Source organism: Carcharhinus amblyrhynchos, chromosome 26 (genome assembly GCF_965287045.1).
Source record: "Carcharhinus amblyrhynchos chromosome 26, sCarAmb.v2.hapA, whole genome shotgun sequence".
In the NCBI taxonomy this organism is placed as follows: domain Eukaryota; kingdom Metazoa; phylum Chordata; class Chondrichthyes; order Carcharhiniformes; family Carcharhinidae; genus Carcharhinus; species Carcharhinus amblyrhynchos.
Genome location: NC_137349.1, coordinates 26,815,790 through 26,959,968, shown reverse-complemented (window position 1 = coordinate 26,959,968; position 144,179 = coordinate 26,815,790). Strand labels below are relative to the sequence as shown.

Below are 144,179 nucleotides of genomic sequence, written 5' to 3'. Positions count from 1 at the left end.
GCTCACTGACTACCGTCCCTACAATAGGACATTTCAATCAAAAGCTGAAATAAAAATGCAATCTAACAAACGTTTCAATTTAGAACCTAATAGCTCATGTGTCCACTTAGCAGCTGCGTGCCGATTATTGTAGTCAACAAGCTAGCCCATAGCTTTCAGTAATGCCCTTGGCAGTAAGAAAAAGTGGAACCTGAAATGGAATCATAAACTATGAATCATGAACAGAAATCTGAACCAGTCACCTCGGGTGACTCATACGTACAGCATGTGGGGATGTGTGCGCCAACAAGTGTACAGTGATATGTGCAGCGAGATAGTGTCTGTACAACAGGAAGGGGGCTATAACTTTAAAAGCCCCTACAGGTTCACCGTTTTTCAATTAGTTTTGGGAGTCCTTGGACCAAGGTGAAATTTTTTTGTGGACAAATCTTCAATATAGTTGTCTTGAACACGATCTGACAAGTTGAACCCGTACGCAGATGCCGTTAAGGCAGGAAACTGATGTTGTGTGAATCACAGAATAATGGGTCCCCCCACCAATGCGATCTGTATCAATGGATCGCATGTCAGGAGTTAACAGTTCACTGTGTGCTGAGCCAAGGCAAGCTGGAAGACAGAAATGAAACAGACAAACAGATTGCAGGGGGAAAAGTGTCGGAGTCAGAGCACCGACAAGGTTAATTTACAACACTAAAGAAGAAAAAGGAATAGATGGGTCACAGGAGGGGAATGAATAAATCTGAACTCGAAACAGAATACCAGAAGAGGAAATGCTGGAAAATCTCAGCAGGTCTGGCAACATCTGTAAGGAGAGAAAAGAGCTGACACTTTGACAAAGTGTCAACTGGACTCGAAATGTCAGCTCCTCTCTCTCCTTACAGACACTGCCAAACTTGCTGAGATTTTCCAGCATTTTCTCTTTTGGTTTCAGATTCCAGTATCCACGATAATTTGCTTTTATTGAAACAGAATAAATGTATGAGCGGAATTAGGAAAGACAACAAAAATTAAAAGTTGACAAAGGAATTAACAATGATACTCCATGCACCTTTATTCTCTCCAGGGCAAGAAACTTCAACTTATTATTTTAAAAGACTTACATTCACAGTTCATCACTAGACCTGTTACCAATGGGTGTCTGACAAACACTTCTGTCAATGAACAGCAGTATTCAGATGGTGCTTGCACACTGGGAGGCTGACCTCCAAGCTGTCATCAACACCTTCATTGAGGTGTACGAGAACAAGGGCCTAAGACAAAGGCTTCCCCATGCATTTTCCATGGCCAACCCACCTAACCTGTACATCTTTGGAGGAAACTGGAGGGCCTGGAGGAAACCCACACAGACATGGGGAGGACATGCAAACACCACACAGTCATCCAATGCTGGAATCAAACCCAGGTCCCTGGCATTGTGATGTTGTAGTGATAACCACTGTGCCATTCTAGAGTAGAGGAAAAACATCCTGGAAGGAGCTGAACACATTCACCAGTGAGAGCAAGCTGAAGCCAAACATCAACCAAAGTGGCACTGCTGCCTCACAGCATCAAGGACCTGGGTTCAGTTCTGGCTTTGGGTCACTGTCTGTTTGATGGTGAGATTTTCCAGCATTTCCTCTTCTGGTATTCTGTTTCGAGTTCAGATTTATTCATTCCCCTCCTGTGCCCCATCTATTCCTTTCTCTTCTTTAGTGTTGTAAATTAACCTTGTTGTGGCTCCTACCCCAACTCTTTTCCCCCTGCAATCTGCTCGTCTGTTTCATTTCTGTCTTCCAACTTGCCTTGGAGTTTGCTCATTTTCCCAGTGTCTGCGTGGGTTTCCTCCGGGTGCTCTGGTTTCCTTCCACACTCCAAAGATGTACGGGTTAGGTTGTTTGGCCATGCTTAATGGCCCCTTAGTGTCAAGGGGATTAGCAGGTAAATACGTGGAGTTACAGGGATAGGGTCTGGGCTGGATTGCTGTTGGTCCAGACTCGATGGACAGAGTGGCTTCCTTCTTCACTGTAGGGATTCTATGAAAGGAGGGTGTGGCCACACCCACCCGTTCTGTCAATCACAATCTGCCTCACCTGGGACAGGAACCATACGTTGTGCATTGAACTCCTCAGTCACCTGAGGACTCATTTCTAGTGTGGAAGCAAATCATCCTCGACTCCGATGGACTGACTAAAGGAAGAGACAACCTCCCTAAAGGTAACTTATGGCAAGGGGCCTATTGTGGAGGTAGGAAAGGGGAAAGAAAGAATTCTATTGACCCAGCACCTCATCATATCTTCACAATGCCTTAAAGGGTTTTACAATCAGTAGATTCCTTTCGAAGTGCAGTCACTGTGTCTGTGGGCAGTTGATGCAGCATGCGATGGGAGCAATGTGTGGGATTTAAATCCAATTCAGAATCCCAACAAGTTGAGACATTCCCAATCCAAGCTGACAAGACAGGGCTCTCACCTCCAAGCTGATTGGAGTAGGTATAGCTCCGCCTCCAAGGCTTGATCTCATTTGCATCTTAGCAAAAAGGCTGAGAAAAACAGCATAAAAAGCCTATTGGTGGCCAAGTCCATGAATAACAAGTGTTGAAGTCCAAGGTGATTTTGGTTGGTTTGGGTCTTAGTGACAATATTGTGTTTAATTTATTTTCTGAAACTTTGCCTGCTGAGGCTGTGTGTCAATTATCAAAACTCAGAAGATAAACTTTGGTGATGGAAGGGTAAAAAGAAAAGTTATCAAATCAAGACAGGTAGATAGGGTTAAGGTAAGGCCATGGACCAATTAGATAATGGAACAGGGTTTGATGAACTAAATGGCTTGCACTTGCTGGAGAGTGGCCTGGTGGAACAGTGGTTAGCACTTCTGCCTCACAATGCCAAGGATCCAGGTCCAATTCTGGCCTTGGGAGACTGCGTGGACTTTGCATGTTCTCCCTGTGTCTGTGTGGGTTTCTTCCGGGTGTCCCAGTTTTCTCGCACAGTCCAAAGATGTTAGGTGGACTGGCCATGGTAAAAAATTGTCCCTTGGTGTCCCAAGATACATGAGTTAGTTGGACTAGCCATGATAAATGTGTGGGGTACTGGAGATAGGGCAGGGGAGAAGGGGAGAACATACTCTGTCAAAGAGCTGGTGCAGACTTGATGGGTCAAATGGCCTCCTGCACAGTAGGGATTCTGTGATGTATGACTCCGCAATGGAAATACCTAATAAATTCCTTGCTTTTTTTCCCCATTAACCTACAAAGTACAGAGATGGATGAATACTGAGATTAAGTACCAGGACTTTATCCCTCTCCCAGTCTATACTAACCTAAAATCAAGAATCAGATACCCTCCTTAGGAGGTTACCATAAAACTTGAAAACATCACATCAAGCACAAAACAGACATTAAACATTAAAGCCAGGTGCAAACATTACAATAATTTGGCCCAATTCAAGTTTGGTTCAGGGCCACATTAAAATGATGGTTGCTCAGAAGAAATCCTTTCAATTCACCGCTTCCCTGAATTTTTGTTCATGATGAAGACTTTCAAATAACCAGGATTTGTTCTGTCAGCTTCTTCTTTTATCATCATAGAATTCATACAGAGCAGAGGGAGGCCATTTGGCCCATCAATTCTGCACTGACTCAGCATCTTACCCAGACCCACCACCCTGTCCTATCCCCAATACCCCACGCATTTACCCCACTAACCCCCTTAACCTACACATCTTGGGATGCTAAGCGGTAATTTAGTATGGTCAATCCACCTAACCTGCACAACTTTGGACTGTGGGAGGAAACCAGAGCACCTGGAAGAAACCCACTTAGACATGGGGAGAACGTGCAAACTCCACACAGACAGTCTTCTGAGACCGGAATTGAACCCAGGTCCCTGGTGCTGTGAGGTAGTAGTGATAACCACTCTGCCACTGTGTCACCACATTTTGGATCTCAGTTGAGGTTGGGCATAATTTTCCAGTCAAACCTGCCCCAAGATTGGAAAATCCCATCGTGGTCAAGGGCCCTTTAAATGGTTGGTCACATTTTCCATCCTGCTCACGATGATTCCCACTGTCTTTGACCAGGATTGATAGATTGTTGCAGATGAGGCTGTTGATAAACTTCGCTTTTTATTGAACACCCTATATACTGTACAAGACTTATCATGAGGCTCCACATGGAGCTATCTCTCAACATACTCTGTTGTCATGTGATCTTACACCACTCATGATGTAGACTATCTATTTACATGTTTGACCTGAATCTTTTATGCTACTTGTTCATCCAAGAAACTTGTTTATCTTGTAAAGAGTTCATGAAAAGGTGTCAGCAACTGCGATCTAACCATTTAAAAAATGTCTTTGCCCGTGGGCATCCATACCATGTAAGTTAGTGATGAGCTTCCATTATCTCTTAATGGATTTATAAAAGGGAAACCCTGTTTGACAAATCTACTCGATGTTTTTGAGGATGCAACTAATATGGTGGATAAGGAGAAACTGTGGATATAATGAACTTGGGTTTTTTAAAAAAGCATTTAATGAGCTGCCACACACTTTTAGAAACACAGAAACATAGAAAATGTGTGCAGGAGTAGGCCATTCGGCCCTTTGAGCCTGCACCACCATTCAATATGATCATTGCTGATCATGCACTTTCAGTATCCAGCTCCAACTTTCTCTCCATTAACCTTGATCCCTTTCGTCACAAGGGCAATGTCCAGCTCCCTCTTGAACATATTTAACGAGCTGGCCCTAACAGCTTTCAGAGAATTCCACAGGTTCTTCTCTGAGTGAAGAAGTTCTTCCTCATCTCAGTCCTAAATGGTTTACCCTTTATTCTTAAACTGTAACCCCTAGTTCTGCACTTCCCCAACAATGGGAACATTCTTCCTGCATCTAGTCTGTCCAGTTCCATCAGGATTTTATAAGTTTCTATGAGACCCCTTTCATTCTTCTAAATCCCAGTGAGTACAGGCCCATTTGATCCAGTCTCTCTTCATGTGTCAGTCCTGCCATTCCAGGAATCAGCCTGGTGAACCTTCACTGGACTCTCTCAATAGCAAGAATGTCCTTCCTCAGACTGGGATACCAAAACTGCACACAATACTCAAGGTATGGCCTCACCAATGCCCTGTATAACTGCAGCAAGATACCCTTACTCCTGTACTCAAATCCTTTTGCTATGTAGGCCAGCATGCCTTTGGCTTTCCTCACCATCTGCTGTACCTGCATGCCAACCTTCAGCAACTGTTTCACCATGAGACCCAAGTCATGTTGCACTTCCCCTTTATCTAACCTGCCACCATTCCAATAATAATATTCCTTCCTGTTTTGCCACCAAAGTGGATAACATTTGTCCACATTATATTGCATTTGCAAAATATTTGCCCACTCAGCCAGCCTGTCTAAGTCACTCTGCAGCCTCTTTGCATCTTCCTTATAGCATACACTGCCACCCAGCTTAGTGTCGTCTGCAAATTTGGAGATATTGTGTACAATTTCTTCGTCCAAATTATTAATGTGTATTGCGAATAGCTGGGGTCCCAGGATTGAACCCTACGGTACCCCACTAGTCACTGACTTCCGCTCTGAAAAGGCCCCATTTATTCCCACTCTCTGCTTTCTGTCTGCCAACCAGTTCTCTATCCACATCAATATGTTACCCCCAATTCCATGAGCTTTCATTTTGCTCACTAATCTCTTGTGTGGGACATTGTCAAAAACCTTTTGAAAGTCCAGATACACGACATCCACTGTTCACCCTTGTCACTCTACCGGTCACATCCTCAAAAAATTCCAGAAGATTTGTCAGGCACAATTTCCCTTTAGTGAATCCATGCTGCCTTGGACCAATTCTCTACGCGTTTTCCAAATACTTAGTTATTACATCCTTAATAATTGACTCCAGCATTTTTCCCACCACCAACGTCAGGCTAACTGATCTATAATTCCCCGTTTTCTCTCTCTTTTTTTTAGAAAAATGGGGTTATATTAGCTACCTTCCAATCAATTCTACACTGTAGAATGCTGGAAAATGATTACCAATGCATCCACTACTTCTGGGGTCACTTCCTTAAGTACTCTGGGATGCAGAGCATCAGGTGCTGGAGACATATCAGGTTTTAATCCCTGCAATTTACCCTATAGAATTTCCTGATGAATAAGGATTTTCTTTGGTTCCTCCTCAATGGAAGTCCCTCTGTCCCCTGGTATTTCTGGAAGATTATTTGTGTCCTCCTTAGTGAGGACAGGTCCAAAGTGTTTGTCCAGCTGATCTGCCATCTCTTTGTTGCTAATTATGAATTCACCTGATTCTAACCCGAAGGGATTTGTCTTCACCAGTCTTTTTCTCTTCACATGACTATAGAAACTTTTACAGTCAGTTTTTATGTTTTCTGCAAGCTTACTCTTGTATGCTATTTTCCCTTTCCAAATTAAACCTGCCTTGCTAAATTTTAAATTTCTCCCAGTCTTCAAGTTTGCTGCTTTTTCGGGTCAATTTAAAGCCTCTTTGGCTTTATTACTATCCCTGATTTCCCTTGTTAGCTATGGTTGAGCCACCTTCCCCTGTTTTACTCTTACACTAAAGAGATGTATAGTTGTTGAAGTTCATCCACGTATTCTTTAAATGTCTGCCATTGCCTATCCACTATCAACCCCTTCAGTATCCTTTGCTAGCTTATCCTAGCCAATGCACGTCTCACACCATCAAAGTTAGCTTTCCTTAAGTTCAGGACTCTAGACTCAGACTTAACTGTGTCACTCTCCATCTTGATGAAGAATTCTATCATGTTATGGTCATCCTTCCTCAAAGGATCTTGCACCACAAGGTTGCTAATTAATCATCTCTCATTACACAATACCCAGTCTAGGATGGCCTGCTTTCTAGTTGATTCCCTGACATATCGGTCGAGAAAACCATCCGTTCTGCATTCCAGAAAATCCTCCTCCATCACATTGCTACCAGTTTGGTGAGCCCAATTAATATGCAGACTGAAGTCACCCATAATAACTGCTGTCCTGCTACTACACGCATCTCTAATTTTCTGTTTGATACATCCTAAACCTCATTGCTACTGATTGGTTGTTTGCACATAACTCCCACTAGTGCTTTTTGCCCTTTGGTATTTTGCAGCTCCACCCATGCAGATTCCACATCTTCCAGGCTAATGTCCTTCCTTACTATTGCATTAATCTCCTCTTTAACCAGCAACACTGCCCCAAACCCCCCTTCCTTTCCGTCTGTCTTTCCTGAATATTGAATACCCCTGGGTATTGAGTTCCCATCCTTGGTTACCCTGGAGCCAGGTCTCTGTGATCCCAATTACACCATATCCATTAATGACTGTGCAGTTAATTCATCCACCTTATTACAAATGCTCCTCGCATTGAAACACAGAGCCTTCAGGCTTGTTTCTTGGCATTTATTGCTCTTAGAATTATGATGTAATGTGGCACTTTTTGATTTTTGTCTTTGGTTTCTCTGCCTTTCACTTTTCCCCTTACTGTCTTTTGTTTCTGTTCCCACTTTATTTCCCTCTGACTTCCTTCATTGATTCCCATACCCCTGCCATATTAGTTTAAACCCTCCCCAACAGCACTAACAAACACTCCCTCTAGAACATTAGTTCCAGTTCTGCCCAGGTACAGACTATCCAATTTGTACTGGTTCCACCTTCCCCAGAACTGGTTCCAATGTCCCAGGAATTTGAATCTCTCCCTCTTGCAGCTTCCCTCAAGCCACGTATTCATTTTAGCTATTCTGACATTCCTACTCTGACTAGCACCTGGCACTGTTAGCAATCCTGAGATTACTACCTTGAGGTCCTATTTTTTAGTTTAACTCCTAACTCCCTGAATTCAACTTATAGGACATCAGCCTGTTTTTTATCTATATCATTGGAGCCTATATGCATCATGACAGCTGGCTGTTCACCCTCTCCCTCCAAAATACCGTGCATCCTGAGACATCCTTGACTCTTTCATCAGGGAGACAACATACCATCCTGGAGTCCTGTCTCCAGAATGGAACATAATCAGAAAGAAATGTTATTGCACAGAAAAAAAACATTCAACCCCTTAAATCTGTGCTGCTCCTTTGAAAGAGCAATCCAGCTTGTTCCATTCCCTCGCCCTTTGCAATTTTACCTCACTTCAAGTATTTTTCTATTCCTTCTGATAACTATGATTGAATTTGCCTCCATCACCCTTTCAGGCATTTTTTCCTCATGTCACTTTTAATTCTTTTGCCAATCGGCTAAACTCCATCTCTGATTATAGACGTTTCTGAAAGTGGCAATGTTTTCTCTCTATCTGCATCCTTCATCCTTCATGATTTTGAAACCTTGATCAAATCTCTGCTCAACCTTCCCTGGTCTAAGAACAACAGCCCCCAGCTTCTCCCAACTATCCTGTTCCTGTGAGATTTCTCACCACCGGAAGCAAATCTTTTCTCCATGGTCTCTAACGCCTGTACATCCTCTCTGAAGTGTGGTGCCCAGAATTGGACTCCAGTTGAGGCCAAGTCAATGCTTTTTGTCAGCTCATCCTAACCTTTTTGCTTTTGTACTTTGGAATTTTTGGAATTCTCTATCCCAGAGTGTTATGGGTGTTTAAACATTGAGTACATTTAGATCTTGAAAGATTTTTGAATACTAAGGAATATGGGGATGGTGTGGGGAAGTGAAGTTGAGGGAGAAGATCAGCTGTGATCATACTAAATGGTTCAATAGGTTCAAAGGGCTGAATGGGCAACTGTTGCTCCTATTTCTATGTTCACACCAGTTAGTGGTCGGTTCCCAATTAATGGGAGGTGACTGACAGACACCATAAATACTGACCACAAACAGAGAGACACATCACAAAATGAAGCACTGAGGAAGGAAAATACATAAAAATCACAGGAAATCATCCAAAGACTGGAAAATAATTTTTTGAAATAAATCTTAAATTACAAGTACACTTTACTCCAAGTCAGTGTAGGAAAATGGCAGGTTTATTGGTTCTCAACGGCTTCAAGTAAACCAGAGCCCATCAATAGAAGAGGCTGCAGAAGGTGAGTCAGACATGGTATTCTAATAAACACTGACAGGTGTCACAGGGTCAGGTCACATCTGTGCACTTTCTCCAGTAATCCTTTCAAATTAGCTGTAAGCAGATTGAATAGTGGATTCTTTGGTTTAAGTGAAAGGAATCAGAGATAGTTTGGGATTGTGAGTGGACTCATTCAGGGAGAGTTTGGGATTATGAGTGGATGGGATCAGGGATAGTTTAGCTCTGTGTGTGGATTCATTCAGGGATAGTTTGGGGTCTGACTCTAAAAATGTCCAACTCATTAGACAGTCTGAAATACATAGTAAGGTTTAGCCATGATATAGAGCAACTACAACTGGCCAATGACAACCACTCGCTCATTCTTCCCTCAGGGCAATGTCTTGACAAATCAAACTCAAACTACCAAGTTTAAATTATAAATGATACTTGGCAGTTAACTGTCAGTCATCATCAACTGGGGCATTCTCCAAGGAATCAGTCACATTGCCGACCAATCAGCACTCTTGTCTCATACAGTATAAATTTTTACTTACCCTCGCAGCCACCTGGACAATTCACCAGATTAAAATGTAAGCTGAAGCCTTGGCAAAATATTTCTATTCTTCATCAATAAAAAAATTCTGCCTATCAATTGTCTGTTTAAAATCAATTAATTTTAAAAATACATCTGTGAACTTTCAGAATTTTGAAACAAATTCCAAAGTGAGTTTAAACCTCATTCTTAAAATTAACAATCAGTCAGCTGGAAAAACAGGATGCTAAATCCTGATGAATGTGGTGTTTAAAAAAGTGGAAAGAATATTTGGCAATGATGTAGACAATAAATGATGTGGGGGGGAAGAATATTCTCCACGGAGCCTGTTCCATGAATCTGATATTCTGTGAACTGAGCAGAACATGTGAAAAACACTGAGTGCAAAAGTGGGAGCAGTTTAACAAAAATGAAGACTTTTCTTACATAATGCTGGGTCCCTCTGATTCCACCGGATGAACTCCGTAAACTGAAATTTCACTCAGGTCTCCTTATATTACATCCATGGGGATCAGATGAACATGACAAAATTTAAAGCATGAAATAGTAGCTGCAGTTTTTTCATTGTGTTCTGTTTCATTCTCTCCAATTTGGTCTCCTTTCTCTTCCTAAGATATTGACTCTTTCAGGGCTATGGATTCTCCCTGAAGGTACTGACTCTCACTGGGGAACAGGTTCCCCTTATGATACTGATTCTCACTGGGGAACAGGTTCCCCTGATGATACTGATTCTCACTGGGGAACAGGTTCCCCTTATGATACTGACTCTCACTGGGGAACAGGTTCCCCTGATGATACTGACTCTCACTGGGGAACAGGTTCCCCTGATGATACTGACTCTCACTGGGGAACAGGATCCCCTGATGATACTGACTCTCACTGGGGAACAGGTTCCCCTGATGATACTGACTCTCACTGGGGTACAGGTTCCCCTGATGATACTGACTCTCACTGGGGAACAGGTTCCCCTGATGATACTGACTCTCACTGGGGTACAGGTTCCCCTGAAGATACTGACTCTCGCTGGGGAACAGGTTCCCCTGATGATACTGACTCTCACTGGGGTACAGGTTCCCCTGAAGATACTGACTCTCACTGGGGTACAGGTTCCCCTGATGATACTGACTCTCACTGGGGTACAGGTTCCCCTGATGATACTGACTCTCACTGGGGTACAGGTTCCCCTGAAGATACTGACTCTCACTGGGGAACAGGTTCCCCTGAAGATACTGACTCTCACTGGGGTTCAGGTTCCCCTGATGATACTGACTCTCACTGGGGTACAGGTTCGCCTGATGATACTGACTCTCACTGGGGAACAGGTTCCCCTGAAGATACTGACTCTCACTGGGGTTCAGGTTCCCCTGATGATACTGACTCTCGCTGGGGTACAGGTTCCCCTGAAGATACTGACTCTCGCTGGGGTTCAGGTTCCCCTGATGATACTGACTCTCACTGGGGAACAGGTTCCCCTGAAGATACTGACTCTCACTGGAGTACAAGTTCCCCTGAAGGTGCTGACTCTCACTGGGGAACAGGTTCCCCTGAAGATACTAACTCTCACTGGGGAACAGGTTCCCCTGATGATACTGACTCTCGCTGGGGATCAGGTTCCCCTGATGATACTGACTCTCACTGGAGTACAAGTTCCCCTGAAGGTGCTGACTCTCACTGGCATAAAGGTTCCTCTGAACTTACTGATTTTCATCTGGATGCAGACAATGGAGAGCAGAGAGCCATATTTCTCAATTAACATCTGCAGAGGTGACGGTGCTGGAGATGATTAGTTATTGGAAATGGAAAATGGAGATTTCCCTGTTGTCTGTCATCACGTAATGAATTAATGGAATACTTTAAGTTTAAGGTTTTAAGTTTATTTATTAGTGTCACAAGTAGGCTTACATTAACACTGCAGTGAAGTTACTGTGAAAATCCTCTAGTCGCCACACTCCAGCACCTGTTCGACTACACTGAGGGAGAATTTAGTATGGTTGATGCATATAACCTGTGCATCAACCCACACAGGCACAAAGAGAACATACAGACTCCACACAGACAGTGACCTAAGCCAGGAATCAAACCCGGGTCCCTGGCGCTGTGAGGCAGCAGTGCTAACCACTGTGTCACTGATGTAGGCTATGATATGTCTGTGACATCAGCTATAGATTCTGTATAGCAGACAGGTAGTGTAAGATGTACTTACTCCATAACCCGCCCTGTACATCTTTTACATGGTGTAAATAAGCTAGTTGTAAGTAAATATCTGAGTCAGACTACAACCCCTCTTGACAAGACACAGAATCTAGCACATCCACCAACGCGTGGGGCAACTAAATATCTGCAGCCCACATGTCGGAGAGCACCTGGTCATGTTGATTTCAACAGCAAGTGAAATGAAACTAACTGCACAATGATAATTGCAACAATCTTACCTACCATTGCTAATTCATATTCGATCCCACACCATGCTTCCTATGTTCCCCTCCTCCACCAAACCTTGGGCCTTCACACAGGTAACAATAACTCAGCGACCTCACACATGCTAAATTAGGAGATGACCCAACACAGGCCTCATGCTTACCATGCACCAGCTCAGATACTTGCACTTTGGTGATACCTGGTAGACGGATCACTGGGTTTTCGCCTGATCACATACACTTCACAAATGAGAGCAGACGGCAGTGGTAAGGAAAGCTGTGGAGAGGTTGTGTTGGAGGCACAGCCCTCTGCTCAAACTGGACATGTTTGCTGTACCCTGAGGTCTGTTAATGAATCACTGAGCATCAGAGAATGTGTGGTGTTCACTGCCAATAAGATATTGAAGCAGTCCACACCAAGGAATAAAATCATTTCATACATTATTGCTATGATGTCTTCTTGCTCCCAGCACCCCTGCAGTCCATTATTTTTCAATGCTCCTAACACTCACTAGTCCATTATAAATTTCAATGTTTAACTCTCCTGACAACTTTTCACTCTCAATTTGCCAGTATTTCTCCTTATAGCTTTCTTGTGTCATAAAGTTCACAGAGCCACAGTCAGACATAAAGGTTAGATCCTTATTCCAACTCATTTGTATCTCTGCAATGTGCATGAACACAGTAGCAAACACTTCAGTGCCCAATCTTTCTCAGTTTACTATTTCAGCCACATATTGGATGTTTTAATGCTCCCTTAAATGTCACCCCTCTTTTGTTTAATGGCTGGACATCCACAGAAGTTCACTAATGGTTTAAGTCAAGGTGTAAACTTATAGGTATAAATATAGGCGCCGCCATAAATATAGGTAGCTGTGACAGGAACACTATGCACAAAACAGCAGGGCTCCCCCAAACAAGTAGAGATGTGTGACCTTCGATCTTTGACCTTCATCCCTTCCTAAACTGTGACCAATTATTGGCCAGCAGGGGAGGAGTGTTTTGTCCCTCTTGAAAATTGTTAGTAATTCAATGCACTTTTGCAAAGTAAAACTTCATTGATCTCATCTCCAAAGACATTCTACATTCTCTCCATCTCCTTGGTAGTCAGTTGTATATAATTTTTTAAATTCCCTAGCATTCTCCCGTTTCACAGGCCGGGCTATTGTTGGGACTTTCACAAGACACTTTCAGAAGCTGTTGTGATTGAAAAAAGTGTTCAAATTTAGGCTGCCGGCTTTTGAGGTTTTCCAAAATCTAAAGCATCAGGAAATTGGAGGACTTATGGTTTTCACCAAAATTTAGATAAGATCCCAAAGCCTTTAATTTTAACCTGACCAGCTTGATTGAAGTTAGGCTGGTGGACAGTTAAAATCAGAGCTTAATTATATTTCCTCCAATCCCAGTATCGTCCCACAGGCTGTAGCTGCGAGACATTTTCAGTGAACGAGAGAGGTGTCTACCAAAGGCAGTGAGATCTCCCCGTTAAATTAGGAGCCAACTCTCATGATATTTGTTTTAAATTTATTTATTAGTGTGACATTTAGACTTACATTAACACTGCAAAGAAGTTACTGTGAAAATCTCCTAGTCGTCACACTCCAGCGCCTGTTTGGGTACACAAAAGGAGAATTCAGCATGGCCAATGCACCCTAACCAACACGTCTTTTGGACTGTGGAAGGAATCTGGAGCACATAGATGAAACCCACGCAGATATGGGGAGAAAGTGCAGACTCCCCACAGATGTCAACCAAGTTGGGAATCGAACCCAGGGTCCCTGGCTCTGTGAAGCAGCAGTATGGCACTGTGCCACCGTGCCACCCCAGACTGCAATTCTAACAGTTTCCCAATTAGACTAAGCTGGCAATAAATGAATCTGGGACCCAAGGAGATCTATAAATTAATTACTTTTCATTTGGCTGGGGAAAAAAGTAGTGCTTAATTCATTCATCAAAATATACTACGTATGGGTTGTAATTTTGATTTTATTTGTTAACTAAGAAGGATTTTGGCTAAATGGAACTTCTTTCTTAAAATTATCACAACAACAATTCTTAGAATTGTAAAAACATGGAATGGAATCACAGAATCATTGGATGTGGGAATTGCATCTCCATTTAGCTATTTACATAGCCATTATTTAGTATTTATATGGTGTCCTGAGCAACATAAAATGTCCCAAGGTACTTCACAAAGGTTAACATTCATTGCCCATTGTTAATCGTCCTCGCCCATTCTTAAATGGCTGCATTCCATTTTTATCAATCCATTTTTATTTCCTTATATTCTTATACATTTTTATTTTCAATTTCTTCCGCTGTTTCATTTGTCTGTTTCTATATCTCACTTTCCATCTTGTTTCTCCCTCCCCTCACCCCATTAGTGCCATCTGCCACATGCCTCAGGTTGTCCTTTGACACTCTGCAACTTTGTTCCGCCATTTACATATTCCAAACTTTTAATAGATGCTATTTGCACTATTCTCAGTCTTTATCACCACCATTAACATTTCCTTTGTCTTTTTATCTATGACATCGTGGTCAATTACACCCCACCAACACCTCCCCCCCCTTACAGTATAAATCTCATCCTATTTTCTTTGTCTTCAGCTCTGATGAATGGTCATCTACACTCAAAATGTTGGCTCTATTCTCTCTCTGCAGATGCTGTCAGACCTGCTGAGATTTTGCAGCATTTTCTGTTTTTGTTGCAGTCCACATGGTGTAGGTCCACTCACAGTGCTCTTAGGGAGGGAGTTCCAGGTTTTTAGTGCAGTGATAATGAAGGAAGGGCATAGTTCCTAGTCAGGATAGTGTGTGACCAGGAAGGGAGCTTGCAGGTGGTGGTGTTCCAATGAATCCATTGCTCTTATCCTTTAAGTTGGTAAAGGCCATGGATCTGGAAAGTGCTATTGAAGGAGGCTTGGTGAGTTACTGCAATACATCTTGTAAATGACATACACTGCTGCCACTATGCACCTCTGCTTTCAGGAATGGATGGAGTACCTATCAAGTGGCTGCTTTTTCCTGGATGGGGTTGAGCTTCTTGAGTGTTGCTGGAGCTGTACTGATCTAGGCAAGAGGACAGTATTTCATCATATTCTCACTTGTGCCTTGCAGACGGTGAACCGGTTACTTGCCAGAGAATTCACAGCCTTTTGACATGTTCCCATAGCCATTTATATATTCATCATTTAATATTTATATGGTGTCTTTAGCACCATAAAATGTCCCAAAGTACTTCACAGACTGTTAGAAAACCACATAAGGCCTTGAATCACACATGGCAATGATACGGCAGCTAGCCCAAAGAGATAGGTTTTAAATTGCGTCTGGAAAGAGAGACAGGTAACGGAGAGAGGCCAGAACTGGATGAGCACAGATATCTCAGAGAGTTATACAAATGTTGGGGAGGCATTGGCCTCAAGGTATTGTTGCTAGACTATTAATCCAGAAACTCAGCTAATGTTCTGGGGACTGGTGGAATTTGAATTCAATAAAAAAATCTGGAATTAAGAATCTACTGATGACCATGAAAACATTGTTGTTTGTCCGGAAAAATTCATCTGGTTCACTAATGCCCTTTAGGAAAGGAAATCTTCCGACATTACCTGGCCTGGCCTACATGTGACTGCAGAGCCACAGCAATGTGGTTGACTCTCAACTGTCCTAAACAGGCATGTAGGGATGGGTTATAAATGCTGGCCTGCCAGTGATGTCCATGTCCCAAAAATGAATAAAACAAAATTGGAAGAGATGACAGAGTTAAGGAGCAGCAGCACCATGGAGGAGTTTGAAAACAAGGATGAGAATTCTTAAATTGAGCTGCTGTTTAATTTGGAGAGAGGTCAGCAAGCACTGGGTTGATGGGTGAGTGGAACCTGATGTGAGTTAGAACACGGGAAGCAGAATTTTGAATAGCCTCAAGTTGATGGAAGGTTGGAAGCTGGGAGCGGATTGAAATGGTCAAGTCAAGAGGTCATGATGTGGAGATGCCAGTGTTGGACTGGGGTAAAACAGAAAGAAATCCCACAGCACCAGCTTAACGTCTAAATAAACCTGTTGGACGTTAAGCTGGTGAAGTGGGATTTCTTCAAGTCTAGAGGTAACAGAAACCTGAATGAGGGTTTTAGTAGCAGTGAGTGAATGAGGATAGAATCAGGGAATGTTATGGAGATGAAAATCTGATGCCATTGGGAAAAAATATTTAAAATCCATGTTGAAACATAACATTGGAAAAACCTTGGCAACCTTACATTCTCTATGTTGATTCACAAATTAGACTTGGTTATCGGCTGGAAGCTAAACCTTCAATGAAAGCAGCCAAAGGAGAGAGGTCTGGAAAAAGCCACAGCTTTGGGCTAGTATTGCCAGCCCCCCAGGCTTATGAACATAGGAGCACAAGTAGGCCATTTGGCCCCTCTCAACTTACTCTGCCATTTAACTAGACCATAGCTGATCTTTCATCTTCAACACCATCTTCCTTCATTACCCCCACAACCCACAATGTCATTGGCATCAGAAAGCCTATCAATTTCTGTTTTGAATCTGCTCAATGACTGAGTCTTCATAACCCTCTGGAGTAGAGAATTCCAAAAATTCACCACCCCCTGACTGAGGAAATTCCTCCATGTCTCAGTCCTTAATGGCCGACCTCTTATTTGGAGACTTCTTCCCCTGGTTCAGCCTGAATTAAAGATTCAGTTTCTGCCTCGAGCAACTCAGAATAAAAATAAACTGGGGCATTTAAAAAGAGTGGGGGTTTTCTCATCATTTTCTTTGAACACTTCAGTTTATTAGTTGGAAGAGTATTTGAGATGAAAATAAGAAACTGGATGCGGCTGTTCGAGGTGAGTGATGAAATATCCAGGGGAAAATCTCCTTCCAGAATTGGCAGCAGTATCTGAAGAAGTCTGGGAATTGGAAAAGAGTCCTCCAGGGGAGGCCTGAATACAGGAACAGCCTGAGGATCAGAGCAGTCTGGGAGAGGTGTCTTGATTACTAGAGTCTGAAACCTATAATCCAGACTGTTAATGATAAAGGCCCTTAACCAAGCCTTGTTATGAGCAAAGGGGAGACATTTGTCTTTAGAAAAAGAGTTGAAAGACAAGGTACCATTAATGTTGCAGAAAGCATAAGTAATGCATATGTGAGACTGCTTGCAGACCCAGGAGTTAATTGAACACTGGCTGCCACCTTTAAGTTGCATTGATATATCAAAGGAGGAAACTCGGTCATTGAGTTGTGCGTTGAATGGGCTGCTGGCTCAGCAGTTTGCACTAACCTGTCCTAATATGATCTTGAAAAGTTTTTTCCTGTGGGTAACCGGCTTGAGGCACATCCACTACTTAGATTTAGCCATGGTTCCCTTTTGAATGTGAGAGGTCAAGTACTCAAAATCCAGAAGATCCAGTTAACCTCGGTCAGGGTATATAAAGAATGTGGTCTACATTTCACTCAAGAACTGTTATTCTGTGTTGGAAAACAATGAGAGTGATGGTTCCTCTGGTGAATGCAGCCACAGGCAGCTTTACGACTCTTTGAGTGGTTCAGCTGCGCTCGGTGAGAGGAGTAAGAACGGAAGAGAAATAGTGGTAGGAGTCTCAATAGTGAGGGTGCAGACAGGTGTTTCTGAGACCACAGATGTGACCCCAGGATGGTGTGTTACTGCTCTGGTGCCAAGGTCAAGGATATCACTGAACAACTGCAGGGCACTTTGAAGTGCAAGGGTGAACAGTCAGAGGTGATGGTTCACGCCGGTACCAATGTCATAGATAGAGGGAGAGATGAGGTCCTGCAGCAAGGACTTAGGGAGCTAGGTAGAAGATTGAAAAGCTGGACCTCAAAGGTTGTAATCTCTGGATTACTCCCAGTGCCATATGTTAGTGAATGTAGGGATAGAAGAATAGAGCAACTGAATGTGCAACTGAAGAAATGGTGCAGGAGGGCAGGAGGGAGGTCTTTAGTTTCCTGGATCACTGGAGAAGGTAGGACCTATATAGTCTTCCAATCTGTGACTTCCTCTTCTTTGAATTTCATAGAACCCCTACAGCGCAGGAGGAGGCCATTCAGCCCATTAGGTCTACACTGACAACAATCCCACCCCGGCCCTATCCTCGTAATCCCATGTATTTATCCTGCTAATTCCCCTGTCACTAAAGGTCAATTTACCATGGCCAATCAATCTTACCTGCACAGCTTTGTTTATCCACGCAGAAGTTTTTGTGCACCAGTTCACCCAATATGGGTTCTAATGTCCTGCGGTTTAAAAAAAGAAAAGATAGAGGCCAATAGTAGAAAATGGCAAAAAAAAAGGAAAACCACCTGAATGAATTTAAAAAACTGAAGGTGTCTCTGATGTATATCCTGCAGTGGAAAGTGTGCACGGCGTGTTATTTGATTGTGGTGCAGGGGGCTCCTTCTTAGCATCATAGAATCCCCACAGTGCAGAAAGAGACTACTCAGCCCATTGAGTATGCACCAACCACAATCCCACCCAGGCGTTATTCCAGTAACCCCATACATTTGTTCTCCTAATCCCTTGACGCCAGAGTCAATTTAGAATGGCCAATCAACTAACCTAGACTGTGGGAGGAAACCGGAGCACCCGGAGGAAACCCATGCCAACACAGGGGGAACATGCAAACTCCACACAGACAGTGACCCAAGGCTGAAATTGAACCCGGTCCTGTGCGCTGTGAGGCAGCAGTGCTAACCACTGTGACACCGTGCCGCCCCTTGCTGTGGTTTAATCTCTGATTGCACTCCATCTCCTCTAGAGCATGATAAGTGCGATACATTTGACATTGTTCTTGCTTTACTGTTTTATTAAACAATTTCTCCAGCCAATTTCTCTTTAAATTTATTCAGAGCACAGTTCTTATTGCCTTTGATTCCTTATTCATGTATAACTTTAGGATGGCTGGAACCTATCTAATTGATTCCAGTCATAAAGTGTACTCATCCTTTGCAATTTCGCCATTCACGAGGTTTCACAGGAAGATAACCCTTGTGCTTACTGTATTTAAAACTTTTCCATAAACGCTAACTTTAGCAATTAGTATTGTTAGCGATAATTTACTTACAGTTGGATCAAGGACTCAGAAAACTAAGGAAATTTGGCATGTCCGCTACATCTCTTACAAACTTTTACAGATGCACCATAGAAAGATTTCCTTCCAGTTATATCACAGCTTAGTATGGCCCCTGCTCTGTCCAAGACTGCAAGAAACTACAAAGGGTCGTGAACGAAGCTTGGTCCATCACTCAAACCAGCCTCCCATCCATTGATATTGTCTTCATTTCCTGCAGCCAGCATATTCCAGGAAACCACACACCCCGGATATTCTCTCTTCCACCATGTTCTCTCGGGAAAAAGATATAAAAGTCTGAGGTCACGTACCAATCGACTCAAAAACAGCTTCTTCCCTGCTGCCATCAGGCTTCTGAATGCACCTACCTTGCATTAAATTGATCTTTCTCAACACCCTAGCTATGACTGTAACACTACAGTCCGCACTGTCTCCTTCCCTTCTCTATGAACATGATATGAAGATGCCGGCGTTGGACTGGGGTAAGCACAGTAAGAAGTCTCACAACACCAAATTAAAGTCCAACAGGTTTATTTGGTAGCACAAGCTTTCAGAACGCTGCCGCTCCATTAGGTGAATGAAGAGTTGAGTTCACAATTGGGACCTGTGTGAGAACCTCTCCCACTACGTCGAGGGCATCCTGAAACTCATCACACAAAGAACTTCCAGCTTCTGTCGCAACACTACTGACCTTTTACAAAACCTCAGCACACATGTGCAGTTGAACCAGGAACACCCCTCATCACAATGGATGTCTTAGCTCTCTACACCAGCATCCCCCATTGCATTGCTGCAACTGCCTCAGTACTCAACATCGACAACTGCCCATCTCTAGATACCATTTTACAACTCTTCCGCTTCATCCTGGACCACAACATCTTCACCTTCAACAACCTTCATCCAGACACACGGAACAGCCACGGGGACCAAATTCACATCTCAATATGCCAACATCTTCATGCACAGGTTCAAACAAGACCTCTTCAACCGATGCTATGCACTAGATACATCGATGACATTTTCTTCCTTTGGACTCACGGCGAACTATCAATATGATGATAACTATATGATGACATCAACAAGTTCCATCCCACCATCAGACTCACCATGGATTAGTCAGTTGCATTCTTGGACACACGGATCTCTATCAAGGATGGTCACCTCAGCACTTCACTGTACCACAAGCCCTCAGATAATCTCACGATGCTCCACTTCTCCAGCTTCCACTCTAAACACCATCCTTTACAGACAAGCCCTCCATATACGCAGGATCTTCTCAGATGAGGAGGATTGCAACAGACACTTACAGACGCTGAAGGACGCCCTCATAAGAACAGAATATGGTGCTCAACTCATTGATCGATAATTCTGATGCGCCACAGCAAAAAACTGCACCGATCCCCTCAGAAGACAAATATGGGACATGGTGGACAGAGTACCTTTCATCATCCAGTACTTCCCCTGAGCAGAGAAGCTACGACATCTTCTCTGAAGCCTTCAACATGTCATCAATGATGACAAATATCTTGCAAAGGCCATCCCCAGATCCTCATCACTTGCCTTCAAACAACCGCACAACTTCAAGCAGACTGTTGTCCGCAGCAAACTACCCAGCCTTCAGGAGAACAGTGACCACAATACCACATAACCCTGCCACAGTAATGTCTGCAAGACGTGCCGGATCATTGACATGGATGCCATCATCTCACATGAGAACACCATCCATCAGGTACACAGTACATACTGTTGCAACTCAGCCAACATTGTCTACCTGATACGCTGCAGGAAAGGATGTCCCGAGGCATGGTACATTGGGGAGGCCATGCAGATGCTACAACAATGGATGAATGGACACCATTCGACAATCACCAGGCAGGAGTGTTCCCTTCCTGTTGGGAACACTGCAGCAGTCAAGCGCATTCAGCCTCTGATCTTTGGGTAAGTGTTCTCCAAGACAGCCTTCATGACACATGACAATGCAGAATTGCTGAGGAAAAACTGATAGCCAAGTTCTGCACACATGAGGACAGCTTCAACTGGGATCTTGGGTTCATGTCACACTGTCGGTAATCCCCACGACTTGCCTGGGCTTGTAAAATCTCACTAACAGTCCTGGCTGGAGACAATATGCATCTCTTTAACCTGTGCTTAACCCTCTCTCCACTCACATTGTCTGTACCTTTAAAGATCTGATTACCTGATAAGACTCGCATTCCAACCATTATCTTGTAAATTAGGTCTGTGCCTATATGTACCCTGTTTGTGAACCCAACTCTTCACTCACCTGTGAAGGGACAGCGCTCCAAAAGCTCCTGCTACCAAGTCAACCTGTTGGACTTCTCTATGCTTTTCTATGCTTTGTCTGCATAGTGCACAAGAAACAATACTTTCCACTGTATACTAACACATGTGACAATAATCAATCAAATCACATCTATTTTATATTTTTATTTGCTTATTGTTCATTTAATGTTGCATTTGCTGAACATAAGGTTTGCTGTAAGACTGTCACTTTCAAAGTACTATCTGGCAGAATGGTCAGAATTCTCCAGCTGTTCTCGCTGGTTCCGCCAATGGCACGTATCCAACCTGAGTTTCCGGACAGCGTGGAGTGCAGTCAGTGGGAAATCCCAGTGACGGCGGCAAAAACAGATGATCCTGCAGTCAGCAAAAGGCACACCGCCTCCTGCCATGAGAAACATGCTGCAGTGAGACCTGAGTATCCCCCCACAATGTATTTGCTCACCCCTGCCATTCAATACCATTACCATTGCTGAATCCTAGGGGTTACCATTGACCAGAAGCTGAACTGGACTAGCCATATTATATATATATATAAATGCTATAGCTACAGTAGCAGGTCAGAAGCTAGGAATCCTGCAGTGAATAACTCACCTCCTAACTCCCCAAAACCACTCCACCATCTCCAAGACACAAGTCGGGAGTGTGATGGAACACTTGACTGGATGAACTCCAACTACACTGAAGAAGCTCAACACTATCCAGAACAAAGCGGTCCTCTTGATTGCTACCCCTTCCACAAACATTCAAACCCTCCACCACCAATGAACAGAGGCAGCAATGTGTGCCATCTACAGGATGCACTGCAGGAACTCACCAAGGTTCCTTAGGCAGCACCTTCCAGACCACAATTACTATATCTAGAAGGGCAAGGACAGCAAATACTTGGGAACACCACCACCTGGAGATTTCCCTGCAAGTCACTCACCATCCTGACTTGGAAATATATCGCTATTCCTTCGCTGTCAAAATTCTGGAATTCTCTCCTTAATAGTGCTGTGTGTGTGGCTACACCTCAAGGACTGCAGTGATCTAAGAAGGCAGCTCTTCGCCTTCTCAAAGGCAACTATAGGGATGGGCCTCAATGGCTTCCCTTCACTCCAGTGGGGTTGGGCTGCCAGTTCCCTGTTAGTGGGGAGCTGTTGTAAACCCTGCCAGAGTGAAACATTTTGAGGGGGAGTTGGTGGTAACAGGCCCAGAGACCTCAGTCCCAGGCCTGCTACTGATATTACAATTCTAATGTAAATATTTTAATCAGTTCCGTGCCAATTCCAGCGTGGAGCTGATGATGCTGGATTGGAAGAATTCCCCCACATTGTGTCTACTTAAGGCATAGAGTTGGGTATAACTGTGGTGAGATATTGTCACTCGTTTAAATGTCAGATAAGGGTTCATTTCTGTAGGTCAGAGTATAATTTGCTTACTGGAATAGTGTTGATTAATGTTGATTTTAGTTTGTTTGTTACAGTAAAGGCCTTAAAAATTGAAACTCTATCATGTGATCCTTTCAGTCTTCAGTGGAAGTTTGAATTTATTTTTAAAAGTTATCGGTCTCTATTGGGTTTGTAATACACACACAAAGACAGAGAGAGAGAGAGATAGGGAGATAGAAAGACAGACACAAATACACAGAGAAAGACACAGAGACAGGCAGAGAGAGAAATAGAACGGGAAAGACAGAGAGGGATAAAGAGAGAGTTGCTCACATGCACAGAGAGAAAGAAAGAAAGACAGAGGTAGAGTCACATTAGAAGACAGAGGTAAACACACCAAGAAAGGGACAAAGAGAGATGTTGGGAAGGAGTCAAATAGAGACATAGGCAGATACAGACAGACAGACAGACAAAGATGGAATGAGAGACTGAGTGAAAGAGACACACAGAAAATTGGAGAGACAGTAACACGTCGAGAAAGAGAGGCAGAGGGAGAAAATCAGACAGAGACATAGGCAGACGAAGAGAGATAGACACAACCTAAAGATTGAGACACATACAGTCACATAGAGCAACACACACACGTTCAAGAGAGAGACAGGCAGAACAAGAAACATTGTAACGTTCTTTTTCCAGCCCTCGATTTGAGCATTTACAAGAAAGCAGAATTATACCCAGATTGGATTTATTTTTTCTGCGTCCCAAAACAGGTTGAAAGTGAATTCCATTCAGCAGCTGTGTTCATTTTGGTTCTCATGCTGCTATATCTGTGATCAGTCAAATACATGTGTGCACCATCTAATGCACTTCATCCTGCAACTACTCTCATTAAAGATGGACCACTGCCTCCAACACACTTCCTTAGTTCACCGCCTTTGTAGCCAAGTGTTCAAAGTGATGGACTGTACATTCAGTGATTCCATCTGTGCAAAATGTATACAAGATTTGGTCTAATCTAAAATGCAGCTGTATGTCTAGCCATGTTGGACCCAGTGTCACAGTGACTGAATAAGCTGGTCAGTCTACATGGGCAGTCTGTGGAAATAGATCTTTTTCTACCAAAACATCACTTTCCTCCACCTGACAAGCAAAGGTCACAGGTCACAGGGATAAAGCCAGCTTTTGGTTAGCCAGGTGTGCAGGGAAAATTATCGGCTTCATGGGGCAGCATGGTGGCACTGTGGTTAACACTGCTCCTCACAGCACAGGGGCCCGGGTTCAATTCGGCCTTGGGTCACTGCCTGTGTGGTGTTTGTACATTCTCCCCATGTCTCCATAGGTTTCCTCTAGTTTCCTCCCACATTCCAAAGATGTGCATGTTAGGTGGATTGGCAATGCTAAATTGCCCTTATTTCCCCAAGATGTGTAGATTAGGGGGATTAGCAGAGTAAATACTTGGGGTAACGGGGATAGGGCAGGGAGAAAGCCTGGGTAAGATACTCTGTCAGAGAGTCAGATGGCCAAATGGCCTCATTCTGCACTATAGGAATTTTATGATTCATATTCAATCATTTCCTGACATATCCACACTTTCTCCACATGATCAGACACTGGTTTGTACATAACCACTTTCTCTTTGTCACCTTCACATAGCCAATAGCTAGAAATAGCTTAATTGGTCATTACTGTTTTTGGGATCTTGCTGTGTGCAAATTGAGTGGCATATTTCTATAATACTGCACTTTCTCCACTTCTGAAGTATTTCATTGGCTATAAATGTTTTGCGGTGTCCTGAGTCATGGAAATGTGAATCTTTGGAAATGTGAATCTTTCTTTCCGAGTCAAAGGGCACTGGACACTAATCAGGAGCAGGAACTCAATTCTAGCTCAGGGCACTTTCGATGTGACTTTGAATGTCTCCTCCTTTTATCTTACATCCATTTTTCCAACACTTTAGTGAAATGCCTTTGGAACATTAACGTTTCATTAAAAGCACTAACTGTTGTCCATTTCTGAAGGCAGTTGAGAGTCAACCACATTGCTGTCGTTTTGGAGTCACATTTAGGCTAGACCAGGTGAGGATGGCAAATTTCCTTCCCTAAAGGACATCAGTGAACCAGACAATCAACAATGGTTTCATGGTCATCATTAGACATTTAATTCCAGATATTTATTGAATTTACATTTCACTATCTGCCCTGGATCTCTGGATTACAAGTCTGGTCACAATATCACTATGTCACCTGTTAGGGTTCAGGTCAGAAGCTCCAATGTGTTTGATGGAGCCCACCTAGATCATAAGTTTTGCAATTTGAATTTGGCTAAGATAAACATTATTTCAGGTATGATGCAAGTGACCCACAAGGGAGCTTTTATCAAACAAAGTTTATTTAAGAATATAGTTAACATGTATGGTAATAAAATTAGCAAGAACTTTGATCAGTTACAAACAAGAAACAAACAATCATGGTAATGTATAACCCTTAACAAAGATACCTCCAATGTTCCAATCAAACCAATCCGGTGCCATGATAAACCGGACAAAAGACCCTTTTTACCGATTTAACACAGCACAGATTAATTCTCACGTGATACTGGAAATTGAGTCCTTTAATTGAAACCTGCAGTTCTCTGGATTTACTTGGAATAGTTTGAAGACAAGACAGCTTCCCAAAACACCAGAGACTCTGTTCCAGCCCCCTACAACAGCAGGTTTTCACCTTTCAGGAAAACAAGATCTTATTTTCAGCGAACCATCAGAATTTTCAAAACAACAGGGAGAAAGGGAAAACACTTCTTTTTAGCTTGCTGTCCCTTCTAAAACTAAAAAACTCAAACCTGCAACTCCAAACTTAAAATGAAAAAAAACTGTCTAAAAACACATGACTGTCCTCCTAAGAATGCAGGATTGTAAAACTAATCCCAGAGTAAACACAAACAACCCCATTTAAACCATTTAAGTAGCAATAAAAGAACTCACCATAGTCAGCCCAACAACACAATGGCATCAGCTAAGGCTGTGAGATGAGAAACATTGACTGTGACAGCTGCAGTGATCATGGTTAAAAAAAAACTCTTAAAGATACACAAACGTCACACAATGCTTACAATCCCTTCGTGACAAGAAGTCTTGTAAGAAAGAAATCACGGCACATAGCATCTGTCAACAGGTTGTGTGCCAAACATTTGAAAGTTCACATTTATTGAAAGTTCATGCCTATTGAAGATAGGAACGGTTTTTATAATGCTACCCGAATTGACACTTTACAATAATTATTGTGAATAGTTTCAATAGCAGGAACTTGATAGGAATGGGTTATTTATATATTCTGGCAGGCACTCATTTGCAGAGAAAATAAATGGGATTTTCATGTAGCAGCCAAGGTTCCAGGGAGATATGCAGATGAATATTTCCTTTCCCATAAAATCCTAAGAGGGCTGAAGAGGCTGAGAGAGACCGACCCAAAGCTTGGCCGCGATGCCTCTCTTTCAGCGGGCAGTGTGGGACATTTTGTCACAGTCACTTTCTGCAGTGCAAGCTGCTTCTCAGATACAAATATTGGCTTACTGAGGTTCTTGAATGAATGAGGCAAATGCCCAGATGTTTTTATTCCACACTTTATTTCCTGAACCTTGACGTTTTCAGTGCACACAGGTTTCTGTCTGGGACAAGCATCTGATCAGCTCTTTAATCTCGATCTTGAGAGGGTCCCACCAACGACCAGGCTCCTCTCATATCCCCCCCATTGATTTTTATGTGTCCCCAGTCTCTCTAGTACTAAACCTATCAATTTGCAAACAATTTGATGGATAGCTGGCAAAGATCTACTTTGCATTACAGTTATTCTCTACACCCTAGCTATGACTGTAACACCATATTCTGCACCCTCTCTTTTCCTTCTCCCCCATGTACTCTATGAACGGTATGTTTTGTCTGTATAGCACGCAGGAAACAATACTTTTCACTGTATCTGAAGGGCGGCACAGTAGCACAGTGGTTACCACTGCTGCTTCACAGTGCCTGGGACCCAGGTTTGAATCCTGGCTTGGGTCACTGTCTGTGTGGAGTTTGCACATTCTCCCTGTGTCTGCGTGGATTTCCTCTGGGTACTCCGGTTTCCTCCCACATTCTGAAAAATGTGCTGGTTAGGTACATTGACCCAAACAGGTGTCAGCCTGTGGCAAATAGGGGAATTTCACAGTAACTTCATTGCAGTGTTAATGTAAGCCTTACTTGTGACTAATAAATAAACATTAACTTTGAATACATGTGACAATAATAAATCAGAATCAAACCTGATATCTCATTCATTGGTTGTTCCTAATAGTAGATTGAGGGGACGGTACAATAAGCCTGATCCCATCCTCATCCAATATCCATTCATTCCATTTCATTAGCACAGGGAAGTCTCATTCCACTTGGGATTTTCGCTGCTACAGATTAGTAACTGCCTGAAATGAACAAAAAATGAATGCATCACCTATGAGCTGTTTTTGTACCTAATCTCGTCCCACAAATAATTAATGTTATTTGAACAGTTTAAAATACAATATCATTTCCCTTCTCAATGAATATCACATTACAGACTATCCTCATTGAATAGAACAGAAGGAAGTTGGACAACAAATACAAGAACACACATGTGCAGAGACACAGATACACACAGGTGCAGAGAGACACACATGTCTTCATATGAGCACTAAGAGAGATATACAGACATGCACCCACCCACACACACAAAGTTAACACACACACAACCCCACACACATACACATACCCACACACACAAAAATAATGCACACACACACATACCCACACACACACACACACATACCCACACACACAAATCTAATGCACACACATACACAGACAAAGCTAACACACACCCACACACACACACACACAAAGCTAATGCACAGACACACACACTCTCACACACACACACTCTCATACGCACACACTCTCTTTCACATATACAGGCATGCACAGACACATTCACAAACACTCTCACAGATTCACATGCACACATACACTCAAACTCTCACACTCTCACACACCCTCACACTCTTTCTCATACATTCTTTTTCTCTCACAGTCTCTCACATTCTCACATACACAATCTCCAACACACTCACATATTCTCTCTCACACAATCTCTTCCGCACACCCTCTCACACTCTCACTCACACACATTCGCTCACACTCTCTCTTGCTCACACACATTCGCACACACTCTCTTGTGCTCACACACATTTGCACAACTCTCTCTCTCACACTCACACACGCACACACCCAAAAAGGTGAAGCAGCTGCAACAAGGATACACTGCAGGCTTCACATTGAAACACCCAAAGGAATAGTGAGCTGGTCAGATTACAGAGAGGAATTTGTCAGACCGACATCCTAGTGACTCTAAGACGGGCTTTGTGATTTTTCTTAAGTTTGGAAACTAGCCTAACCAAACAAAAAAGTCAGTGGGACCTACAGCCAACTCCAACTTGGCATTTGGCCCACATGCTTAACTTTCCATTTTCTACCCACTTAGGGTTCAAGTCATTTCCATCAACTTAAGTAGAGGCCACATGTGGCGACAGGTTGAAGTCTCGGCTGCAGTCCAAAAATGACTGGTCCTCTGTCCTTCATGGAGTCAGTGGGTGGCCTCTGTATTAACAGACACATGGGTTAATCCTCTGCAGCCAGGCCAGTGGGGAGCTGCAAGGACTCTGACCCCAGTCTACTGTCAACTCTCTTTTGTTCTTTGTGCATTTATCCCTCCCAGGCTGGCTTCTGGCTGCAATGGGTCAGAACCAGACCAGACAAGCAAAGCTCTGCTAAGCAGCTGGTTTTGCTCTAGATCTGAAACTCCACAATCCAGGAGCATGCTAGACTGATCAGCTCTCTCTCTCTCTCTCTCTCTCCCATGTCTGTATCTGCCTAGATTTGAAACACTTAAAGGACATCACAGAAAAGGAAGATGGCAGGGTCTCTCCTGCATTTGTACCGTGATGTGGAGATGCCAGCATTGGACTGGGGTAAGCACAGTAAAAAGTCTCACAACACCAGGTTAATGTCCAACAGGTTTATTTGTTAGCACGAGCTTTCGGAGCGCTGCTCTTTCATCAGGTGAGCGATGAAGGAGAACACACTCACACACAAAAGCTTGTGCTACCAAATAAACCTGTTAGACTTTAACCTGGTGTTGTGAGGCTTCTTGCTGCACCTGTACGTGCTACAAATCAACCTCAGGACGTCTATGTTAGGGAGGGATATTCACTCAGAAAACCATCCATCTCTGGATTACAGAAGGAATGTAAAGATAAGGACTGACAAAGAAATAGTAAAACAGTTCTAATGACTAATTAACCAAAGTCCCTGTTCCCAATCATTATCTATCCCTCCTGCTTGGAATACTTGCTTCTGTTCGACCATGACTGGGCTCCACTGTGGCACTGTACAAAATGGAATAGCCATTGGTTATTTGTGTAAGGCAGCAAAGAAACCCCCACCTCCCTGAGGTTTCTGCGTGCTTTCCACAGCGAGCAGGGAGAGGCCAAAGACCAGATTCCTGAGAGGGTGGTCTCGAGGATGAGTGCTGCTGCCTTTGGGCTGAGGCTGGAGGTGGTGAGAGGTAATCCTGGTACCTCGTCCCTGGAGAGTGACCCGAGAAGACCCCCCAGTCAGAGCAAGCGAGTGAGCAGTTGCTGTGTTTGTGAGGAAGATGTGGATATGGGGCCGTTCAGTGACTGCCGTATGACCCCCCGATTACAGACCTGCAGCTCTGCAGGGACTAGATGAGTCATAGAATCATGAAGTTTTACAGCATAGAAACAGGCCCTTCGGCCCAACTTGTTCATGCCGCCCTTTTTTTTCAAACCCCTAAGCTAGTCCCAATTGCCCACATTTGGCTCATATCCCTCTATACCCATCTTACCCATGTGACTGTCTAAATGCTTTTTAAAAGACAAAATTGTACCCACCTCTACTACTACCTCTGGCAGCTTGTTCCAGACACTCACCACCTTCTGTGTGAAAAAAATTGCACCTCTGGACCCTTTTATATCTCCCCCCTCTCATCTTAAACCCAAGCCTTCTAATTTTAAACTCCCCTACTTTTGGGATAAGGTATTGACTATCTAGCTGATCTGTGCCCCTCATTATTTTAGAGACCTGTATAAAATTACCCCTCAGCCTCCTATGCTCCAGGGATAAAAGTCCCAGTCTATCCAGCTTCTCCTCATAACTCAATCCATCAAGTCCCGGTAGCATCTTAATAAATCTCTTCTGCACTCTTTCTAGTTTAATAATATCCTTTCTATAATAGGGTGACCAGGACTGTACACGGGATTCCAAATGTGACCTTAGCAATGCCTTGTACAACTTCAACAAGATGTCCCAACTCCTGTTGAAAGTTGAGCTTTCCCCCAAAGTGGGGGGAGCATTTCAGGAGCAATTTCCCATTCTGGAGGTTAGGCACGGTGTCGGGCAAGATAAGTAGGGCATTTATTATGGACTGGGTTCTCCCACCATATTGTGTGCTTAGGAGCTTATTAATTATGCATTGGCAAGATGCCCACTGAATGGCATTGGGGGTTCTGATTCAACTGCCCCACAGTAACCCTACGGGGTCAAAGGTCCTGGTGCCATATATATATATACGCTAGCCAAACACTTTCTGCAGCCCAGCTTTCTGGTGTGGATATCCTGCTATGCCCCCCGCCACCCTGACAACACTGCTCCCCCCCCCCACCCCGCCATCAGAACAGAAAGACGCCATGTGCCCCCCACCGCACCCCCCCCCCCCCCCCCCCCACCCCCCCAGATTCAGCCAGAACTCCCTGGTGGCGCTCCCAATACCCCTCCCCCCTCTCCCACCACAAGGTAAAGAAGCCACGTGGCCCCCCAAGATTCAGCCACAACTACCTGGTGGCTCTCCCCAACATGGTCTACAAACATGATACTCCCATCCTGAGGAATGGAAGCAGGAGATCCACCAACGTCACCTTGCCAGCCTGGGAGTGGATTGTAGCGGAGGTACTGCCACTCTGTCAGAGTCAGTCCATTTTCTGCTCACTCCAAACTCACACTCTCATAATGGCAGCAGGCACTAAAAGAGTTACGCTCCTCGGGGATCTCACACAATATTAGCAGAAGAGACATTGGCACTGAATGTCTCAGACACACATTAACATCACCATCACCTCATTTATCATTCTGCGCAGAGACTATCTTCAGCCTTTACTGGGGATGGCTCAGTGCACACAGCAGATATTCATAATTTCCAACCTCTCCTCCCTCCCTTCTCATCACATTCCATCCATCTGTCTTCCTGCTGGCCATCTGGCCCACTACAGGAAGGAGAGATCCCAGACGGGAGAAGAGGCGCCGGACATCCAGTGGCTCATACCCCTTAAGGAGGAAGCACCTGAGTTTGCAGGGCTGGACAGGGATCGCTCCTGTGATGAAGGCCAGATCGATGCCCTCCCCCCCACTCACGCGTGGGCCCTCCATTAGTTCATCCCATCCTGACATTCACAGTGAGTGATTTGATTTATTGTTGTCACATGTATTATCATACAGTGAAAAGTATTTTTTCTTGCTCACCTATATAGACAAAACACACCGTTCATAGAGAAGGAAATGAGAGTGCTGAATGTAATGTTACAGTTGTAGCTAGGGTGTAGAGAAAGATCAACTTTAATGCAAGGTAGGTCCATTCAAAAGTCTGACAGCAGCAGGGAAGAAGCTATTCTTGAGTCGGTTGGTACGTGACCTCAGACTTTTGTGTCTTGTGATGTGCAATGTTGCATTCTGCTTGCTTATAAACTACATCTTTCTGTTACAGGCACCAGTAGGCCCAGGCAGAGATAGAGCAAGACTATCAGCCCCAGCCTCCCCTCAATCGAGGAACCAAGCGATGAAGACTCGTCACAGTTTTCACCTGCACCTTCCTCCAGCACACAGACACACACCAGAGCAGCTGCTCGATCTGGATTAGGCACAGGGTCACTATCTGGGAAACTCACTCAGTGACACAGCTCCAAAGCACGTGGAGGCAATGACAGTTCAGGACTCTGGGAAGGAGTCACTGGGTCCTGGGGAGGCTTCCTCAGATCTCACAAAAAGGGTTCCACTCAGGGGACTGCTGGAGATCAGATACCTACCAGTCTGAAATAGCCATGGTACACATGCAGGTTGGGGTCCTCTGGAGGATAGCAGCCAAGATCATTACAAACCATGTCATCGGCGCAACTTGTGGGCTGAAGGGCCTGTTTGTGCTGTAGTTTTTCAATGTTCTATAAGGCGCAGCCGTATCTCAGAAAAAGTCATAGAATCATAGAATACAGTGCAGAAGGAGGCCATTTGGCCCATCGAGTCTGCACTGATTGTAATCCCAGGCCCTATCTCCATAACCCCATGCATTTACCCTTGCTAATCCCCCTGACACCAAGGGGTAATTTAGCATGGCCAATCCACCTAACCTGCACATCTTTGGATTGTGGGAGGAAACCGGAGCACCCGAAGGAAACCCATGCAGATACATGGAGAACGTACAAATTCCACGCAGACAGTGACCCAAGCTGGGGATCGAACCTGGGTCCCTGGCGCTGTGAGGCAGCAGTGCCACCACGCTGTCATACAGATTTGAAAGGTTAACTCTGTTTGTCTCCACAGATGCTGGGTTAATCCAGCATTTTATTTCAGATTCCCAGCATCCACAGTATTTCGCTTTAATTATAGTGCACAGCGGTCAGCAAGCTGGCTCCCTCTCTGCTGTGGATGTCGGGGAAACATCCAGACTTCGCAATGGCTAAGAAAATAAAGAAATACAGACAGCACAATGATGGCACGAGTGTTCACTCGCTGGATATATCATGCACTTTTCAAAATGCATTTTGAGTTCATGGTGAAGGTCTCATCATGCGAACGCCTCTTGCATATGAATCAATGTGCCTTCTTATTGCGTGGGTGACTCAAGCACCCCCTCTGTGATTGCCTCCCTTTGTGATTCATGTGATGTTTAACAGACTCATTATAATCTCTCCTTATGCCATGTAAGGGAAATGTGTCAAGCCTTTTCTGAATGTGACTGCACATTGAGATTTGACCCTTTAAGCCGTGCAACACAACAGAGAATTCTGTGTGCTCATGTGTTTCGGGGAGGGGGGGTGGGGTTAAATGTAATGTTGTTTTATCAATGTTGAGCTGTGTTCATTGCAAAGACAGGGTGCACTCGCTGTGCTGTCTTTTACTTCACACACTGGCTACAAGCAGCTCTGGTGCTGAGCTTTCCAAGAATGAGGGGCTTTGGTATCTTTTCAGAGTTACAGCTCCAAGGCCGCATTTTTAAAGTTTTAAAATTTATTAGTGCCACAAGTAGGCTTATATTAACACCACAATGAAGTTATTGTGAAAATCCTCTAGTCGCCACACTCTGGCACTTGTTGGGGTGCACCGAAGGAGAATTTAGCATGGCCAATGCACCTAATCTGCACATCTTTCGGACTGTGGGAGGAAACCCACACAGACACGGGGAGAACATGCAGCCTCTGCAACAGATAATGATCCAAGCCAGGAATCGAACCCAGGTCCCTGGTGTTATGAGGCAGCAATGCTAGCCACTGTGCCACCATGTTACTCTTGTTGCAATGTCACTGCTTGTGATGTTAAGGGACAGAAGGAATCTACTCGGGTCCCTTGTCAGGATCTTACTCCTGCTGGAACCTGGAGGCTATCGATGTGACGTGGGTACTTCTTCCGCATTGTGCCACTGCAATGGCATCCTCACACAGAAGGTGACCATCATCACCACCACCACTCCCTGCCCTCCCCCACCCCCACCACCACTCAGGTTCCGGCCCTTCCAACTCCTCCTCATCCAAGGAAATCTCTGCTTCCTCCATGTCTTCCTCTAGCAAGTGATCTCCCCTCTGATTTTGCTGGAAAGTACAACAGAGCTCCACCTGAATGGTCCAAGCAATATAGGCACATCTACAGGATGCCAATGGATTGATCAATGATGGGCCTTGTCACAGAGTGCACCATGTTGTATTTCTCCTCCAAGGCACATTGAGGACAATACATGTGTGTCATCAGCCATCTCTTCACTCAGCAGCCAACCCTGGAAGCAGCTGGCTCTTGAGAGTGACTTAGGATGCAAGACTTGTGAGAACTCTGAGGGATACCTGGTACAAACATGGGTAATCTACTTCTGATCATCACAGAGTAAGTGAACATTGATGGAGTGGAACTCTTTCCCGTTAATGAAGATCGGGAGCTTTAAAGCCACATGTATACAATCGATTGCAGCCTATACCCTAGGGAAGCCTGGGATGGCCACAAATTCTGGAAATCTAGCAGCCTGGTGAGCTGCACCGATTGTGAACTTCATATAATGATGAGCTTACTACAGAGAGCATCCATCACCACCTTTATATATTGATGTGTTGAGGTCTGGATGATGCACCCTGGATCCCTGGAATGAGCTGTTTGTGAAGAAATTGAGCACAGTGGTGACTTTCAGGGGCACTGGCAGGGGAAGGTCTCCCAGTCCATGTGGCATCAGATCCTCCCATAGAATGTGGCAGATATGAGTCACCACATCGCTTGAGAAATGTAAAGGCAAAATACTGCAGATGTTGGAATCCGAAACAATAACAGAAAATGCTGCAGAAAATTAGCAGGTCTAACAGTGTCTGTGTAGAGAGAATAGAGCCAGTGTTTGGAGTCTGGATGTCCTATTTCTCCAGCAGTTCTGTTTTTGTTTCTTGGGAAATGTGGATGAGTAGCACTGTCTCTCGTTCATCTCCAAATAGGAAAGGCATCTTCAGTATATCCCTGGTCATGCCAGTCACCTCTGTGGGCTGGATCTGACCTGCTCAAACCTGGGGTCTTTCTAGGGCATCCTTGAACCATACACCTCAAGCCATGCCTCTTCCCTGAGCTGTGTTGGAGTGCTGGGCCCTTGCTCTCCTCCTGAATCTGAGCACTGCCATCAAAAAGTCAGCATTGGCTGCAGACTCTGCTCTGCAATCCCCCTTCTTCTTGTGGGCAGAGATATGAGAGATGAATGTATGTCCCCAGCAGACCTCCCATTCCAAGACAGAAAGCTACTGTCTTGTCTTTGGGCTGCACTTGTGCCACCCATCTTTCCCTGTTCCACCCTTGTAGCTGATGAGACGCCCTTATAGATCAAAGGTGTCTACGAAATCACTCCAACAACTTGACATCTCAATCCCATATAGGATATAAGTAGGGTCGAACACAGCCAATGCCATTTTGAGGCTCACTACAGGCATTTATACACTGCCTATCTTGGACTTGAGATTATCCTTGCATTGCAGTTTGGAGGGGTTGAATGTCTTTTGGTCTGTGAATAAATCAGCATAGCTTTCCCAAAGGGAAATCCTGTTTGACAAATTCATTACAATTTTTTGGGGATGCAACTAGTAGCGTAGATAGAGGGAAACCAGTCGAAGTAGTATACCTGGATTTCCAAAAGGCATTCAATAAGGTGCCACACAAAGGGCTAAAAGGCAAGATCGAAACTCATGGATTCACAAATTCATAGACATTTACAGCACAGAAGCAGGCCATTCGGCCCATTGTGTCCATACCAGTCAACAGCAATCTAACTACATTAATTCAATTCTCAGCACTTGACCCATAGTCATGGACAATGTAATTGAATATCTAAATACTTCTGAAATGTTGAGAGTTTCGGACTTGACCATGCTTTCAGCCAGTGAGTGCCACACTTCCACCAGTCTCTGGGTGAAAAGGTTTCTCCTCAATTCCCCTGTTAGCCTTCAGCCTCTTACCTTAAATCCTTGCCCCCGGTTATTGACCCCACTACTAATGGAAAAAGTGCCTTCCTATCCACCCTATCTGTATCTCTCAGAAACTATACACCTCTATCAGGTCCCCTCTCAATCTTCACTGCTCCATGGAAAACAGCTCCAACCTATCCAAACTCTCCTCATAGCTGAGACCTTCCAATCCTCGCAGTATCCTGGTAAATCTCCTATGCAGCATCTCCAGAGGAATCACTTCCCTCCTATAAGGTGGTGACCAGAAATGCACAAGTACTCCACTAGTGGCCTAACCAGTATTTTATACAGTTCCGCATGACCTCCTTACACTTATATTCTTTGCCTATAAGATTCAACTCCTATGGAGTTGGGGGTTAATACGTTAGCATCAATAGAGGATTGGTTAATGGCTAGGAAACAGGGAGACGGAATAAATATGTTTTTTTTCAAGTTGGCAGGCAGTGAATAGTGAGATACCGCAAGGACCAGTGCCTGGCCTCAGCTATTTACAATATAGATTAATGAGACAGAGAGTAATGCATCTGAGTTTGCTAATGATACCAAGCTACATGGGAAGCTAAACTGTGAGGAGGATACAGAGAGGCTGCAAAGTGACACAGACAGATTAAGTGATCGTGAACCAGGATGGCAGACAGAGTTTAATGCAAGGAAGGGTAAAGTTATTCACTATGGTCGTGAGAATAAAAAAAGTTGAATTTTTTAAAAGGTGTGAAACTTGTAAGTGTTGGCATTCAAAGAGACTCGAGTGTGCTGGTACAAGGAACGCAGAAAGTTAGCAGACAGATACAGCGAGCCATTTGGAAGGTGATGGCATGTTAGTCTTTATTGCAAAGGGATTGGAGTACAAGAGTAAGAAAGTTTTGCTGTGATTGTACAGGACTTTGGGTGAGACCAGAACTGGAATACTGTATGCAGTTTTGGTCTCCACATTTTAGAGAGGGGGAAGAGGGTGGGGGAGTAGAGGGGAGGTTCACTAGATTAGCCCCTGGATTGAGAGGGTTGTCCTATGATGAGAGGCTGAACAACTTGGGTCTATGAGAGGTGATCTCACTGACTGTAAGGGGCAATTTAGCATGGACAATCAACCTAACCCGCACAACTCTGGAGTGTGGGAGGAAACCTACACAGACATAAAGGGAATGTGCAAACTCCACATAGACACTTTAAAGTTCAAAGTATTTTTTATTGTTGTCACAAGTAGGCTTACATTCACACTGCAATGAAGTTACTGTGAAAATTTCCTAGTCGCTACACTCTGGCACCTGTTTGGTGAACTTAGCATGGCCAATGCACCTAACCAGCACGTCTTTCAGACTGTGGGAGGAAACTGGAGAACCCGGATGAGATGGGGAGAACATACAGACTCCGAACAGACAGTGACCCAAACTGGGAATTGAACCCAGGATCCTGGTGCTGTAAGGCAGCAGTGCTAACCACTGTACCATCGTGCCACCCTAATAACAAATCTGATATCAGTTCACTGACAGAAGGGGGCACTGTCAGTTGTCATTGAGCTGGCAGCTGGATCCATGGGAGACTTCGCATCCAATCTGTTGCACAAACTTTCTCACATAAAGCTTTTCATCTGTTGGATCTTGCTGTGCACCTATTGGCTGCCGCTTTCTATTACATTACGACAGCGACTAAACTTCATAAAGTATTTCATTGCTTGTTGAAGTGCTTTGGGAGGTGGTGAACAGGGCTATAAAACTGCAAGTGTTTGCTTTCATTAAGTGACAACAGTTTAGATTGATTAAATAACTTAAAATGCGAACATGCCCCAGTCTGTCTAACCTCAATGTATAATGTGCTAATATCTAAACCCAGGAGGACTTGTTGCCATCTGCTGACCAGAAGGACAGAGCAGGTTTATTCTGGAGATGAATTGGCAGATTGTTCGGGGGAGGAGTTCCTGACAAATGCTCACGGCTATTTGTCTGAAGTGTGACTCAGATTTAAAGGGTCCCACACAGTTGTCATGGAGATATCAGAGGAATGGGAGAGCTGAGTAGAGACATTTTGATTTCAGATCTTCGAATTTGACCTGCGGTCAGATGCAGTTTATCCCAGTTTAATGATATAGAATCATGCGACACGGAAAAAGGCCATTCGGCCTATCATGCCTTAGCAGGATCTTGGTAATACTGATCCAATGAATCCCATTCTTCTGCTCTTTTCCTGTAAATCTTCCTGCTTCAAGTATTTATCCAATTCCCTTTTGTTAGCTACTGTTGTCATGTTGCTTCAAGAGAGAATTATTTAATGAGTAAAATGGCTGAATGCAAACCATGTGACCAGAGAATGTTTTCAGTTTATCTAGCAACATGTGGTCTGGAGGATTTGCAGTCAAACTTCCCTTTTAACAATAGCTGTTGAATCTTTGTAGTAAATATGGCTGCTGAGCAATCCTGTACTACATCACAAGACCATAAGATATCACAGCAGAATTAGGCCACTCGGCCCATCAATTCTGCTCTGCTGTTCAATCATGGCTGATATTTCTCTCATCTCCATTCTCCTGCCTTTTCCCCATAACCCCCCGATCCCCTTATTAATCATCAACTAAACTGAACCCACATTTAGTTTACCAATCCTGTGTAAGTTTATGTTAACTAAATATAGAAACATGGCATTTATTATTGAATTTATTTCCAGCACCCTTGCAGGTCAATCATTTCAGATTAAATGCATTCCAGTTGTTAACAACTTGCTGTGTCACTGGTAGATTGAGATGGAGATGCTGGTATTGGACTGGTGTGGGCACAGTAAAAGTCTCACATCACCTGGTTGTTAAAGTCCAACAGGTTTATTTGGAATCACAAGCTTTCAGAGCACTGCTCCTTCATCAAATGAGTCACCTGATGAAGAAGCAGTGCTCTGAAAGCTTGTGATTCCAAATAAACCTGTTGGACTTTAACCTGGTGTTGTGAGACTTCTTATAGATTGGCTGACTTTCCAGTGGATCTTTACGGGGAAAGTTTCCTAGTGGAGGCACCTGGGGGTCAGTTTGGAATCTGTTTCACACAATGGCAGATACGGAGGGCTAGAGGACTAGGCATCTCTTCCCCATCCTCAGTGTGAGGTCGGGATGGGGGAGCATTTGGTTGTTCCGGAAATCCTGACATATCCTCTGCCTTTAGCCCCAGGTGGTCTTGCAGCCACAGAGAAATGGTTCAAGGTCACAAGTAAACCTTACGCAGCAGCAACAACGAGCGATCGCTCCCCTGAGAGATTCGACTATGCTTCAAACCAGCAGCCAGTGTCGGGGAAGGCAAATTCGCAAAGTCAAATCAAAACCAGGCAACATCAGGGGAGATGGTGGTAAAGTCGCTGGAATCCAATCCAGAGGCCCCGACGAATGGTCTGGGGACACGGGTTCAAATCCCACCACGGCAGCTGGTGAAATTTAAATTCAATAAACAAGTCTGGAATATAAAGCTAGTCCCACTAATGGTGACCATGACAACTATCATCAGTTGTCAGAAAAACCCTTCTGGTTCACTAATGTCCTTTCGTGAAGGAAATCTGCTGTCCTTACCCAGTCTGGCCTACATGTGACTCTAGAGCCATGGAATTATGCTTGACTGTGGAATTCACTACCACCAAATGTTGTTGAGGCCAAAACGTTGTGTGATTTCAAGAAAAAATTAGATTTCGCTCTTGGGGCTAAAGGGATCAAGAGATTTGGGAGGAAGGAGGGATTAGGATATTGAATTTGATGATCAGCCATGATCAAGATGAATGGCAGAGAAGGCTCGAAGGGCCAAATGGCCTCCTCCTGCTTTTAGTTTCTATGACCTTTGAAATGGCCTAGCAAATCAATCAGATCAAGGGCAATTAGGGATGGGCAATAAATGCTGGCTTTGCAAACGACGTCCACATCCCATGGAAGAATTAATAAACATGTCTTCAGGCCAGGCTGGATTACTCAGTAGGGCATGTTTCTGTTAGCCAGTGGGGTAGGAATTCCCTTGGAAAAACATTATTGGGGAGGACGAGGCCCTCTGATGGTGACTCCATTCCCCAGGGTTTGGTTGGAGTCTCGGTGATGTCCATCCCTCCAGCAGGAAGTCCACTCTAAGGAGTGAATGTGCATCAGGTGGTTCTTCCCGTCCTGCTCCACCAAAATGGACAGCAGGGCTGCAGAACAAAAACACTGATACCACCATCTTGTTGTGGTTTCTGCAGCTGGGGGTGAGTGAGAAAACCCCAGCATCCTGTCTTCAGCAGGAGGCTGCTTGTAGTTAAGATTGTTTTCCGTGAGAAGAGGCTGCCATCTAGTGGCTTGCTGAGAACTGACACCAAAAACAATGGGATGGAATTCTCCCAAAAAGTGTTGTAACAGTGAGAATACTGGAGTGATCCGCGCCAGTCTCTCAGGCACACTCCGCATCGTAATCCTCCCACACTCAGACGCTTTTTTGGAGAGTTGGGAATTTTTCGTTGGTGCAGGGGGAGTTTAAAATGCCGGTGATCCCAGCTTCTGAGTGCTTGGGCGCCGTTTCGCATGGATGCCCTGATCTCAGAGTGCACTGGGAGACCCCCTCCCATCACCTATGGACATTGGGCACCTCTCAGTGACCCCCTCATCAACAGCATGTTCCCCCACCCCTCCCCAACAATGGGTCACCAGCATTGGGACATTGGGTCCCTCCAGAGAGGTCCCCTTGCCTGACCCCCGCCATGCCCCCCATCAGGGTGGGCTTCATAATCCACCCCTCCACTCCTCTGTCAGACACCCCTCCTCCCCAGCATAGCCCCCCCACCTCTATCATGGTCCCCACTCAGGCCCCTCCCTCTCAGCACTATCTCTGACACATTGGCAGGATTCAGCTGGCATTGACAGGTTTTGCTGGTGTGCCCATTGGGCGCTACTGGTGTGTCAGGTGGGCACAGCCCAGCAATGCCCCCGAGTGGCCTCCGAGCTCCCCGACATGACCACCAAACCAGGTCTCCTCTAATAGAGACCAGTAGTGATTCTTGCTGCATCTGAAGGCCAGTGAATTCCGTGTTTTGGGCTATGCATATTTAAATACTATTTTAAATATGTTAATCAGACTCGTGTCCTTTCTGCACACTATCTTCCCGCCATTAGGAAGGGACCTGGAGAATCACTTTGCTGCCAGGTGCCAAATGGATTTTTAGGCCTGCGTGCTATTCTCCAGGACCAGCGTGAACTACTAATGGCACTGGGAGGTGGATGGCTTGCCCCCAATAACTTGCATTTATATAGTGCCTTTAACACTTCACAGGAGCTTAATCAAGCAAGTTTAAGAAGGAGACGTTCAGGCAAAAACTTGGTCACAGAGGTGGGTCTTAAGGAACACCTTAAATGAGGAGAGAGAGGTAAATTCCAGAGTTTGGGAATTTCAGATAGCTGAAGATGTGACCACCAATTGTGGGCTGCAGATGAGGAAAGTAATTGGCATGTTGGCCTTTGTTGCCGTGGGATTGGGATACAGGAGTCTTGCTGCAATTGTACAGGATTTTGGTGAGAACGTTTCTGGGTAAGCGTGTAGCTTTGGAGCAAAGCTTCACTAAATTGGTCCCTGGGATGAGGGAGTTGTCCTTTGATGGGAGGTTGAGTAAATTGGGCCGAGATTCCCTTGAGTTCAGAAGGATGAGAGATGATCTCATTAAAACACACATGATTTTGAAGTGGCTTGGTTAGGGTCAAGACTTGAGAGATTACTTCTGCTGGTCAGAGAATGTAAAAGACAGGATTACTCTCAGGACAAGGAGCTGATCCTTTAGGACTGAGATGAGGAGAAATTAGTTTACCCAAAGGATTATGAATGTTAGGAATTCTCTACCCTAAAAGATTGTGGATGCTCGATGGTTAAATACATTTAAGACTGGGACTGACAGATTTTTGGTCTCTCAGGAAATAAGGGGATATGGGGAGTGGGCAGTAGAGTCCCAAGATCAGCCGTGGCCCTAATGAACACAGAGCATGTTCGATGGGCTGAATGGTCTACTCCTCTGTGGGTTGGTAAGGCTAGAGGAGATTACAGGAATAGGGAGGGCTGAGACCATGGAGCCATCAAACATGAGGAAGAATATTTCAAATCAAAGCATTGCTGGACCAGGAGCCAACTGTCATTAGCGCACACTGACTGATGGGAGATGGGACTTGGTACGTGCTAGGGTTTGGGCAGCAAAGTATTGAATCAGTCAAATTAATGGAAGATGCAAGATGGAAGACTGGTCAGCCAAGTTTGAAGCAGCACAGCGGTTAGCACTGCTGCCTCACAGCACCAGGGCCTGGGTTCAATTCCCGGCTTCAGTCACTCCTTGTGTGGAGTTTGCACATTCTCCCTGTGTCTGTGTGGGTGTCCTCTGGGTGCTTCGGTTTCCTCCCATAGTCCAAAGATGTACAGGTTAGGTTGATTGGCCATGCTAAATTGCCCCTTGTGTCAGGGGGATTAGCAGGGTAAATATGAGGGGTTATGGGGATAGGGCCTGAGTAGGATTGTGATCAGTTGCAGATTTGATGGGCTGAATGGCCTCCTTCTGCACTGTAGGGAATTCTGTGATTCTATGTGCAGGTTAGGTGGATTGGCCATGCTAAATTGCCCCTTAGTATCAGGGAAACAATCAAGGGTAAATACATGGGGAATAGGGGATTGTGGTTGGTGCAGACTTGATGGGCCAAATGGCCTCCTTCTGCTCTGTAGGGATTCAGTGAAGTGCTGGACTAGTCAAGTGTGGAGTAACAAAAACATGGATGAGTGTTTTAACTACTGGACCAGAACGAGCACACGGGCTCTGTCAGTGTGGGACTTGGTGTTAACGAATTGTCCCTAAATTAGGCATCCCTCAATCTGGTTATAATTCCTTTATTGTGGAGTCCAATAGGTGTAGACAAAGGTCATAGGTAGAAGAGGGCACTCACAATGTTAAAGTGGCGGCGCGGGCTTGTTGGGCTGAAGAGCCTGTTTCCTGTGCTGTGTTGTTCCTTGTTCTTTGTGCAACTGATAGGAATCAGAGAGGCTGGAATGTGTCGTCACACCAGGAACAACATACTGGTTTCACTGGTAAATTTCCTTTTGCTTTCTTTATGATTTGGAGTTTATTCTTTCTGCCCCTTTAGACTGGGGGAACATTTATTTCTCTGAACTCTGCTGATGGCAGCTGTGTCACGCAGATTGATATTTAAAGAAGATCAGAAAGTATAACAGGTCCCAAGATGCAGTCAGTGCTTTAAAACCAGAAAAACAGATGGAACAACCCGAGCAAGTGCATACCTGGGAAGTTTTAGGGAATTCTGTAATTGCAGATATGACCCAGTAAGAAGTCTTACAACACCAGGTTAAAGTCCCTCAATGTCAATACAACGAAGGAGTTAGTCATCGACTTCAGGAAGTGTAGCGGAGGGACTGCCCCTGTTAGCATCAAAGCAGATGAAGTGGAAATGGTCAAGAGCTTCAAGTTTCTAGTTTCTCAGTTCCCCTATGATCTGTCCTGTTCCCTCCACGCTGAAGCTATTGTTAAGAAAACTCACCAATGCCTCTACTTTCTCAGAAGGTTGAGCGAAGACTTTAGCCTGGTGTTGTAAGACTTCTTACTGTGTTTACCCCAGTCCAACACCGGCATCGCCACATCGTTACAGATATGACCAGCAGAGGGGGCTCATGGGATTTCAGTCAAAGATTAGGTTAGCAACCTTCCCGGATTGCCCTGGCGTCTGCAAGGATTCAAGGTTTATCTCCTGAATACTAGCGCAGGAAACCCAGGAGGACAGTAATCAGGAGTGTGTTAAAGAAAGTTTTCATGTTTTCTTTTAACACTTTATAAAGTTCTCCAGGAATATCCGCCTTAGGAATTGGCAACCCCAGGATCAGGCCCAGCTCCATTGCATAGATAGATTAATTAATTAGATAGTTATATACGTAACAGAAACAGGCCATTCGGCCCGTCTGGTCCATGTCCCTTACTATGCTCCTTATGCAATTATGACTGTGTGGCCAAATTCAGCTCCAATTTCATTTTCCAGTTTGCCGATGACACTACCGCAGTGGGTCGGACCTCAAACAATGACAAGACGGAGTACAGGACTGAGACAGAGAATCCGGTGAAATGCTGCGATAATAATAATCTCTCCCTCAATGTCAATACAACAAAGGAGATAGTCATCGACTTCAGGAAGTGTAGCGGAGGGACTGCCCCTGTCAACATCAAAGCAGATGAAGAGGAAATGGTCAAGAGCTTCAAGTTTCTAGTTTCTCAGTTCCCCTATGATCTGTCCTGTTCCCTCCACGCTGAAGCTATTGTTAAGAAAACTCACCAATGCCTCTACTTTCTCAGAAGGTTGAGCAAATTCAGCATGTCCACTAAGACTCTCTACTTTGCATTAAGTTGATCTTTCTCTACACCGTAGCTATGACTTTAATATGACATCCTGCACTCTCTCCTTTCCTTCTCTGTGAATGGTATGCTTGGTCTGTATAGTGCTCAAGAAACAATACTTTTCACTGTATACCAGTACATGTGACAATAATAAATCAAATCAAATCAAATAGCACTGCTGCCTCACAGCACCAGGGACCCAGGTTCAATTCCTGGCTTGGGTCACTGACTGTGCGGAGTCTGCACATTCTCCCCTTGTCTGTGTGGGTTTCCTCCAAGTGTTCCTGTTTCCTCCCACAATCCGGGAGAGGTGCGGGTTAAGTGCACTGGCCATTCTAAATTCTCCCTCAGTGTACCCAAGCAGGCGCTGAAGTGCGGTGACTTTGCAACACTAATTAAAAAAACTAACTAAACTCGCTCCTTCCGGCTGTAACCAGGTAGAGAAAACATTTCACCCCCTCATCGTTTTGTCAGTTCTCTGTTGTAACCGACCTCCTGATGGAAATACGTTAATCCCATTTACTTCCCATTTCAGATTTTAGAAGTGAAAGCAAAAATACTGCAGATGTTGGAAACCTGAAATAAAAGGAAAAGACGCTGAACAAACTCAGCAGACCTGGACAATGTCTGAAGAGAGAAACGAGATAACATTTCAGATCTGCACAGTCCATCTACAGATTATACAAGTGTTTGATTGGAGGGAGAGAAAGGTTTTTACATGTGGGGAGTTCAAAATTAAGGGTCACAAATGTAAAATAGTCAGTAACGAATCCAGTAGGGAACTCAGGTGGACATCTTCATCCAGAGAGAGAACACTCACAATGTGGCTACCCCTGGGAGCAGTTATCACGAAGATGTCTTCAAGGGAAATCTGAATAAGAACATGAAGGAGAGAGGAATTAAAGGATAGAATAAGATGAAATATGGTGGGAGGTGGCTTGTGTGGAGCATAGACATTAACATTTGATCTGATTTATTATTGTCACATGTATTTGTACACAATGTAAAGTATTGTTTCTTGCACTATGCAAACAAAACATACTGTTCATAGATTACGTAGTGGAGAAGAAAGAAGAGGGTGCAAAATATAGTGTTACAGTCATAGCTACGGTATAGAAAAAGTTCAGCTAAAGATAAGGTATGTCCATTCAAAAGTCTGACAGCAGCAGGGAAGAAGCTGTTCTTCAGTTGGTACGTGACCTCAGACCTTTGCATCTTTTTCCTGGTAAAGAAGGTGGAAGAGAGAATGTCCAGGATGTGTGGGGTCCTTAATTATGCTGGTTGCTTTGCCGAGGCAGCAGGAAGTGTAGACAAAATCAATGGATGGAAGGCTGGTTTGCGTGATGGATTGGGCTACATTCATGACCCTTGGTAGTTTCTTGTGGTCTTGGGCAGAGCAGGAGCCATACCAAGCTGTGATACACCAGAAAGAATGTTTTCTATAGTGTATCTGTAAAAGTTGATGAGAGTCGTAGCTGACGTGGCAAATTTCCTTAGTCTTTTGAGAAAGTAGAGGCATTGGTGGGCTTTCTTAACTGTAGTGTTGGCTAACCACTGTACCACCGCGCTGCCCAGGGAGTGGAAGCAGAGGCAATAAATACTTGATGCTGAGAGGTTACAGGGTTATGGGGGTAGGGGAAGGGGAGGGAAGGGGGCAAAAGGGGAAGGGGAGAGGGGGAATGGATCATTATTGGTTTCTGCTATTGAACCTGATGGTTCTTTGTTTGATCGGGAATGAGGAACAGGAAATGGCAACAGGAAATGGGCCAGGAAATGGCAAATGGAATTTAATGTTGGCAAGTGTGAGGTGGTCCACTTTGGTAGGAAGAATGGTAGGAAGGACTATTACTTACGGGGCGAAAAACTGCAGCAGGCGGCAGTGCAGAGGGACCTCGGGGTCCTTGTGCATGAGTCGCAAAAACCCAGCTTGCAGGTGCAGCAGGTGGTCAGGAAGGCGAATGGGATGCTAGCCTTCATAGCGAGGGGGATTGAATATAAAAGTAGGGAGGTCTTGCTGCAACTGTACAGGGCACTGGTGAGGCCGCAGCTGGAGTACTGTGTGCAGTTTTGGTTGCCGCACTTACGCAAGGATATTTTGGCCTTGGAGGGAGTGCAGAGGAGGTTTACTAGGCTGATACCGGAGTTGAGGGGGTTGAGCTGTGAGGAGAGGCTGAATAAACTAGGCTTGTACTCGTTAGAGTTTAGAAGAATGAGGGGAGATCTCATTGAGACGTATAAGATGATGAATGGGATGGATAGGATAGAGGTGGAAAGACTCTTCCCGCTCAAAAAAAACAGTAGGACTAGGGGGCACAGCCTCAAGATAAAAGGGGGGCGGTTTAGAGCGGAGTTGAGGAGGAACTTCTTCACTCAAAGGGTGGTGAATCTCTGGAATTCTCTGCCCGTTGAAGTGGTGGAGGCTGCCTTGCTAAATATTTTTAAGACGCGGGTTGATGGGTTTTTGATAGGAGAGGGGATTAAGGGTTATGGGGAGAGGGCGGGAAAGTGGAACTGAGCAGCGACAGATCAGCCATGATCTTATTGAATGGCGGGGCAGGCTCGAAGGGCTGGATGGCCTACTCCTGCTCCTATTTCTTATGTTCTTATGAACAAGGAATAAGAATCATGGAGCCAGGGCAAAGTGGCCCACTGAACATTTCTACTGGGTAATGGGGAAAGCCTGCCAAACAAGGGACATTCCTTGGCACAGGGTTATGGATTAAGCACTGGAAAATGAGGTCAGTACAGTCAGATGTTTGTTGACCAGTAGGCTGATTGGCCTCCTGTATGCGCTAAGCATCGATGAATCTACTCTATCGGATAACGGGGAAGACCTGCTGAGCAAGAGATGTTTCTACTTAAAATTTAAAGAGTTTAAAAAGGACACAATTCCATAAACCGGGAATGTCCCGGATAAGGACATCAGTAAATGAGACACACAGGCCAGGCAGAGGCGCATTTTAGCCAGGTCTGTCCTGAGTTCTCAGTTGGATTGGGGTAAGGCTGCTGCAACTGATCTCGGTATCACGTTAGAGCAATATCAGCCTGGCGTTACCGCTCCTGATAACAGGGTTAGAAAGTGGATATGTGTGGACATTGAATCACAAGAATTCTTATGACACAGAAGGGGGCTATTCAGCCCATCGTGTCTGTACCAGCTCTTTGAACTTAGTACCACTCCTCTGCCTTCTCTCCATAACCCTGCATATTCATCATTTTCAGAGGACGGTCTAGCTCTCTTTTGAATGCTCCTAATGAACTTGCTTTCACCACACTCGGGCAATGCATTCTAAACCCTAACCACTCACTGGATAGAAACGTTTTTCCGCACGTCACCTTTGCCCCTTTTAATGATATCTTTACATCTGTGCCCTCTTGTTCTTGATCTTCTAACTTCAGAACTGAAGTTCCTCAGAACATTGAATGAGGAGCAAACAGTTTAATACTCACTGCCTGTGCCCAGACATGAACCATTGGGACAAGTTGCTGGAGATGGGCCTGCACCCTCAGCCTCCAAAGTGGATAGCAACATCAAAGAGGAATTTGGTCAAATGGGGAAGAAGCTCCTATTTTGCCCAGTCCTAGCTCTACAGGTCTGTGTAGATATTCCGCCCAGTCCAGTCCAGTCATGTGTGCACATACACGTACATTGGGGCTCCCCCCAATTCTGGGTGTGTATGTATTGGGGATCCCCCAGTCTGAATTGGCTGTTTTTGAGATTTCCCCTGAGTCCCATGTTTGTCTGTTGGGTCTTCCCCAGTCCCAGGTGTGTGTGTCTTGGGGTTAGCTCCAGTCCCTGGTTTGTGTGTTTTGGGGTTTCTCCCAGTCCCAGGTGCATGTGTTGGGGTTACCCTCAGTTCCAGGTGTCTATTTTGGGGTTCTCCAAGTCCCAGGTATCTGTTTTGGGGTTCTCCCAGTCCCAGGTATCTGTTTGGGGTTAATCCCAGTCCTAGGTGTCTGTTTTGGGGTAACCCCCAGTCCCAGGTTTGTGTGTTTTGGGGTTCCCCCAATCCCAGGTTTGTGAGATTTTGGGGGTCCAAGGTTTGTGTGTTTTGGGGTTCCCTCCAGTCCCAGATTTGTGTGTTTTGGTGTTCCCTCCAGTTTCAGGTTTGTGTGTTTTGGGGTTCCCCCAGTCCCAATTTGTGTGTTTTGGGGTTCCCCCAGTCCCATGTTTGTGTGTTTTGGGGTTCGCCCAGTCCCAGGTTTGTGTGTTTTGGGGCTCCCTCCAGTCCCAGGTTTGTGTGTTTTGGGGTTCCACCAGTCCCAATTTGTGTGTTTTGGGGTTCCCCCAATCCCAGGTTTGTATGTTTTGGGGTTCCCCAGTCCCAGGTTTGTGTGTTTTGGGGTTCCCCCAATCCCAGGTTTGTGTGTTTTGGGGTTCCCCCCACTCCCAGGTTTGTGTGTTTTGGTGTTCCCCCAGTCCCAGGTTTGTGTGTTTTGGGGTTCCCCCCAGTCCCAATTTGTGTGTTTTGGGGTTCCCCCAATCCCAGGTTTGTGTGTTTTGGGGTTCCCCCATTCCAGTTGGGGGGGGGGGTGTTCTCTTTCCCCATTTGGAGTTGGTTGTGTACACAGATGAACAATTAGAAGTCTCCACCTCCTCTCTGGGAGTTGTAGACTTTGCTCTAGGTGGCAGCTCTGCTGGAGCTCTTTGCGGGCGGGCTGAGGTTGCTCTACCTGGATCGCAGTGTGCGGATTGAGCTTGTGTCCGTGTCCTTGTTCCTGCACGCCTCTATCCCGGGGCCACCCATTCCTCAAACCGGGATTCGGGTCGAAGTCACAGCAGCTGCAGGTGGGTCAGAAACTTCAACCCTCAAATGTTCAGCGCAACTTTTCTCGCGTTAATAAAATGGAAAGGGGCTGGAGCGAGTGCGGCCGGAGGGATGGGAAGAGGTGGAGGGGGTTTGGGGAGAGAAGGAAGGGGGCAGAGTGAGGGAGGAGGGGGTGGTGTGGGAAGAGACAGAAAACGGGGGTAAGGGGGTTAAAATTGTTCAGCAAAGTGCGAAAGAGAGAGAAGAGAATGGGGTAGTTATGAGATGGAGAAGAAAAGAGTGAATTATAGAGGCCGGCTTTTGCTTAGTTATTTTCTGATGTGTTTTGTCTGAGAGTATATACTGCTGTCTATTCATTTAGTTTAATTTGTGATTGTGAAGTTAGCTAACAGCCTGAAATTCTAGGATTAACCCTCCACCCCAGAACACTGAGTTTGATTAGGGGATTTTCACAGTAACTTCATTGTGGTGTTGGTATAAATTTACTTGTGACACTAATAAATTCACTTGGTTGTTGTATTTTAGGGTGGGAGATTTCTAGTTGGTAAATTGATACAAAAACTGATCCCCTGGTCACCTCTCTCTCCATTTCCCCCATCTCCCAAGTTCCACTTCCCATCTAGAACATTCTCAGTGCTGTGTTATGGTTTCATTCTGGAAGGTGACTGGATGATTGTAACGTAATTTTTGACCGGTTGTGCAGGCTCAAGGAGCATTTTGATATGACTTGGGTTAAACTGGTTGTGTATACACTGTTAGAATTGTGTGCATGTAGAAATGCAGTGTGCTAACGCAGAAATGTAAAACGTAGAAACAGGTGGAGGTGATTTGGTCCATTGAGCCTGTTCCACTATTCAATATGATCACAGGTCGATCCTGTCTCTCCATGCCCCAGTCCCGCACGACCTCACCATGTCCTGCGACACCTTTAGTGTCCCTCATAAGAACTAGGAGCAGAAGTAGGCAACTCAGCCCCTCGAGCCTGCTCTGTCATTTAATACTATCATGACTGATCTCATCTTGTCTTCCGCACCATCTACCTGTCTGTTCATGTTCAAACCCTTACCAATTAAAAATCTGTCCACCTCTTAAACGTACTCAAGTTCCGGCATCCACCACACTCTGGGGTAGTGAATTCCACAGACTCGCCACCCTTTGAGTGAACTAATTTCTCTCAGCTCCGTTTTACATCTGCTCCCCCTTTATCCTAAAGCTGTGACCTCTAGAAATCTCTTTTTAATCGGATGACAAACAGGGATCTAATTTCAAGAAAAATGAGTTGAGGGGGAAGCTGGTCAAAGCTCTTTGCAGAAAGAACTGAGTGAAGGAAGGCCTAACACACTGAGTGGACCTACACTATGTGGACTGTAGTGGTTGAAGAAGGTGGCTCACTATTACCTTCTCAAGGGTAATAGTGGGGATGGGCAATAAATACTGGCTTAGCGAGGATACCCACACCCAAGACATTGGGTCCTTCCAACCTACTGACAACGGGTATCACTCAAGAACTGATCGTGGACAATCATCTATTTACCTCTATGCCATCTGTCCAGCATCCCCTCCCCTCCCCACCCCACCCCACCCTGTGAACACTATCCCTATACCCCTTGATGTTGTTAGTATCCTATCTTGAAGATAGATTTTGATCTTGAATATACTCCATTATTGAACTTTCACAGCCTTCTGGAGTGGAGAATTCCAAAGATTTACCAACCATTAGATTAAGAGGCAAGGCATTTAAGACTGGATGAAGAAATTCCTCCTCACCTCAGTCTTTAACGCTTTGCCTCTTATTTGGAGCCTTTGCCCTCTGGTTCTTGACTCACCAGCCAAGGGAAACATCCTACCTACGTCTACTCTGTCGCACCCTGCAAGAGTTGTCAATGAGATCACCTCTCGCACTTCAAAACTCTACAAAATACAGGTCCAGTTTCCACAATCTCTCCTTGTAAACCAATCCCACAGATTAGTCTGGTGAACCCCTGTTACATCCCGCCCCCCCCCACCCACCCACCCACCCACCCACCCAATGGCAAGAATATCCTTAGATAAGGCAATAAAAATTACACAGTACTCTGTGCGGTTTCACCAAAGCTCTACAGACCTTTACTTCAGTACTCAAATCAGCTTGGGATGAAGGCTAACATCCATTTCCCTTCCTAACAAAGAAAGAACAGTACAGCAGAGGAACTGGCCCTTCAGCCCACCAAGTCTGTGTCGACACAGGTGCCTCTCTGATATATTCTTGCCATATCCCTCTATTCCCTGCCTATTCATATGTCTATCCAGATGCCTCTTGAACATTGTTATAGAATCTGCTTCCAACACCATCTCTGGCAGTGCGTTCCAGGCATTCACCACCCTCTGTGTGGAAAAAAACTTTCCCCGTACCTCTCTTTTAAACTTCCCCTGCTCACTTTCAACCTATGCCCCTAATTGCTTGCTACATCTGTATGCTAGCTGTCAGTGACTCAAGAACAAGGAAAGCCAGGTCCCGTTGGACGTCAACTCATCCCAACCTCAATCAAAGTGGACAACTTTGCACTTGTCTGCATTATATTCCATCTGCTATTGTTCTTGCCCATTCACTTAGCCTGTCCTAAGTCTGTTTGAAGCTTCCTTGCATCCTCCTCACAACTCTTTTCTCCCCACCTAGTTTTGTGTGATCAGCAAATTTGGAAACATTACGTTTGGTCCCCACATCCAGATCATTGAGATAGATTATGATCAACTGTGGCCAAGCATTGCTCCTTGCAGTACCCCACTGGTAACAGCTTACTGTCCTGCGGATCACCTATTAATCCCTACTTTCTCTTTCTGTCTGTAAATATTCTCAATGCCGCAGCAGCAGTTTTTTTTTGTTTTTATTCCAATTCAGTCAAATCAAGTCCAATTCAGAGACTCAACAAGTTGGGACATTCCTGATCCAAGCTGACAAGACAGGGCTCTCACTTCCTGTCTTGGGCTTGGTCTATATGGTCCAAGCTGATTGGAGTAGGCATAGCTCCTCCTCCAAGGCTTGATCTCATTTGCATCTTAGCCAAAAGGCCCAGATGCTGCTTTAAAAAAAATGTAACTTAATAACTTCCACCAAGTATAGCATGTCAATACTACTCTTGATTTTAGCCAATTTTTTTCCAAAAATATTCATAAAAATCTTTATTCATAAAAATCTCAAATAAACTATTGCAAATCTACATGTCTATGAATTGCAAATCGTGCAGAATTAAAACTTTTTTACAGTTCTATATAAATTACAGTCATAACATTTAAAACATTAAAACTATATACATGCCTCAAATTTTGCTGTGTTCTGTTATTTCTCAGATTGGCACACAGTTACACAGGTCTCAGCCAATGTTACCCCAATTCCACGTGCTCTAAAAACCGCTGACAATATTTTTCTGCAAAGCAGGGTACCTTGCAAACTAGAAACAATTTCTGGCTGAGACTGTGATTCTAAAATTGAAGTTTTTGACTGGCAGTTGATGCCCTGATAATGAATTCTTTGTGCTGTCTTTGCGATGTGTTAAATTGCAAGATGTTGGAGACCCGAGTGGATTGTGTTGTGTCCTTGGATTCAGGGTTGTGTGTTATTTGCATGTAGTAGTGACTGGCTCCTGATTGTATCAACATCCTGGGGTTACCATTGACCAGAAATTGAATTGGACTAGCCATGTGAATACTGTGGCTACAAGTGCAGATCAGAGGCTAGGCATCTTCCTCACCTGACTCTGCAAAGCCCATCAGCCATCTACAAGGCACAAGTCCAGAGTGTGATGAAACACCCTCCACTTGCCTGGATGAGTACATCTCCACCAACACTCAAGAAGCTTAACACCATCCAGACAAAGCAGCCAGCTTAATTGCTACCCTTTCCACAAATGTTCAATCCCTTCACGGACAAACAGCAACAGCAGTGTGCACTATCTACAAGATGCAGTGCAGAAAGTCATCAAGTTTCCTTAGGCAACACCTTCCAAACCCATGAACACTATCATTTGGAAGGACAAGAATAGCAGATACCTAGGAACATCACCACCTGGAGATATCCCTCCCAAGCCACTCACCATCCTCAACTGGAAACATATCACCGCTCTTTGTTGTTGGGTTCCCTCCCTAACAGCACTGTGGGTGTAGTGACACCACAAGGACTGCAGCAGTTCAAGAAGGCAGCTCACCACCTTCTGATGGGCAAGAAACGCTGGTCTAGCCAGTGACATTCATAAATGAATTTTTAAGAAGTGTCTAGGTCTCCAGGACGAGACTGTCAATTGTTACTTTGCGATCTGGCTGCACGGGGTGGCACAATGCCCCTCAGCTCCAGGGACCTGGGTTCGATTCCCTGCTTGGATCACTGTCTGTGTGAAGTTTGCACGTTCTCCCCATGTCTGTGTGGGTTCCTCCGAGTGCTCCAGTTTCCTCCTATGCTCCAAAGATGTGCGGGTTAGGTTGGCCATTCTAAATTGCCCATAGTGTCTTGGGATGTGTAGTTTAGGGTAGATAGTGGGGTAAATGTGTGGGATTGTGGTGATAGGACCTGAGTGGGATTATTGTCAGTGCAGACTTGATGGGCCAAATGGCCTCCTCCTACATTGTTGGGATTCTGTGATCTGTGGAAGTGAAACAGAGTTAATGTTTCAAGTCTGTATGAGTCTGAGGCAAAACGTTGACTCTGTTTTTCTCTACTCAGTTTTTCCAACGTTTTCTGGTTTATTTCAGACTTCCAGCATCTGCAATATTTTGCTTCTATTCAAAGTGTTTTAGGTTGCATGACACAAGCACATCTCCGGATCACAATTGCTCATCACTGGCTGAAATGAGTCTTGCACGTTAGGTAATTTTAAGGAGAAGAATTAGATTTATTCTGTAGGATGGAGTAATTTTGAAGATTTTTAGGGAAGTGGGGACAAAAACAAAAAGAAGGGGAAAAGGAGCAGATACAAAAATCAGAGAGGGTCAGAGTACAGAGACTGTGGGGAACTCGGTGAACGGGTCCAGTATGGGTTAGAGAAATAAAACACAGGGAGAGTGTACGAAACATGACAGGACAGATGGTGTGAGGTGTGTTTGCAAGGAATATGTGGGGTAAGGCGGATGAACTTTAGGCTTGGATTACTACATGAAACTATGATGATGTGGCAATTATGGAGGCTTGGACGAAAGAAGGGCAGGACTGGCATTCCAGAATTTGGGCACTTCAGGCGAGGTGGTGGGGATATTGCTTTACTGATTATGGAGAATGTCACAGCTATACAGAGCAAAGGCACCTTGGTGGAATCGTGCAGTGAGGTCGTATGGATAGAGCTCAGGAGCAGTAGGGTTGTACTACAAACTTCCCAACATCCAGCATGAAGTTGAGGAACTAACATGTCAACAGATTGTGGGAAGATGTAAAAACAACAGGGTTGTTGTGATGGACGATTTTAACTTCCCCAACATAAACTGGGATTCCTTTAGTACCAGGGGCTTGGATGGGGCAGAGTTTGTTCAGTGTATCCAAGCGTGACTCTTGAGGCAGTATGCAGATAGCCCCTCCCCGAGTTGGGCTATCTTAGACCTGGTTCTGGGAAACAAGCCCAGACAGGCAATTGATGTCTCAGTGGGGGACCATTTTGGGAACAGTGATCACAATTCTGTAAGTTTCAAGATACTTGTAGAAAAGGATAAAAGTAACCCCAGAGTGAGAGTACTAAACAGGTGGAAGGCTAACTGCAACAGTATGAGACAGGAGCTAGGGAATGTAGGTTGGGAATGGCTGTTTGAGGGTCAATCCACATCCGATATGTAGGAATCTTTTAAAGTCAGTTGTTAACAATTCAGGACAAGTACGTCCCTGCAAAAATGAAGGATAAAGATGGCAAGATTCGGGAATCCTGGAAGACAGAGATTGTGAGCTTAGTGAGAAAGAAGGAGGCATATATAAATTTCAGGAAATTGAAAACAGATAAAGCTCTTGAGGAATAAAAAGATAGCAGGAAAAAGCTTAAACAGGGATTTGGGAGGGCTGAAAGGGGCCATGAAAGATCCTTGGCAGGCAGAATAAAGGAGAATCTCAAGGCTTTTTATGCTTTTATAAAGAGGAGGGTAGGTCCAGTCAAGGACAGGTGGAAGTAATTTGTGTGTGGACTCTGAGGTGGGTGAGGTCCTTTGCGTCAGTATTCACAAAGAAGGAGGATGTGATGAATGTTGACATTCTAGGGCATATTGAGATCAAAACGGGAGGAGGTATTGAAAAACATTAAGGTGAACCAGGACCAGATAGGGTGTATCCCAAAATACCGAGAGAGGAGAAGAAAAAAATTGCTGAGGTCTTGGCCAAAATCTTTGTATCCTGTTTAGCTGTGGGTGAGGTACAAGAGGATTGGAGAGTAGCTAACATTGTTCCTCTATTTAAGAAGGGCAGAAGAGACAATCCTGGAAATTACAGGCCTGCTCAGTGGTGGGGAAATTATTGGAGAAGATTCTGAGGGACAGGATGTATTCAAATCTGGAAGAGAATCAGTTTATTGGTTTTAGGCAGCATGGTTTTGTGAAGGGGAGATCATGTCACATAATCTTGATTGAGTTCTTTGAGGAAGTGACAAGAAGAATAGATCAGGGCAGGGCAGTGGATGTTGTATATATGGACTTTAGTAAAGCCTTTGATAAGGTTCCTCATGGCAGGCTGATACAGAAGGTGAAGTCATATGGGATCTGAGGTCAGCTGGTAAGATGGATACAAAATTGGCTTGGGCGTAAAAAGCCGAGAGTAGCAGTGGAAGGGTACTCTTCTAACTGGAGGTATGTGACAAGCAATGTTCCACAAGAATCAGTGCTGGGTCCTCTGTTGTTTGTAATATACATAAATGATTTGGAGGAAAATGTAGGTGGTCTGATTAGTAAATTGGCAGATGATACAAAAATTGGGGGAGTAGCGGATAGTGAGGAGAATTGTCAGAGGAAACGGCAGGATATAAATCAGCTGGAGACTTGGGCCAAATGGAATTTAACCCAGGCAAATGTGAAATGATGCACTTTGGAAGATGTACTGCAGAAGGAAAGTTGTAAGGGCGTGGAATGCCCTGCCTGCAGCAGTAATGGATGCGCCAACTTTAAGGGCATTCAAATGGTCATTGGATAGGCATATGGATAATATTGAAATAGTTTAGTTTAGAGGGTCATTAGATTGGTTTCACTGCTCGGCCCAACATCGAGGGCCAAAGGGCCTGTACTGCACTGTTATGTTCTATACAGTAAATGGTAGAGTCCTTAAAAATATTAGCATGCAGACGGATCTAGGTATGCAGATCCACAGCTCTCTGAGGGTGGCCATTCAGGTGGACAAGGTGATCAGGAAAGTGTATGCCATGCTGGCCTTCATCAGTCAGGGTGTTGAGTATAGGAATTGGAAAATTATATTGCAGCTGTGTAAGACTTTGGTTAGGCTGCATTTGGAGTATTGTGTATAACTCTGGTCGCCACACTACCGGAAGGACGTTGATGCATTGGAAAGAGTGCAGAAGAGATTTACTACCATGTTGCGCTGGTAATTTAAATCCTGCTGTTGCAATGATGATCTATTTGTAGTCACCAGGAAATGGAATTCCAAGAAATGTGAGCAGGACTCCTTCCTTCAGGATGTTTTTTACATTTGTTCACGGAATGTGGCTGGGCTGGCATTTATTGCCCATCCCTGAGGGCATTTAAGAGTCAACCACATTGCTGTGGCTCTGGAGTCGCATGTAGGCCAGACCAGGTAAGGATGGCACGGTAGCACAGTGGTTAGCATTGCTGTTTCACAGGTTTGATTCCCGGCTTGGGTCACTGTCTATGTGGCATTTGCACACTCCCCTCGTGTCTGATGGGTTTTCTCCGGGTGCTCCAGTTTCCTCCCACAGTCCAAAAATGTGCAGGTTAGGTTGATTGACCATGCCAAAAATTGTCCTTAGTGTCCTGAGATGCATAGGTTAGAGGGATTAGCAGGTATATATTCAGGGATATGGGGGTAGGGCCTGGGTGGGATTGTGGTCGATGCAGACTTGATGGGCTGAATGGCCTCTTCCTATACTGAAGCGTTTCTGTGATTTCTATGATCTAATTTTAAAAAAATCAAATGTCAGGAGAGCCTAGAATGAGGAGCGTAAAATTAAATGCAAAGCTAGGAGAGCAGGACAGACCTTTTGTTGTTATCACGGATGGCTGTGAGGCTGTGGAATGAAGTAATAGAGTTAGTGGTTGCAGCAGTGATAAATGCAAATGTTAGAAAGGTGATGGATGAGGAGGAATAAAGGGATATTGGCACAGGTTGGTGACGTGAGATGAGGAGGACTCTGTATTTCTTGCATGGAGTTAAACACACATAATTTGGGCTAATGACCAGCTCTGTATCATGTCTCTGCAGTTCCAAGATGGTATTTGAGAAATCACTGTGCAGGTGACAAACCATTTAGATGATGCATTTAACCAAGTAATAGAGCAAAGCCTATACAGTCTGACTATTAAACTATCCATCATACGGGGAGTACTCAGGCTACTAAACTATCTATCGTAAAGGAAGTACTCAGACTATTAAACTATCCATCAGACAGGGAGTACTCGGACTACTAAAATATTCCTCATACAGGAAGTACTCAGACTATTGTATTATCCCTCCTTACAGGAGTAACTGGGGTCCAGCAATGATCAGACAGATCATTTTCTGTTTGGTCTCTAAAATTGTGACCATGAGGACATGGGACTTACGAGCATGAATAGGTTTTTTGGCCCTTTGAGCCTGCTTCATCATTTAATAAGATCTGGTTGTGATTTCACCTCCATCTCAACTCTCTTATCTCGCAAGTCTGTCTAATTCAGCCTTGAATACATTTAAAAACCTCCACAACCTTCTGGGGAAGAGAATTCCACAAAGTGACCCCCTGGGAGGAAATAATTCACCTGGCCCCTATCTTGAAGTCAAAACTCCTTACTGTTTAACTGTGTCCCCTGGTTCTCATTTTCCCCACAAGTGGAAACATCCTCCTAGTATTGACCCTATTAAATCTCCTCCAGGTTTTATATGTTTCAATAGGATCCTTCTAAATTCCACTGGGTAAAGGCCTAATCTGTACAATCTTCTTTCATAAGATAAGCCGTTCATGCCAGCAATGGAGTCAAGTCACTAAACTGCTTCAAACCCAAATTATATCTTTTTTTCTAATATATAATTGCTTTCAAAGTGGTTTTTAAAAACTGTAAATTGGAAAATGGCTTGTTTTTCCATTCACTTATGTGATGTGATATGGAGGGTGTAGAGAGGTTAATTAATTAGGGGTCATCAGTAATCTTTTTGCATTTGCGAAAGGACAGTAACTGTAGATCACCCACACCACCCCCCCTCCCCCAACCTCAGTTTTAGGAGATTTTCCACTTCCTATTCTTCAGTATGTCCAACATATTCAGGTCTGAATCTGCCCCCTGCAGCTTGTGCTGGAATGAACCTTCACCAAAAGCTACATGCAAATTCTCCAGTTTGAACACTCAGACTGATAAACAAACAACAGCCTATTGTAAAATCCTGAAAAGGGGGACTGCGATTTGACCTTTTTGAAACTGGATTCAAATTTTCAAACTGCCATGGTCTATTAGTCATCCAAGTTAAAACAGACTGACTCGCAATCTCTTTTACACAGTGGGAGCTGTACATGATAGGAAAACATGTTTGTACACAGTGCCACTGTGCCTCTTGTGTGTAGAGGTTGTCGGCTGCAGTCCTGTTTTGTTGGCTGCTTATCAATGATCATTCCTCCTTCTGAAGCTGTTTGTTCCTTTGTAATCAGCTCTATGTACAACTCCTCCAGCATTGAAGCAGCCCGTGCCAGTTTACAGCAGCAGGTGGCAAACATCTAGGTTTGGGTTGACTTGTTAGAGGGAATATTTAAACAATATAAATGATAGTTAATGGCCACCAGGAAGAAGAAAAGGTACAACCACATTCCTCAAGGAGAAGGCCATCAGATTTTTCCTGCAAATTCGGGATGAGGCGGCACAGTGGTTAGCACTGCTATCTCTCAACACCTGGGACCCAGGTTCGATTCCAGGATGACTGTATGGAGTTTGCAAGTACTCCCCATGTCTGTGTGGGTTTCCTCCCACACTCCAAAGATCTGCAAGCTAGATGGATTGTCCATGGTAAATTGACCCTTAGTGTTCAAAGATGTGCAGATTATTTGGATTGGCCGTGCTAATTTTGCCCTTGGTGTCTCAGGATGTGTAGGTTAGAGAGATTAGCAGAGTAAATACATGGGGTTATAGGAATAGGTTCTGGGTCAGATGCTCTTTCGGGGACTTGGTGCAGACTCGATGGGCCAAATGATTGCCTTCTGCTCTGGAGGGATTCTATGATTCAATGAATTCTGCCATTACAGGATTATCAACATCGCAAATTAAAAATAAAAAAACAGAATGAACATTCCAAGCAGGTAGGTGGAGAGTATTAAATCCAAGAAAAAGACAAAAACAGCAGATCTCAGGATTTGGAGCAGTTTAGAATTCAACAAAGGACCAAGAGATTGATTGAAAAGGGGAAAATAGAATACAAGAGTAAGCTTGTAGGAAACATAAAAACTGACTATAAAAGTTTCTATGCCTATGTGAAGAAAAAAGGATTGGTAAGGACAAATATAGGTCCCTTACAGTCAGAAACAGGGGAATTTACAATGGGGAACAAAAGTGGCTGACCAACTAAATATATACTTTGGTTCTGTCTTCACAATGAAGGACACAAATAACATACCACAAACACTGGGGAACACAGTTTTAGTGAGAGGGAGGAAGTGAAGTAAATTGGTATTACTAGGGGAATGTATTGGGGAAATTGATGGGATTGAAGACTGATAAATTTCCAGGACCAGATGATCTACATTCCAGTGTACTTAAGAAAGAGATCCTGGTAATAGTGGATGCGTGGTGGTCATCTTCTAAGATTCTACAGGCTCTGGAACAGTTCCTATGGATTGGAGGGTAGTTAATGTAACCTCACGGTTTAAAAAGGGAGGTAGAGAGAAAACAAGGAATTATGGACTAATCAGCCTGATTTCAGTAGTAGAGAAAATGCTAGAGTCCATTATAAAAGATTTAATAGCAAAGCACATGGAAAAGAGTGATAGGATAAGTCAGAGTCTGCATGGATTTACAAAAGGGAAATCACGCTTCACAAATCTACTGGAATTCTCCTGAGAATGTAACTTGTAGAATTGATATGGGGAAGCCAGTGAATGTGATTTATTTGGATTTTCAGAAGGCCCTCGACAAAGTCCCACATGAGAGATTAATGTGTAAAATTAAAGAGCGTGGGATTAGGGATAGTTTATCGAGATGGACAGAAAACTGGTTGGCAAACAGGAAACAGTAGGAGTAAACGGATCTTTTTCCAAGTGGCAGGCACTGATTAGTGGGGTACTGCAGGGATCAATGCTGGGACCCCAGTTATTCGCAACGTATATTAATGATTTAAATGAAAAAATTAAATGTAATATCTCCACATTTGCAGATGACATAAAAACAGGATGTGAGGGTGAGCTGTGAGGAGGATGCAAAGATGCTTCAGTGTGATTTGGACACACTGAGTGAGAGGGCAGATGCATGGCAGGTGCAGTATAATGTGAATGAATGGCAGGTTATCCACTTTGGTAGCAAAAGCAGGAAGTCAGGTTATTATTCAAATAGCTATTGATTGAGAGGGAGGAATATGTAATGAGCCCTGAGTGTTCTTGTATATCAGTTGCTAACGGTAAGCAGGCAGGCGCAGCAAGCGGTGAAAAGGCAAATGGTATGTTGGCCTTCCTAGTAAAAGAATTTAAGTATAAATTCAGGCATGTCTTGCTCAATTAAGCAGAGCCTGGGTGTGGCCACACTTGGAATATCGTGTGCAGTTTTGGTCTCCTTATCTAAGAAAGGATGCTTCGCTATGGAGGGAATGCAGCAAAGGTTTACCAGGCTGATTCCTGCAATGGCAGGATTGATGTATGAGGAGAGATTGTCAGTTAGGATTATATTCGTTGGAGTTCAGAAGAATGAGGGGGAATCTCAGAAACCTATAAAATTTTAACAGGCCTAGACAGGGTAGATTCAGGAAGGATGTTCCAGGTGGCAGAGAGTCTAGAACCAGGGATCACAGTCTTAGGATATTGGGTAGATCATTTAGGACTGAGATGAAGAGAAATTTCTTCACCCAGAGAGTGATGAGCCAGTGGAATTTGCTACCACAGAAAAATAGTTGAGGCTAAAACATTGCATGTTTTCAAGAAGAAGTTAGTGCTTTTAGGGCTAATGGATTCAAAGGATATGGGAATGGGGGCAAGGGGGAAAGTGGGAACAGGTTGTTGAGTTGGATGATCAGCGATGATCGTAATGAATGGCAGAGCAGGCTTGAAGGACCATATGGCCTACTCCTAATTTCTGTGTTTCTGTTTAATAAAGTAAAACAGTCCAAGATGCTTTCATGACTTTACCAACCAGCAATTTAACACTGAGCCGTAGGAAGATGTGACCAAACCTTTGGTTAGAAGTAAGATTTGAAAAGCAACTTAAAGTGGGAAGGGGGTTTATTTTGAATATTCAGCATTGATCCTGCCATCAGGCCCAACTATGTGCTGGTGTTAATCCACATAAATCTCCTCATTCCATTTGCCTTTTTTCAGCCCCTCCTCATAATTGTTTATTCCTTCTTCCCTTGCTTGTAAAAGAAAAACTGGATGAATACATCTGCTGTTTGCCTCCATTTCTTGTGGTAATGAGTTCCACATTCTAACCACTCTGAACAAAGAAAATTCTTCTTATTTTCCTGTTAGATTTGGGCTCGAGGAGGAGTTCTTGGAATGCTGCCGGGATAGTTTCCTTGAACAGTGTGTGTTGGAGCCGACGAGGGAGCGAGCTGTTTTGGATCTGGTGTTATGTAATGAGGCGGGTAGAATCAGGGACCTTGCGGTGAAGGATCCTCTTGGGGAGAGTGATCATTGTATGGTGGAGCTTATGGTGCAGATGGAGGACGACAAAGTGGGTTCCCGGACACGCGTCCTTTGTTTGAACAGAGGGTAGGATGAGAGAGGAATTGGCGAATGTGGACTGGGGGAGCGCGTTGGAAGGTAGGTCTGCTGAGGAGCAGTGGAGGATTTTTAAGGAGATCTTTCTTGGTGCTCAGCAGAAATTTATTCCGATGGTCAAAAAGGACCATAGGAGGAGAGGTAATCAGCCGTGGATAACGAAGGAGCTGAAGGAAAGTGTTAAATTAAAAGCGGAGGCGTTTAGAGTAGCTAAGAGTAGTGGGCGAGAAGAGGATTGGGAGAGGTTTAAACGTCAACAAAGATTGACAAAGAAATTGATAAAGAAGGGTAGGATAAACTATGAAGCTGGGCTAGCGCTTAATATAAAAAAGGATAGCAAGAGTTTTTATAAGTATATAAAAAGGAAGAGGCTGGCTAGGGTGAACGTTGGACCCTTAGAGGATGAGAAGGGGGACTTAGTGGTAGGGGATGGGGAAATGGCTGAGGTCTTGAATAACTTTTTTGTTTCGGTCTTCACGGAGGAGGACGTGAATAATTTGCCGGGTGTTAGAGATGGAAAGGTGGTAGGACTGGAGGGTCTCGATGACATTACTGTTACTAGAGAGGTGGTGCTCGACAGACTGGAGGGGCTGATTGTGGACAAGTCCCCAGGACCGGATGGAATGCATCCGAGGGTTCTGAAAGAAATGGCGGAGGTGATAGTGGATGCCTTGGTGGTTATTTTCCAGGCGTCGCTGGATTCCGGGGAAGTGCCGGAAGATTGGAAAGCGGCTAATATTACGCCGTTGTTTAAGAAGGGTGCCAGGCAAAAGGCAGGGAATTATAGGCCGGTTAGTTTAACGTCTGTTGTAGGTAAAATGTTAGAATCCGTCATCAAGGAGGAAATAGCGAGGCATCTTGAGGGGAATTGCTTGATAGAGCAGACGCAGCACGGTTTCGTTAAGGGGAAGTCGTGTCTGACAAATTTACTGGAGTTCTATGAGGATGTGTCTAGGGCGGTGGACAGAGGAGAGCCGGTGGATGTGGTCTTTCTGGATTTTCAGAAAGCGTTTGACAAGGTACCTCACAAGAGGTTGTTGCAGAAGGTCAGGGGACATGGAGTTGGGGGTAGGGTGTTAGCGTGGATAGAGGACTGGTTGTCAAATAGGAGGCAGAGAGTGGGGGTCAATGGGTGCTATTCGGATTGGCGGTTGGTGACTAGTGGAGTGCCTCAGGGGTCGGTGCTGGGGCCTCAGCTATTTACCATTTATATAGATGATCTGGAGGAGGGAACCGAGTGTATGGTGTCGAAATTTGCTGATGACACCAAGATTGGTGGAAAGGCAAATTGTGCGGAGGGTGTGGAGAGTCTACAGAAGGATCTAGATAGGCTGGGCAAATGGGCCAGGAACTGGCAAATGGAATTTAATGTTGGCAAGTGCGAGGTGGTCCACTTTGGTAGGAATAATGGTAGGAAGGATTATTACTTACGTGGAGAAAAACTGCAGCAGAGGGACCTCGGGGTCCTTGTGCATGAGTCGCAAAAACCCAGCTTGCAGGTGCAGCAGGTGGTCAGGAAGGCGAATGGGATGCTGGCCTTCATAGCGAGGGGGATTGAATATAAAAGTAGGGAGGTCTTGCTGCAGCTGTATAGGGCATTGGTGAGGCTGCAGCTGGAGTACTGTGTGCAGTTTTGGGCGCCGTACTTACGCAAGGATATTTTGGCCTTGGAGGGAGTACAGAGGAGGTTTACTAGGCTGATGCCGGAGTTGAGGGGGTTGAGCTATGAGGAGAGGCTGAATAAATTAGGCTTGTACTCGTTAGAGTTTAGAAGAATGAAGGGAGATCTCATTGAGACGTATAAGATGATGAATGGGATGGATAGGATAGAGGCGGAGAGACTCTTCCCGCTTAGAAAGGACAGTAGGACTAGGGGGCACAGCCTCAAGATAAAGGGGGGGAGGTTTAGAACGGAGTTGAGGAGGAACTTCTTCACTCAAAGGGTGGTGAATCTCTGGAATTCTCTGCCCGTTGAGGTGGTGGAGGCTGCCTCGCTAAATATTTTTAAGACGCGGGTTGATGGGTTTTTGATAAGAGAGGGGATTAAGGGTTATGGGGAGAGGGCGGGAATGTGGAACTGAGCCACGACAGATCAGCCATGATCTTATTGAATGGCGGGGCAGGCTCGAAGGGCCAGTTGGCCTACTCCTGCTCCTATTTCTTATGTTCTTATTTGTTAGTACGTATCTAGTATTCATGGTCTTTACGTTTGAACTCCCCTCCCACAAATTGGAACATTCCACTTCATAGAATCATAGGAACCCCACAGTGCAAAAAGAGACCATTTGGCCCATCGACCACAATCCCACCCAGGGATATCCCTATATATTTACGCACTGATCTACGCATCTCAGGACACTAAGGGGCAATTTTAGCCTAGCCAATCAACCTAACCATTAATCCTTTGGACTTTCAAGCTCTTCAACTCACTCATAATTTTAAAGATCTCGATCAGTCCTTCTCACCACTCATCTGATGAAGGAGCGGCGCTCTGAAAGCTCGTGCTACCAAGTAGACTGTTGGACTTTAACCAGGTGTTGTGAGACTACTTACTGTGCCAACCCCAATCCAACGCTGGTGAACTCCACATCAGTCTTTCTATAAATCTTTTCCAAAGAGTCCCAATCTGTTCAACCTTTTGTGGTAGCTATAATCCTCAATTCTGGTAACCTTTATTTGTAAATCTCTTTTGCACTTTTTCTATTGCTTCTGTCCTTATTACAACATGAAGATCAAAACTCTGCACAACATTCCAAATGAGGCCTGGCCAGGATTTTAGGCAAGATAACTTCACTACTTTTGAATTCTATAGCAATAAAGTCAAACAGTTTCGGAGCATTTTAGTTGCCCTTCTAATTTGTCTTGCTACTTCCAATAATTTATTCACTTGAATTCCTAGATTCCTTTATTCTTATTTTCTAATGTGATGTTTCTATGTTTCCTATGAAAACTCTTACGAACAGAACTCCAGAGCTGGGGCCTAGGTAGCAGAGGGCTCAGCCACCAATGCTTGTGCCACAAAGATCAGAAATGCTGATGTTTTGAAAATTGAAGGTCAGGGTTGTAGGTCTGGAGCGGGGTGGTTACAGAGGATGGGAAGGGGAAGACTATGGAGAGATTTGAACAAGTGGATAAGATTTTTTTTTAGAATTGAAGCAATGCCACGTGTTCATCATTTGTGGCTAAAAATCGTGGAGTTTTGCTTACTGTTTATCATTCTTATGAGCAAGTGCCTCAAGTATTAGGATGAGTGTGAGTAGCAAGAAAAACAGTTGGGAAAGATGAGCTGTATCTAATTATCATTTTCTCCTGTCACTCCTTTTTGTTTCCCCATTAGTTCTAACCACTTGTCAACCAGTTTCCCATTCATTGCATACCTTTAATGGTTGGGTGTGCCTAGTGATTAATGGGTATCGTTGGTATTCTTGATTAGTCAATGGCTTTGCGTAATTGACTATTATTCATGACTTCAGATTTATTTTTAGCGACAGAATGGCCGTCTTTGAGCGGTTTCCATGTTAATAGAAAGGTAACCCTGAGACTGAATAAACAGTATGGATGATGCATGTTGTGCAAATGTAACAATCAATTAAAAATCTAAGAGCTTTCTTAGATTGTTCAGCTTTAACTGCAGTCGAAGGATTGAGTTTCCAAAGGTATTCTGCTCCACAGCTCCTCCTCATTCCATTGTAGTCAGATCCTGCTACCACCACCTTCTGATGTTTGTGTTGTAAGAAAACTCGGCAAGAGCCGAGTTCCACAAGTTTGAAAAGAGGTAGCGTGAGGAGGCAGTGAATCGGGAAACAATGATTTGGTGACTCCCAGCTTTCTTTTAATATTCATTCGTGGGACATGGGCGTCACAGGCTGGCCAGAATTTACAGTGCATCCCTAGTTGCCTTTGGGAGCAGTTAAGAGTCACATGTAGGCCAGACCAGGTAAGGGTGGCAGATTCCCTCCCTAGAGGACATTAGTGAACCAGATAGGTTTTTCCAACAATCGACAATGGTTTCAAGGCCATCAATAGATTCTTAATTCCAGATCTTTATTTATTGCATTCAAATTTCCTCATTTGCCATGATTTGAACCCAGGTCCCTCGAACATTAGCCAAGTTTCTGGATAATTAATCTAGTGATAATACCAGTGAACCATTGTCTCCCCTTGGCTTTTAAACATCTGCAGATGCTCAGTGGTAGCTGAGACTAACCAAGCAGGGGACTTTTACCAGCCTTGAGTTTCTGAGAACAACTGAGCATATGGCTGCATGAGCAGCCAGTGGAGGCCATTTGGCCCCTTGAGCTTGCTCTGCTATTCAATAAGATCATGGCTGATCTCAACGTGGTTCCAATTCCACATTCCCACCTACCTTTGGGTCCTTTGTTAGTTAAGAATCTCGCACAGGTCAATGGTGCGACAGTCCTGACATCAGCACTGAGGGAGAAAGAAGCACACGGCCTCGGGATTTCGGATCATAGAGGCAGAGACAATCCTCAGTACATCAGTGTCACTGTTCTTTTACTGTGTGTTTCAGGGTCTGCTTTGCCTTTTACTTTGCCTTCCCAATATCACTCTATTGATTTGAAATAAATCAGGCAATAGTTTCTTCTTTTAGCTGGGAAGAGGCTGCAGATTGAAATTTGTCCCAAAAAGAACTTGCATTTATGTGGCACCTTTCCCATCTCTAGATGGCCCAGTGTGCTTTTTGAAATGCAGTCGCTGTGATATACAGAAACACAGCAGCCGATTTCCTCAGAGGCAATATCACAAATAGCAAAGACATAGATAATCCATTTGTGATGATTGAGGGATTAAATATTGACCAGGGTATTAGAAGAATGTCCAATCCTTTTCGAATAATACTGTCAAGAATTTTTTATCTGTCAGAGAGCAGTCAGGGTTTTGATTTAACCTATCATCCCGTAGACAAGAAGATCAGGAAATGTGCTCTCAAGTCTCTGGAGTGGGGGTTTGAACTGATATTCTTCTGATTCAGCCCAAATCTGAATGGTGTCAAAGTCTTGCAGGGATAAATTGCTTAATTGTGAGAAATTGTAACCAGATACTACAAAAATTGGTGAACGTTTTTTCTCGTATGTTGAAGAAAAGGTCATTGAAGCAGCTGAAGATAGTTGGGTTGAGGACACTGCAGCCTTGGGCCTGTGACGATTGACCTCCAACTATGACCATCTTCTTTTGCACAGCTGTGACTCCAACCAGTGGAGAATTTCCCCATTGATGCTACAATTGGTCAACCTTGCCTTGATGTTGAGGGCAATCATTCACATCTCCCCTTGGAATTCAGCTTTTGCCTATGTTTAGACCAAAGCCCAGTGATCCTGGCAGAACTGACACTGAGCATCAGCCAGCAGGCTACTAGTGTATAGCACTATCAGTGACACCTTCCATTACTCTTCTGATTTGAGAGTAGGTTGACAAGATGTCAGGTTTGGATTGTACTGCTTTGTGCACAGTTCATTCCTTGGCAATTTTCCATCTTGTTGGCTAGATGCCAATTTTGTAGCTCTACTGGAACAGTGTTGCTGGAGGTGCAGCTAGCCCTGGAGCACAAATCTTCAGTGCTGCAACTGGGATGTTTTCAGGGCCAGAGGCTTTGCAATTACCAGTGCCTTCAGCCATTTTTTGATACCATATGGAGTGATCGACATTGTCTAAAGAGGAAGAAGCTTCTGCAGTAAGTACCTGCATCTAGCCAGCACTCTTAGAGATCGTACCCAGTGAGGGTTTAATCTTTCACATCTTCAGTCTGAATCAAAATGCTTCACAGCTCAGTGAAATATTTTTGAAAAGATTTTGCACAGGTGTTTCTGCTGATAGGTGGCTGATTACACTCGATGCTATAAAATTTGCATTTAATTTTCAAGTTGAACTTTGAATGTAGCCAAGTCTGAATCAAGCCAGATTCAACTGAATTGAAATGGTGACACTGAGGCTATGGGAATCACCTCCATGACATGACGAATCTAGCTCCAGAGCAGAAATAATAGGTGGAATTCTCCCAAAAAAATTCTAAGTGTCGTATTCGCATGAAAACTGCAGTCATTCATGCTGGATTTTTCAGTGGGAGCTCAGAGAAGAATCTCCCACACTCTTGTGCACTGCAGAGACCACCAGAATGAATATCATTAAATTTTAAGAGGCAGGGCCTATTCCTACTGAAGAGGCTGGCAGCATGGCGCTGAGTGGGCCACTGTGCCTGCGCTGATCTGTCAGTGGTGAGATTGGCATATGCACAGCGGCCCTGGGCTGATGGTCTCCTGATTGCTGGCCAGCCTCACGACCCCCACAGCAGACTGACAAGCACCCGCCCCTATAGCTGGCTTCCCCCGCTGATCTGAATGTAGAGTGGCAGCGGGACCCATTGACTCCACCCCCTTGGCATTGCAGTATGCCCCCTTGGACAGTGCCGGGGCCATAGGCTGGCACTGCCAGGATGCCAGTGCCCAGGGGCATCCCCGACAATCTGGGGACTCCTGATTCCCCCCCCCCCCCCCCACCCCCATCCCCCCCGCCGACTCCAGCGGGGTCGGGCTTTGGGGAGCTATTGTAATCTCTGCAGGAGTGAAATATTCTGGTGGGGTGGGAGATGCTAGTGGGCCCAGAGACTTCAGTCCTGGCCCACTAATCGTATTTAAATTATATTACAATGGCCACATACATGGTCTTTGCCCTTCCTCGCCAATTTCTGGCTCGGAGCAGAAGCCATCAGAAATCCAGCACTGGAAGCTGCAAGTGGGTGGCGAACACTTGCACGAACCCCATAAATCGGCTGGTGCGAGAATCTCCTGGCTCACGTCACTAAAAAATTACTACAGCAGGATGGGAGAATTGTGGCTAATGAGTGGGATGGAGTGGATTTAATGTGCCTCAATCCTTTCTCTATCTTTTAAAAAAACTAAACTTAACAAGAAAATAACCCCTCTATCAAAATAATAGAGGGAAAAGTAATGTGAGCACAAATAGCATTAGTGAGAGATAAATCATAGAAACCCTACAGTACAGAAAGAGGTCCTTCGGCCCATCGAGCCTGCACCGACCACCATCCCACCCAGGCCCTAACCCCAAACCATACATAATTTTACCCACTAATTCTCTCTAACCTATACATGTACAGTCAATTTAGCATGGCCAGTCAATCTAACCCGCACATCTTTGGACTGTGGGAGGAAACCCATGCCACCCACTTGCAGCTTCTGGTACAGACATGATGCTCACTGATTCAGTATATAATACTTCTCCTGATTGGACATGACGTGTGCAGAAGCTGAGGCATGGACCTCTCCAGCCCATGCTGAAGGAATGGAAATCTCCCCTAATAACTTGTACCAAGGGACCTAACTCTGAGTGACAAATTTCAACGAAATTCCAGGTAGGCATAAGGCCTTGGCACAAATGAATTCAGATGCCACAAGACAGCTGGTGTGAGAATGGATGTTCCGAGGGATGATAGTGACGCCTCTGAGACTGGAGCTGTAATACATTGCTGGAGCCATGCAGATGAAACTTAACTGTGTATTTAACCCATTACCATAGTAACATGGGATAGGACAGAATGGAGAGAATTTTCATTAATGCTGATGTTGGTACTAAAACTCACAACAATTTTTATTCACCAGTACTAAGATAAGTCCTACCATGAATTTGTTAGATGGAAGAAACTGTGAGGTTTAAAGGCTGCTACATGTTTTGCGATCTCTGCAAAACCCACATGCGATTAGTGACATCACCAGCTGCTAAGACTCATTTCCTTTTCGGCAATTGATGGGAAATCGGTTGTAGTGGAAGCGCTATGAGAGAGAATATAACAAATGGTTCAGTCCCGTTAGCTAAAAGAATTGGGTATAATTTAACATGTTTCAAAGGAATGTTCTTGAGTAGCGCTTTGCAGCAAAACACACAAGATTATTGGGACCAATGATGAAAGTTTGGTCAAAGACCTAGCTATTAAAAAATGCAATAATGGAGGAGTGGGAGGTAAATGTTTAGGGAGGAAGTTCCAGAGCATAGGACTTGTGCACCTCAAGACACAGCCACCCAGGTTGGAGTGAGTGAAATTGGATGTGCAAAAGTTACTCCAGAACTGGAGTAGTGCAGAGATCTGATGTCATAGAATCCCTGTAATGCAGAAGGAGGCCATTTGGCCCATTTGAGTCCACACCAACAACATGCCCAATCCCCATAATCCCATGTATTTACGCTGCTAATCCCCCTCCCCCCAACACTAAGGGTAGATTTAGCATAGCCAATCAACCTAATCCATTCATCTCTGATGTTTGGGAGGAAATCGGGAACACCCAGAAGAAACCCACGCAGACACAGGGAGAACGTGCAGACTCCACACATAGACACACACACACACTATATATATATAACACACACACACACACACACACACACACACACAGTGACCCAAGGCTGGATTTGAACCTAAGTTCCTGGCACTGTGCCACAGTGACACCCTACCTGAGAGGATTGCAGGCCTGGAGGTGACCGGAGATGTGAGAAGAGGCAAGGCCACCAAGAGATTTGAAAATCGGGTTGAAAACGTTGAGGCATTGCAATGAAGGCCAGTGAACACTAGGGTGATGGGCAAGAGAGACTAGGTCAAACTAGAGATACGGAAAGTTCTGCAAAATAATTTCAGTGGAGACAAAGTGTGTAATAGCCATATTCTTTGCAGATTTATTTTCCATTGGCTGGCTCTGAAGAGGGCATACAGCAAGGCTATAATCTGTATGGGCTTTTGGTAATTAAACTTGGGAAAGTCATTGCCTCCTAACTTTTTTTCCTTTTTTTTTAAAATATTGGTGATTTTCCTGAACTCTGTTCCCATTCTGAATTTCAAAAAGAAAGCTTGACTATGTTGCTTTGGACATTTGTGGAGTTTGAGTGTCTATGGTGACAGGCAGTGGATTAACATAACCTCACTGTCCTGATAACATCCTCTCCCAAGAAAGAGTTTCTGTTTGGCTCATTAGCAACACCTGGAGCTAGTTTCCTAACTTAATTAATGTGACTGAAACAAAGGTTACTACAGTTACCATTATTGTGCCTATGGCAACAACTGCACCTTGTTTCTGTTTAAACAGGTGCCCACTGAGGGGAAATGACCAGGGAACGGGCAGAAGCAAGTCCATGTGAAAGCTTCTGTTAGAACAAACACATCACCCCACCCTGATGTGCCCTAGTATTTGTCTAGTTTGATTCCTATCCCTCCTGCCCTGATTTGTGTGTTTGGAATTTTTCCCCATCTCCAACAAGCCACGTTTACCCCCATTTCTTTTACTAGTTAGTGAAGGAGGACTCAGAAATATAATGGGGACATCTACAGTAGAGGTGAGGGTGACAAGAAGGAGGAATGAAGGCTAGCGTTGTGCTTTTACATTTAATAACTGATTTGAAGGAGGGAAGTTCTGTCTGCTTGCAGGGCAGTTTTAGACCATCCAGTTGAAATCTAATGATGACAGTTTCCAATCTTTATTTTTGTCAACTGCAGTGAAGGACAACTTGCATCAAGTGGTGATGGATGTCAGTGGCGTAACCACTTCTGGCTGGAAGAGACCAGGAGTTTAAATAGCTCTTTAATTAGCATGGGGAGAGGGGGCGGGGTGGGTGGTTTCTGAAATGGTAATAAATGGAATCTCCTCAACTGCTTGTCCTTGTTCACTGGACTCTGGGTTATTTAGGGGTGGCTTGCTTTTGTTGAAATTTAATTGAATTGCATCCCCTTTATGTAACTTGTAATTTGCATTTTGACATGAAGCTTCATCCAAGCACTGCTTAAGAAAACGGTATGATTCCACAGGAAACTGCTGTGGTACCCTCGCTAGTTACAAGCCTGCAGTAGTAAATTTGGTGGTTCAAAGGTTTGTCAAAAGTTAGTAAGTATAAAGAGGTTTGACTATGCGATTTAGACCAGTAATCACAGAATCCTACAGTGCAGAAGGAGGCCATCTGGCCCATTGAGTCTGTGCCAACCACAATCCCACCCAGGCCATATCCTGATAACCCCATGTATTTATTCTAGCTAGTCCCCTGATACTAAGAGGCGATTTAGCATGGCCAATCAACCTAACCCACACATCTTTAGGCTGTGGGAGGAAACCGGAGCACCCAGAGGAAGCCCATGCAGACAGGGGAAGAATGTGCAAACTCCACATAGACAAAGACCCAAGCTGGGAATCAAATGTAGGTCGGATGCAATATGGTAAAAATTTTACGGTGAATAAATATAAAATAATACATGTGGGATCAGCTAGTGTGAGCATATATAATCTGAAAGGCATTATTTTTAGATCATCCTTACCCAATCCTCTGATCCCACTGATCTCCCTTTAAAGAGAAAATAACAGTAAAATTGCAAGAATGGTGTCACAGCTACATTGGCTTTTTAACCAAGATATTCTAATCACTGGCTCTGATTTTCAACTGGAGCTTGCATTTAGCATACTGGAAGAAATTCTAGAGCTTTGGCTGAAGACATGACCATCAATGATGGAGCAGCTAAAATTGGAAAAGTCTACTTCAGTCCTTGGCCTGTATTGTATCATTTTATGTCAGAGCAGTATTAAGGGCTATTGGTGGGTAAAGACCTATGTTTGAGACAGAGGACAGAGTTGGGGGCCCCTGCTTCTGTAAGTAATTCCTCTGACTGTAAGATGGATTAGACTTGGCTGTGATATCCTTTGTGTTCGGATCCTTTATGCACTGTCTAGACCAAATGTGATGAATAATCACATGGCGGTGTACTAGCATGAGTCCAGCCCCACCTTCAGGGAAGGATTAGGATGGGTGTTACTGAAGTATTGGTGCCCTTCACTGGGCAAAAGGACCTGTATCTTGTTTTGAGTTTTGGACATGGAGCAAAATTCTCCCATTTTGAGACTAAGTGGTGGGGGAGGGAATATGGAGTATTTCCTGCTGCAGAGGCCAGCAGGAAAACATGCCAAATCTTCTGACCTGGTTTCATTAATTGTGCATTCAGCTGCACTGAACTGTTCGGTAGTGGGGCAAACCTGAATGGCATGTAATCTGGCATTGTGTCCAGGCACCATATTGAAAAGTTGCCCAACATCACAGATCAACGATTGAAGAAAGAAGGTGGACCTCGTGAAAATGAAGATGGATCTCCAGGAACATTCTGAGGCCAAAAGATGGACCTCCTCCAGGACACGGAATCTGGAAGATTCCCTTAGTCTCAAAATGGGAGCATTCTGCCCTATGTCCAAAGCTCAAAATAAGGTGCAGGTCCCTTTGCCTAGTGAAGGTGAGCACTGACACCTCAATAACCCCATCTTAATCCTCTCCTGAAGGTGGGACTCTTGCTGGGTTGATGCACCCTTGACCCACTGCAGTGATGTTCTCGGGTACAGGGTTGCATGCAGTCTCCATCCTGAGCTCCAGATCTAACTCCAGGGATTATTGAGATGAGTCCCAACATTTGCTCACTACAGTGTTTCCAAATGTGTTTCATGCTGTCATTTTATCTCCTGCTGGCATCACAGGGTATCTGGTGGGATCCGTTGACAGGATGCACATGAGGCTCCTGCTGTCTTCTTGCAGGTTTTTCCAACCCGCCATTGCAGAGCACCAATGGAAAATCCTGCTGTAAATTCATACCGGCGTGAAACTGATTTCTGGGTGTCACATCCTGCTGTGTTCTTCCTCCCCATGCCCGCCATACGTCAACAAGAGTTGGGAGAATCCCCCCCCTCCCATGATCTCTGCCATTTTAATATAAGGTGAATCCGCTCCTGCTGCATCCTTCACTGAACCCAACTACTTTGTGAAGTTTAAAAAGAGAACCATGACAACTGCAATGTTATGATTAGCAGCTTGTTGTGTCAACCTTGCTAGTTAATGGCTTTCCTTGCTGGGGGTGGAAACAAGGCTTGGCCCCGGCTTGGAGTTCATCCTGCACATTGGCTAAGGCTGGCGTTTGTGAACAAATGCTTTCTAAAAGTGTGCCAACAACTGACAGCTGATCTGCTCCCTCTGAAAATAACCTCGTCGTCGATAGTCACAAAATAATGATCTGATCCCATCTTTGGCAGTAAACAAATGTGATGGACATTATAAATTAATGTCCTTTTATACAGCGGAGCTGGATTATCCATGCAGGTCTGCTACTTGCTAAAAACTTCCTCACCGAACTAGGACGAGTGATAGATTGGTTGCTTGCCCAAGGAACTGAGTGCCAATGAGGAGGGAAGGGCAGAGTATTTGTACAGAAAAACTAATTCTTGTTCTGCTATAAGCTGGTACGGCTGTAAAGCTGGGATCCCTGAGCTTCCCATCATTATGGGGGGATGCTTCGGGAGCTGACCCACCTCACCTAAGAGTTTGACAAAAACCACTTTACATTCAGGAATAACTAGTAATGTGATCTGGATTTAGGATAAAATTAGTTTAACAAGAATCATTTAAAAAATATTTTGGGATTGGGTTCCCTTTTAGCTTTCTGCTCTAAACGGGACATCTAACACCTTTATATAAGCTTAAAATTTGGATGGCCCAAAGTGTTAATTATATATCCATTATGTTTAATTATATACTGGTACAGGGCATTGATTGGGGGTTTTACTTGAGCATGTACAAAGAAACTTTTATGTAAATTGTATGGTTGGATTAGGTGGTGTTTGCTTGTAATTATAGAGTCACACAGCACAGAAACAGGCCCTTCAGCCCATCATGTCCATGCTGAAAATCAAATACCAATCTGTACTAATCCCATTTACTGACACTTGGTCTATAGCCTACTGTGCCTTGCTGTTTTAAATGATCATCCGGATGCTTCATGGTTCACTCTGTAAATTAATAGGCTGGAATAAAGATTGGCTTCGGTGCCATTCTTCACCAACTACTTTCTGGACTATAAGCTAATTTCATTTGTATTTTTTCTGATTTAAATTCTTCCCTTCGATCTAAGATCCATTTAGGCAGTACCTAAAAGCATTGGATCTCAAATGGCCTAAGATGCACTTAAAAGGCTAACATTCATCTTTAACTAATTGACAAGGCAGTAACCCCTTTTCCAAATCAACAAACAGTTAATAATTTGTTTCATTCTATTCTCACCATTAGGCGGCACAGTGGTTAGCACTACAGCCTCACAGCACCAGCGCCCTGGGTTCAATTCCAAACTTGGGTGACCATCTGTGTGGAATTTCTCCCTGATTTGTATGGGTTTTCTTCCGGGTGCTCTGGTTTCCTCCCAAACTCAGGTTAGGGGGTTAGACCATGCTAAACTTTCCCTTGGTGTCCAAGATGTGTAAGATAGGGGGATAAGTGGGGTAAATACGCGGGTTAATGGTGATAGTGCCTGGGTAAGATGCTCTGTTGGAGAGTCAATGCACACCTGATGGACTGAATGGCTGCCTCCTGCAGTGTAGCAATTCAATGTCCACAGTGCAGAAGGAGACCATTTGGCCCATCGAGTCTGCACAGACAACAACCCCACATTTTTACCCCACTAATCCATCTAATTTACACTTCTCAGAACACTAAGGGGCAATTTAGCATGGCCAGTACACTTAACCTGCATATCTTTGGACTGTGGGAAGAAACTGGAGCACTAAAGGAAACCCACGCACACATGGGGAGAACGTGCAAACTTCACACAGTCACACAAGCTGGGAGTTGAACCAAAGTCCCTGGATCTGTGAGGCAGCAGTGCTAACCACTGTGCCACGGTGCCGCCTACTATTGATCCACTATTTGCTGGAAAATGAAATCGCAATTACTCGGCTTTTTCCACTCATTGTCAGGGACATAGGTTTTAATTTTAGGTTTTAACCTCATAGTGTCCCAACCCCAGACAGCCTGCTTCTACCTACTTCCCAAAATCCACAATAAGGACTGTCCTTCTAGGCCCATTGTGTCAGCATGCTCCTACCCCACTGAACTTATTTCCTCTTACCTTAACTCCATCCTCACCCGCCCCCAATCCATTCCCTCCCTACCTACATCCAGGATTCCTCTGATGCCCTGCGTCATATTGACAGCTTCCAGTTCACAGGCCCTAACTGCCTCCTATTCACCATGGATGTGTAATCTCTCTACACTTCCATCCCACACCAGGACAGCCTGAGGGCTCTTTGTTTCTTTCTTGAAATGAAGCCTGAACAATTCCCATCCACCACCGCTCTCCTCTGCCTGTCTGAACTCGTTCTATCTCTCAACAACTTCTCCTTTAACTCATCCCACTTTCTCCAAATCAAAGGAGTAGCAGTGGGTACCCACATGGGTCCTAGCTACGCTTGTCTTTTTATGGGGTATGTGGAACATTCCTTGTTCCAGGCCTACCCAGGTCCCCTCCCACAATTCCTTTGCCAGTACATCAATGACTATTTTGGTGCCGCTTCATGCTCTCATCCAGACCTCGCAAAATTCATCAACTTTGCTTCCAGTTTCCACCCCTCCATTGCCTTCACCTGGTCCATCTCGGACACTTCCCTTCCCTTTCTGTCTCCATTTCCAGCAATAGACCCTCTACCAATATTCATGACAAACCCACTGACTCCCACAGCTATCTGGATACAGCTGTTCATACCCTACATCCTGTAAGGACTCCATCCCTTTCTCTCAGCTCCTTCGCCTCCATCGTATTTGTTCCGATGATGCCACATTCCAAAGTGGTGCTTCTGATATCTGCTCCTTTTTCTTCAACTGTGGATTCCCGTCTGCAGTTGTCGACAGAGTCCTCAACAGCGTGCAGTGCATCTCTCACGCCAAGATCCTCATCCCCTCCCCTCCCCTCTCTCCCAGAACAAGGACAGTGTCCCCTTGTTCTCACATTTCACCCACCTGTCTCCACATGCAAAGCATAATCCTCCGCCATTTTCACTAAGTTCAGCATGATGTCGCCTCCAAGCACATCTTCCCTTCACTTCCTCTGTTAGCATTCTGCAGAGACCATTCCCTCCTACCCTAGTCCACTTCTCCATTATACCCAACACCTTTCCCGTCACTCATGGCACCTTCTCATGCAATCACAGAAGGTGTAATACCTGTCCCTTTACATCTTCCATGCTCACCATCCAAGCTCCAAAACACTCATTCCAGATTAAGCAGTGTTTCACTTGCATCTCTTTCAATTTGGTGTATTGCATTCGCTGCTCCCAATGTGGTCTTCTCTATATCGGAGAAACCAAGCGTAGACTGGCTGATTGCTTTGCTGAGCACCTTCGATCTGTGCGCAGTCAGGACCTTGACCTTCCAGTTACTTGTCATTTTAACACACTGCTCTCATGCCCACACGTCTGTCCTTGGCTTGCTGCAATGTTCCAGTGAAGCTCAATGCAAACTGGAGGAACAGCATCTCATCTCCAGCTAGGCACTTTCCAGCCTTCCAGTCTCAACATCGAATTCAACAACTTCTTCAGATGATTTGCTCTACCCCACCTTGTCCCCTTTTGTTTTCATTCTACTTTATTTTTTTTTACTGTTCTCTACTTTTTTTTAAATGACTTTCATTTTCCATTCCCCTTCCTTTACCTTTCCTCCCCCACCACTTCCCCTTTTCTGCCTTGTACCTCTGTCCTATCTCACTCACCCCCTCCCCAAAACATCTTCATCTGTCACAGTTTACAGGTTCTCTGCTGTTTGGCCATTCACATCCTTTGTTCTCTCTGTGGACAGTTTTTTTCCCCTGGGTTTCTGTGGCTGTGACTCATCTTTCATTCCCTCACCCTGTAGTATAAATATCTCCCACTTTCTATGCCTTTTAGCTTTGACAAAGGGTCACCTGGACTCAAACGTCAGCTCTTTTCTCACCTTACATATGCTGCCAGACCTGCTGAGATTTTCCAGCATTTCCTCTTTAGATTTAAGAAGCATCTTAAAGAAGGAGCTAGAAGTATAGTGGTTTATGGACAGAATTCAAGATTTATTGACCTAAGCTACAGGCACCCTGCCAACAGGGGTGATGAAAAGCAAGAATACAAAACAGACAAGGAGTGCAGATATCTGGGATGGTTGGAAGGCTGGTGAAGGTCACTTACAATTCATGCCTTTGATCTTGCCGTTGTAAATGGGTTAATTACTTGAATGAAACTGATCCGCACAGGACAGTTCAGCTGTGTCCTAAAAATAAAAGTTGAATCTCAAAAATGCACACCTAGTTGGCCAAAAGCCTGACCCTGTCAATGCAGTTGTTTAATTTAAATATTTTCTGCCACCCCAAGCTATTTTTGTTCAGTACCTGGATGTTCAACTCAAACTCTCCATCTCTATGCTGCCCAGATTGTATAATTTGCCTTTAGGATTGAATTTTCTTTGTGCTGTCTGAGAATCATAGAATCCTACAGTGCAGAAGGAGGCCATTCGGCCCATCGAGTCTGCACCGACCACAATCCCATCCAAGTCCTATCCCCATAATCCCATGCATTTACCCTAGCCAGTCCTCCTAACACTACGGGACAATTTAACGTGGCCAATCCACCTAACCCACATATCTTTGGACTGGGGGAGGAAACCCATGCAGAAATGGGGAGAATGTATAAACTCCACACAAACAGTGACCCAAGCCAGGAATCGAACCTGGGTCCCTGGAGCTGTGAGGCAGCAGTGCTAACCGTTGTGCCACCATGTCTGCCCATCTTTCATTAGTTAACGTATTTCCTAACATTCCTGGTGTATTTTTGTTTGTTTTAAAGTCACTACCTGTTTGCTTTTGTGAAGTGCATGCCAAATTTGATGCAAAATTAATTAATCGAGGCACTAAAAGTTGCACTGAGGGAATTCAGCCTATTTTTGTTTGTTTGTTTTTATTCATTCGTGGGATAAATGCCCAGCATTTATTGCTGATCCCTCGTTGAGTGAGGACACTTTAAGAGTCAACCGCATTACTGGGTGGCTGTGGAGTCACATGTAGGCCAGACCAGATAAGAACGATGGATTTCCTTCCCTAAAGGACATTAGTGAAGCAGGTGGATTTTTCTGACAATCGACAATGGTTTCACAGTCATCAGTAGATTCTTAATTGCAAATTTTTTTTATATTGAATTCAAATTCCACCATCTGCTGTGGTGGTATTCGAACCCGGGTCCCCAGAACATTAGCTGAGTTTCTGGAATAATAGTCTGGCGATAATATCGCTAGGCCATCACCTCCCCTATTTTTGTTTGTTTTGTGTAACAAAATGAAAATCAGCCTCTCCGTGCTGCTGTGCTAGCACTCTGTTGCTGTTGCTATGGGCAGTGTAGGGTTGATACCACCATGGCTGTGTGATTATGCATTCTTGCCAGTGTCCCAGGCAACAGCTCTTTGCATGACCCACTTCTCAATGATTCTTTAGAGGACCTTTTACTCCCTTTGTGATGTTTGAGTTGCCAGCTCTGGTCAGATGTATTCTTGGAGATTCCTTCACCTAATTCCCCAACTCTGAACGCTTTGGTTAAACAGCCGTTAACCCATCTCCAATACTTGTATAACTAATAAACCAAGGAGTTAAAATGACAAAAGGTCACTTATTATAATATCCTTGAGGTTTTAAATGTGCAGGAGAGAGACTCCAGGACAATTCTGGACAGTTGACCAAAAAGTCTGAAAGTTAGGTGCATTGGCCCTGCTAAATTCTCTCTGTGTTACCCGAACAGGCGCTGGAGTGTGGCGACTAGGGGATTTTCATAGTAACTTCACTAAACTTTAAACTCTTAGGCCCAGGGTTGTAGAGTGGGAGGAAAATGTTGAAATCGAAGCTGCTGCCTGGGAAATCTCTTTCAAACTTGAATTATTGCAGGGACTCACTAGTCGAGAAATATGTTTTCAGCCTAAAATAGCACCTCTGCTTTTGCCCCAGAATGGTCCTCAAATCAAATTTTGACCCTGATCTCAACTAGATGCTGATAAATATTGCATCAAGTGGACTTTGGGCATTACACATGTGGGCAAGGTGTCCCACTCCACACTGCCAACTCCCAAAACAATTTTAAACTGTTGACTGGAAAATGGACCATGTTGATCTTTATCCTCCATGACCTGAAGATGTTTCACTATCTGCAATATCCTTGTCCGAGAGGAATTGCTACAAGTGAAATATTGCTGAAGAATGACTCATTCCTGTGCAGCACGGTGTCAATGGATCATCGCTAATTGGTGATCTTTGTTCTCTCCTGTTGTTAAAGTGTAGAGCAGATGGGTAGAGGTTTTATCTCACTATCTCGCTGAATGCTATTAAATCTGGATGTGGAATGATTTGAGTTGCTTAGAATTCTGATACAGCTTTCTCCTTTCTGTCGTGAGTGCAGTTCTGGAAGTGCGATTGCTAAGCTCTGCCAGGACAGGCCCTTGAATGTTGATCCTCAAGCACATCCTTTCTTTAGTTGGGTTTTAACGGTAGAAAGTGTTGTTAAAGTTCAGCTTTGGATTTGTGTCTGGCATCATTTTGTGTAACACCAGCATTTAAATAAAGTTGCCGTAGCCCCAGATGACCATAGGCTGCTCTCCCCTTTGACAGGGTAGAGCTGGCTGGTGATGATTTAACCCGAGGGTCACCATACCTCAGGCAAGGGGCCAGGTTGAGAAGGCAGAGCCTTCACAAATAACCTCAGCCGGTATGGGAATTGAACCCACGCTGTTGGCATCGCTGTGCATCACAAGCCAGTCGCCCAGCCAACAAAGTGTAGGGCTGTGTGAATACTTCAGTTGTCCCTCAAGTGTGTAATTGCAGTATATTTACGGAATGATACCAATACACGTTGTGAGCTTTGACATTCTTTGTGATCGTTTAAATAAAAACGATCTGAACAAATCCCTTTCAAATTGAACTGAGAAATACTGGAGGGGTTGATTAAATTACTGAGTGCCTATTTGGAGACTGCCAAGACTGTGAAAGGGAATTAAACCTGTAGTCAAATTCGAGAGATGCGTTTTAACGTATTTATAGTAGCGGGGGATTCTAATTAAACAAAGATGCGCCTGGAATAGGGAAGATATTTGTTTATGGCAAGAAGACTAAATTTTTTTTTGCCAATGCGTTCTGGACAATTGTCTCTGTGATGCTACTCCAACAAGGCAAGAAATGCAACTTTATCTCTGGGCTAATGAAGGGATGATGTGGATGTGCCGGCATTGGACTGGGGTAAACACAGTAAAAAGTCTGACAACACCAGGTTTTAGTCCAACCGATTTATTTGATAGTAAACGCACAAGCTTTCGAGGATTCACCTGACGAAGAGGGAAACCTCGAAAGCTTGTGCGTTTACTATCAAATAAATCGGTTAGACTAAAACCTGGTGTTGTCAGACTTTTTACTAATGAAGAACGTAAGAACATAAGAAATAGGAGCAGGAGTAGGCCATCTAGCCCTTCAAGCCTACCCCGCCATTCAATAAGATCATGGCTGATCTGTCGTGGCTCAGTTCCACATTCCCGCCCTCTCCCCATAACCCTTAATCCCCTCTCTTATCAAAAACCCATCAACCCGCGTCTTAAAAATATTTAGCGAGGTAGCCTCCACCACTTCAACGGGCAGAGAATTCCAGAGATTCACCACCCTTTGAGTGAAGAAGTTCCTCTTCAACTCCGTTCTAAACCGCCCCCCCTTTATCTTGAGGCTGTGCCCCCTAGTCCTACTATCCTTTCTGAGTGGGAAGAGTCTCTCCACCTCTATCCTATCCATCCCATTCATCATCTTATACGTCTCAATGAGATCTCCCCTCATTCTTCTAAACTCTAACGAGTACAAGCCTAATTTATTCAGCCTCTCCTCATAGCTCAACCCCCTCAACTCCGGCATCAGCCTAGTAAACGTCCTCTGCACTCCCTCCAAGGCCAAAATATCCTTGCGCAAGTACGGCGCCTAAAACTGCACACAGTACTCCAGCTGCGGCCTCACCAATGCCCTATACAGCCGCATCAAGACCTCCCTACTTTTATATTCAATCCCCCTCGCTGTGAAGGCCAGCATCCCATTCGCCTTCCTGACCACCTGCAAGCTGGGTTTTTGCGACTCATGCACAAGGACCCCGAGGTCCCTCTGCACCGTCGCCTGCTGCAGTTTTTCGCCACGTAAGTAATAATCCTTCCTACCATTATTCCTACCAAAGTGGACCACCTCACACTTGCCAACATTAAATTCCATTTGCCATTTCCTGGCCCATTCGCCCAGCCTATCTAGATCCTTCTGCAGACTCTCCACCCCCTCCGCACAATTTGCCGTTCCACCAATCTTGGTGTCATCAGCAAATTTCGACACCATACACTCGGTTCCCTCCTCCAGATCATCTATATAAATGGTAAATAGCTGAGGCCCCAGCACCGACCCCTGGGGCACTCCACTAGTCACCATCGGCCAATCCGAATAGCACCCATTGACCCCCACTCTCTACCTCCTATTTGACAACCAATCCTCTATCCACGCTAACACCCTACCCCCAACTCCATGTCCCCTGATCTTCTGCAATAACCTCTTGTGAGGTACCTTGTCAAACACCTTCTGAAAATCCAGAAAGACCACATCCACCGGCTCTCCTCTATCCACCGCCTTAGACACATCCTCATAGCACTCCAGTAAATTTGTCAGACACGACTTCCCTTTAACAAAACCGTGCTGCGTCTGCTCTATCAAGCAATTCCCCTCAAGATGCCTCGCTATTTCCTCCTTGATGACGGATTCTAACATTTTACCTACAACAGACGTTAAACTAACCGGCCTATAATTCCCTGCCTTTTGCCTGGCACCCTTCTTAAACAACAGCGTAACATTAGCCGTTTTCCAATCTTCCGGCACTTCCCCGGAATCCAGCGACGTCTGGAAAATAACCACCAAGGCATCCACTATCACCTCCGCCATTTCTTTCAGAACCCTCGGATGCATTCCATCCGGTCCTGGGGACTTGTCCACAATCAGCCCCTCCAGTCTGTCGAGCACCGCCTCTCTAGTAACAGTAATGTCATTAAGACCCTCCAGTCCTACCACCTTTCCATCTCTAACACCCGGCAAATTATTCACGTCCTCGTCCGTGAAGACAGAAACAAAAAAGTTATTCAAGACCTCAGCCATATCCCCATCCCCTACCACTAGGTCCCCCTTCTCATCCTCTAAGGGACCAACGTTCACCCTAGCCAGCCTCTTCCTTTTTATATATTTATAAAAACTCTTGCTATCCTTTTTTATATTAAGCGCTAGCCCAGCTTCATAGTTTCTCCTACCCTTCTTTATCAACTTCTTTGTCAATCTTTGTTGACATTTAAACCTCTCCCAATCCTCTTCTCGCCCACTACTTTTAGCTACTCTAAACGCCTCCACTTTTAATTTAACACTTTCCTTCACCTCCTTTGTTATCCACGGCTTATTACCTCTCCTCCTACTGTCCTTTTTGACCATCGGAATAAATTTCTGCTGAGCACCAAGAAAGATCTCCTTAGAGATCCTCCACTGCTCCTCAGCAGACCTTCCCTCCAACGCGCTCCCCCAGTCCACATTTGCCAATTCTTCTCTCATCTTACTGTACTCCCCTCTGTTCAAACAAAGGACGCGTGTCCGGGAACCCACTTTCTCCTCCTCCATCTGCACCAGAAACTCCACCATACAATGATCACTCTCCCCAAGGGGATCCTTCACTGCAAGGTCCCTAATTCTACCCGCCTCATTACATAACACCAGATCCAAGATAGCTCGCTCATGTTTAAAAAGAAAATGGGTGAGCTTTTGGGGAAAATGATATTCATTAGGTTCAGTGTAGGAGGTGATCAGGTTGGGGGCCTTGCCTGGATTAAATAGCAGGAAAAATTGTAAAATAAGTGTACGGCAGCAATGGAAAATATTTAAATAAGATGCAAAGGTTAAACATTAACAGCCTGCCAGTAAAGAGAGTGTGTAGGAAGATAAATATCATATTGCTGCTTTGGTTCTGTAAGCGTCGCTGGCTAACATCCGTGCTCTGCCGACTTATATGCAGCTAAACCAGCCTGCTGAAATGGTGGTCCTGATGATGAGATACCTCTAAATGGAAATAATGGCAAGATAGGTCTTGAAGATTCCGAGTGATGGGGTTGTGACTATTTCCTTTGACAGTGTGGGATTGTCCTTGGGAAGAAAGATTGTTGACGCACTGTCTTAGAAACAAATAGTCTCTGTAGTTTGTGTGGAAGGGCTACCTTGTGTTTTGTCACTGCTGGAGGGCACAGGTTTGTTGCTGCCGATTCCCAACAATCCATTCCATGCTTTACAGAACGTGATCAGTCCACTTTTTATGGAGCACCTTTATTACATCCTCTGGATTATGTTTTGAAGATCAGTCATTATTTGTGTATAAACAGAACCCAACAACAGCACTAAACAAACGATCAGTTCATTTGTTCTTGGCGTTGATTGAAAGATGCTAGCCAAGTGTTGTTGAAAGAAATACTTTTTTTATATATAAATGAGCAGGCAGGTGGGTGCCTTTATTTTAATACAAAAAACCCCAGAAAATGCTGGAAAATTGCAGCAGCTCTGACAGCATCTGTGGAGACGGGACAGAGCTAACATTTTGAGTCTGGATGATCCTCTATCAGAGCTGAAGACAATAGAAAATAGAGTGATATTTATATAGTGGGGGAGGGGGAGGGTTAACCCTCGTGCCACTCACATTGGACCTAAAAGATTTGATTACCTGTAAAGACTCGCATTCCAACCATTATTTTGTAAATCGAGTTTGTCTTTATATGCCCCGTTTGTGAACAGAACCCTGACTCACCTGATGAATGGGCAGCGCTCCAAAAGCTAGTGGCTTGTGCTACAGAACAAAGGTAAGCAGAGCATCAAAGGAGAACTGGAGCTGTGTAACAGCTGACTCTGGTGGGGGGAGGGTGGAGAGCGAGATCTGTAAAAGTTGGAAAAATGAAACAATGGAAGAAGTAAAAATTTAAAAATTAAAATATACAAATATTAAATGTAATAATGGAAATGGGATGAAGGTAGAGGGGAGAGTTCATGCTCTGAAGTTTTTGAACTCAGTGTTCAATTCAGAAGGCTGTAAAGTGCCTCATTGGAAGATGTTCCTCCAGCTTACATTAATCATCTCCTGATTAGGTGCTTCACAGCTTCTGGACTGAACATTGAGTTCAACAACATTAGAGCATGAACTTGCTCCCCCATCTTTTTGAAATCTTGCTTTCCATCTTTTCCTCTCCCACTATGGTATCCTCTCCCCCCACCACCCAGCCACTCCATTAGAGTCATCTGTTCCCTGTCTCAGGTTGTCCTCTGATACTCCTGCTTACCTTCTTCCGTTTACACATTCTGATCTATTAATGCCAGCTAACAGCACCCTTCTTAGCCATGATCACCACCATTCCCTTCGTCTTTTGGTCAAGACTGCATCTACATAAGAACATAAGAAATAGGAGCAGGAGTGGGCCATCTAGCCCTTCGAGCCTGCCCCGCCATTCAATAAGATCATGGCTGATCTGTCGTGGCTCAGTTCCACATTCCTGCCCTCTCCCCATAACCCTTAATCCCCTCGCTTATCAAAAACCCATCAACCCGCATCTTAAAAATATTTAGCAAGGTAGCCTCCACCACTTCAACGGGCAGAGAATTCCAGAGATTCACCACCCTTTGAGTGAAGAAGTTCTTCCCCAACTCCGTTCTAAACCGCCCCCCCCCCCCTTTATCTTGAGGCTGTGCCCCCTAGTCCTACTGTCCTTTCTGAGCGGGAAGAGTCTTTTAAGCAGATATAGGGGCAGCAGGGTGACACAGTGGTTAGCACTGCTGCCTCACAGCACCAGGGATTTGGGTTCAATTCCAGCCTCGGGTAACTGTCCGTGTGGAGTTTGCACGTTCTCCCTGTGTCTGTGTGGGTTTCCTCCGAGTGCTCCAGTTTCCTCCCAAACTCCAATGATGTGCAGGTTAGGTGGATTGGCCATGCTAAATTGCCCCTCGGTGTCAGGGGGAGTAGCAAGGGTAAATATGTGGGGCCTGTGTGGAATTGTGGTTGGTGGAGTCTTGATGGGTCAACTGGCCTCCTCGTGTGGAGATTCTACATCCCTGCATTCTTGTTAATATTATCCCCTCAATTTAACAGTATAAGTCTCACCCTATTTTCTATTGTCTTCAGCTTTAACAAAGGGTCAGACTCGAACCATTGGCTCTTTAGCTCTATCCGCAGATGCTGCCAGACCTGCTGAGATTTTCCAGCACTTTCTGTTTTTGCTTCAGATTCCAGCATTCACACTGAGGCTTTTGCCTCACTTCAATATCTCAGTCAAACGATGGTATCTTTGGCAGTGCTGCACTGAAGTGTTGATCTGATCTTGTTCGGATACATCGTGCTTAAACCCACACCTGTCTAAGAGGAGGAGGAAATGTTGAAGGAGCTGAGAAAATACGATCGGAATTAACTTCATCTTCAAAAATATTTCAGTTCACCTACAAAAATTGCGCGTGTTTATTTCAGTTTCTTCGCCTGATAACACAACTGCTGGAAGATCGGGCAGAGTGGCCCCTTCTGACATGAGAAGCTCCTGACCCGTGGGATTCCTGCAGCTATTTTTGTGCATCTTAAGTGTGATGTTTTGACAAAAACAAACTGAATTGTAGTGTGCGATCTGAAAACATTTTTACTCGGCTTGAGAATTTCTTTCTAAAGGGAGAGAGTTTGAATTAAAGCACCAAGTCACAGGATTTTTTTTTAACGGGACGATTTTCTAATTGTCAGCATATTTCTTGGTGCAGCGCGGCTCACATTTGTCAGCTTTTGCACGTTAGCCTGATGCATCCCACTCTGTCTGTATCGGGTTCCAAATTCCGCACACATGAGGACGGCCTCAACGGGATCTTGGGTTCATTTCACACTGTTTGTAACCCCCGTGACTTGCCTGGGCTTGCAACATCTCACTTATTGTCCTGTCTAGAGACAGTACACATCTCTTTAACCTGTGCTTACTGCTATCTCCACTCACATTGTCTGCACCTTTAAGACTTGATTAGCTGTAAAGGCTCGCATTCTAATCAGTATTCTGTAAACTGTGTGCGCCTTTATATGCCCTGTCTGTGATCAAAGCTCCCCACTCACCTGACGGAGGGGCAAAGCTCTGAAAGCTAGTGGCGTTTGCTGCCAAATAAACCTGTTGGACTTTAACCTGGTGTTGTGAGACTTCTTACTGTGTTTACTCCAGTCCAACACCAGCATCTCCACATCATGTATTGGATGGCACAGTGGTTAGCACTGCTGCCTCACAGCACCAGCGTCCTGGCTTGGATCACTGTCTGTGTGGGTTTCCTCTGGGTGCATCGATTTCCTCCCACAGTCCATAAGACGTGTTGGTTAGGTGCATTGGCCATGCTAAATTCTCCCTCAGTGTACCCGAACAGGCGCCAGAGTGTGACGACTAGGGGATTTTCACAGTAACTTCATTGCAGTGTTAATGTAAGTCTATTTGTGACAATAATAAATAAACTTTATATTGGAGACAGTGGACAGTGCTCCTATCCTGGCTGATCTTCCCCTTCCTCTTGTCCTGGGTGCTCAGGCCAGTTGTGATGCCTGTCCTGGCTGAGATTGTTGAACTCCACGTAGATTTGGGAATGTTTGAGGCAGAGATCACTGCATCTTGATGTTGGCGATGGGCTACAGGGTACCAGCACGGCAGTGGATTAGATTTGAATTGTTCTAATCGAGTCTAGCATGCACCTGATGGACCAAATGGCCTCTTTTCTGTGCTCCAAGCTTCTGTGGTTCTCCTCAAACTGCAACCCACCTGTGACTTCCCGCTGTGGGTCAGCAAAACAGCATCAGCACCCTTACTCATTGAGCCATTGTATATTTAAGCATCAGTTAAAAGATGTGGAGATACCAGCGTTGGACTGAGGTGGGCACAGTGAGAAATCTCAATACCCGGTTAAAGTCCAACAGGTTTATTTGGTATCACAAGCTTTTGGAGCATCAGTTAAAAGACCCATAAAGAGTCTCTGCTTCCTCTGTAGCTAGTGTTTGATCAGATCAGCAGTGAAATGTTGCAAGCAGAATATTTAGCTGGAAGCGTTACTTCTTCTCAAAGCTGCAGTAAGTCTCTCTCAGCAGCATTTATTATGATGCAGTGAACTAAACATGGGCAGAAACTGGTTGAGCAAGAAATGCATGGAGAATGACCCGTAATTAATTACTGTAAAGAAAAGCAGTGCTGTGGGTAGGAATGAGGAAACTAATACTGTTATTTCCTTCTCGGCGGTCTGACTAATTGGATAAAGTTGTCTGGATTGACCTTGGGTTGGTGAGAAGGGGGATGGGCACAGGCTCGCCAGCTGGCCAATCTCATCCTTATCGTAGCACCTAGATATTGACTATTCTTCCATCGTCTTCTGAGGGGACAAATCCCTCGCTTAAATAGTTCCACAGTGGTACAATGGATAGCACTGCTGCCTCACAGTGTCAGGGACTTGGTTTCGACTCCCAGCTTGGGTCGCTATCTGTGTAGAGTCTGCACGTTCTCACATGTCTGTGTGGGTTTCCTCCGGGTGCTCCAGTTTCCTTCCACAGTATAAAAGAAATGTTGGTTAGGTGCATCGGCTGTGTTAAATTCTCCCTCAGCCTACCCGAACAGATGCCAGAGTGTGGCAATGAGGGGATATTCACAGTAACTTCATTTGCAGTGTTAATGTAAGCCTACTTGTGACACTAATAAGTGAATAAATAAGTTCCAGGATGCCTGTACCTTTCAGGTGCTTAGACAAGGTTTCAGACTTCATAGTTAAACCTTGAGGGTGTACTGACTGTGGTGCCTCGGAGCGGAGCCTAATCCAGCCATCTTTTGATGCCTTCCCCTGTTCATCAAATGGGAATTCTGCTGAGCAGTAAAGACACCAGAGCCCAAATGTGCCTCTTCAGATATTGACTCCCAAAGTATCATCAGGTTACAATGGAAACTCTCACTCTTGTTCTGAGATATGCACTTGTTGTTCATTACTGATAAAGGTATGGTCACCTTGTTTCATATTCAACATACTTCATCTGGGGCAGTGTGAGAAGCTGCCATATCTGCTTTTTGTTCTTGAAATCTGTGACCACACTGGAAGTCAACCCATTGGAATGGTGTCTTTAAGTTCTGAGCATATAAAAAGTCTTACATTTATACAGCACTTTTCACGATTACCAAACCATCTCAAAAGCATTTTCCAGCCAATTAAATATTATTGAAGCGTTGTAATAAAGAGAATGACATCCAACTAGCAAACCACAAACAGAAATGTGATAATGATCAGATGATCTGTTATTAATGATGTTGATTGAAGGGTAAATATTGGTCACGTTGCTGGCGTTAACTCCTCAGGTCGTCTTTGAAATAATGCCATGGGATCTTTTATAAGCACCCTGGCAGCCAGGGCCTCTGTTTAATGTATCATCCAGAACACACCACTCCTGACAGTGCAGCACTCTGAGCATTGCACTAGAGTGTCAACCTTGATTTTTTTTTTGTGTGTATGTTCAAGTACTGAAGTGTTTTCTTGTTCTGGATGTGATCTGGAAAGAACTGGATGAATCTTTAAAACTAACATCTGGTGTCCTCTCCCAAGAAATAGAAAATTCTGCCTGTGTATCCTTGGTATTCAGGATCCTTTTGTGATATAAAGTTGATGTTCCTCTTAATGGATTTAAATGTCAGTTTATGGACTGTACTTGAACTCAAATTCGGGCTAATTGCTCGTTGGGGAAATGTAAGAGAATGAACTGAGAGCTGTCGATATTGACTTCTTATTTTTTCCCTCTTGCCTCTAGGATGTCTTCTGTCCTGGATGAGTGGCTGTGGCACCAGGAATACTGGCTTCCACCGGGCATCACATGGGAGGATATGGAAGATTCTGAACATGCCCGATATCCCCGACCTCGTGACCTTACCATCGCTATCCCATATGCCTTTGTGTTTATCGCTGTCCGTTTTCTGTTTGAAAGGTAGTTTGGAGCCATCTCACCAACATTCCTATGTTCAGTACTCATTTATTTCCATGTTGTCTTCACAATTATAATTAGAAGAACCTGCTTTAATAATTCATAGTCTAGTCAACTTTTTTTTGTTGTTTAAAAACCTTCATTAGACAGGATTGCAGTAAGAGATACGATCAGGGTATAGGCTCAAATGTTGAAAGACTTGCATCTATATTGCACTTTTCACGACCGTTGTATGCTTTACAACCAAAGAAGTACTTTTTGAAGCGCTGTTACAGTAGTAATGAAACAAATGTGGCAGTCATTTTGCTCTTGGCAAGCTCCCACAAACTGCATGTGATAATTGAGGTTCCAAAGAATATTGTATTTCTCTCCCCACAGGTGCTGCCAGATCCGCTGAGTTTTTCCAACGTTTCCTATTTTCAGATATGTTGATTGAGGCATGAATGTTGGCCAGTGAACTAGCTCCTCTTATTCAATAACTATGGGATCTTTGAAATGCTCCTGAGGGGAATGGGTCTCCTGCAAAAGATGGCAGCTCAGCTAAGTGCAGTTCTCCCATGGAACAGCACTGGAATGTTAGCCAGCTCAATTAACCTCTGGTTAACCTCCTCCAAAATTGAAATAAGAGCAGCAAAGTTAGTATCAAATACAGTCAAGTGATTAGGAGGCCAGATGGAATGCTGGCATTCCTGACAAAGGGAATCGAGTGTAAAGGAAAGTGTTGCAGCAGCTGTACAAAGCCTTAGTGGGACTGGAACACTTGTGTAGTTTGGTCTCCCTGCTAAGAAAGGATATCATTGCATAAGATTCAGTGAATGTCATGTGATTGCTTCCTGGGATGAATCACGGAATCCCTAAAGTGCAAGAGGCAGCCATTTGGCCCATTGAGTCTGCACCAACATTCCCACCAAGGCCCTATCCCCATAACCCCACATATTTACCCTGCTAATCATCCTGACACTAGGGGGCAATAACTTAGCATAGCCAATCAACATTACCCGCACATCTTGACTGTGAGAGGAAACCCATGCAAGCACAGGAAGAAAGTCTGTTGGAGTTTGTACAGTCACCCAAGGCCAGAATTACACCCCAGTCCATGGTGTTGTGAGGCAGCTGTGCTGATAACTGTGCTACCGTGCTGCCCAAGGGGTTAGCTTATGAGGGAAGGTTGGGCTGTATCCTAGAAGAATCAGAGGTCATCTTATTGAAACCTAGAGAATTCTGAGGGGGACTTAACACAGTAAATAATGAAAAGATGTTTCCCTTGTAGGAGAAACTAAAGCCAGGAGATGCAAGTTTTAAAGTAGGGGGGGCCTCATTTAAGATGGATGAGTATTCTTATGAGAGTTGAGTGTCTTTGGAACACGCTTTCTCAGAGAGCCATGGAGGAAGGGTCATTGACTAGTTTTAAGGCAAAGATGGATCCTTAGTCAAAGGATATCAGGGATAGTGCAGGAAAATGGCGTTGAGAGGAAAATCAGCCATGATCTCAATGATTGGCGAAGCTGGCTTGAAAGGCTGAATGGCCTACTCCTGCTCCTATTCCTTCTGTTCTAGCTGTTTGGGTTGCAATCCTTTGACTGCTCCTGATATACAAACCATTGATTTTAAAGCCTGAACACTGAAACATGGCAGGGTTAAGTTCAAAGAAAAGTAGAAAATGCTGGGAATACTCAGGCCAAGCAGCATGTGTGGAGAGGGAAACAGAGTTGATTTTAACGTTGCTCAGCAAGTAGGAATATCAAGGGATGGGGCGGAATGCAACTCCCGCCCGCTGTCATTCTCCTTTGACTTCATTGGAGACTAAAAACGGGTACGATATAAAACCAATGTTGCAGGTTGGTTAAGTTAAAATTGACCTCATGATGTGGTCATGTTCCAGAGAGGCTCAAAAACTGAGAGAGCTTTTGGGCCCGGAGATAGCTGATTTGCATGAAGTGGGACTAAGGTGTCAACTTACACATCTTTATAAAAAAAAACACTTAAAATAATATTCCAATTTTTTAGTTCCACACATTTCAAGCCACAATGGTGAATTTGATCTCGCCTCTTGATTTTAAATATCTGTTGTTACCCGGGAACAGTGACAATTATCCGGAACTGCTGATGCAATCTTTGAATTGTTCTTTGGTATTAATTCATTCACAGTGGATGGTGAGCTAGGGCATGAATAATGCCTGTTGTGATTCTTATTCTCAACCTCCCTGTCACTTCCAGTCTCGAGGTATCTAAGACAAATACATGTAAAAAAGAGGAGCTTAAAAAAAAACCTTATTAATTAAAGCCTTATTAATTCCCCCCCCCTAATGTTAAGTGTCCAAAATTTCTGGCTTGCGTTCTTTGGTTTTAAGAGATGGCTGCAGAAATGGTAGATGCATTATTTTCCATCTTTCAGAATATCCTAGATTTGAGAATTAGTTTCCATGGATTGGAAGGGAGCATGGATCGGAATAGTGGTAACACCACTATTTTCAGAAGAGGGAGTGAAAAAAAGTGTGTTTGTATGCCACTTAATCTGACACCATTAATAGGGAAAACGCTGGAACCTATTAGAGACTTGGTATGATGATACTTAAAACCACTATGATTATGGGTAAAGTCTACACAGATTTATGATGGGGAAATGGATTTTGACAAATCAGTGGGTGATTTGACGATGTAATTGGCAGAGTAGATTAGGGAGAAGCAGTAGTGGATGTGTAAAAGGATTTTTTTTTAATTCAATAAGTGCCATAAGAAGTTGCCAGATGACCAGGACACTCAGGATTGGGGCAATATATTAACACTGAGGATTGTCAAACTGTAGAAAATAGAGTAAGTTAACAAGTTTTTTTTGGGTTGACAGGCTTTAACTGATGGAATATTGTAAGGATAACTGTTGGGCCTAAAGCTATCTACAGTCTTCATCAGTGGCTTGGATTGAGCATAGTGTAACCAAGTTTGCTACTGATACAAATGGGAAGATAAACTGTGTGGAGAACACAGACACAGATGGGCAAGAACATGGCAGATGGAGTATAATGTGTGGAGAAGCCTCAAGTTATTCTTTTAAGACAAATAGAAAAACAGGATATAGGATGGGATATTGGGCCACAAGATTGCTGATCATGACTTGGTGAAACGCGGAAAAGGCAAATCTTGCCGGCAAGATTGCAATTTCCAATTTTCACTGTCCCTCGCCAACAGTGTTATCAAGTTCATGCCCGTAGTGAACAAGAAGCTGATTTCCATTCATTTCAATAAATTTAAATAATTAAACTCCCCTTTTAACAAGTCATCCTCCCCCACCCCCTGCCAAGCCCCCTTGATAGATTTTCATATCTTGCCGATGTGACGACATGTCGAGGTTTACAGCAGGTTCACTCAGACGTGAACTTTGCTGGGGGAATCCCTCCACGGGTTCAAAGGTCACTGTAGCACCAGGGAAAAGGGACATAGCCTGACACTGCTGCACAGTGCCAACCCATGCCAGGGTCAGGCTCTAGTGGGAGCTTTGCATGCAATGACTCGTGTATGTGTGTTGATGGAGGTAAGTGGACACTGGGGATGCTGTGCTGATTGGTGGGGGGGGGAGAAGAGATGGGGGGAGGGAAACGGTGGAGAGGGAGGGAGAGAGATGGGGGAAGTTGTGGGTGATGATCAGGTGGTGGTGGGTGGGGGGAGCACCGGATGGGCACAGATACCTCATTGAGGGAGCAGGGACAAGAGATTTAATTTTTTCCAGCTATCAGAGCATCCTTTAAAAACGGTACCCTGATTTCAGTGGACCTGATTCCCAACTCAAGTGCCGCCTCACTAGACTGACACTGCAAACCCCATCCACTGTTTCTCTTGGCAGTTAGAGGTAAGATCTGAAGAGAAAACTGGCCAGTGGGACTCTCCAATTACACTGCTTGTTTTCTCACCAAACTGACAAATGGTTTCAAAGGAATCCAAGTGCTCCTGTGCACAAACTCCAGCAAGTGAACAGATATATTGAGCAATTGGTACAGCAAGCTTTATTACAAGGAGATTGGTGTACAAGGGCAAATAGTTCTTCCAGCCTTGGTGAAACCATACCTAGAGTACAGTGGACAGTTTTGATCTCCTTACCCAAAGTAGGATAGATTTGCCTTGGGAGCCCAACAAAAGGTTCACGATTCGTTCCTGGCTCGAGGAGAAGTTGAGTACACCTGGCCTACGTTCCCTAAGTTTAGGGGAATGAGAGATGATTTATTGAAAAATTTGAAATTCTGAAGGGGTTTGACTGGGTGGGAGGATTTTCCCCTGGTTGGGAAGTCTAGAATTAGAAGTCACCATCTCAAAAACAGGAATCAATCATTTAAAGTTGAGACAAGAAATATCTTCGCACAAAGAACTGTGAAACTTTGGAATTCTCTACTGCTGGTATGTGATGCTCAGTCATTGAATATTTCCAATCCCGAGGTGAATAGACTTTTGGATGCTGAGGGAATTGAGGGATACTGGGGATAGTGTGGGAAGGTGTAGCTAAAGTAGGAGATTAGTCATGATCTTGTTGAATTGTGGAAAAGGTTCAAAAGGCCTGAATGGCTGACGCCACCTATTCCATGAGTTCTTGTGTTGTTGTCCACCTTGTGTTGGTCGTACATTGGACATGCAAACCTTTGAGGAATTTGAAGTATTGGGCAGCTTGAGGTTGTGCTGACTATTTCCATGTCAGTGCAGCAAACGTTCATGGATTTAACTGAAGAAGCAACTGCTGGTCCGTGAATAGCACAAACTGTCCCTGGTCTCCTGGCAGTTAAAAATGGTGAAAATTTTAGCCCAGCACTCTGCTATTTCTTAGTATATATATTAGACTGCTACTCATCAAAGTATTTGAACTGACCCTTTCTTCCCTTCTCTGCTTATTCAGGTTTATTGCTTTACCTTTGAGCAAACATATGGGTATCAAGGAGAAATCCAGAAGGATAGCACCTCCTCAGCCTACTTTGGAGAAGGTGTATACAACACAGAACACATGTCCTAAGAAGGTGAGTGAGTATGTTCTTTCTCATTCCAATGTGGGATGGGAAGGACTTGCAGCTAGTGGATGCCTTGGTGGTTATTTTCCAGACGTCGCTGGATTCCGGGGAAGTGCCGGAAGATTGGAAAACGGCTAATGTTACGCCGTTGTTTAAGAAGGGTGCCAGGCAAAAGGCGGGGAATTATAGGCCGGTTAGTTTAACGTCTGTGGTAGGTAAAATGTTAGAATCCGTCATTAAGGAGGAAATTGCGAGGCATCTTGAAGGGAATTGCTTGATAGGGCGGACGCAACACGGTTTCATTAAAGGGAAGTCGTGTCTGACAAATTTACTGGAGTTCTATGAGGATGTGTCTAGGGCAGTGGATAGAGGAGAGCCGGTGGATGTGGTCTTTCTGGATTTTCAGAAGGCGTTTGACAAGGTACCTCACAAAAGGTTATTGCAGAAGGTCAGGGGACATGGAGTTGGGGGTAGGGTGTTAGCGTGGATAGAGGATTGGTTGTCAAATAGGAGGCAGAGAGTGGGGGTCAATGGGTGCTATTCGGATTGGCGGTTGGTGACTAGTGGGGTGCCCCAGGGGTCGGTGCTGGGGCCTCAGCTATTTACCATTTATATAGATGATCTGGAGGAGGGAACCGAGTGCAGGGTGTCGAAATTTGCTGATGACACCAAGATTGGGGGAAAGGCAAATTGTGCGGAGGGTGTGGAGAGTCTGCAGAAGGATCTAGATAGGCTGGGCGAATGGGCCAGGAAATGGCAAATGGAATTTAATGTTGGCAAGTGTGAGGTGGTCCACTTTGGTAGGAAGAATGGTAGGAAGGACTATTACTTACGTGGCGAAAAACTGCAGCAGGCGACGGTGCAGAGGGACCTCGGGGTCCTTGTGCATGAGTCGCAAAAACCCAGCTTGCAGGTGCAGCAGGTGGTCAGGAAGGCGAATGGGATGCTGGCCTTCATAGTGAGGGGGATTGAATATAAAAGTAGGGAGGTCTTGCTGCAGCTGTATAGGGCATTGGTGAGGCCGCAGCTGGAGTACTGTGTGCAGTTTTGGGCGCTGCACCTGCGCAAGGATATTTTGGCCTTGGAGGGAGTGCAGAGGAGGTTTACTAGGCTGATACCGGAGTTGAGGGGATTGAGCTATGAGGAGAGGCTGAATAAACTAGGCTTGTACTCGTTAGAGTTTAGAAGAATGAGGGGAGATCTCATTGAGACGTATAAGATGATGAATGGGATGGATAGGATAGAGGTGGAGAGACTCTTCCCGCTCAAAAAAGACAGTAGGACTAGGGGGCACAGCCTCAAGATAAAGGGGAGGCGGTTTAGAACGGAGTTGAGGAGGAACTTCTTCACTCAAAGGGTGGTGAATCTCTGGAATTCTCTGCCCGTTGAAGTGGTGGAGGCTGCCTCGCTAAATATTTTTAAGAAGCGGGTTGATGGGTTCTTGATAAGAGAGGGGATTAAGGGTTATGGGGAGAGGGCGGGAAAGTGGAACTGAGCCACAACAGATCAGCCATGATCTTACTGAATGGCGGGGCAGGCTCGAAGGGCTAGATGGCCTACTCCTGCTCCTATTTCTTATGTTCTTATGTAATAATACAATTCAGTACTCTCCCAATAAATTTCACAACAGATGGACAGTTTTCATCAGGTAACTGGCATCTCCTGTGATCTTTATCGATGGTATGAATAGGTTAGAATGGCACAGGACCAATGATTTACCTTTTTATAACTACTGTGCGTTCATATCAGATATTTCCTGAAATCACCTGTCCATCCACAAAAATGGGAAAGCCTCATTCAAACTAAAATCAAAGTCATATTTACTACCAAACAATGTAATTGTATAGAAAATTAATTAGCAATATTCAATTTGACTTGCACCATATTTTAACCGTCCTTCAGTTGTGGGACAGGTAGGAGGGGATGGAATGAAGTACAAGTCCAAAATGTTTAAAGGCCTTTATGGATGCGACATGGGCAGCAAGTTTCAAAGGGCCACACTGTTTTGTGGAGAGATGGCAGCATATTGGTAATGTCACAAAGTGAATAACCCCGAGGCTCTCACTATCTATGGTAGTTGGTGGAATTTAAAATTCAATTAATAAATCTGGACTTTAGACCATAAGACACAGGAGCAGAATTGGGCTATTTGGCCCATCGAGGTGCTCTGCAATTCAATCATGGCTGATATTTTCATCCTCATTCTCCTGCCTTTTTACAGCTAATCTCAGTTGTTATGATGCAAATTGATGTTGTAACTGTTGATTTTTAATTCTGCATTCAACCAATTGTACTGATTTACCAGAACTTCCCTTCTTCAACATATTTTCCACAGTGCTTCCCAAAAAATACTTCTGATGCTTGAAGTTCACCAAGTTTTAACTGGAGAGAAACTTCTGCTCAGTTTACTTTTTCAAGTTCATCCTTTAGGCAATTCAAATCCTCAATCAAATGTTCCACCTTTCCTGACTGATTCTCAGCTGTTCTCATCAGTTCTGTCTTCTTCATTCACAAACTTTTCTTTCAGATCTGAAAGTTGATTTTCTACATTATACAGGTTTCCCTTCAGTTGCTTGTTATCTGCGATAAGGGTCTCATTTTCTTCCACAGTGGTTTCCACAAGCTTAAGATTATGACCGACTGCCTGTTGCAATACAGTTCACAGTGGCACAGTGGTTAGCATTGCTCCCTCATCTGGGTTCAATTCTTGGCTTAGGCCCGTGTCTGTGTGGGTTTCCTCTGGGTGCTCCAATTTCCTCCCACAGTCCGAAAGATGCCCTGGTTAGCGCATTGGCCATTTTAAATTCCCCCTCAGTGTACATGAACAGGCAGGAGTGACAAAGGGATTTTCAGTGATTTCATTGCAGTGTCAATGTAAGTCTACTTGTGACACTAATAAATGAATTTAACTTAACAGTTGTCATCATGTTGCTGTCTCCACAAACTAAATCATTATTTTGCATGAAATCTATTCCTCCAATAAGTAATTTGGGAATAATTCCTGTTGTAGCAATTCCATTTACAAAATTCTTAAATTAACTTTACACAAAGAAACAGGTTCATCCCTTCCATTAATACCTCATACTAATACATATTCCTTTACAAAACTTCCTGGAATACAAATTGTATCATCAGCTACGATTAATGATTGATCTGCTCCTGTATCTCTCCAAATTTTAATTTATTTACTTACTTCTCCCACTGAAATGAAACATCCAGGACCACCTCCGATGGCCTGACTTCCTTCACCAACATTTAAATAATTTTTTTGAATTATCTTAGAAAACTTATACCCCTTTACTTATTGATTCTGAAAAGAGTGTGTTTCAAATGTACCATTGCTACAGTTTTAACAGCCATTTCCTTTTCAGATACTGCTTTTCCTGTTGCTGCAACTGGCCTTCCATTTAATTTCCAAATAAACTGCACTAATATGTCCCGCTTTGTTATGATAGAAACACCTAGGTCTCTGAATGTCACTTCCACTCTTAGCACCTTCACTTTTAATCTGTGATGCAATTTCCTGACCATTCTCAACTATTCCATCTCTCTCTTGACTATTTCTCCTTCCCACTTTCTATCCTCCTCATGTTTAAAATGATGAAAAAAAATTTGGTTCTATGGATCAGTTCATAATCATCGAGTAACTCTGCTGCCTGTCCAGCAGTTTTAAGTTTTTGTTCCTCAACATGCATTCTAACCAGCAAAGGAAGCGAATCTTTAAATTATTCTTTAAAAAAATCCCTCTCTAAAGCTTTAAAGTTTACTTTTATCATTTGTCTAGTATGAATTGAACTATAAGTATTACATTTCCAGGTGCAGAAACATTAAACTCACTTAAACATTAGAAATAGTTTTACCAAAACAAATATAAATCCCTTAAAACTAGCTGTTTTTGTAACACAGTAACGGCGACCATAAAACTATCATCGATTGTTGTAAAAACGCATTTGGTTCACTGATGTCCTTTTGGGAAGGAATTCTGCTATCCCTGCCTCATTTGGGTCTACAAGTGACACTATGGTTGATTCTTGATGCTCTTTGAAATGGTCTAGCAAACCACCCCATTCAAGGGCAACTGGGAATGGACAACAAATGTTGCCTTGTCAGCGACATCCAAATCCCATTAAAGAAAATAGGCGGCCAGCTACAGAACTTGAATACCAGTGCTACTCAGATCAACAAATGGAGAACTGAGGTACATCAGGGAACAAACAGCACTTGGGCAAACATGGGACAGTGAATGACTGGCTCCAAAAGGAGGCCCCAACACTCCAAAAAATCACTGCTAACTGTACAGGTCTGTAGGATGTCCAGCGATTCGACTAGATATGGTGGTTGTGGGAAAATGTGTAGAGGGTGTGGCATGCTTTTACAACAACTTTTATCAAACAGCAGAAGGATTAGTTAACCTGTGGCTGATGTATGGGGACTTCCATCCGTGGTTTATACTGTTTAATACTTGTCACATTTCCTGCCGGGTGAGGATTTCAAACCTAGCTCTGTTCTATAAATTATTCACTTCCCATGTCCCTGGCTGGTAACCTGATCCTACTGGAACTGAATTCCATGCGAGAATGGGAACTTGTACAAAAGAGGGAGAGTGTGTAAGACTGGCATTCTGCCACCTGTCCCACACAGTATCTGGCTTTGACTTTTGATGACTCCTTGCTTTTGAATTGATCTGTTTTTTAATGTCGAAGAGCAGCCAGATATCATCCTATATCTACCCTCAGGGCCAAGGATTGCCGAGATGCTAGAATTCCATAAAAACAGTGAGCCAGTGACACATTTGCTTGGGGGGGGGGGGGATGGTGGTGGTTTCTTGCTGATCACATGATATCAAACAAATATTTATGCAACTTTTGACTGATGGGTCTGAGTCTTCATCAGAGTGGGGCATCTTGCCAATCCATTTATTGAATGAATTTGACCAAAAGGAAGTTAGAAAAGCTGAGGATTGGATTTTTTTTTGAAAAAAGGTCTGCCCACAACTTGGAGAAGAAGTAGTTCTAATATCAAGACCCTTCATTAGAAACCACACAAGCACTCTGCTGAAACGTGGACCAGGTTTTTGTCTTGTCACTTGATTTCTGAGACCATTTTGATACGAGGTTTGATACTGAAATACTTACCCAAAGCAAGGCATGCAGCACGGTGACACAGTGGTTAGCACTGCTGCTTCACAGTACCAGGGACCCTGCTATGATTCCCTGCTTGAACAAAGAACAAAAAACAACCCAGCACGGGAAACAGGCCCTTCGGCCCAACGAGCCTGCGCCGCCGCATCATCCTACACCTACCCTGCTCTGTGTGTATGTGACTGGAACCCCTAATGTAGCCAGATTCAGGGGAGAATAGTGTCAGTTTGGTACACCAATCAGTCTAAGAGCACATCTTTGGGGTGTGGGAGGAAACCGGAGCGCCCGGAGGAAACCCACGCAACCACAGGGAGAATGCGCAAACTCCCAGAGATACAGGCCCAAATCCATGTATCTGCACAGCTAGCAGTGATAGTCACTGAGCTGTTGCGGTGCCCATCCGCTGGTCCAGGATTAAGCACACACAACGACACGAAGTACTAGGCCACTCCCGGAACCTCCAAGAGCAGCCCACGCATGACCCACCGTGTGCATGCCCCTCGTTTGACAACAAGGTGGACCGACACCTGTGGAATAAAAAGACAAAACATTGACATGTAATACTACATTTCCGGTGTCGTCCCGAGGCTCTGACCCTATTTGATACCCTCTACTATAACCCTCCATCCCTGTTTCGCTCATGTGTCTATCTAAGTAAACCTTAAACACGTCCAACGTGCCTGCCTCCACCACCCTACTTGGTAGCGCGTTCCATACCCCCACGACCCTCTGCATGAAAAACCTTCCTCTCGTATCCAAATTATACTTCTCCCCTCTCACCCTTAGATCGTGACCTCTCATAATTGTCCCCAGTCTAGGGAAAAGCCTACCACTGTTTACTCTATCTATTCCCTTCATTATTTTATACACCTCTATCAGATCCCCCCTTAATCTCCGTCTTTCTAAGGAGAAGAGCCCCAGTTTCTCCAACCTTTCCTCGTAACTCAGTCCTTCCATGCCAGGCAACATCCTGGTAAACCTCCTCTGCACCCTCTCCAGGGTCTCCACGTCCTTCCGGTAGTAAGGTGACCAGAACTGGACGCAGTACTCCAAATGCGGTCTAACCAACGTTCTGTACAACTGAAGCATTAGACGGCAGCTTCTATACTCTATACCCCTTCCTATAAAGGCTAGCATTCCATAAGCTTTCTTCACAACCTTCTCTACTTGTGTTGACACCTTCAGAGACTTGTGCACCTGCACTCCCAGGTCCCTCTGTATTTCTGTACTCTTAATCGGTCTACCTTTTATCACATAACTCCTCCCTGCATTATTCCTTCCAAAATGCATCACCTCGCATTTGTCAGGATTAAATTCCATCTGCCATCTATCTGCCCAATATACCAACCTATCTATATCCTGCTGTGTCACCTGACAGTCCTCCTCAGTATCTGCCAATCCTGCCATCTTGGTGTCATCCGCAAACTTGCTGATCACACCACGTACGCCCTCTTCCAAGTCATTTATATATACTACAAAGAGGAGAGGTCCCAGTACTGAGCCCTGTGGCACACCACTGGTGACTGACCTCCAGCCAGAAAAGGACCCTTCCACTACTACTCTCTGTCTCCTATTGCCCAGCCAGTTTTCAATCCACCTAGCTACCTGTCCTTGTATCCCATGTGCCTTAACCTTTTCTACCAGCCTACCGTGAGGGACTTTGTCAAACGCCTTACTGTAATCCATATAGATGACATCAACGGCTCGCCCATCGTCAACTGTTTTTGTCACCTCCTCGAAGAATTCTACCAGATTCGTAAGGCAAGACCTCCCCCGAACGAAGCCATGTTGCGTATCCCTAATCAGATCGCAATGCTCCAAACGCTCATACATCCTATCCCTAAGAATTTTTTCCAATGATTTTCCTACCACCGATGTCAAACTCACTGGTCTATAATTACCAGGGTTATCCCTACTACCCTTTTTCAACAGCGGTACCACATTAACTACCCTCCAGTCCTCTGGGACCTCACCTGTGTCCAAGGAAGAGACAAAGATTTGCGTCAGAGGCCCAGCAATTTCATCTTTCACCTCCCTAAGCTTGGGTCACTGTCTGTGCAGAGTTCTCCCCATGACTGCGTGAGTTTCCTCCAGGTACTCCGGTTTCCTCCCACAGTCCAAAAGCATGCTGATTAGGTGCATTGGCCATGCCAAATTCTCCTTATCCCATCCCCTTTTCTGGCAACACATTCAACAAAATTCCTGCTCCTCCACCTCCAACTGAGATGAAAATTATTTGGTTTATTATTGTCACATATTTTGAGGTGCAGTGAAAAGTATTGTTTGTTGCACTCAATAAAGACAAAATAAACTGTTTGAAGTACAGTAAAATAAGGGGTGAAAAGCCAATTTGGGTTTTTTCTGAATGCTTTTGGAGAAGCTATTTAAGGGTGGACAGTACTGCTTGACTGAGGTTGCGGCCTGACTGAAGCTATGCTGTGGTGTAAATAACTGCTTGTCGGCACATGCTGCGTATTTGTGAGATTGAGTAAGCAAGGTTGACCAGTGTGCTTTACACTCTGTTTATTGCAGAGTGATCTCCTTGCCCTTTCCAAGCAGTGCAACATCTCGGTGCAGCAGGTGGAGATATGGTTTCGGCATCGGAGAAATCAGGACAGACCCAGCATCACCCAGAAATTCTGTGAAGCCAGGTGAGGATGAATTTAAACCAAGTTCCTCCTAATTTCCAACACCAAGATGGCTCCAAAAAATCAGCATTGAATAATTCTGAGATTGCAAAGTTTGCTCTGTTGTGAAAATGCTGCTTTGCCTTTGCCTGGTGTATATTTTTTACATTTTGTTTCTAACTGTGTTTGAGAATTAGTTTGCAAAGCGCTCACTTGCACTATGCGGTTTGGGAGTGCACAGCTTGGTGTGGGACAAAGTCACATGGGAGGACAATGCCAGGTTCCATCCATGCTGAGTTAGTGATGACCTTTGCCTTGGTGCGCTGGGTTTTGGAAAAGGGATGAGGGAGGGAAGGCAACCACTGCGGAGCTCTTACCAACCAAATCTACAACATTGTCCAACTCCATCCCTGCCTCAGCCCATCTTCTGAAACTAGCTATAAGGTATTGAGCTGTGATTACGCTCAGCTGCTGTGCAGGCCTGGGTAGATCTGAAAGATCCCGTGTTTTTTTTGAAAAGAGGAGTACGATATTCCCAGTGTTTTAACAAACAACCCTTTCTCGTCTAGTAAATGTAAATAAAACATTAACAGACCATTCACGCCATTACTGTTTGTGGGATCTTGCTGTGCCAAAAAAAGGGCTGTCAACTTTGTCTGGAAGGTGAAGGCCATTGCATTTCAGAATGGATTATTCTCACTGGCATGCTTGAGGAGGTGCCCAATGGTGTGTTTCTTATTGAATTCCAAACTTCTAATTCCCAAATTTCCTATCCAATGGAATATGTCTGTTTGAAGTACTGTGTCCAATAACCCATTGGCAGTGTCTTTTTAGTGACAACCAAGTTTGAGGTTTTAGCCCAATAAATATTTATTGGATCTGTGTTGTTAGGTTTTTGAGAAGGTGATGGAAGAAAAAGAAATCCCAGTACTTTATCAAAGATGAGCTGATTGGACTGAAGAATGAGGCAAGTGTTAAGGGCAGCAAATGTAGACAGTAATAGAATGTCCAGGGAAGTTAATTATATCTGTCTATTCTTGCAGAGCAAGATTACAATAATGAGCAATCTGAAGGTGTGAGATTCACAAATGGATTTACTCAGTTAATTACATTAAGCCTATTTTTGGCAAGGCTTTTTCAATATGGATTTATTTTCATTTTGTGTCACAAGTAGGCTTACATTAACACTGCAATGAAATTACTGTGAAAATCTTGTAGTTGCCACACTCCAGCACTTATTTGGGTATACTGAGGGTGAATTTAGCATAGTCAATACACCAAACCAGCAGGTCTTTTGGTTGGTATAGTTGTGGTGGGGAGGGGGGTGGGTGGTGGGTGGTGGGTGGGTAGTGGTGGTGGTGAGAGCAGGATCAGATAATGGATACTATATGACAGTTTGACGGTCCTGAACAGGATGACTGGGTTAACATGGTGGGGAGCAGCAACATGGGGGCCGAACAGAGTGTGGGGATCGTTGGGGTGACTGGCTGGAATCTGAAATCAATAGATCCTGACTAGTTGTGTTGTTTTCTCAGTTTTATACAGTTCTTCATTCTGTTTAGAGAAATGTAAGCAGCTGTGTACAAAGTGAAACCAAAAGAGACAATGCTGGAAAATCTCAGCAAGTCTGGCAGTATCTGTAAGGATAGAAAAGAGGTGATGTTTGGAGTCCAGCCGACCCTTTGTCAGAGCTAAAAGGCATAAAAAGTGGGAAATATTTGTGCTGCAGAGGAAGGGAATGAAAGATGAGTTACAGCCACAGAAGCCAGGGGAAAAGAATGCTAATGGCTGTCCACAGCGAGGATAAAGGGTGTGAATGGCCAAACCGCAGAGAAGCTAAAATGAAGATGTTGGTGGAGGGGAAATTTAGAAAATGGGGAGAAAAGGTAAGGGAAGGGGGATAAAGTAGGGGGAAAGAGTGGGTGGGGTGGGGGGGAAGAAAAATTAAGAACGACAAAGAAATAAAAGGTAAAGAAGAATAAAACATTTAATAAAATAGAACGAAAACAAAGGGGTTGAGGTAGAGTAGAGCAAATCATCTGAAATTGTTGAATTCGCTGTTGAGACCGGAAGGCTGTAAAGTGCCCAGCCGGAGATGAGATGCTATTACTCCAGTTTGCATAGAGCTCGACTGGAACATTGCAGCAAGCCAAGGACAGACATGTGGGCATGAGAGCAGGATTGTGTATCAAAATGACAGGAAGGTCAAGGTCCTGATTGCACACAGATCAAAGGTGCTCAGAAAAGTGACCACCTAGTCTACGCTTGGTTTCTTCAATATAGAGGAGACCACACTGGGAGCAGCAAATGCAATACACCAAATTGAAAGAGGTTTAAGTGAAACACTGCTTAATCTGGAATGAACGTTTTGGACTTTGCATGGTGAGCATAGAAGAGGGAAACGGACAAGTGTTATACACCTGCAATTGCATGGGAAGGTGCCATGAGTGATGGGAGAGGTGTTGGGTATAGTGGAAAAGTGGACTAAATTATCCCAGAGGGAACAGGCTCTGTGGAATGCTGACAGAGGGAGTGAAGGGAAGATGTGTTTGGTGATGGCGTCACGCTGGAGTTGGTGAAGATGACGGAGGATCATGCTTTGCATGTGGAGGCTGGTGGGGTGAAATTTGAGAACAAGGGGGACTCTATTCTTGGTCTGGGAGGGAGGGGAGGGGATGAGGGTCGTGGCGCAGGAGATGGACTGCACGCTGTTGAGGACTCTGTCGACATCTGTAGATGGGAATCCACAGTTGAGGAAAAAGGAGCACATATTAGAAGCGCCACTTTGGAAAGTGGTATCATCAAAACAAGTGATGGAGGCGAAGGAGTTGAGAGAAAGGGATGGAGTCCTTGCAGGATGTAGGGTATGAAGAGCTATAGTCTAGTGGGCTTGTAATGGATATTGGTAGATAATCCTTTGCCAGAAATGGAGACAGGCTAAGGAAGGGAAGTGTCTCAGATGGACCAGGTGAAAGCGATGGAAGAGTGGAAACTGGAAGCGAAGTTGATGAATTCTGAGGTCTGAACGAGAGCATGAAGCAGTACCAAAACAGTCATTGGTATACTGGTAAAGGAGCTGTGGGAGGGGAGCTGGTAGGTTTGGAACACGGAATGTTCCACATACCCCATAAAAAGGCATACTCTTTATCCTGTATAAAGAGTGACTTGTACACACATAAAGGAAGATTTTAAACTTGACTTTACCACATACAATGTTAAGAGCTCTTGAAGGTGGCGTGATTGTCTGTAAGTCTGTAATGTTGGCAAGTGCGAGGTGGTCCACTTTGGTAGGAATAATGGTAGGAAGGACTATTTCTTACGTGGCGATAAACTGCAGCAGGCGACAGTGCAGAGGGACCTTGGGGTCCTTGTGCATGAGTCGCAAAAACCCAGCCTGCAGGTGCAGCAGGTGGTCAGGAAGGCGAATGGGATGCTGGCCTTCATAGCGAGGGGGATTGAATATAAAAGTAGGGAGGTCTTGATGCGGCTGTATAGGGCATTGGTGAGGCCGCAGCTGGAGTACTGTGTGCAGTTTTGGTCGCCGTGCTTACGTAAGGATATTTTGGCCTTGGAGGGAGTGCAGAGGAGGTTTACTAGGCTGATACCAGAGTTGAGGGGGTTGAGCTATGAGGAGAGGCTGAATAAACTAAGCTTGTATTCGTTAGAGTTTAGAAGAATGAGGGGAGATCTCATTGAGACGTATAAGATGATGAATGGGATGGATAGGATAGAGGTGGAGAGACTCTTCCCGCTCAGAAAGGACAGTAGGACTAGAGGGCACAACCTCAAGATAAAGGGGGGGCGGTTTAGAACAGAGTTGAGGAGGAACTTCTTCACTCAAAGGGTGGTGAATCTCTGGAATTCTCTGCCCGTTGAGGTGGTGGAGGCTGCCTCGCTAAATATTTTTAAGACGCGGGTTGATGGGTTTTTGATAAGCGAGGGGATTAAGGGTTATGGGGAGAGGGCGGGAATGTGGAACTGAGCCACGACAGATCAGCCATGATGTTATTGAATGGCGGGGCAGGCTCGAAGGGCTAGATGGCCTACTCCTGCTCCTATTTCTTATGTTCTTATGTTCTAAGTATGTCATTGAGGAAAATTCTTTGGATTGGATTGTACTAAGCAGTGTATGATTGAGTCATATGAGGCAAGAGAACTACAGATTTCATCCCTGGCTGTAACTTTGACAGATCAAGCATGATATTAAGATGCTAAGTTTGACATCAACCAGTCTGTATAATAAATTCTCACACCTGATTATTATTCTGTGACCCCAATGCTGGAAAATATGTCCACATCTGGCTAACTTGTCACAACTGGCTACATGAATTAGGAACTGGAGGACACATCAGGACTGTCATTTGGAGGACAGTCCAAAGATGTGCGGGTTAGGTTGATTGGCCTTGCTAAGAAATTGCCCCTTAGTATCCAGGGATGCGTAGGTTAGAGGGATTAGTGGGTATAATATGTAGGGATATGGGGGTAAGGCCTGGGTGGGATTGTGTTCAGTGCAGACTCGATGGGCCAAAGGGCCTCTTTCTGCACTGTAGGGCTCTATGGACACTAGCTGAACATGAACTTGAAGTCCAGTGGGAGCTGACACGTGAGGGTATTGTAGCCTGGAGAGGATCAGTACCTTCAGGAGAGAAATATCATGTAGCAAATTTTCCCATCTGCTGTACAGGAGTCTTACAGCTGGGTTGTTTTAGCTGTGTTCTTTCCTCAACAAAACACCTACAAAACTGCCAAGTCCCGGGTTGACCCCCCCCCCCCCCCAATGCAACCAAAACTCCCTTGATTACTATTACAGTCTGCAAATCCCCTTTATCAATCCCACCTAAACCCCACAAGCTTAAATCCAATTTGATCATGTCTCCTGCTGTAAATATGCACGTTTTGAGATTTGGAAAGGTAAGAATGACATGGGTAAAGGAATATTGAAGGGAGAATATCATTCTTGTGGTTTTCATGGGAAGACCAACAATTGATGCTCTCAATCCTATCGTCAATGAGTGGTAGGGAGAGGAACGAAAGGAAAATGTGGGTATAAGCCAGTGAGGGAATTATTGTTATTGTTTCTGTTTCTGATATGTTTTTAGTAGCTAAAGCTTTTACATTGTCAAGACACAAAAAGGGGAGAAATCATATTTGTGGTCTCTATCACATCATTGAAGTTTCTAGATTGTCCCTTCAAGATTCTGACTACTTCCTCACCTGGCATAGATCTTATGTAAAGTAGGGGCCATGAAACAGTCTGCTTAATATTTATTATAAAGATTTAAGAAGGAGTAAAGGGGCTTTTTCCTTTTGCTTTACTTCTGACTCCTCGTTTTTCTGAGTCCCAGCCTGAGATCACTCACATCTTCTCCTTCTCTGTTGCAGTTGGAGGTTTGCGTTTTACCTGCTTGCTTTTGTTGCTGGTCTCTGTATACTCCTTGATGTAAGTATAAATCCTCCCTGTTTGACTGCATTGTTAGCTGTGTTGGAAAGAGGCCCAGGCTTTAAAAGGCTTGGCAGGCAATTCCTTGCACCCGTTTCTCTTGTTGGGATTGCTATGGAGACCAGGACTGCTGCTGATGATTATTTTTACAGTGCGAGAGAGTTTGTTGATAGCCAGCCGCATCCCAGAGAAATTCCTCATGTTTCAATGGCAGGATGTTACAGAAGGAAGTCTCAGGCTTACAGTGACGTTCCGAGCTTCCGTAGAAATTCCTGCGGTGTAGATGGAAGCCAATCAGCCCATCGAGTCCACACCGACTCTTCGAAAGGGCATCTTCCAAGGGTCACCCTCTCTCACCCCCTATCCTTGTATCCCTGTGTATTTAATATGACCAATCCACCGAAACAGCACATCTTTTGGACTGTGGAAGGAAATTGGAGCATCCGGAAGAAACCCACACAGACATGGGGGGAATGTGCAAACATCACATAGACAGTCACCCGAGGCTGTAATTGAACCCAGCTCTCTGGCACTGTGAGGCAGCAGCACCAACCACTGTCACCCCAAAACAGTGAAAGCTGAGGCCCCAAATAGCTTTGAACTACCAGCTTTCCGGTTAACAGCCGAATTCGCTGACCAATTGAACCACAGATTGAAATGTCCCTGAGGCTTTTTATCATAATTCTGTTTTACTGCAGTTTTAACTGTTTGTACTTTCGTACAAAGTTCAAATTGGTTGCCAGATAAGAGATGTTTTGCATTAAACTGTGGATAGAGAACCACCCATTTTAGTGCCCATTTTCAACAGCAAAGATCATATTTATGGCAGATGATTTGGAGTGCACTGACTTGATTAATTTACTCAGCAATTATCCAGAGGAGCTAACTTCCCCTGGACAATTGCACTGGGCTGGGAATCGTCCGACAAAGCAATTTAAACCACTAACTTTGGTTAGTTCTGCCAGTTTTACACTGAAGGTTAATCTAAAAGAGTTAAAAGAAATAAGAGCATTTCTAACTTCAGCGCAGCTATTTTAAACAGCCAGATGGAGCCCCGCACAGGATACCCTCCTCCGCATTCTGGACCACCGACCCCCCAGGATATATCCAGATCCAACCCTGACTCAAACCCAGCCACAATGGATTCCCTCACCACCACCCCCTCTTCCAATCCGCAAGCCCAGCTCGAAGCACCCCCACCCCCCACCTCACCTGGCTTGCCAACCAGAGCAGACCCCCGTGCCACCCCCCCCAAAATCCAAGCACTTAGCTGGGCACTTACCTTCTCCCTGGCCTGTCACGTTCACTGGGCTGTGGTTTAAAAAAAGGGGGCACAGCCTCCCTACGCTCGCTGGATTTGCATCATATTGGAATTTGCAGGGTCATCTTGACTGCAGGTCTCCAGCAGCTCCAGCCAACCAAGATTTGAACAATGTTTTCCACAGTCGGCAAGTGCGCTTTGAACTCTTATGACTTTGTGTGGCTCGGTTAAATGCAGGTGTTACCAAGCCTGCAACCGTGGGATTTGTGAGCCCTCTTCTGTCGGATGTTGCACAGAATGTAAGAGTTTTGTTCCGACACAACCACGTGAGCACATTCAATAATGTAAATTTTCTAATTGAGTGACTGACTGTAACTTGCACAAAAAAAAGGGTGGATGCAAGAAAAGTTCCATTCTGATCTCCCAAAGCTCTTTTCAGGCCAAAGGTTTTATCACAGATCTCCCAGCTCTCATTAGCTGAACTGCTCCTCACCCAACAAGGGGGTAGGTGGCCCTGCCCTGATCTACTTATGCACACCTCTCAGAAAATGCTCATGAACTAACATGATGTGGAGATGCTGGCCTTGGATTGGGGTGGGCACAGTAAGAAGTCTCGCAACACCAGGTTAAAATCCAACAGGTTTATTTGGAATCACGAGCTTTCGGAGTGCTGCTCCTCCATCAGGTGAGTCAGTCACTTGATGAGGGAGCAGTGCTCTGAGAGCTCGTGATTCCAAATAAACCTGTTGGACTTTAACCTGGTGTTGTGAGACTTCTTCATGAATTAACATGACAAAGGCTTGTTTGAAGTCTTTGCTACAGAGGATGTCAAAAGGAGGGAAAGGACATTGCTGTTTTGAAAGATTTTCTGGGTTTTTAGGGATACATAGGTCTTTTGAGTAATGCAGCCTCTAAGATGCACAAGTTAAATCTTTAAGTGACTGGTGTGTGGCTATGTAAGGGCCCATGCACTTGATCAGTTGTGCACCACACTGAAAGATGAAAGAGTATGTTATTCTTCAGCATAATCATGTGCATCAGTAACTTTTAATGGAGTCACCAAGGTTCCAGCCTGGATCCCGTTGACTGTAACAAGTTCTGATGCTTCAATTGTTAGGTTCTTGCTGAGCAGGAATGTGTCTAACAAGTGAAAGGTCTGGCTGCAATGAGAAATCCAGAATTGGTTTCAGAAATATGAAAGTTAAAACGTGGAACCAGGTCATTTTGTCCATTCACCTTTTCCCCACCCTCGATGCTAGCAAATGGTTCTAATTACATTTATTTCCACTTCCTATATCCCTTTATCAACATCTTCGCCCACCTATCCTGTCAGCTTGTCAGTCATCACAATATACTTATCTTTTGTTTACAGAAACCATGGTTCTGGGATCAGAAGGAGTGTTGGAAAGGATACCCTCAGCAAGTATGTACTGGCTGTGTTTCCAAAGTAAATATTCGATCCAAAGAATGATGCTTAAACTGGCCCGACAATCCTCTTGTGGGTAGACTAACCCCAGCAATATTTTCAGCACGTTCAATTGATATTGTTAATCCACTTTGTGTAAGCCAGTGAATGTTGAGCTTAAACTGTGTGCTGTGCCCATAGTGATCAGGTTGCAATGCAATGTGTGCTCTCTCTATCTTCGTCTCTGAAACAGCAGAGTTGGGCAGGAGTGACGGTGCAGAAGCACAAAGGTCTCATCCTGGTATCAAAAAGAGTAGGGTGAATCCTGGAGAAACTGAGACTCTTTAATGTCTTGAGGTGACATTTGTAGATGCATAAAAGATTACAGGGCAGATATAGGGGGTGGTAATGTAGTGGTCATTGTACAGGCCACTAGTTTAAATCACCATGGCAATTGAAAACTTCTGGATTGGGACAACTAATGTCCTTCATGGTAATGGACCAAATAGCTAGACTTGCTCACATTGGTTGACTCTGATTTAAAGCAATGAATGGCTGCCTCTATATACGAACTGGGATGGTCCCAACAGCTCACTGCAACTTGATTTAATCTGCAGAAAAGATAAAAAAATTGAATTCCTGCACCATGATTGTAATTATAAAGCATTACTTCCTGATTGTTCCCCTCTTCTGAAACATAGGCGATTAGATCTAGTTTTTGTACTTGGTTCAGGACTTAAAGCCTGTTTTGTTTTCTCCCATGTGTTCCTTTTATATAAAATACATTTGTGTGCTCTACTTCTTGCTCTCAGTTTTTAGTCCTAGTTTTCTTTCTCAAGTGCCTGCTTCTGTTTCAGGTGTTGCTGCCCTCCCTGTATTGGTACTATATGGTAGAACTTGCTTTCTACTGGTCCCTCCTCTTCAGGATTTCGTTGGATGTGAAGAGGAAAGTAAGTGACTTCCTGATCCATTACTGATCAAAGTTAACATCTTATCAACAATTATAACTTGTATTTAAAATGCACCTTCAACGTAAGGCAGCCCAAGAAACTTTACACTGGCATTATAATACAAAAGAAATATCACAAAGCCACAACTGGGTGAAATCAGGGCAGATGCCTAAAAAACTTGGTCAGGGTGAAGTTTTAAGGAGTGTCTTAAAGAACAGAAGTGAGGTAGATAGGTGGAAAAGTATAGGGAGGCTATTCTGTGGCTTTGGGTTAGGGAGGCCACCAACGGTGGAGCAATTAAAATTGGCGATGCTTAAGAGGCTGGAATAATAGGGGCATGGCTATCTCAGAAGATTGTAGGGTTGGAGGAGATTAGAGATAAGGTGAGGCCATACCATATAAGGATGGGAAAACAAGGATGAGAACTTTAAAATGGAGGCACTGTTTATCTCCTGAGTCAGTTTAGGCCAGTGAACACCAGGGCAACAGGTGAATGGCATTTTAATGTGGGTTAGAACACGGACAGCAGAATTTTGGATGATCTCAAGAGAATTGAACGTAGGAATGCATTGGAATAGATCAAGCCTCAAGGTGACAAATGCATGGATGAGAATTTCAGCAGTGAAAGAGCTGAGGCAGGAGTGGAGATGGGCAACATTGCGGAGGTTGAAATAGGTGGTCCTGGTGACATCTTGACTATTTGGTTGAAATCTCATCTTGGGGTCACATATGACACCAAGTTTGCAACAAGTCTGGTTCAGCCTCAGTTGCCAGGGAACTGGCGGTGAGAGAGAGCAGTGTCACTTCAGTCTTCCCATTGTTTAATTGGAGCAGGTTTCTGCTCGTCCAGTACTGGATGTTGGATAAGTAATTTGACAATTTAGAGACAGTGGAGGAGTCAAGAGAGCGTCATCCTGCACAAGTATAAGCTCCCTGCAATGTTAGAGCATCCAACATGTTGAGAATGTAAATGTTGTGTAAGCACTGGATTCATGGGACAGACTTTTACCTCCCAGCCCTGGTGGGTTTTGAGGCACAGTAAGAAGTCTGACAACACCAGGTTTAAGTCCAACCGATTTATTTGGTAGTAAATTCACAAGCTTTCGAGGTTTCCCCTCAAAAGCTTGTGAGTTTACTATCAAATAAATCGGTTGGACTTAAACCTGGTGTTGTCAGACTTCTAACTGTGTTTACCGCAGTCCAACGCCAGCATCTCCACAATCACATTTTGAGGCCTGGCAGGTAGGGGAGGTTGTTGGGTGAAATTGCATGGATGGGATTGCTTCTGAGTTCATGCTTGCCCTGACCTCTCAGCAATTTTATGCTGGGGTGGGCAGGGCCTTGGCAGGGAAGCCCACCCTTACCAAATTCAGGCCCTTCAATGGTCACTTAAGGGTCACTTCCAGCCCAACCCTCAATTTTTAGGTTGACGGGTGGATGAAAGTTCAGGAGGTGTGGTAGGGGGCAGAAATAGAGTTTGCTCTCAGGCAGGAAAGCGAGGGATGCCTCCACTGGAAGACCCCTTTTGACTGGAGAAACCCTGGCTTTAATACCTGATGAACTTTGGACCCCCCCACTCATGATACCCAGGCCTTCCCTACCCTGCCTAACTGCCTCCTGACAGTTCAGTTTTTGAGACTTGGTCTCAGGGAGCTTTGTTCCATCCTCTCCCAGCCACTGCAGCAATATTGATGAAGGGACTGGATGGTTGGCAGCTCTCCAGAGTGGGACATCCTCCCGAGTGAGGGGCGAGGATGTGTCCCCCCAACCAACCTAAAAATTCAGGCTATGGAGCTGCCTGTGGAGTTAATTTGCCACTTTCTTTCGACGTTACTTTCAACAATTGTCTCTCAGTCGTAGATTCCCTTTATTGTTTCACTATCTCCACATCTGACCTTGATTTAAAAACACAATCTCAACAGTTTGGTATTGTTTCTGCATTGAAAGTTACTGTGGTTTGTAAACACACTAGGCTAGCTTTTGGAAGAGAATGTTTGGAATTACATGGCGTGGCTAGTTTCTTTAGATTGAAAGTTCCATGTGGAGTTGCCAGTGGAACAAGATGATCTTTCAGTGTCCTGTTTCAGCATCACATTACACAGAGAATTGAATCTGTGCCTGGACTGGAGTTTCGCCCCTCACCGTGGACCAGTGCAGCTGATATCATTTTGTACTGCTCCTGCTAAGGGCTTGGTGCAACAGCACTGCATCTCTCATTTACACTCTCACTGTGGCACTAAATCAAGGACAGCAGATACATGGGAACACTTCTATCTGCGAGCTCCCCTCCAAGCCACTCACCATCCTGACTTGGAAATACATCGCCGTTCCATTGTTGGGTCAAAATCCTGGAACTCCCTCCCAAATGTTACTGTGGTTCAACCCACAGCAAACGGACTGCAGCGATTCAAGAAGGCAGCTCACCATCAAATTCTCAAGGACAACTAGGGATGGGCAATAAATGCTGGCCAGCCAAGTGATGACCATGTCCCATGAACGAATATAAAAAAAAAATCTCCTAACGGTCTGAGATATTTAAGGTTAGCTTCTGTGGGGATTGCCTGCTAATCCAGGGCTTTGTGGCTGGCTGACTGATCTCGTGAAACAATTCAGAGTCAGACACGCTTCTGAAACGTTATTTCTTTGTTGCAATCGTCAAGAGTTTTAAATGTTTCTAGCAAGGTCAACAGCTGAACTTGATGTCATCTTTAGAGTGCTCTCAGTATGGGGTCCCACAACGCAGAACCGAGCAAAGTCAGAGAATAGAGGAGAGCAGCTAACTGGATAAGTATTGATTAGCTGACAGCAATTTAGACTGAAGGTTGAGCAACATTTGTAATGTTTACTCAAGCTCAGCAGGTCTGGCAGCATCTGTGGAGTTAACGTTTTGAATCCATATCCACTCTGAAGAAGTGTTATTGACGCACAATGTTAACTCTGTTTCTCTCTCCACAGATGCTGCCAGACCTGTTGAACTTTTCAAACATTTTCTGTTGCCAAACTTTTTAAATTTATTCTTAGGATGTGGGCATTGCAGGCTGGGGCCAGCATTTATTGCCCGTCACTAATTGCTCTCCAGAGGATATAGTCAACCACATTACTGTGGGTCTGGAGTCGCGTGTAAGCAGATTTTCTTTGCTAAACGCCATTAGTTTTTAATAACAATTGATAATGGTTTCATGGTCAAAAATTCAGATTTATTTTATCAAATTCAAATTTCACCATCCGCCATGGTGGGATTTGGACCCGGATCCCCAAAACATCACCCTGGGTCGCTGGATTACTGGTCTATTGACAATACGGCTATGCCACTGTCTCCCAAGCTTCTCCAATATTTTCTAAGTAGTGCCACAAGTTAGCAATTATTAGAGGTAGAATGAAAAGTATGGAAGTGATGCAGGATCCTTGATTAGACCACACTTGGAGAAATGTGATGCAGTTCTTGGATATAGAGGTATTAGAGAACATGTTTGCAAGGCTGATACTGGAAGTGTGTGGGTGTACAACCTTCTTTTCTCAAGAGAGGTGACCTAATGTGAGGCCTTTCAAATTGTGAAAGTTGTTAATGGAATCGATTCAGTGAAAAACGTTTCCTTCTCTGGGGAAGGAAATGAATAGAGGTCATCGATATAATCTCGTCACTGGGAAATACAATATACAGTTCATAAGGAAGTTCTTTACCCAGAGAGTTAAGAATCTGCAACTTGCTATCATGCACTCATTAGTGAGTAACATTGATGCATTTTAGGAGACATCAGATAAGGGGAGATAGAAATGAATAGATGGTTATAGTAATAAATTTAGATAGGAAGGGGCTTGAGTGGCGCATAAGTACCAGCATGTACCAGTTGGGCCATGTGGCCTGTTTCTGCATCATATTTCCAATGTATGACATTTGCCCTATGATCGGATACTATATCAATACAGGGATTATAATTAATTTTAAAGCCATGGTTTCAGATGTACAGTATAGGAGCTGCCAGCTTTTGGTTTTCCTCTAGATTTAATGAGAACCAGATGAAAGATCATAGAGCTGAAATATTAACTTTATTTCTCCCTTCGCAGATGCTGCTAGACCTGCTAAGTATTTTTGGCCTTTCCTGTCTTACGGGAAATTATCCAAACTAGTTTGAATCCAGCTTCAGGAGACAGTCATGTGCTGGTAAAAATAGTGTTTCTAAAACTGAGAAGTGTGCAGACTCAAGGGACAGCAGATCCTGGTTGTTTTGAAGAGATTGTCTGAAATACCCATTGCTCAAAGGCACTAGACAGTTTTTAACCTAATTAAGAGCCATCTGAAGGGTTGTGTGCTTTGCTAGCTCTGATTCTAAAATTGCTTGTGTTTACTTCTGCTGCAGGACTTCAAGGAGCAAATTATTCACCACATTGCCACCATCTTTCTGATTGGCTTCTCCTACTGTGCAAACTACATTCGGGTGGGCACACTAGTGATGTTAGTCCACGATGCATCGGATTATATTATGGAGGTGAGCTATTGATGTCTTGGGATTTGTTCCACTTTTCCTAGATTGGATCAGTCTGGAACTTGGATTCAGTTACTCAGCAGGTTAAGGTCAAGAGGATGGTGATGAAGTGGGATCCAAACCACCAACAAATGGCAGTGAAACAAATTGCAAGTTTTGGATCCCGTTACAGTTGAAATTTATAAGATTGCTTTGGAATTGACTTTCTTTTAAGGTAGGATAAAGGGGCTCACATGACCTGTTTTGAAGCTTGCCTGGCAGCAAGCCTGAGTGATTTGCTTGTAAGAGATTAAGGAGGGCTCAGGTCATTTCACTGGGAGAAGGTGCAAGGTATTCACACCTAAGGAAAATGCAATGGCCTATCTACTAGCAGTGAACAGATGTTGAGTCTCAAGTCCTAGAACAGTTTTGAGGATGTGGGTCTCGAGGGTAGTTAATCAGCATTTCTATCTGGATATAAGCCCATGTGATTCACACTGCCAAAGAAATGGGCTTTGAGAGTGGAAGGGCTTCTAAAGTTTCCCAAAACTTTATTCTACCAGACTCTGGGGTGCAGAGAGTAGCTAAAGGCCAAATATCTTTATTGTTCATCATGCCTGAATGTGTGTGTAGTCTCACTTTATGATTGAAAAGACCAAAAGCATGAGGAGTTAAAACAAGGCTGGATGATTCATCTAGCTTGTGCTTGAGGGAGAAACTCCAATAATATTCTCACCATAAAGGATAGTTCTTGGGTTAGAAGTTACCAGGTTGAGATGGGAAAAGAAATAAACCCTTAAGAGTAAGAAATTTTGATTCTGGAAGAATTAAGTGTTTACTAATAAGTCACTGTAAAGTGTATCAATGAGGTGTGTATTTTTTTCAGGTTTGTAAAGGGAAAAATTTAATTCCATGATAGTGAAGTGTAAGTTGCCTACAAAACTAATGCTTAGTCAATAGTGTTTTTAGTCTGATACAGTAAAAGTCTTAAAACATGAAATCTTGTCAGGTTATCCTTCCAGCTTCTAACTGGAAGTTCAAATTTCCTTTTTGTTAATGTCATCAGTTTCTATGGGGACTGTAACAACCTGTGTTAAGGCTTAGAACTTGCTGTTGAAATGTTCTTGCTGTTGAATTGACTGGAACCTGACCAGCACAGAATGAATTTGTCAAGGGTCATGTACAAGGTTTTGTTGGCTATATGGATTAATGTGTTATACACATCTGCAAAGTGACAGATACAGATATCAGTCTGTGCTGGGTTAGCTCAGGTGGGTTAGGAGTTATGGAGGGCCCAAGAGGAGGTTGTGGGTGGAGGAGATGGCTACAGTTAATCCATACCCACATCTCCTCATGCAAGTGCTTAATGCATGTATACACTGTTCCCCAGCTCCTGCTTCTCACCAGAAAATACCGGTTTTGTAACATCAGAGAGGCCAGCAACAGGACTGACTCGTCAAATTCTGTGTCATATAGAATTTTTAGATGTGTGAGACATGGTAATTCAGGGGCCTAACACTAAGAGGTTTGATTGTCAGATTGTCAACAATGCACCTGATATCCGATAGACCCAGTCCATCGCTGAAAACAACACCTTTCATTTACATAGTGCCTTTAACATCCCCAAATACTCTACAGAATTGTTAGCAGACATAATTTGACAGTCGTGTCAAGATATTAGAACAAGTAACACTGGACAAAGGGGAAGGTTTAAAGGAATGGTTTCAATGAGGGAAGAGATGTAGATGGGCAGAGAATAAAGACATGCCAGAGGTTAAGTTTTAGGCAGCTGAAGGCATGATCTCCAATGGTGGAGTAAAGGAAATCCAGCTAGGCCCAGTGGGCCAAAATTGGAGTAGTGCAGAGATCTGAGTATTGTGCTTTTCTTTATTCTTTCATGGGATGTGGGGCCGTGAATTTATTGCCCATCCCTGAATGCCCTAAATGAACTGAGAGGTTTGCTAAGGCCATTTTGGAGGCCAGTTAAAGGTCAACCACATTATTGTGGATCTTGAATCACATGTAAGCCAAACCGGGCAAGCATGACAGATTTCCTTCCCTAAAAGGACATTGGTGAACCAGATGGATTTTTATGAGAATCAATTCTGAGTTTATTCATCAAATATAAGTTCCAACAGCTGCCATGGTAGGATTTGAACCCATGTGCTCAGAAGCTCTGGATTAGTGTTCCAATGATGTTACCACTACTCCACTGTCTTCTCCCATGCTGGATGGAGGATATAGAAATGGGTGAGGCACCAGACAGATTTGAACACGAAATCAGTGGTTAGCACTGCTGCCTCATAGCGTCAGAGTCCCTGGTTCGATTCCAACCTCAGGTCACTGTCTGTGTGGAATTTGCACGTTCTCCCCACGTCTGCGTGGGTTTACTCAAGGTGCTTCGGTTTCCTCCCGTAGTCCAAAGATGTGCAGGTTGGGTTGGTTGGCTATGCTAAATTGATCTATAGTGTCGGGGGGATTAGCATGGTAAATATATGGCATTAAGGGACTAAGGCCTGGATGGGATTGTGGTCGGTGCAGACTCGGCGGGCTTCCTTCTGCACTGTAAGGATTCTGTGAGGATTTCAAAACAGAGATGATGCTGGGCAGTGTGTCAACATGGGTCAGGAAGCATTGGGGTGATGGGTAAGTGGGGCTTAGTGGGGTATAAGGAGCAGAGTTTTGAATGAGCTCCAGTTTATTGGTTTGGGGTAGGGGGCCTGGAAGCCAGCCAGGAAGAGATTAGAGTATTCAAAGCATTGAACCTTTTCAGCAGCAAGTGAGCTGACGTGGCACATACACAATATTACGATGTGGCCTTGGTAACAAGAGGATGGGAGGCCAGAAGCTCATCTCAGGACAAAATAAGACACTAAAGAGAACAAAGGAAATTATAGCACAGGAACAGGCCCTTCGGCCCTCCAAGCCTGCACCCACCAAGGTTATAAATTGTTCAGTTCCGTCTGAAGACGGTGTAGGGGAAGGAGTTGTAGTCAGTGGCTGAGTTTATAGTGGAGACTGAAGACAAATGGCTTCAATCTTCCAAATGTTTAATTTCTTAATATTTGAAGAGGAATTTGAAATTATCCCAGTTTTTGAGGACTGAATCCAGGACCTGAATCTTTTAGTCTTTTTTATTTAATTTGCAGTTTGCAAAAATGTTGAACTATGCAGGGTGGCGGAAGACTTGTGACGTGCTGTTTGTGGTCTTCGCTGCGGTCTTCCTGATTACGAGGCTGGTCATCTTCCCAAATGTGTGAGTATTTCTTTTCCTTGGGGCGTTGTGTTTTTCCACACCGGGTAATTGGGGACTGTCCAATAGGGTTCGGAGTGCTGATTAGAAAACAATCCATTATCATTCAAGCTGAAAAGAAACTCTTCTACCTCCAGAACCGAGGTGAAGGTCTACCAAAGACTGCCAATTGTACTGGACACTAGACACAGCCTTTCTTGGACCCCTGTGAAAACAGTCTTACAGTATAGGAGGAGAGCATTTGGCCCATTATTCCTGTGCTACCTTCCTGAAAGACCTAGCCAATTAGTGGCACTCCCCTGCTCGGCCAATTTATCATTCTAATTATGTACCAAATTCCCTTTAAAAAGTTATTTTTGAAGCTCTGCTACTGCAGTACAAATTAGGCCCATTTTAACCCTACTAGCCCCATAGTCACAAAGGCTGCAATAAATAGAATTTAATTCGCTGAAGCGCCGATTACTTTATTTGCTTTTGTTCAGCAAGTGCTGGGATGGATCAAGGAAGGAACTATGCCCTTCCTGAATCTTTAGCAATCATTCCAGTCAGCCCCACCTGCCCAGGTCATTGTCACTCTGATTTGGGTGTGTGTGGATGCTTGATCATGGTTTTGTTTGCCTGTGGGTATCTCTTAGAGTAAACTGCTCGTTCAGAGTGAGCAGGGGTCTGGTTTGTAACCAAAGTGCAATACAAGATTGGGTAAAATCACTTTGTATAAAATACAACACAAGGGATCTCGGACAGAACATGCTGGAAATACACAGCATTGTGTGTGTGTGTGTCTGGAGTGGAGGTTATCTACAGCAGCAGTGGACCCGGGGGTACATCTGCAGGTGGGCCATCCAGATTTGGTATCCTGGAAGAGATCCATTTTCCAGTCTCAGAATATTCCAGGAGATCCGTCTTCATTCCCAGGAGGTCCACCTCCTGTCTTCGATAGTGAGTCAGCAATGTTGGGCGCGTTTTCAATATGGACTATGTCATCAGGCCTGCCCCCACTGAATAGGATGTGAAATACCCAGGTGCATAATGAATGAGGTCCGGGCAGGACGATTTGGAGTATTTTCTTGCTGGCCACTGTAGCCAGCATTCCTGTCCCTGCTGTGACATTTAGTCTCAAAATGGGAGAATTCTATCCCATGCTGTTCATTGCAGCCTTTGTGACAGTAATGGGGAAATGGGGTGTAAATTGCACCTTAGTTAAGGCTTCAGTAACATGGAGGTCCTACTGGTGGTGCTGTTGAGTAAAGTGGCCTGTACAAGCACAGTGATGCCACCATTAGGGCCTTGATGGTACAGCAGCTGCCAGGGGCAAGTTTAAGGTACAGCTAGTTTGAATCTTAATTCAAAGCTGACTGCATGTATCAGTGTTTTCGGCTAGTGGGTGTCTTTGGGAATTTTCTTTACTCTTTAGGTATCATCGAACACACCAAACCGAGGTTAGAAGGGCAAAATGTCGGAGAGTGGCTCTGGGTTTACGCACTGGTTTAGGTGTGCCTGGCCCTTAACTCTGCATCACCTAACATGGAGTGGGGGTAGAATTGATGAGGAACTCTGGACATGAACTCTGACCTTTTTAGTACCCAGATGAACCCCTTTAATTGTGCATATAAACATGTTTTTAACCCCAACCCTCCAGTCACCATCCTTTGAACATAAAGATCTCCCCACCCGTGTTAGAAAGGTGCAGTTATCAAGCTGCCAATATACCTAGGAATTTCGAGCCAACAGACGTGAGAGCTGGGGGGGGACCTTGATTTCTTATTTGCTGCTTTCTTTTCCCTGTCAGCCTTGCTAACTGTTTAAAAACTATCATTTGCAGGGTAATTTACACCACCTTCTACTACTCCATGGAGATTTTCCAGCCCTTCTTTGGTTACTATTTTTTCAATATTCTCCTGATGGTCCTGCAGCTGTTGCACATCTTTTGGGCCTACTTCATTCTGAAAATGGCAGCCAAGTTTGTGTTTATCGGGAAGGTAAGGCTGTGTACAGAAAATTGGGAAATGCAGGGTGTGATAGCAATGATCCTGGGGTTGGTGGACCTGGCTGGTTACCGGAGTTGGGTCAGTTTCACAATAGGATTTTTGGACTCTCCTCACTCATCAACTTGAACCATAAGTTTGGAAAATGAGCTTGATCATCCCAAATCCACAGTGGACTACCCAAACATCTCTCCTCCAATTTAATGTTATCGCCTATTGCTCTGTAACAACAGATCAATAGAAGGCTCCAATGATAAGATGGCAAAGCTTCATGTGAGAGGAAATGGCAGTTTATACATGGAAAACAGGATCTGCTATAAGCAATGACATGTAGAGTCCTGATACCAGGGTAGACCACTAGTTAACATTTAGGAGACTGTAATCACTTTTCAAAAGAAGTATTTTGCTTTGCAAGTGTACAACTCCATCCCATAAACCTATCTACCCCTTTATCCCTTTTTTTTTTAATCATTCCAATTTTAGAAGAGCATCATTAGTGAACCATTTTCATGTTACCCACTCCATGTGAATTAGTCTCAATTAATGCCATGTACAAGGCCACTTGATTAATGGCAAGTGCAAGGCATTCACTCTCTCACAATGAGCCAGTGTCCAAGGGAACTTGAGCAGAAAATGGTGTACACAGCAGATTCATCATTATGACCCAGACTTTGCACTCAAATGTTCACCTGCCTGTTCTTTTTCAGGCCCTGATGGAGGTGCTGTGCATTTCCAGCACTGACTCCTCCTCTCTTTTTCTGTCTGAGTGTATCCACTAGATTGCAGGCTGACCAGCCAAGCTTGTTTTGTTCAGAGATCTTCCAGTTGTCACAGAAGTGATTGCATCTGCTTCCCGTTCTGATGATTTTCTCACACTCCTAATCTTGTAGCTATCTGAACGATGCTTTCTGAATCCAACTGGATACTGGAACCTCTGGCCCACATGGGAGCTTTGCTACTCGTTTCATTGCTCTGGGCTGGTTTTGAACTGAATGACTTTTGATCAACTTTGCAGGGCTTTGAGGAACTCGATAGAAAAAGCTATTCACCTTAAGAGGCTGTCACTGAACAGAAACTGCAGATCTTGTGCACAAGAGCTTGAAGACCCAGTTTGGTTGAGCAGCAATTTTTCACTTTTAATATTTCCCATCTTATCTTCATGGAGAGGCAGTGGTGTTGTGGTACTGTCACTGGATTAAGTAATCCAGAGATGTAGGGCAAGAGCTGGGGACTGGGGTTCAAATCTCACCACAGCAGATGGTGAAATTAGAATTTAATAAAAATCTGGAATTTAAAAAAAAACTAATGACCACCATTGTCGAAACCCATTTGGTTCACTAATGTATTTCCTTTAGGCAAGGAACTTTACCGTCCTTCCCTGACCTGGCCTACATGTTGTTACTCCAGGTTTACAACAATGTGGTTGACTCTCAAATGTCCTCTGAAATGGAGGACACTTAGCGATGGACGATAAATGCTGGCCCTTCCAGCGGGTGCCCACATCCCATAAATGAATTTTTAAAAACATTGTTGGATTCCCTGCTGGGAGGGATCAGAAAATTCCTCAAGTAGAAGAGGTGAGTAACAAGAGTGTCTCTTCCCCACTCTACGTCATGGGTGGCACGGTGGCACGATGGTTAGCACTGCTGCCTGACAGCTCCAGGGACCTGGGGTTCAATTCCCAGCCTTGGGTCACTGTCTGTGTGGAGCTCGCACATTCTCCCCTTGTTTCCATGGGTTTCCTCCGGGTGCTCTGGTTTCCTCCCACAGTCCAAAGATGTGCAGTTTAGGTGGATTGACCATGCTAAAATTGCTCCTTAGTGACAAGCTAGGATAACTGCATATGGGTATGAAGAAAGGGCCTGGGTGGGATTGTGGTTGGCACAGACTTGATGGACCAAATGGCCTCCTGTACTGTTGGGATTCTGTGGATTTCCAAGACAGAAAAGTTTCCTGAGGGTAAATAACTGGATGAATAGAATGATATAGACTTTAGAGAGAGATGAAGAGAGAGCCAGTGGAGGAGATCTTGCATGAATGGCTGAAGTGACTAATTATCGGTCTCCCTTTGGAAATTTGAGTTTTTGTTTTTGGATCTGCTGCAGATTGACAAGGACGAAAGGAGTGATGATGAAGAAAGCGACGGAGCTGAGGAGGAAGATGGGAGGATGGAATCAAAGTCTGCATCACTGACCAAACGCAATGGTGTGCTAAACACAATGACAAATGGGATGAAGAGCAAATCGAACGAGAGGAACAAACTGCCCAAAGCCAGGTAGCTGCCGGCTTCGTAAATAAGGGCAAGTTTAACACCAACTATAATGAAAGAATTTGTTCTTTAGATTTTTACTGATGAACACTAATGACTGGCTTCTCTGACACTTCTCTATACATCTGTGAAAAGAGGATCAGCTACAGAATCTACAATTCAACTGGAAGGGGTCAGCCTCTCCTTCATAATCTCGGTCAAAACTCATATTTTTCATTTAACTTCAAATGTTTGGTCAGAGGGCACGTGTTTCTCACATTGTTCTCATTTTATACGTCACATTGTCACTACTAACCCAGGAAATTCTTTCGATATTGAAATACTAATGAGCAAAGTGAAGTTATTTGAACAATTTTGTAGAACTGACCGATTTTTATTTGTTTTTTTTTCCTTCCTGCATTGTGCCATTCATTCCCCACGACTTTTTAGTGTGATTCTTATAGCGGATCCTAGGTAATGCACAAAACCAGTCTGGGCTGACTCAGTTCTAAGGAGCCTGAACTGGTAAGCAGCACCTGAAACAAGGAACTCACTGGGAGACTCGCAAGATAATCCAGGCCCCAGTGCAAACTGTTTTTGTCTTAATATGCTGAACATTTGGTAATATTTTGTGTTACATCTTTATACTTTTATTCAGAAACAGAATTGGTTGACATATTGGGGTGGGGGGGGAGTGGAATGGATACTTTTGAGTCCTTTACAATTTACAAATCCTCAAAGCATCTCTGGGCTGTGCATCAAATTGGACTATAAATCCAGCTTCTGATTTGAGGGATTTTTAATCATGTTTCAGTGAAGCTGGTTAGAAATGATCAAAGTGCCCTGGTATATTGGCAATCCATCTTGGAACACATTTTTTTTCATCTGGGATGAGCATATTCTCACTGATGTTGAACAGGAAAGGGATGTCCTTCAAGAGTTTTAACTTTTGCTGCTCTGCCCCCTTCCACCTGCCCCCCCCCCCCCCCCCACACACTGCAGGAAACCCAATAGTTTCTGTTATAACCAGCCTCTAACATGACAGCATTAAGGGGCACTGTACCTTTCACTTCCTGCACACTGTAGATAAGCTGGCAACACTTGGAATGGAGGATAACTTCTCCATGAACTTTCCAGGTTGGAATTCAGAGTTCTGTGGGCGTTAGCAGGATGCGCTGCAATGATGTCCACTTCCCCAGAATTCACTCAAGGCAGCATCAAGAACAGCAATCCCTGCTGCTGTGAAAAAGACGGAATGACACATGATGGCTTCGAGAAACAGACGGTTGAGACTGGGGGGAGGGGGAGGCAGGGTGAGTAGGAGGATTGATTACACACGGTCCCATGGCATTTATTTGTAGAAAGAGCAAGAATACCCGCTGTTCAGTTTCCCAGATCTGAACCTCACAAAGTGGACCATTTTTCAGGAGGTGAAGTCTCCAGATATTTTGTGTATCACTGAGTAATGCCATGGGGAAGAAGTCAGTGGGCCCAGAGGAAATTTTGTTTTAATGCTGGGTACCATGCCAATCGTGTTGACTTGACCAATTATTGAGTATAATTTTGAAGGGCAGAAAATGGGTTGTTGCAGAACAATTTCAAAGAAACTCCATTTCAATCTTGGACACTGCGGCTTGCAATGCGACAACCAAGACTGAAATAATTTTATGGACTTCCTCATTTCATGTTCTAGTTGCTCATGCATCCTCTTACTCATGTTTATTAATCATTGGAGTTGAACTGTATCCAGACTGAATGACGCTGTTGTACAGATGACAGTCTTAGCTACACTGTTTATAAATGTACTGAAATTTGAGTGCATATGTTTGATTTAGGTACCTGAACTGACTGACATTCTGAAAGTGTCTGACTTTGCATCACTTAGTCAATTTCAGTAGAAATTTAAATAATGTTTGTTTTGAAATATCCAAATAAATTAAATAATTTTTAAAACTTTTTTTCCCATCTGATATTAATTGAAACTGAGGCCAGAGATTGCCAGCTGTGGTGTCTCTTGTACAGTTAATGTGGGGAATTGTATTCTGCCTAGTTTTATGACTCCTTAAGCATTGCCTCAAGCTAGGTTTTGCAAGTGCAATGATTTAAATACCTTGGGGAATCGGAGTTGAAACCTAGCCCAGACTGATTGAAGGAAAGAAGTGGGACTGGCATTTTCTCACTTTGGCTGTGAAGCTGTATGTGATGATGAAACAATGAATGGCTGTGATGTCAGTGCAGACTGCAGTCAGTTTGCTGACAACAAGCTCCCATAAACAGAAACATAAATAACTAGTTTGTAATTAGTGTTTGAGGGATAATTATTGGTCAGCGCGCTGAAGACTGCCTTTGAATAGAATCTGTTTTTTTGCATCTGTGGTTGGGGGTGGGGGGGAGGAGGTTAGCTCAGGCCCCTCAGCATTTCACCCAAGAGACAGCATCTCTGACAGTGCAGCACTTCCTTCATATAACACGTGAAGTCTCCCTGTGCCTAGGTCTTTAGAAGGGGCCAGAGACCAAAACTGTCCCTCTTGCAGTCCTAACTTTTAATTTCTCAGAATGTGGGCCTCGTTGGCGAGACCAGCATTATTTCCCATCCCTAATTTCCCCTTTTCTCCTGAGAAGGTGGCAGCAAGCTGCATTCTGGAACCACTATGTGTGATGCAGGTATACCCACAGTGCTGTTAGGGAGGGAGTTTCAAGATTTGGCCCAGTGACGGCGAAGGAATGACAATATAATTCAAAGTCAGGGTGGTGATTGTCATTTGATTTATTATTGTCACATGTATTAACATATAGTGAAAAGTATTGTTTCTTGTGCGCGATACAAAGCATACCGTTCATAGAGAGGTAAGGAGACGGTGCAGAATGTAGTGTTGGTGATAGCTAGGCTGGGGAGAAAGAGCAACATAATGCAGGCTAGGTCCATTCAAAAGTCTGATGGCAGCAGGGAAAAAGCTGTTCTTGAGTTGATTGGTACATGATCTCAGACTTTTGTATCTTTTTTTCGACGGAAGAAGGTGGAAGAGAGAATGTCCAGGGTGTGTGGGCCTTGGAGGGACTTGGAGTTGAACAAACAGGTGATAGCGTTTCCAAGCATCTATTGCCCTTGTCCTTTTAAGTGCAAGGGGTTCCCAGATTGAGGGTGGTGTTGGAGTCTTGGTGAGTCGCTGCAGATTTTACATACTGTGGTGGAGGGTGTGAATGTTGAAGCTAGTGGATGGAGTGCCAATCAAGCAGGATGCTTTGCCTTGGATAGTGTTAAGTTTCCTGTGTGTTGGAGCTGCATTCATCCAAGCAAGTGGTAAGTATTCCATCACACATCCTCATTTGTGCCTTGTCAGTGGTGGACAGGCGTCCAAGAGTCAGGAGATGAATTGCTTGCTGTCTAATTGCCAGCCTCTGAGACTGTTCACGTAGCCACCATATTTATATGGGCAGTCCAGTTCAGGGTCAGTCAATGGAAACCCCCAGTATGTTGTTCATGGGGGATTCAGCAATGGTAATGCTATTGAAGGTCATGGGGCAATGGTTAAATTCTCTCATTTGGAAATGGTTATTGTCTGGTACTGGTGGGGCATAAATGTTGCTTGCTATTTATCAGCACAAGTCTGGATATTGTCCAGTCATGTTGCACTTGACATGGACTCCTTCAATATCTGAGAAGTCATGAAAGATGTTGAACATCACACAATCATCGCCGTACTCTGATCTTATGTGGGAATGAAGGTTATGGATAAAGTAGCTGAAGGTGGCTGGGTTTAAGACAATATCTTGCGGAACTCCTGCAACAATGTCCTGGAACTGTGATAAGTATGATTCCAACCAGTGGGGACTTGCTCCCTTATTTCCATTGACTCCTGTTTTGCTAGAGCTCCTTAATGCCACAGTTGGTCAAGGGCAGTCACACTCACTTCTCCTGCAATCAACTCTTGTGTCCATGTTTGAACCAAGGCTGTAAGAGGTCAGGCAGGAGCTGAGTGGCTGTGGCAGAACCCAAATTGAGCATCAGTGAGCAAGGTCTTGCTAAGTGCTGCTTGATAGCACTGTCGACAAATCTTCCATTTCTGATTAAGAGTAGAATGATGGGGCAGAAATTGGCTGGATAGGATTTGTCCTGCACTTTTGGACAGGATGTGCCTGGACAATCTTCCATATTGCCAGGTAAATACCAGTGTTGTAGCTGTCCTGAAACAGCTTGGCTCGGGGCACGATTAGTTCTGGAACACGTCTTCAGTACTTGTTGCCGGAATGTTGTCAGAGCCAATAGCCTTTGCAGTATACAGTGTGTTCATTTCTTGCTGCCATGTGGAGTGAATTGAATTAGCGGAAGACCGTCATCTTTGATGCTGGGGAACTCAGCAGGATGCTGAGATGGTTCATCCACTTAGCATTTCTGGCGGAAGGTGGTTGCAAATGCTTCAGTCTTGTCTTTTGCACTGATGGGCTGGGCTCCCCTGGCACTGAGGATGGAGAGATTTGTGTAACTGCCTCCTCTTGTTCATTGTTTAATTGTCCGCCACCATTAAGCAAAGCTTAGATCTGATCCTTTGGTCTTGGGATTACTTAGCGCTATCTATCACATTTTGCTCATATTGTTTGACATGAAAGCAGCCTTATGTTTTAGCTTCAACAGATCGAGACCTCATTATTAGCTTTGTCTGATGTTGCTCCTAGCATGTCCTCCTGCACTCTTGAGTTGATCCCCAAGCTTGATGGTAATGTTAGAGTGGGGGATATGCAGGGCCATGAGGTGATAGATTGTGGTTGAATATAATTTTGCTGTTGCTCCACGATGCCTCATTGCTACCCAGTTGTGAATTGCAAATCTGTTTCAAATTTATCCCACAATAATCTCATATTGGGTGGTAGTGCCACACAATTTGTTGGAAAGTATTTTCAATATGAAGATGGAACTTTGTTTCCACAACCAGTGTGTGACAGTTACTCTTACCTCTACTGTCAGCAGATGCATCTGTGACAAGTAAATTATTGAAGGCAAAGTCGAGCAGCTTTTCCCTCTTCATTCCCTACCCAGCTTCAGATTAGTATCCATGCACCTTAGGTTCAGTTGGTAGAAGTATTACTGAACCACACTTTGATGGAGAATACATTCTCTGCCCTTGCCACCCTCAGTGCTTCCTCCAAGTGGTGGTCAACATTAGAGGAGTACTGACTCAGCATCTGAGGATGGGGAAACAGAGGATGGGATAGTTGGTGGTCATCAGCCAGTGACCTCCTTGCCCATGTTTGACCTTGCGCTATGAGATTTTATGGAGTTGATATTTGAGAACTCCCAAAGCAACTCCATCCTGACTGTATACCACGGTACAGCTTTCTCTGCTGGGTGTGCCCCCAGTCAATGGGACAGGATATACTCAGGCATGGTAATAGGCATGTCTGAGACATTAAGGTCTGGTTCCATGACTATGACTCAGAACATGAGAACATAAGAAATAGGAGCAGGAGTAGGCCATCTAGCCCCTTGAGCCTGCCCCGCCATTCAATAAGATCATGGCTGATCTGTCATGTCTCAGTTCCACATTCCCGCCCTCTCCCCATAACCCTTAATCCCCTTGCCTATCAAAAACCTATCAACCTGCGTCTTAAATATATTTAGTGAGGCAGCCTCCACCACTTCAACAGGCAGAGAATTCCAGAGATTCACCACCCTTTGAGTGAAGAAGTTCCTCCTCAACTCTGTTCTAAACCGCCCCCCCTTTATCTTGAGGCTGTGCCCTCTCGTCCTACTGTCCTTTCTGAGCGGGAAGAGCTTTTCCACCTCTATCCTATCCATCCCATTCATCATCTTATATGTCTCAATGAGATCTCCCCTCATCCTTCTAAATTTTAACGAGTACAAGCCTAGTTTATTCAGCCTCTCCTCATAGTTCAACCCCCTCAACTCCGGTATCAGCCTAGTAAACCTCCTCTGCACTCCCTCCAAGGCCAAAATATCCTTGCGTAAGTGCGGCAACCAAAACTGCACACAGTATTCCAGCTGCGGCCTCACCAGTGCCCTGTACAGTTGCAGCAAGACCTCCCTACTTTTATATTCAATCCCCCTCGCTATGAAGGCCAGCATCCCATTAGCCTTCCTGACCACCTGCTGCACCTGCAGGCTGGGTTTTTGCGACTCATGCACAAGGACCCCCAGGTCCCTCTGCACCGTCGCATGCTGCAGTTTTTCGCCATGTAAGTAATAGTCCTTCCTACCAAAGTGGACAACTTCACACTTGCCAACATTAAACTCCATTTGCCAGTTCCTGGCCCATTCGCCTATCCTATCTAGATCCTTCTGCAGACTTTCCACACCCTCCGTTTGACTAGTCTTGAGACAGCTGTACCAATTTTGGGACAAGCCCTCAGATGTTAGTAAGAAAGACTTTGCAGATTAACATGGTTAGGTACACAGTTGTCATTTCCAGTGTCTGGGTCGCTACCAAGTGGACTGTCTGGTTTCATTCCTTATTGACTTTGCTATAGTGGCTTGTTGGCTTGCTGGGCCATTTCAGAGGGCAGTGTATCTGGACTCACATGTAGGCCAGACTGGATCTTTTAGAAAACATTTACAGTTAAATAGGTATAGAAGAATATGGGCCAAACGTGGACAATTGGGACTACTAGCTTAGTAAAAAGAGGGCAGCATGGACAAGTTGGGCTGAAGGACCTGTTTCCATGCTGTAAACCTCTATGACTCCATGGCCGGGTAAGGACACTAGATTTCCTTCCCTTAACAACATTAGTAGACCAGATGCTTTTTTACAACAGTGGTTGTGTGGTTATCGTTACTGAGCCTCTCCTTAGTTCCAGATGTTAATTTCACAGTTGGATTTGAACCTGTATGTCCCTAGAGTATTAGCCTAGGCCTCTGGATTGTCTAGTGACAACTGGTAAATCTCCTAAGAGGCACACTGAAGTAGAGGCTAATCTTGAGTTGGTAACAATGCAGCATGAGATTGACTGCATCCATGCAGGGCAGAACCATCATGGCCTTGAACCCCAGCTACACTCTGTAGAAATTTAGCCAGGGATTGGGAGGGGCAGCCTAGTGCTTGTACTGCTGCTTGACAGCGCTAGGGACCTGGGCTCAACTCCCGGCTTGGGTCACCGTCTATGGAGTTTGCACATCTTCCCCGGTGTCTGCATGGGTTTCTCCAGGTGCTCTGGTTTCCTCCCACGTTTCAAAAAAGTTGCAATGGCCATACTAAATTCTCCCTCAGTATACCTGAACGCTGGAGTGTGGTGACAAGGGGATTTTCAGTAACTTCATTGTAGTGTTAATGTGAGCCTACTTGTGACACTAATAAATAGACTTAAAAGAAAGATTTGCCTCAGAGCATTCAGGGCACTGTGTGAATGTGACTGCCTTTCTATTTTTGAGATAATCTGCTTCCATGGGAGTCAGATTACTGACTCTGGCATGTACCCAATAACAGAGCTGTTTGAAGTTTTATTTTAATTGCAAACACTTGGTTTGAAATGTTCACCAACAGGGAATATGCTATATTACAGGCAGACATTTGGTTGCGTCATGGAGGAAATGGCTCATCACAAATAACTCTGGAATGATGGAAGAAATGACGCTAAAAGTGAAGTGTGTCTACACAACCTTAGCTGTAACACACTAGAGGGAGGCCTTCAAACATAATTATTTATAAACATACAGTAGTTTACTGTTACTGGAGCTAGCAATGTGGAGACATGAATTCAAGTCCCACCCTGCCAGTTAATTAAATAAATCCAGAATAAAAAGCTAGTATCAGCAATAATGACTAGCAAACTGCTCCATAATCATAAAAAATCTTTCCTTTGACGAAAATAAATCTACTATCCTTATCTATCAGATCTTTATGTGACTCCAAATGGTTACTTTGTTGTATCTAACTCCAAAAAACAAGCTGAATACAAATAAACCTGGATCAGCTGTCAGGCATTAACCAAAGTGCTAAACATGACGCAGGTGTACCTATTCTCTGGATCCGGCAACGTCCTCTGCCCTAACAGCTGGGTGCTAGTGTGCCACTGGACTGTTCCCCAATCTCCTGGCATCAAGTCAAACCTGGGTAAGAAGGTAGGTTCAGAAGAGGTGAGGTAGCTCAAAACTCATCAAATGTGAACTACGTCAAACAAGCTACATCAAACTTTTAATTTAAGCAGTTGACTTCCCATGCTTTGTACCTGGTACAGAATGTCAGCACTCCTATGCCAAGGAGTGAAAACATGGTAGATTTGACACCTAGATGTCTTGTCTGAGATTCAAAGCATGTTGCTTCTTTATCCTCTGGGAACTGTTTTATCTGTTCCCACACTTTACTGGACTAGTGCTGAAGAATGCTTTTTGACCATTTGGCCTCTTCTACACCTTTCAGCCAATAAAACTTTTAGCCAATGAAGGCCACAACCACAATATCCTATCTTCTCAGTAGTCAGCCATCCTTACTAAAGGAACAATCACAACAGGAATAAAAATTGGATAAGTGCAACAATAACATTTAAAAAGTAAACCTACAATTTGGTGTTCGTTAATTAGCAAGAAAACTCAAAGTAGGCATCCTTCAGATTCTTACAGAAGTGCTTGCCCAGATCTATACCAACATCATTGTACCTGCCCAGGCCTGTACCAGTATCTGACACGATATGCCTGGGTGTGTAACAATTTCAGACAGTATCTGCTCAGATCTGTACCAACTGTAAATGGGACTTGCCCAGACCTGTAGTAATGCTCTCAATTTTTTTCATCCATTATTGCCTGTTCAAATTTTATGCTTTTATATTTTTAAAATCTGTGACAAAATAAAAATCGCTTAAAAACAATCGTTCAAAGTCAAAAATATTTCACCATGAGAAAGGTAAACTGAGCTAAGATTAAACATTGTTGTTTCCAAATTTCTGGGTTTTTTTTAATGTAGCCTCTGCTCGGACATTACAGACAATACAAAGCAATTTTCACTTCAGCTTTGGAAGGGACAAGTAACGTCTCATAGCATGATGTAGTCTTCTAGTCCCAGCTGTGGGGAAAGGGGAAAGCACAAAGCTCTACCCAGAGAATCAATTGCGGCTTTTATTTATAATAAATTAACTCTGATAAATATCCTCACTTCTCACCTGAACCAGCAGAGGGAACAGCTAAACTGGTCAACCGTGGCTCATACAAAAGTTAGTACTGTTATAAAGGGGACTAAATGGGTGCTGTGCACTGATGGTATGTTACAGCCTGGTATCGGGAGCTGAGCTGAAGTCATATGCTGAGATGTCATGGTCGGGTGTGTCACATGAATGATTTGGCAGTAGATCCACATTCAGCAGTAGCCTGCAAATGGGAATTGGATAAACATTCGAAAGAGAAAGAAATTGCAGGGTTATGGAGAAAGATCAGGGGAGTGGGACTAACCTGATTACTCTTTGAAAGAACTGACACAGACTCTACGGGCTGAATAGCCTCCTCCAATTCTACGAACACAGTATTGGGAGCTGATGCAACATTGGTGCTGATGCTGATACATTGAAGTGTCTTAGACTGCTTGTTACAAAGAAAAACATAAACTGACCATTCCATTTTTCCAAGAGCGATTCTTTGGAGTCCTGGTGGTTGTTAGAAATCTGGGGTAGGTGCTTAAAGGTTTCTGCGGCAGATAGCGAAGCTGACTGGCAGAACTCTTGAGGTGATTTCCAATATTGAGCCTTAGCTGCCTTTCATACCCAGTGCTGGATGCCAGTCTGCTCCCAGCTAATTCCACAACCCCCCCCCCCCCCCCACCAATAAAGGAGTGCTTCTAATCAGTGATTCATGAGGAACAAATAGATCCATTTGAAGAACTGAGTTGATGGATTGAATAGCTGTAATTTCTATAATAATTCTATATGGTTCAGAAATCAACTCCTGGCACCTTACTGCCTACCAGCAACTACTGGCAACGTGTGCCAAAGTGATGTCTGCAACATCAGTGCCACAGCTGAGGGTGGTAAAATTAAACACATCTGAAATCCAGCCTGCACTAAATTTGAAGCTGCAAGGGAATATAATGCTAACAATGTGAAACCAGATGGCACGGTTATCAGTGCTGCCTCAGCCCCAGGGACCCCGGTTCAATTCCAGCCTTGGGTTACTGTGTGGAGTTTCTCCTGTGTCTATTCTCCCTGTGTGTGTGCGTGTGTGTGTGTGGATTTCCTCCCACAGTCCAAAGACTAAATTGCCCCTTAGTGTCTAAAGATGTGTAGGTGAGATAGATTAGCCATGGTAAATGCGTGGAATTACAGGGATTGGATGTGGGGGAAGGTGGGGGCTAGGTAAGAACCTCTTTTGGAGACTTGCTGCAGACTTGAGGGGGCAAATAGCTTTCTCCTGCGCTATAGGGATTATATGGATTCTATAGAAAATTGTTAGTACCTAGTAGTGAAAAGGCAGATTAACATTTCAGTCACCAACCTCAACCATTGCTTCTACTCTCAACACAAGCTTGTCCTTTCTTTCTGATGCTCTGTGTTTCTGGAGTGTCCTGTTAGCACAGTGAAATGACATTAGGTGTTTTGATTGCAGTTTTTAGAGCATCCAGATGTTTGTGAGCATGAGTAACTCTTCCACTCCCAGTTATGTGTGGCAATGAAATGGGAATGCATAGGTTGCTCCGAATCTGGCCTCTTGAATGTCCTTGGTTTTTCCTCATTCCACAACTTGGCAGTCTTACCTTCAGCTGCCTAGGTCCTAACGTCTGGAATTCCTACCTTGAGTCTCTCCACATGTCTGTTCACCTTTAAATGCTCCTTAAAACTGAAACTTTGACCAAGCATTTGGTCACCACTCCTAATATCTCCTTATATGGTTTAGAGTCCAATTTTGTCCAATAATGTTCCCGAGAAGCCCCAGGGGACAGTTTACTATGTTGACGATGCAATACAAATATTATTGTAGTGATGTTGGAGGGTGGATGTGAGCCAATAAACTGATTCAGACTACACAATATCTCTGCTGAATATAACAGTACACTTATTCAAATAATCTGATTTCCTGACTTGTTCACTAACATCCACTGTTGTGTGCTCATTCTCTTGTCTTAAATCTTTCCCATTCTGTGGGTGTTTGAGTGTTGCTGCAAACAGAGGCAGGGAAATATAACATTGCTTTCAGCCTGTGATATGTACTCACACCGAACGCAAACAATACCCTCCAAAGGGGTCAACAGTTTGCTGATGGAATCTTCATTGTATTGGTTCCTGCCAGCTGCAGATCAGGAGGAACGAGTAGGACTGTACGAAAGGAACTTGCCTATCTAATGTCGAGCAATGTTCCAAGGCATAAGGAAACTGGATGATGGCCGAAGAAAGATGGGAAGGTTTTATGGAGGATCTTAAAACAGCAGAGAGGGAGCTAGAGATCGGAGAGGCGTTTGTAAAGGAATTCTAGTGTATGTGGCCAAGGTAGTTGAAGGTATTACCGCTAATAGTGGAATGAAGGGGGGTGGGCAGAGATGGTGAAATTTACAAGAGGCCAGACTCGAGGGATGCTTAAAGGGCTGCAAGAGGTTGCACAGATAGGGAGAAGTCTTGTCGTGGGGCGATTTATACATTTTGTGACCAATCCAGGTCAATAAGGACGGAGGTGATGAGCAAACAAGACTTGTGGGACAGCAGCCAGGTTGAAAGATTGGAAGCTGGCTAGGAACTCAGACATTGTTTCTCTGTTCCCATAGGGGGACAAGGCTAGGAAAGCATTACATTAATCAAGAAGCAAAAAAGGGCATGGCTAAGGAAGAAATAAGAAATTCAGCTCACTCTTGGAAAGTAACCATAGAGAGAACTGTGGGCAGGTAGGAGCTCATAATTAATACATATTCCCTAAATTATGAAGGGGAAGTCTCAAGATGCCTTTTGGTGGTTCCAATCGGGACCGCCCACCCCCAGAATCCCCCATGCAGTAATGACTGCAGTATCTTCTGTACAGGGAAAGTTGACACAGCGATTCACAAGTCTTGACTCCACTCTCGAAAGGTGGCACTGATCCGAGGCAGACAATACACACAACGCATCCTCTTTTAAACTGTATCTGATTAGACCCCAGACTTCACATTGAACTTTTGGATGGACACGCAGCCTCTTACAGGGAGCGGGCAGGGCACAGCCACATTCACTACCTCACATGTGTCTGTATATGGGTCAAAGAGTATCATGTTTGGGATCGATGTGTTCGCTTTCCTCTCTGCAAGGACAAAGATCCTCCCGTTAACAGTAGTGCAGCCGCTGAAGAACTTTTCATTCAAGTATTCCTCATCCACTGGGGTCCATTCGTCAGTGTCTATGTCCAGACGGAATGTCTGACCTCCCACTATGTATAATGCACCATTCAGAACGGTGGCACAGAGATCATACCTTATAAAGGTAAAGAAAACACCAGTGTCAGTGAAAGTGCTGCTGAACTGTATTTACTTCTGAGATAATCTGATATAGTGCAGCCACCTTGTGCTCAGTTACAGCTCATCGCAGGCAAAGCTAACCTTAAAAAGGATTGCCATGAACATAAATATGGACAGAAAATGCTGAAAAAACTCAGCAGGTTAAACAATAACTGTCAGGGACCAAATCAGAAACTCCAAGCTATGTTGTGAAGTTAGCCAAGACCCCAACTTTATTTCAGTTTGGCATTAGTGCGATAATAAGTATTTCACTCCAGCTGTCATTCTATTGACCCACTAGCTAGTTTTTTATTAAAACAAATTTTATTTAAGAACCCGGTTAGAATGTAACAAAAAGGATTTGCACATTTTTTTCTGATTAAAATATGTAAACAAGACAAAATATGATTCTTAACAGCAACCTATCTCTGTAGAGATATTGCTTACATTGGAACTATAGATATAACTCCTACTTCCGAACGAATTAACACCAAAAAAGGAGACACTTGCATGAATATTAGATTTCCAGTCTTATAACCCCCCTGGACAAATAGAAAGACACCTGCCTTCTGACTCCCATACATAGTCTCTTAGAAAGATCTACCTTCAAGCAGCAGGACTTCAGAGAAAGAGACCTATTTTCTGGCAAATTTCAAGTCTCCAAATCCAATGAGAGAGACAGACAAAGAGCTATTTCTTACTTCTACAGATCCCAAACAGCAACTGAACTGGGTTTCTCTTGGTGAACCTAGCCTTGCCCAATCACATGACTTTTCCTGTCAAAACCTGAATCAAACCCAACTCTGAAAAACCCCAGGGGAAAACATTAACATAACAACCCTGCATTAGTCCAGAATAAAACAAACATTTTAGTAATTAAGATCAATTATGCTGCTGCGGTAACAAGAGGATTGGCCAGGTACAGACAAAGCAGCACCTATAATAAAACAAACTGCTAAAACAAATCCTGCACAAGAAACATGGCATAAATGCATTTCATAAAGGCACAATATTGTCACAATAACTGTGCAGAGTAAAACACAGTTGATGTTCCATGTTTGTGACCATTTATAAGACCATAAGACGTAGGAACAGAAGTAAGCCATTTGGCCGATCGAGTCTGCTCTGCTCATTCAATGGGATTATGACTGATCTAACATGATAATCCTCAACTCCACTTTCCCACCTTATCCCCTAATCCTCGATTCCCTTACTGATTAAAAATATGTCTATCTTAGCCTTAGGAAAAATTAGAGATGCAATATTTTAAGAAAATATAGAAGCAAGGAAAGAAGGGAAAGAATATAAGGGATGGACTGTGATAATGTGAAAGGCGTGAAACATTTAAATAGCAAAGACGATGATGGGGCAAGGCGAAACAGGGAGAGATAAGGGGACAAGAAATAGATGCAGAAAGGCCAAGCAAGAGGCTAAGCAGAGAGGTTTTTTGTTTTTATTCCAATTCAACCAAATCAAGTCCAATTCAGAGTCTCAACAAGTTGAAACATTCCCTATCCAGGCTGACAAGACCTCCTGTCTTGGGCTTGATGTACATGATCCAAGCTGATTGGAGTAGGCATTTCCTCCTCCAAGGCTTGATTTCATTTGCATCTTAACCAAAAGGCTGAGATGCCACTTTTGAAAATTGCTTTAAATGAAGCTAAAACATAACCTAATGACTTCAACCAAGCACAGCGTGTTGATACCACACTTGACCTCGACCAAAAGGCCGAGAAGCGATAAACAGGATCAATCTAAGTTGAAAGCCATCAAGGTCGCTATAAACATACAAAGTAGTGTTAAATTAGCAAACCTCCTCATGAAAATTAAACAGTACCTACCGTGGGAGTGGGGAGAAGGAGATTACATCCCAAACATCACTGTTCACGTCCAGTCGCTGCACTCCGCTGTAAACACCACCGTTTTCATTTAGTCCACACAAAACATAGATATTGGTGTCAGCGCTAACCACTGCAGCTCTCTCCACGGGTTCCACCATAGGCTGCATGTTCTCCCACTCTGTGGCCATCAATGGCAGTCGCTCAACATCAGCGATGACGTCTGTGTCAGTACTCCCTCCCAGCACATAAAGGTACATCCCAACACCTACTGCACAGTGCCAGTTGCGAGACTGCTTCATCGCCGGTCCTTCCATCCAACTGTCTTCACAATAGTTATAAATCAGCACCCAGTCCACACAGTACCAGACCACCTGATCTCGGAAGTACCCGCCCGTCACAAAGATGAAATTCCCTGTTACAGAAACAGACATAGAACAGCCTTATCTGAGAATGGAAAATATGCTGTGATCAGGGTTTGTATAGACTGAAAGTGGATTAACTCCTAGATTTTCACCCAATAATTTACTAATATTTTTATGCCGAACAAACCTAAGTCTTGCTATTTAGAATCCAAGCCTGTTTTCTCTGAAACTAATAACTCTCTAAAGCAACTGCAATCTAGGTATTGCATCTAAAGCCACAATTTCTCGCAATCTAGTTTCTGAGTTGTCAATTATACAGAAATAATAGCATTGCTCATTTGTTGTTCAGGAGTATCATTTCTTTGGTCATTTAATGATTTTAGGTATTGATTAGTAAAGCTTTATCTTGGTTGTTTAGTGACTATGCAGCCAAGTGATTCACAGTTAGTTCCCATGCAACTAATAAAAGCTACCACACATTTCAAAGACTTGCTTAACAACAGCTTTTGATTAACCACTTAACAAGTAAGTAGTCAATTCAGCCAAACACTACATTTGTGCTAACGATATGTGATAGCTCTGGTTTATGATGTTGTTGACATATAATATGTTTGATGTGGCTCAACCCACTTTCCAGATCTGGAAGTAATTTTTTCTTTCCTTTCTTTAACCCCCTAAAGATATGAATCATAGAATTTACTGTGCAGAAGGAGGCCATTTGGCCCATTGAGCCTGCACCAACAACAATCCCACCTAGGTCCTTTCCCCGTAATACCACGTATTTACCCTCCTAATCCCCTTGACACTAAGGAGCAATTTATCATGGCCAATCAACCTAATCCGCGCATAGATTAGATTCATAGATTCCCTACAGTGCAGAAGGAATCCTTTCGGCCCATCAAGTTTGCACCGCCCATAATCCCGGGCCTATTCCTGTAACCTCACAGATTTACCCTGCTAATGCCCCTAACACTAGGGTCAATTAAGCATAGCCAATCAGCCTAATGCACACATCTTTGGGGGCGGGGGGGAGGAAACTGGAGCACCCACAGGAAACTCAGGCAGACACACGGAGAATGTGCAAACTCCACACAGTCATCCGAGGCTGGAATTGAACCCGGGTGCCTGGCACTGTGAGACACAAAAAGCACAAGAGGTTTATCAGTAGTGTCCTGGTCAACATTTATCCCTCAACTGATACCAATCAGATATCTCTGCCCATATGTACCAACATCTGAAAATAAGACGAATCTTGTTACAGTACAGGAAGGCAAAAATGACCCTGGGTCACCTTCTTGATATTTCCATTTTCTATCTAAAGGAAATTACTTGATCACCTTTTGGAATTTCACTGAAGTGGATAATTGAGCCTTTCAATAGAGGATCGAATTTGCTGAGTGAGGCTTGTGGACATAAAGTTGGGTTAACTGTGAATGAGAGGTTGGTGCATTTTTGGAGACAGGGCGAAGAGGTAGAAATGCAAAGAGAAGAGGAGACAGGGAAGGTTGATCTATTAAAAGGCCTATTGATGTTTTTTGTTTGTACGTATTATCCTCAGACTCAAGCTCTTGATATTGAAGGTGTGATGTCTGAAATGAAATGGTCTGTATTTATATTACTGCCACCAAACCCTGAATTTATCTTACTTCACCAAATTTGTGCACATTCTTAAAAGCTGAAGAGCCTATAATTAACTGACATGAAGTTCCTGAGGCTGAATGGCACAGTGGGATTAAACCCTGTATTTCAACTTCTATGTTCAAATCCATTCCAGGCTGGGAAGGGTGGAATTCTCCTCTGTCACCTGGGCTATAATGGTGGGTAGCCCTAGCTGTGAAAATTCACACTGGATGGTCGCTTTGAGATTGGATATGGAAGAGTCATCTAATTAGACTGCATGTCACCCCACGTGTTAATAGAGAACTTAGATTTAACCCATTCGGCTAAAGTAAAGCTCTGTCCAGGTTGGATTCAGATGCTGACTGAGTGCCTGGAAGGAAATTTCCCATGCCCTGCAGCAACAGTCATGACCACATTAAATGGAAGAGCAGACCTGAAGGGCCAAATGGTCTACTCCTGCTCTTATTTTCTATGTTTCTATGACATCTATAGTCTTGATAGACATTGAAACAAATTTTAAATATCCTGCAAACATAGTTTTATTATACTAATTTGAACAGACAGTTAAGTTCATTAAATTATTCCTAAAGCTGGAAGTGTTATGCAATGTACTGCACTGTAATTTGCACACTGTTACCTACTGCTGCTACTGCATATTGGGTGAGGTTTCGGCGGCGGAGAGGAGAGCAGGCTTGCCAAGTCTTGGTTTTTGGATTAAACTGAAATAGTTCCTGTTGTTCTTGCTCGTGTTTTCCACCTAGAACATACATGGTTTCATAGCTCCTGTTGTTTTGGTTGTGGGCTATTGTCCAGCTCAGGGGAAGGTTGTGGTTTAATATTCTCAGGAGCCTGCTGGGAGGGTCATCCTCCAGTCTGCGCTTGGAGCGTTTAATGAGCAGGTCAAGGAAGGACAGGCTGAGCAAGGGGGCCCTGACCAAGGCCAATAGTTCCAGGAATTGGTCTTCTCTGCTGTGGTGGTGGCTCACCCACTTCATCACTGCCTCAAACACCTGGTCTTCCTTGGTCACGTACAGGTGGTCACTGGCCAACAGTTCGGCCACAGTCTCTTTGGGAAGCTGCAGGAACTCCTCCTCCTCCTCCGCCATGAAGGCGGCCAGGTGGGTGAGGGCCACCCCGCGGGCGGCGGCGGCCAGGCCCGGGCAAGCCAGGCGCTGGGCCAAGGCCAGGAGGCCGGCGCAGTTCCCCACCCGCAGCTCCCGCTGCAGGAAGGCGGCGCACAGCCGCTTGACCCGCTCGAAGAGCAGGAAGTCGGCCGTCTCCAGCAAGGCCTCCACGTTGTGCCGGTCCACACTCACTCGGCCCCGGGCGGCGAAGTCCAGCAGCAACTGGAAGGCCTCAGGATCCACGCCTCGCAGGACGATGTGACTCTGCGAGCTTTCCCTGGCGCCGCCGCCGAACAAGGCGCGGAAATAGTCACTGGCCGACGCCAGCATCCCTCTGTTGACATTGAAAAGCCTCTGGCCAACGTCAAGCACAGTGTCCGCGGCTTCGGCCTTCTCCTTGTGGCTGGCCATTTCCCCCTGATCCACACAGCAGCTGTAGCTATGCCTGGCATCTGGGCCTGTTCCATGGCCAGATAAGGGTGGCATAAATGCCCTTATAGGGCACCACTGGTCTAATCAAACTGAAAGAAGCTCAAGGGAAGCACAAAAAATAGACCCAAGAAAAACAAAGTGAACCTAACCAACCTAACTAAATCTCCTGTTGTCTACTTAAAACATTGTGTGCCCTGCAGTGCCCACATGTTCCTCAAACATACTGCCTTGAAACAGCCTGTGTCTGCATGGGTTTTCTCCAGGTGCTCTGCTTGCCTCCCACAATCCAAAAGACGTGCTGGTTAAGCACATTGGTCATGCTAGGGTTCTGTGGTGTAATGGTGAGCACTCTAGACTTTGCTTCCAGCAATCCAAGTTCAAATCTCGACAGAACTTTGATCATGCTAAATTCTCTCTCGGTGTACCCGAACAGGCACCAGAGTGTGGCAACTAGGTGATTTTCACGGTGACTTCACTGCAGCGTTAATGTGACACTAATAATAAATAAAAAATAAAGCAGTCATTTAATGTTCCCTGTCCAATCCACCCTGTTCACAATACCGTGAAAGCAGGTCAGGCAGCTAGTGCAACACTTCCGCAGTGTGACCTCAGCTAAAAAAGTCTTCAATATGCTCCATCATAGCAATGCATGTATATCCTGGAAAGGGCAGGGAACAGAGTACAGCATTAAATACCAGTGAGACCCATCTTGAGAAACAAAATAAAGGACACTTAAACTGTGGGATAAGCCAATTACATGCCTTCTAGTATTTTATTAGTGTTTCGGCTTTTCTTGTTTAAACTTTTCTCTTCAAAATAGTTAAAATTGCAGGTAGTCCAGTACCTGGAGTGCATTTACGGGTATATACCACAACAATATTGCACTGCAAACAATATTCACAATTTATTAATACCCAAAGACATGGGTGGTAGGATTTTGTCTCTCACTGTCCTAACACTTATGTCTACATTCACTGTCAAAAGGTCATTTCCATAAACAAGCTAAGGCTCCAATAATGTAAGACTGGATAGTGTGTCCAATGATAATGTGCATCCTTACACAACCCAGCCCTGGAATAGAATCTCAGCAGAAGACGAAAAAGTTGCCCTTACAATCTTACCTCAGAGATAGTGTCCCCAAAATTAACAATTGCCCTTATACGTCTCATCACTGGGATACTATGTCCAGAATTACCTTTAGACATCCCAAATCTATTTTTGATTTAAAATACTTTATTCATAACATTTGTAAAGGTACATTGCATAAAGTGCAATACAGATCAGTTTCCTTCAATATAGTACGAGTTGCCTCACTATATTTACAATTACAGTTTATACAACCCAAGTGGTTTTTAATCCCTCAGTGCCCTTTGGCAGGAGGCCATAGACAGTGGCTTTTTCTCATTGAGCCATCACAGTAGCTGCCCCAAGCTTTAGTGACTCTACACCGTATACACCTGGACCTTGACATGTGCCAGTTTACAATACTAGATAGTCGACCGTCTTTTGCATCAGAGGATGAACAAATTTCGAGAAGGACTCAAAATGTGGCTTTCGCCAAGTTGATGGTCCTCATGCAGCAATTGCTGCTTATTTTAGTCTGTCGCCCTAAGAACAACCTGTATAACACACTTTTGAGTTACAGAGCTGTTCAGGATGAACCTTGACCAGAAACAACTGCAGCTCTTTCCAAACTTGCATTGCGAAATCCTGGAAGGAGATGGGTTGTGGTCACTTCACTATCTGTGGAGAGAAACAGAGTTAATGTTTTGGATCTAATGAACCTTCTACAGATCACCTCTGAAGTAGTATGCCCAATATTAACAATTACTCTTATACATTTCACCTCTGAGATAGTGTGCCCAGGAATAGGCACTGGGTGACATAAACTTTAAGTTTTAAAACCACTGTGGAAGAAAGGGAGGGTCATATAATTTCATTTATATTGATTTAAAGTGCATTGGTCTTTCTTAAGCTATCATTGTCATGAATAGTATTGCATGTTATGTTTTAAAACTTATGCAATGTTGGATTTTTCCAGCTAAGCTTTTAGCAAGATGATAAAGGGTACGTCACTAGCAGACTTCAGTTGAGTCACACTCACAATTAATATAAAATGTCAAAGAAATGAAATACATGATTTCATTACATCTTATTCTCTCACCCTCACCCCTACACACAAAAAATTGGTTGGTTCTTTTTTGTGGTGAGATTAGCTTTGGGTTTGCTAATCAGGTACAAGGAGAAATAAATGATCTTTTGCCTTTTAAGCTGGATTCACAGTATAACAAATCAGTCATGTAGTGCAAACCAAAGTAATAGTAAATGCTGCTCCTCATCCTAAAATTTACCAAATTTTAATGGAAACTTCATCTAATAGGGGCTGTAGAAGATGTTGAAAGCTACCTAGAGTAATTAAACTATTCCTGTTCCTCTGTACAACACAAAATATTCTTGCACTAATCTTTGATTTGCAGATCCTTCTTCAAATACAAGTTTCTAAAGGAGTTCCAGACAGCAAAATTTCAATCCACTGAACAATTTCTCAAATTAGAAAATAAGCCATAATATGTATTTGGAAAGTAAGAAGCTGCATCAAAAAAATTATGCAGGGATTGAAAGAGAAATGAAAATTTCATGCATTATTGTATATACCTAGAAATATGCACACATGTACGTAGAGCTACAGCAGTTTACAACATTTGACCGGTTATATTTTTCTACTTTAAGGGGGCTATGTATGTTGTTTTGTTATTCAGGATAGGTTCGTACCGGAGGTGAAGATGTGTTGTTAGATTGTTTACTCAATATCATGCCTTAGAAAAGCCATAATTAACACAGGTGAAACACTGGGAATGTTGCAACCATCAGCTTCAGTTCCCACCACCAACTCCATCTCCTTCACAGTCAGGCTGAATTTGACTGTTCGCAAACTTGGTCTCCAGTTCAATACCAACTGGAGTTTCCAACTCCAGTTCCTTGCCATCACTTACGTTCAGCTCCAAAACATTGCAC

The 144,179-nt window shown here is 44.1% G+C and overlaps 2 protein-coding genes across 3 annotated transcripts; one reads left to right on the top strand and one right to left on the bottom strand.

Annotated features, from left to right (window-relative positions):
- The first annotated feature begins 48,542 nt into the window (after window positions 1-48,542).
- Window positions 48,543-124,379, top strand: cers4a (ceramide synthase 4a). 2 transcript variants are annotated; one of them, XM_080212944.1, is made up of 11 exons: window positions 48,543-48,710; window positions 89,471-89,644; window positions 94,518-94,635; window positions 102,300-102,418; window positions 107,777-107,834; window positions 110,468-110,518; window positions 111,358-111,450; window positions 115,809-115,937; window positions 119,063-119,169; window positions 120,989-121,145; window positions 123,257-124,379. In XM_080212944.1, exons 2-11 carry the CDS (start codon window positions 89,472-89,474, stop codon window positions 123,428-123,430), a joined length of 1,179 nt encoding a protein of 392 aa, XP_080069070.1. In that variant the 5' UTR covers window positions 48,543-48,710; window position 89,471; the 3' UTR covers window positions 123,431-124,379. The 2 variants fall into 2 exon arrangements, with proteins under 2 accessions (XP_080069070.1, XP_080069071.1); XM_080212945.1 differs by lacking the exon at window positions 48,543-48,710 and adding an exon at window positions 83,882-83,900.
- Window positions 124,380-133,170: 8,791 nt separating this feature from the next.
- Window positions 133,171-141,836, bottom strand: LOC145358739 (kelch-like protein 23). The gene is made up of 3 exons (XM_080212995.1): window positions 140,246-141,836; window positions 137,627-138,038; window positions 133,171-135,762 (listed from the first exon to the last, which is right to left on the bottom strand). Exons 1-3 carry the CDS (start codon window positions 141,216-141,218, stop codon window positions 135,444-135,446), a joined length of 1,704 nt encoding a protein of 567 aa, XP_080069121.1. The 5' UTR covers window positions 141,219-141,836; the 3' UTR covers window positions 133,171-135,443.
- Between the last annotated feature and the right edge of the window lie 2,343 nt (window positions 141,837-144,179).

Coding starts and splice junctions, on each gene's coding strand:
- cers4a (XM_080212944.1), top strand. CDS start 89,472: ATGTCTTCTGTCCTGGATGAGTGGCTGTGGCACCAGGAATACTGGCTT. Junction 107,835..110,467: donor GTCTCTGTATACTCCTTGAT/GTAAGTATAAAT, acceptor TTTTGTTTACAG/AAACCATGGTTCTGGGATCA. Junction 115,938..119,062: donor CATCGGATTATATTATGGAG/GTGAGCTATTGA, acceptor TTTAATTTGCAG/TTTGCAAAAATGTTGAACTA.
- LOC145358739 (XM_080212995.1), bottom strand. CDS start 141,218: ATGCCACCCTTATCTGGCCATGGAACAGGCCCAGATGCCAGGCATAGC. Junction 138,039..140,245: donor ATATGCAGTAGCAGCAGTAG/GTAACAGTGTGC, acceptor TTTCTGTAACAG/GGAATTTCATCTTTGTGACG. Junction 135,763..137,626: donor TCCTTCTCCCCACTCCCACG/GTAGGTACTGTT, acceptor TACCTTTATAAG/GTATGATCTCTGTGCCACCG.